Source organism: Odocoileus virginianus, chromosome 12 (genome assembly GCF_023699985.2).
Source record: "Odocoileus virginianus isolate 20LAN1187 ecotype Illinois chromosome 12, Ovbor_1.2, whole genome shotgun sequence".
Lineage (NCBI taxonomy): Eukaryota > Metazoa > Chordata > Mammalia > Artiodactyla > Cervidae > Odocoileus > Odocoileus virginianus.
In genome coordinates this window covers 32785970-32907865 of record NC_069685.1, presented here as the reverse complement: position 1 = coordinate 32907865, position 121896 = coordinate 32785970, and the positions used below count along the sequence as shown (strand labels likewise).

The 121896-nt window shown below is 37.0% G+C and overlaps 3 protein-coding genes and 1 non-coding gene across 5 annotated transcripts; 3 read left to right on the top strand and 1 right to left on the bottom strand.

Annotated features, from left to right (window-relative positions):
- Positions 1-891: 891 nt before the first annotated feature.
- Positions 892-82184, top strand: ADAD1 (adenosine deaminase domain containing 1). Of its 2 annotated transcripts, XM_020882162.2 has the most exons (12): positions 892-1189; positions 1578-1757; positions 2506-2694; positions 5239-5406; positions 13209-13277; positions 17272-17397; positions 27832-27955; positions 29142-29312; positions 30250-30479; positions 33892-34129; positions 38265-38397; positions 49346-49502. In XM_020882162.2, exons 2-12 carry the CDS (start codon positions 1586-1588, stop codon positions 49457-49459), a joined length of 1734 nt encoding a protein of 577 aa, XP_020737821.1. In that variant the 5' UTR covers positions 892-1189; positions 1578-1585; the 3' UTR covers positions 49460-49502. The 2 variants fall into 2 exon arrangements, with proteins under 2 accessions (XP_020737821.1, XP_020737822.1); XM_020882163.2 differs by lacking the exons at positions 892-1189; positions 49346-49502 and adding an exon at positions 82096-82184.
- LOC139037875 (U6 spliceosomal RNA) lies at positions 44535-44645 on the top strand. The gene has a single exon (XR_011490829.1). It is a non-coding gene; the product is annotated as a U6 spliceosomal RNA (small nuclear RNA).
- Positions 81491-86433, bottom strand: IL2 (interleukin 2). Its single transcript, XM_020882164.2, has 4 exons — positions 86236-86433; positions 86081-86143; positions 83037-83204; positions 81491-81835 (listed from the first exon to the last, which is right to left on the bottom strand). Exons 1-4 carry the CDS (start codon positions 86380-86382, stop codon positions 81725-81727), a joined length of 489 nt encoding a protein of 162 aa, XP_020737823.1. The 5' UTR covers positions 86383-86433; the 3' UTR covers positions 81491-81724.
- A 19610-nt stretch (positions 86434-106043) lies between these two features.
- On the top strand, positions 106044-109845 carry LOC139037750 (endogenous retrovirus group K member 10 Gag polyprotein-like). Its single transcript, XM_070474893.1, has one exon. It carries the CDS (start codon positions 106674-106676, stop codon positions 108342-108344), a length of 1671 nt encoding a protein of 556 aa, XP_070330994.1. The 5' UTR covers positions 106044-106673; the 3' UTR covers positions 108345-109845.
- The last annotated feature ends 12051 nt before the right edge of the window (positions 109846-121896 follow it).

The following is a 121896-nucleotide window of genomic DNA, read 5'->3' as shown; positions in this document are numbered from 1 at the left end:
TATAGCAATCTCCCTCAATCCCTTGAAGTCCTGGTGGGTTACATGCCAAGACCTGTTCAAATACTTGTAAAATACTATTTAAAATATTTTCAGTGATCTATCAGCAACAGCTCCATTAGCGCCTCCTTCATGTTTCCCAAGAGCAAAGAACTGAGGACACTCAATTTGTGTGTGTCATGCATGTATCAGTCATTAGCTTCTCAAGCCCCAACCAGTTTTGGAAACTGTGGCTTACTTGGCTCCATGTGAGGCTTCCGCAAGAGTCCAGGGAGGCTTTTTTCTGTAAATAACACACCGTGAGGCCAAACCTTGTCCACAGGTACCTTCTTAGAGTATAACTGTGGATAAAGCAAAAGGTTTCTTGAAACTACCCACACATAGGTATCCCAGGACTGCCTCCAGGGATCCTGTAATAGATAAGAGTGCACAGTCATGTCCGACTCTTTGCGGCCCCATGGACTGTAGCCCACCAGGCTCCTCTCTACCCGGGATTTTCCCTGCAAGAATACTGGTGTGGACTGCCATTTCCTTCTCCAGGGCATCTTCCCAACCCAGGGATCGAACCTGCGTCTCCAGCATTGCAGGCGGGTTCTTTACCGCTGAGCCACCAGGGACGACCCCTATAATAGTAAGGAAGCACTATTTCAGTGCTATGTCGGGATGGAGGGGGTACCAGGCAGGTGTGTGTGGAGGGCATCAGGCAGGAGAGTGAAGGGGCTGAACTGCGTGAACCTGCCTTTCCTGGCAGACAAAGAGGCCAATGGACCAGCTACGAACACTCAGAAAGCCTGTAGTACTTCAAGAGGCCTTGAACATGCGCAATGCACGACGCTCAACGTCATTGCGTCACTTGACGTCGCAAGCCTTGGAGCGCGGCAGGCACGCGCTGGCTCAGGCGCGGGGGCGGAGCACGGGCCGAAAGGACGGTTAGTGATTGGATGAGACCTGCGTGGGGCGTCCGGCCGGGTCCTGCGGTGACTCCACGCACGAGGCGGCTTTTCAAAGACGCCGTTCTGGCGGCGTGGCTCTTGGGCCAAGCGGTCTGAAGTGAGAGGTTGTGGCCTGGAGAAAGAAGCAACGGCGTCGTCGGCGGCTGGCCGGCGAGCCCCCGGCCTGTGACCTGGCCTGCGGCTCGGTCAGAGCTGCCCGCCAGCAGGGTCCAGCCAGCTGGGCAAGAAGGACAATACTGGTGGGTGGGAGTTAGGCTGGGGCTCAGGAGGCCGCCAACCAGGTGGCCACTGGAGTGGGTGGGGGGGTCCTCAAATTTTTGTTTTCTTTTCCTCTTTTTTTTTTTTTTTTTTGTTTTTTTCCCTGACCCTTGAGAAAGGGTTTCACCAAAAACCACGTCCTTTCCTCCTGTAGAAGTGCTTTGGGGAGGGGTTTGGGAGACAGTTCTGTCACCGTAAAACTGGTCACAAAGCAGTCATGACATCACGGGAGCGTTTGTCTTGGGACTGTGTGTGTAAAGGCCCTGTATGGGAGTGTATGGGAATGTGGTGGTTTTTATTTCGGAGTAAGTATTTTTAGTTTCCGTAGTACTTTTTAAATTTTCGGCTAATTTTCTTAACAATTTGTAGGTGAGAAAATGTCTGGCAACAATGACTGGTTTCAGAGTTCTCGGGTCCCTAGCTTTGCCCAAATGCTGAAAAAGAACTTGCCAGTTCAGCCATCAGCCCAGACGGTAACTACACCCACAGGATATTCCTCGGAAAGTTATAGCCTGTCGAACATGGCATCCAAGGTTACGCAAGTGACAGGTACAAACTCTTTTACATTTGTAATAATGCCTAAGTTCTATAAGATTCTGGGATGTCCAGTCAGTTTTGATGAGCTTCTGGTTTCACTGTTTCCAGATTATATATCCATTTACTTGTGGCCATGTCCCAACTGAAACTTGGATTTGACTCCCAGCCCAGTAGAAATGCTTCCCCTGGCTGTTCACTTAATTGTTCTTTACCACTTGAGCACAAGACCACTTCCAATGTGTCTTGCCTTTTTGAAGTGAGGCTGTGTTTATGCCTTTCAGGAAAGAACTGGATTTATAAGGGGTTGTATTCCACATATCTCTTATTGTAGTGTTAAGTGCAAAGCCAGGACACACACAGTAAAAATTCAGTTGAATTCAACTTAAAAGGTAAAAATAGTGACTCGAAAGCAGAATCTAGGTTCTGGTACCAAATCTAACTACATTCTAGGCCTCTGACTTCATGTGTAAAAATGACTTAGCCTCTGAAGACCTTGCCATCGCTGAAATCCTATGATTCTTTGATATCACTTTATGCTTTGACAATAACAGCACTTTGCACAATAGCCTTAGTACTCCAGAAGTACTAAGTGTAACATAATAGGTTACACTTCTTTAGTAGTAGGAACATTTTTGATGTAAAACATGCAACTGTGTGTGTGGAATTGTCTTTCATTTTAGGGAAGGGTTTAGTGGCTTTTGCTTGTCTTATTACTCTTTTAAATCTAACCAAATTGACAAGCATAAACATTTATTTTTAGGTAATTTTCCAGAACCATTGCTTTCCAAAGGTCTTTCATCTATTTCAAATCCTGTCCTTCCTCCGAAAAAAATACCTAAAGAATTTATAATGAAATACAAACGTGGAGAGATAAATCCTGTATCAGCCTTGCACCAGTTTGCACAAATGCAGCGGGTTCAGCTTGACCTGAAGGAAACAGTGACAACAGGCAAGTACAAAGTTGTATCTGGTTGTTACAATACTAGAAAATATTTTCCTATTAAAAGCAGAGTATATATGTGGCACTAAATTAGATTATTTTCTTCACCTAATGGTGGGGTTGGATAACTACTAGTATGTTTTGACAAGGATGCTTCATAAATGTTTATATTCATAGTTTAGCATTTTGAAACTCTAAATTTACTCATACAAAAATTTTACAATCACTGAATTTTAATTTTTTGTGTATGGCTAGTTAAATGGAAATCTCGTCAGCCTTGTAGATTATTTTCAGGTGTAACTAAGTACTCCTTATAGCATAAATGTGCTTTTGTAGGGATGTTAAATATTTAGACTGATTATTTTTATCAGTATTCTGTGATGATGATGCCTGACAAGAAATAGTCAAATTTGCCTTCTGAAATATAAAAGATAGAAGGGAAAATAGCACTTAGGTGATTGATTCTCTCTCTGAAGACTTGCCCGTGACTTAATTTCTCCATTCTCTCTTAAACTGTCCCCCACCAGAAAATGTTACCACCTTGGGCCTGTGGAAAGCTACAAGAGTAAAAGATGGAAAGAAGTTTCTGATTTCTTCACCTTATGACTAGTGGTTAGGAAAAACTTTAGGAAAGTGAAGGCATAAGAGAATAAAGTGTTCTTAAGAGGCATTGACAGGCTAAAAGCATGTGAAGCAAAGGAGCACAGTCTTTAAAAATCATATGTGTGCATGTGTAGTTTATTATCAAGTAGTTTCCTCCCTTTAATTTCCTATTCCTGATAATGTTACCAATAGGGGTCTCAGAGCTACTGTATGTGGTAGGTTGTCATAGTGAAGCCAAATTTCTAGTCATTGATTTGGGTGAAACAGCAGTACATTAACAGGTGACAAAAAAAAGGGTTTTAATATTAAAGGTGGAGTTTTCCTAGTCCTGTCACTGTAGGTTGGATAACTGGGATGTTTTCAATACTATAGACTGAATTTTTGTGTAATTAGTTAACTTTCTGCCATTCTGTTGGTCAGCTCTTAATTGAACTAAGCAAAACTCAAAAACACAACCCAGTGATTGTTCATGGTGTTCATTTTATGTGCATAGTACTGTTGAATTACCTAATTCTGTAGATTTGATAGAAAAACCACAGTGTCAGTATTTTTAAACCAGCTAGGTAGTGTGGATTTAGATGATGGTAAAGTTTGAGAACCTGGGGCAGAAACAAGATGAAGCTTTAAAGTCTCATCTCTCTGACACAGGGTACTTATTAACAGATTTCATGCATAGTATCTCAAACATAAGAATCATCTGGGCCACTTGTTAAAAATGTGAGTCCCAGGTTTACTCATTCTGGATTGGAACTCAGGTGATCTTGAAGGAAGAAATTTGGGAAACCGAGATCATAGATGTTGGGAGGAAAGCAGTTTACCCTGATAACAGTCTGGAGTTGCTTAGAAAATCTTGTTGTACATTTTAAAAACCTAGCAGTTAATGGAATATGTGAGAAAATAATAATAAAGAGGCTTATGTGGAGTGACAATGTACCTAGCCATTTGTAACCAAAGTAGAGACTTAAGTTTCTTAAAGGCCTCCTATACTTGGCTGGTGGCTCAGACTGTAAAGAGTATGCCTGCAAGGCCGGAGACCTGGTTTGATCCCTGGGTTCAGAAGATTGCCTGGAGAGGGGCATGGCCACCCACTCCGGTATCCTTGTCTAGAGAATTCCGTGGACAGAGGAGCCTTGGTTGGTGCAGACCACGGGGTCACAAAGAGTCAGATATGACTGAGCAGTTAACACTATTAGGAAGGCTATAGTCTGAATACCAAAAAGTAAAACTTTCGTATTACAGGCCAGAGAAATCTTTGGGCTGTAAAATTAGGAGGATTCCATTTCATTTTTTATCAGGAAAATATGAAAACTAGGTAAATGTAATTGTGTAAAGATACTTTTTGTGGGAACTTTGGATGATTGAACAGTTTCGTTCTTTAGAATATCTTTTTTATTATTGTTTATGTTTTGGTTTCCTGTGTAAATCCCCACTATGCACCCTAAGGCTGTGATGGATTTGGATTGTTTCTGTGACTCTGATAGAAACATAGGATTTCTTCAAAGGAATTCCTTCTGTTCTGGAGCTCATAAAAAGTATCAGGGCACTCAGAGGACAGGAAAAATTCGGCTTCATCAGTGTTGAGGTGTGAAAGGAGACATGTTGCCAGATGCTCCACATTTTCCCTTTCACTGATCATTAGATAAGACGTTTGAATGCCTACCACTGCCAGGTATTACACAAGACACTGTCACTCTATGTGTGACATGGACTGTAAAGTTGGCCCTATTGTTGATGCTGGATCAGAAGTCACACTAGCTGCTCGAAGTATTCCTCAGAACAAGTTTAGGGGTCCACTCAGCTATACTTACAACCTGTATTGACCCTACAGAAAAACTGGCAAGCTGAGATTGTTTTATGCAGTTGTACTGGAATGTTTTCCTATGTAACAGACATCTTTTGCAAGATCATTCTGTGAAGTATTACAACATTTATTCTGACTTATTTTTCAAGGTAATGTTATGGGACCATATTTTGCTTTTTGTGCTGTGGTGGATGGTATTCAATACAAGACTGGACTGGGACAAAACAAAAAGGAGTCTAGATCCAATGCAGCAAAATTAGCTCTTGATGAGCTTCTACAGCTGGATGAACCTGAACCAAGAATTTCAGAAACATCAGGTAAATATTTTTCATTATAAAGTAGTGTTGTAAAATGCTTCATTTTCCAGAAAGAATCATCTGAAAGATTTACAGTAACGAAGTTATTCCAACTGCATGATAGAAGTAGCAGGACTTGAATTATTTCCTTCCTTTGCTGATCTCTTGAGTTATTTGATAGTAGTTAAAATGCTCTTGTATATTTTAGCACCAAAGATATAAACATGTTGCTGAACTGTCTGGTAACTTGTCAGATTGTTGATGGATTTCAGTTCTGAAACTTAGTTTTTTCTTTAATTTATTGGATTCTTGTTATGCTCCTCAACTATACATTTAACATGGACAGGTTTTTATGCAATTTTTGTGATGTTTGCCTGTGTTAAATTTGATAATGGTAGGATTACTTGAGAAAATAAGGGCCTAAGGTAACATAGCAAGTAGGTTGAGAGTGTAAACTCCAGATACAGATTGCTCAGTGTTGAGTATTGTCCCTGAACAGATAAGTTGTTTGCCTTCTAAGCCTTAGTTTCATCACTTGAAAAATGGAGACAAGGATAGATACCTCCTATATCTGTCATTTTAGAATTCATTAAATACATACAAAGCCTTTAACCAGTGCTTGGTGAAGAGTTCAGTTCAGTCGCTCAGTCGTGTCCGACTCTTTGCGACCCCATGAACCGCAGCACACCAGGTCTCCCTGTCCATCACCAACTCCCGGAGTCCATCCAAACCCATGTCCGTCGAGTCGATGATTCCATCCAACCATCTCATCCTCTGTCATCCTCTTCTCCTCCTGCCCTCAATCTTTCCCAGCATCAGGGTCTTTGCTGATGAGTCAGCTCTTCACATCAGGTGGCCAAAGTACTGGAGCTTCAGCTTCAACATCAGTCCTTCCAGTGAACACCCAGGACTGATCTCCTTTAGGATGGACTAGTTGGATCTCCTTGCAGTCCAGGTGACTCTCAAGAGTCTTATCCAACACCACAGTTCAAAAGCATCAATTCTTCAGCACTCCACTTTCTTTATAGTCCAACTCTCACATCCATATGTGACCACTGGAAAAACCATAGCCTTGACTAGACGGACTTTTGTTGGCAAAGTAATGTCTCTGCTTTTTAATATGCTGTCTAGGTTGGTCATAACTTTCCTTCCAAGGAGTAAATAATCAACAGAGGTTCTTATTAATCAATTTGAGGAATATATGTGTTAGCATAGTAAATAGTTTTTTTCAGTATTCATTCATTTTGGTTTTTTGTTTTTTTTTTTTAATTTATTTTTATTAGTTGGAGGCTAATTGCTTTACAGTATTGTAGTGGTTTTTGTCATACATTGACATGAATCAGCCATGGAGTTACATGTATTCCCCATCCAGATCCCCCCTCCCACCTCCCTCTCTACCCGATCCCTCTGGGTCTTCCCAGTGCACCAGGCCTGAGCACTTGTCTCATGCATCCAACCTGGACTGGTGATCTGTTTCACCCTAGATAATATACATGTTTCGATGCTCTTCTCTCGAAACATCCCACCTATTCATTCATTTTGATTTTTTTTTAATTCATTTTGGTTTTGATTTCATTTAGATTACATTTTGTTTTCCCTATAAATGAGGCAACTTCAATAAAGAAAAACATTTAAATTTGATTTAAACTGTGACAGTTGACTAATTCTTTTTAAATTCAAATAATCACTTTATTTTATGACTGGGCTTTTTTGTTTATAACTTGTTAATTGTAATATTTCTTTCATAATACTTCCCTTAAGGTCATTTTGTTCTTTAAGTTCAATTTGTATTTCATATTTTAATTTTTCTGTTTAATTAAAATCATTATTTAATAATTAAAAGTGATCTAATTTGACACATCTCAAATTTGATGTGTCTGTTTCATTGTTTTAAAAATAGTTTGTCATAGTTTGGATTAAGTAACTGTTTAGAAAGTATTTTGTTAATTTTCATATTTCTGTTCACTATATTTCAGATTTATTAATTTTTTTAGAGCTAGATGTGATTTTGCTGTCTTACATATATTGGCAGTTTATTAATGGAAAATCTCTATATATGATGATTTTATAAGCTATCAACCCACTTAGGTATGTGCCCAGAAATATTTTCCCTGTTTCTTTCCAACCATCGCATGCATTCAAGTCACTAAATCTGTGATTTGAAGATCTGCTGTGTTTCAGACAGTTTTCCCAGGATCCACCTGGCAATATACAGGATGCAGGAAATGTGGATTCAATCCCTGGGTGAGGAGGATTCCCTGAAGGCGGAAATGGCAACCAACTCCAGTATTCTTGCCTGGAAAATTCCATGGGCAAAGGAGCCTGGTGGGATACAGCCCATGGGGGTGCAAAGAGAAGGGCACGACTGAGCACGCACACATGCATGCATGTTCCAGGGGCTGTGATAAATACTGGGAATCTAGACTCAAATGAGACCCATCCTCTACCCTCAAAGAATTAAAATACTTTGTTGAAATCCAGTTAAAACATATCTACAGAATTTCCCAATTTCTAATTTAATTAATAGAAAAGGATATTTATAACTATAAACCATATAATTGGTTTCTCATGAAAAATGCATTTCCCTAAGAGTTTTCAAAACATTTATCTAGGGCTAGCAAATCTTTTGCCCTTTGGCTACAATTTTTAGAGTCTAAACATTTATATTTTCCTTTTTTGTGAAAATTAAAGTCGCATTTTCCCATTTCCAGTGATACCATTTTAATATTCAACATTGTTTTCTCAAAAAATGACAGAAATGCATTAACTATGACTAATATTTCTTTCAGTTCAGCTCAGTCATGTCCCACTCTTTACGACCCCATGAATCACAACACACGAGGCCTCCCTGTTCATCACCAACTCCCAGAGTTTACCCAAACTCATGTCCATTGAGTTGGTGATGCCATCCAGCCTTCTCATCCTCTGTCATCCCCTTCTCCTCCTGCCCTCAGTCTTTCCCAGCATCAGGGTCTTTTCAAATGAGTCAGCTCTTCGCATCAGGTGGTCAAAGTATTGGAGTTTCAGCTTCAACATCAGTCCTTCCAATATACACTGAGGACTGATCTCCTTTAGGGTGGACTGGTTGGATCTCCATACAGTCCAAGGGACTCTCAAGAGTCTTCTCCAACACCACAGTTCAAAAGCATCAGTTCTTTGGCACTCAGCTTTCTTTATAGTCCAACTCTTACATCCATACATGACCACTGGATAAACCATAGCCTTGACTAGACGGACCTTTGTTGACAAAGTAATGTCTTTGCTTTTTAATATGCTGTTTAGGTTGGTCATAACTTTCCTTCTAAGGAGTAAGTGTCTTTTAATTTCATGGCTTCAATCACCACCTGCAGTGATTTGGGAGCCGAAAAAATTAAGTCAGCTACTGTTTCCACTGTTCCCCATCTACTTGCCATGAAGTGATGGAACTGGATGCTACGATCTTAGTTTTCTGAATGTTGTGCTTTAAGCCAACTTTTTCACTCTTTTTCACTTTCATCAGGAGGCTCTTTAGTTCTTCTTCACTTTCTGCCATAAGGGTGGTATCATATGCATATCTGAGGTTGTTGATATTTCTCCCGGCAATCTTGATTCCAGCTTGTGCTTTTTCCATGCTTTTTCTCATGATGTACTCTGCATAGAAGTTAAATAAGCAGGGTGACGATATACAGCCTTGACGTACTCCTTTTCCTATTTGGAACCAGTCTGTTGTTGCAATTCTGTTTTCTCTTGGTGTAGAGCCTGTAAATAATTTAATTAGGTCATCTTTCCCCTTGAACTACATTTTCTTCTTTGCAGTGTTTGTCCTAGACAACTGAGTTTTTTTTCTTGTGAAAAGATATGAAGTATAAGTATTGAGTATTTCTTCTCACATTTGTTTTTCTATTCTTCTCCCCATTTATAATGTAAAATGTTTTAAAATAATTTTAAATTTCTTCAAAATTCTGAACTCATCAAGATTATTTTTCGTATGTATCTTTTTGTTATGTACATGTTGTTTTTAAAAGTTGTTATTTTTTCATTAACCATATGAAAACTTTTTGGTTTTTTTCCAGGGGTAGTATGATTAATGATGTTACGTTAGGTTTTGAAAATCTAATACTTTGACATAGTGATTTAAGAATCTGACTCTAGTTTATTTCATATCTCTTGGAAACATTTAATAATGTGATAGAAGTAACAAACTTTTCATAATGCATATATTTAAAACATAAAATTTACCTAGTTATCCATTCTTAGTGTATCATTCATTAGTGTTAAGTACATTCATTTTTTTGTGAACCCAATATCCAGAACTATTCATCTTGCAAAATCAAAATTCTGTACTTGTTAAAAATTACTCCATTCTCCCCTCCATCAAGCCCATGGCAATTTTCATTCAACTTTCTGTCTGTATGAGTTTGACTACTCGAGGTACCTCACATAAGTAAAATCATAGCAGTATGTGTCTTTTGTGACTGGCTTATTTCACTTAGCCTAATGTCCTCATAATTTGTCCATGTTGAGGCATGTGTCAGAATTACCTTCCTTTTTATCACTGAATAATAATTCTATTATATGTATATCACATTTTGTTTTATCTGTTCATCTGTAGATGGACATTTGGGTTGCTTAACCTTTTGACTATTGTAAATAATGCTGCTATGAATATGGGTGTGAGTCTATGTCTTGAATACTCTGCTTTCAAATGTTTGAGTTTTATACCCAAAAGTGGAAATGCTGGATCATATGGTAATTTTATATTTAATTTTTTTTGAAGAGCTGCCATATTGTTTTTCATAATGGCTGCACCGTTTTACATCCATCCATAGTGCACAAAGGTTTCAATTTTTTTTTTTCATTTATTTTTATTAGCTGAAAGCTAATTACTCTACAGTATTGTAGTGGTTTTTGCCATGCATTGACATGAATCAGCCATGGATTTACATGTGTTCCCTATCCTGATCCCCCCTCCCACCTCCCTCCCCATCCCATCCCTCTGGGTCATCCCAGTGCACCAGCCCTGAGCACTTGTCTCATGCATCCAACCTGGGCTGGTGATGTGTTTCACCCTTGATAGTATACTTGTTTCAATGCTGTTCTCTCTGAACATCCCACCCTTGCCTTCTCCCACAGAGTCCCAAAGTCTGTTCTATACATCTGTGTCTCTTTTTCTGTTTTGCATATAGGGTTATCATTACCATCTTTTTAAATTCCATATATATGCATTAGTATACTGTATTGGTCTTTATCTTTCTGGCTTCACTCTGTATAATGGGCTCCAGTTTCATCCATCTCATTAGACCTGATTCAAATGAATTCTTTTTAATGACTGAGTAATATTCCATTGTGTATATGTGCCATAGTTTCTTCATCCATTCTTCTGCTGATGGGCATCTAGGTTGCTTCCATGTCCTGGCTATTATAAACAGTGCTCGATGAACATTGGGGTGCATGTGTCTCTTTCAGATCTGGTTTCCTTGGTGTGTATGCCCAGGAGTGGGATTGCTGGGTCATATGGCAGTTCTGTTTCCAGTTTTTTAAGGAATCTCCACACTGTTCTCCATAGTGGCTGTACTAGTTTGCATTCCCACCAGCAGTGTAAGAGGGTTCCCTTTTCTCCACACCCTCTCCAGCATTTATGGCTTGTAGACTTTTGGATAGCAGCCATCTTGACTGGCATGTAATGGTACCTCGTTGTGGTTTTGATTTGCAAAGGGTTTTAATTTTTCCATATCCTTGTCAATATTTGCTATTTTCATTTTTTTTTTATAGTAGCCATCCTAGTAAGTGTAATACCTCACTGTGATTTTGACTTGCTTTCGCTAATTATTGGTGATACTGAGCATTTTTCAATGTGCTTATTGATCACTTGTATATCTTCTTTAGAGAAAGAAGAAACTGAGTCCTTGGCCCAGTTGTGAATTGGGTTATTTGGTTTCCTTTTGAGTTTAGGGAGTCCTCTATATATTCCAGATAACAGCCTCTTATCAGATATGTGATTTGCAAATATTTTCTTCTCTTGTGATTTTCATTTTTACTCTGTTAATAGCATCCTTTGAGTTTTGAAAAAGTCCAGTTTGTCAGTTTTTTGTTTCCTGTGCCTTTGACATCATGTCCAAGAAATCATTGCCAGATCCAATGTCATGAAGCTTTTTCTCATGTTTTCTTCTAAGAATTTTATAGTTTTAGCTCTGATGTTTGAGTATTTGATCCACATTGTGTTAATTTTTGTATATAGTGTTATCTAAGGGATCTGACTTCATTTATTTGCATGTGAATATCTAGTTTTTCCAGCATCATTTTTAGAAAAGACTGTTCTTTCCCCTCATTAGACTTATTAGAAAAGACCCTGATGCTGGGAAAGATTGAAGGCAGGAGGAGGAGGAGGGGACGACAGAGGATGAGATGGTTGGGATGGCATCACCAACTTGATGGACTTGAGTTTGAGCAAGCTCTGGGAGTTGGTGATGAACAGTGAAGCCTGGCGTGCTGCAGTCCATGGGGTCACAAAGAGAAACAACTGAGCAACTGAACTGAGCTGTCATTTCCCCTATTGAATTGTGGTGGTGCTCTTGTTGAGAATCATTTGAAGGCCTTTAAAAAATTTTATTTCTGCACTCTGTACTCTATTTCATTGGTCTATATGACATTACCACAGTCTTGATTACTGTCACTTGAGTATTAAGTTTGAAATCAAGATGTGTGAGTCCTTCAACTTTGTTCTTCTTTGTCAAGATTATTTTCCCTGTTTGTTTATGGTGTTTCAAAATGTAGACCAACTTGTACAGTCACATTTTCTTATGTATCGAAAGCATTTGTACTTGATAAATAAGATTTAATATCTTTAGTTTTCATTTCACCCATTGAAAAGATGGGAAAAAAATCCGTCTTCCTCTGAGTGCTGAGAGTTCTGCCTGTCTAAAGTTCAGAGTGTATGTATCTAACTATAGTCAATATTTATTTAACTAATGTGAACCCCAAGATGACATTGTCAGTCTTTGTTAATTTCTGTGTTTTCAACCAGTTTCTCATTTTACTCAAAGTGAGGTCCAGAGTAACATTTCTGTTTACTGTCTGTCTCTATGAGTGATTCTTGAAATATGCTAACTACTTTAGTTGAACCTTTGCTCCTGGATTTTTTTCATTTAAACTTTCCTGATCTTTTTTGTCCCTTTGATTTAGTCATGCTTTTTTCTTGTTTTTCCTGGATTCCCTAATTTGGGACCAAATTAGAAAGCTATTGCAAAGAATTGAGTAAAAAACTTAGAAAACTTTTTTTTAATGTCAATTTTTTTATTTGCTATTGGCACAAAAGAATGAAATTGTTTCTGAATTATGTTTAGATCTTTAAATTACCCATTTAACAAGTTCATTTAAATAAATAACTTAGAAAACTTTGAATGAAGTATTCCCCTACAAAATACTCTGGTAAAATAACATTCAAATGATAATTTTTACTTAATTAAATTTTTAATAGAGTATTAAATGCAAATATTTTATAAATGTTTTACCTGGTTATTACTGTAAATAAAATTGTTCACAAGCATTTAAACTAGGGTTTAATTTTAACCGATTTTCAAGATGTTGAATCTGTTACAAAGCGAGCTATATAGTAGCATAAGAACAGGGAACCAGAAATGTATTTGGTGTTTGTATAGTTGATTTCAGTATAACAAAAACATTTAGAAAGGCTGAGCTAATGGATAATTGATGGCCTAGAGTTGACAGATGTATATAGAAAAAACAGTCATTCTTGGATTGTTGTTTTATTACAGAATAGTATTATACCTGTCCTTTTGAACGTTGAAGTTACATTTTTCCTTATGATTTTGTTTTATTTACAGGTCCTCCTCCTATCCCTGCAGAACCTATTGTTTCATCTGAACCAGTATATGTTTCAAAAGTACATTATGGTAGGAAAGTCCTTTATGATAATTTTTAAAAGAAGATTAACCCGATTAAAAATTATAACAGCATACAATTAAAATATGCATAGGTATGCAAATGTGCATTAGTATTTTATTATTCAAACCTGTCACACTTCTACAAAGATGAGTATTTCCTTCCATACTCTGCTAAAAATTAGACAAATAATAAAATTGGAGAGGAACAATCAAAGAAGTGGCTTTTTTCCTATAAAGAGATGACTTATCAATATCATATAACTGCTTTTTTGAAAATTCTGTGCTTTGGTGGGCTGGTCATTAATGAAATCCATTGGCTTTCTGGTGCTTGATGTTTGGGATATTCATTTCAAATAATCTGTTCACTTTCTTTTAATGTTAGTTGTTACTGAAGCTCAAAAAAACTATAACTGCAATTAAAGTTACTAGTTGTGTGACCTAGAACCACTTACTTCTCTCTGTACACCTTAATTTCTCTACCTGTAAAATGGCTACAACAATAACTGCCTCATAGGGTTATTGTGAGATTTAAATTAATTTATGCATGTACAAAAACTTGATCAGTGCCTGGCCCACAGTAGGTGCTCACTAAATAGTAACTACTATTATTTTATTGTAATATTTTATTCTATTCAACACTATATGGTGATTGTTGTATACTTTTCCCATTAGATTGTTAACCCCCTGAAAGGCAGGAAATTATCCTTAATTTCTACATTGCCTACATAGTAGTAACACTTCAGACTTTAAAATTTAGAGTATTTGCAGAACTAAAATGAAGAAGAGCATTTCTTTCTTTGTCCTTTCCAGGTCTGAGGATTAGGATTTGAATGTATTTTTCAGACTCTTTCTGAGACGGAAAAAGGCTGTGTACATTTGTGTGCTTGTTTCAAGTAAAAGGACTAGGCCAGGGGAAATAGGCACATTCAAAAGGCAAAATCAATCAATAGTTAAACATATTCAGTCAAATATTGTCACTTGATCTAATGATCATAGGAATTGATGAACAGAAGGACAGTGAATGATCATTTCAACAGCAGTGATCCTTTAATATTGAAAGGGGCTCTAGTCTTTTCAGCTTCATTGGACATTTTTAATGAATACTAGAAAGAATCCTAGGTTAATGATGGGCAGATAATACAGGTTACTGGTACCCTGAATATGTGGTTAACAATGTGTTTAAAATAATACATGAGTAGAGTCAGGTTTGGTAGGCTCAGGTAAGGATTTAAAAAGTTAAAAATTAACAGTTCTCTGTTAGGAAAGGGAGGGACAAGCATCATTCTTCAGGCTTATGTGTAAACACAGGAGTTGAATATTATCACTTTGAAGAAGAAAAAATTCGAAATACATAAAAATCTTCTGAACAGCTCCTTTTGGGCCAGTTATAGAAGGTATCACTTTTTCACAGCCTGTCTACTTTGCCATATTTTTACTGGACTGTATCTTCACTTAATATAATGATATTTTGGTTCTGAAGATAGATTCAGGTTCCTTATGATATTAAGGATCGCTTGAAATTAGCAACTGGAAATCAAGGAAATGGTGTTAACATCATATATGTCATGTTTTACCTCATCCTTCATTTCCAATAATTTGTGAGAACATTTTATTTCCTCAGCGAGCAGCACACATGTATGAGAAAAATGGTATTGCTCCTTATTCATATGCATGCTAATAAGAGATTCATTTAGTAGCAAAGATTTGTTTATATTCACAGGATTCATTATTTTCTTCAACAGCCAGTTAAGATCAAGAGCTGTATCAGTATGTTAACTTCTATAAATGTTCTTTATAATATTCATATGCAACGTTTTATATGCAGCGAAACATTGTCCTGCCACACATATAATTCTTGTTCTGTCAGTATTAATTGCAGTGTGTATTTCTGTTTTGTATCATTGCACAAAATAATTGCTAACTATATAGTCAAACTGAAAGTCACTGAGTCTTGTCCAACTCTTTGCGACTCCATGGACTCTACAGTCTGTGGAATTCTCCAGGCCAGAATACTGGAGTGGGTAGCCTTTCCCTTCTCTAGGGGATCTTCCCCATACAGGGATCAAACCCAGGTCTCCTGCATTGCAGGCAGATTCTGTACCAGCTGAGCCACAAGGGAAGCCCAACCATATAGGATGTGATGTAACAAATTACATTCATTCTTTGGAACCATTAAGAAAGAGGGTAGCACTAATGTCTACCTTTGAATGATGCCCAAGACCAGTTGCAAAGTGGATTTTAGCATGCCCAGTTTTTATTTTTTAAAGCAGTATATGTTTTTGTTTATATTTTTATTCATCAAAATATCCATCCTGATAATAGTGGTTGCATTTGGAAAGGAAGACTTCTGAATGTACACCTTTTATATTGCTGTTGGAGTGAAAAGTTTCATTTTAAAATATCATTAAATGAGTATGCTTCTCCTGTATCATAAGATTTTGGTGATAAGCAGAGCCAAGTTGCTGAATACTTCTCATTCGTATTTTTACTATACACTATACATTTTTACTAACACCAAAAGCTAATTTTTATGCCACACAATGGTTTTGCGAATTTAAATGAAATATATGCTAGCATGCAATTGTAATAATTTGCACCTTCACACTTTGTGGTTAGATAAAAGAATATAACCAGCAGTTCATTCTTCTTTCCCTCAGAATTTCATTTTATGATTGTATTTATGAAGTTCTTTAACTCTTTTTGATGTGACTTTACCTGTTTTTTCTAAGAGAGCATTGACAGTATTAACAAAGAAAAATTCAAGTTTGACAAATATAAATAAAAACTTGTAAATGGCTTAACTGAGATTAGTTGTATTAACGAAGACTAATAATGTTGAAATTTTTATCATTTGTGTGCCTTTTTAATATATTTATTAAGCAGGTAAGAAGAATTTCTATGAAAGTTTGTTTATATGTTTCATATATATGCAATGCATGAGAGCAAAATTGTGTCATTACTTCTTTCCTCCGAAGATGTCATGGACTACAAACCACTTGATAGGACTACTTAGCAGCCATCATGCAACATCAGGAACTTTCAGTGGCTTAGTAAACAAGTAAACTTTGAGAAATACTCTGTTAAGTGAGTCTGCAACCTCTCATTCTCTAGAATAATGATTCTTCCCTGGGGATACACAAGCATTATATACACAAAGCAATAGGTGGCCAAGGTCCTATCTCAGAACCACAAAACTTTCATATTTTTTAAAAAGCTCATGGGTAAGTTTTGATGTATATTCTTAGTTATAACTATTCTGCGAAAGTGAAATTGCTCAGTCGTGTCCGACTCTTTGCGACCCCATGGACTGTAGCCTACCAGGCTCCTCTGTCCGTGGAATTTTCCAGGTAGGAGTACTGGAGTGGGTTGCCATTTCCTTCTCCAGGGGATCTTCCTGACCCAGGGGTTGAACCCTGGTCTCCAGAATTGCAGGAAGACACTTTACCATCTGAGCCACCAGGGAAGCCCATACTAACTATTCTGTAGTAGTCCTAATTACTTAAAACTACCTTTATCTCCTTTCAAAGTCTGGGTTTTTTTTTTAGTAGGAACATGGACCTATATCAAGAGTTTTAAGTGTTTAGTGCTTTGCAGTGGTTCTCAGTGGGGCAAATACAAAGGAGTATATTTTCATTATCACAGTGATTAGGGAAGACTGTTGGTTTTCATTGAGATCGTACTTATCAGGCAATGTGGGACAGTCCCTTACAACAGAGAATTGTCTTGTGTCCTGTATGACTTTTCAATATTTTATCAAATACAAATCAGTAATCTTCTATTATGTAGTACTTGTACTTCTTTTTTTAAACAAGAGGCTATCCAAAAAGCTCAATAACTTGTATACTTTTAGAATGGAATACTTTAATATCTCAGTCATGACATAAATTATAAATTTGCTTCCATACCTCTGAAAACTAACTCATTCAGTTGAAAGGTTATTCTGGCCTCTGGGATAAAGCACAGTGTTCTTCAAATTCATGTTGCATTTTATTTTGTTTTCTAGAAGGGAGACATATTCAGTTTGCAAAGATTTCACAGATTGTTAAAGAAACATTTAGTCAACTAATTTCTAATCAATCAGAGTATCTGAAATGTAGCAACTCATTAGCTGCTTTTATAATTGAAAGAGGTAAGTGTGAGTATTTGGTATGTGTTTATAGAAAAACTATTAAGTAACTTAATGATACTGTGGTAGTATTTAACTTTATTTGCCCCTATTGATAGTGGTGCTGCATTGATATGAAATAGCCTTTTCTAGTAGGTATGGGTTGTTAAACACACAGTCTCAAAAGATAGAGATAAAGTATACTAAACAGGAACCAGTAGAGAACTGCAGAATGGTAAAATACTTAACATTTTAATCAGTAACTATGTTGGAATCACTACCAACTTGAAATCTAACCTCATTATAACAAACATTGAGGACTCTATAAAAATGAACATTTTCTTCACTTTCAAGTAATAAAAGATTAAAAAATGAAAAATAATGAATCTCTGGTTTTTCCTGTAATTATTATAATGTGATTTCAATTACATCTTTTATCCTTTAATGTTCTAAATTGATATTAAAAGCATTTGAATTTTGTATTCATCTCTGAATGAGAGACTGTAGATGATACAAAAACAATTTCATGTTTGGTTCCTATTCTTAAGGATTTTTTTTAACCTAGGTTGGAAGAGAAGATATATATGATTATTCAAGGGTCAGCTTTAGTTTGAAATCATGGAACATGATACCTCCATGCTTTTTTTTTCTCTCTCTAGAGATTGCTTTGGTTATTTGGGTGTTTCTGTGTTTCCATACAGATTGTACAGTTTGTTCCAGTTCTGTGAAAAAACGCTGTTGGTGTTTTAATAGGGATTGCACTGAACCTACAGATTGCCTTGGATAGTAGTATGATCATTTTTAAAAATTGATTTATTTATTTTAATTGGAAGCTAAAGAATTGCTTTACAATATTGTGGTGGTTTTTGCCATGCACTGACATGAATCAGCTTTGGGTGTACATGTGTCACCACATCCTGAACCCCATCCCCATCCTATCCCTGTGGGTTGTCCCAAAGCACCAGCTTTGAGTGCCCGGCTTCATGCATCAAACTTGGACTGGTCATCTGTTTCACATATGGTAATATACATGTTACAGTGCTGTTCTCTCAAATCATCTCACCCTCACCTTCTTACACAGAGTTCCAAAGTTTGTTCTTTACATCTGTATCTCTTTTGCTCTCTTGCATATAGGGTCGCCATTACCATCTTAATTTCTTCCAGTCTTTGAGCATGGTGTATCTTTCCCTTTGTTTGTTGTCATCTTCAGTTCCTTGTCAGTATCTTACAGTTTTCTAAGTACAAGTCTTTTTCCAAAACTCCTTGTTTAGATTTATTCCTGTGTATTTTATTCATTCTGATATAATTTTAAGTGGTATTGCTTTCTTAATTTGTTTTTGAGAGCTCATTATTAGTATATAGAAATGCAGAAAATTTCTGTATATTAGTTTCATATCATGTAACTTTACTGAATTCATTTATTACTTGTAATAGTTTTTTGGTGGAGTCTTTAAGAATTTCTATATATAGTATATCATCTGCACAGGGTGGCAGTTTTATTTATTTCTATTCGAATTGTATTCCTTTTATTTCTTTTTTTTTTTTTAATCTGATTACCATGGCTTGGACTTCCAATACTATGTTGAATAAAAGCAGTGAAGGTGAGTATCTTTGTCTTAATCCTCTTAAGAGGACATTGTTTTCAGCTTTTCACCATTGAGTATGATGTTGGCTGTGATTTGTCATATGTTGGCTTTATTATGTTGAGGTACGTTCTGTCTCTACCCACTTTGTTGAGAATTTTTTGTTTTTAATCATAAAAACATGTTAAATTTTGCTGAAATCTTTTTCTGCATCTATTGAAATCATGTACTTTTTAGTTTTCAATTGTTTATGTAGTGTGTCACGTTGATTGATTTGTGGATATTATACCATCCTAGCATGCCTCGAATAAATCTTACTTGATTATGGTGTATAATCCGTCTGTTAATGTATTGTTGAATTTGGTTTGCTAATAATTTGCCCAAGATTTTTTTACATATGTGTTCTTCAAGCATATTGGTCTGTAATTTTTTTGTGTGTGGTATCTTTCTATGCTTTTGGTATCAGCGTAATGCTGGCCTTGTAAAGTGAGTTTGAAAGTGACCTTTCCTCTTTAATTTTTTGGAATAGTTTAAGAAGAATGGGTATTAACTCTTCTCTAAATGTTTGGTAGAAGTCACCTGTGAAGCCATCTGGTTCTGGACTTTGTTGGGAGTTTTTATATTACTGATTCAATTTCATTACTGGTGATTAATCCATTCATATTTTCTGTTTCTGCCTTGTGCAGTCTTCGGAGATTGTATGTTTCTAGGAATTTATTTCTTACTGGTTGTCCATTTTATTGGCATATTATGGCTCATAGTAATCTCTCATATTTCTTGGTATTTCTGTGGCATCAGTTGTAATTTAACCTTTTTCATTTCTGATTTTATTTATGTGGCTCATCTTTTTTGTTTTGTTTTTTTATGTATCTGGCTAAAGGTTATAAATTTTCTTTTCAAAGAACCAACTCTTTTTTTCTGTTGATCTTTTTTGTTTTTTTCAGTCTCTATTTCATTAATCTCCATTGTTATCTTTATGATTTCTACTAACCTTTGTTGTTCCATTGCTCAGTCGTGTCCAACTCTCTGCAGCCCCGTGGACTGCAGCATGCCAGGGTTCCCTGTTCTTCACTATCTCCTGGAGTTTGCTCAAACTTCTAACTTTAGTTTTTGTTTCCTCTTATTTTTCTAGTTCCTCTAGGTATAAGGTTGGATGACTTATTTGCAAATGTTCTTTTCTGAAGTAGACTTATTTATTTTATTTTGGTGGTGCTGCATCTTCATTGCTGCACTGACTTTCTCTCTAGCTGCTGTGGGAAGGGGCTACTCTCTAGTTTCAACCTGTGGTCTCAGTAGTTGCAATGCACCAGCTTAGTTGCTCCATGGCATGTGAGACCTTCCCAGACTAGGGGTCAAACCCTTGTTCTGTGCATTGGCAGGCAGATTGTTAAACACCGGACCACCTGGGAAGTCCCTGGACTTGTTTTAATTTCAGTCTTATATCTGCTTTTGCTACATCCCATAGATTTTGGGTCATTGTATTTGCATTATCATTTGTGTCTAGATATTTTTTAAATTTCCTCTTTGATTTCTTCAGTGACCCATTAATTGTTTAGTACCATGTTGTTTAAAATACATGTGTTTGTGTTTGTGCTTCTTTTCTTATAATTGATTTCCACATTGATAGCATTGTGGTCAGAAAAGATGCTGTATATTGATATGATTTCAGTCTTCTTAAATTTATTGAGACTTATTTTGTAGCATAACATGTGATGTGTCCTGGAGATTGTTTCACATACACTTGAAAAGAATGTGTATTCTGCTATTCTGATGAAATGTTCCATATATGTTCATTTCTGTCTGGTCTGGTGTGTCATCTAAGACCAGTGTTTTCAAATTGATTTTATGTCTGGATGGTCTGGCTATTGATGTAAATGGGGTGTAGCCCCGTACTATTGTATTATTGTCAATTTCTCCTATTATGTTTATTAATACTTTCTTTATATACCTGGATACTCCTATGTTGAATGCTTTACATTTACACTTACTACGTATTGTTTTCAGATTGATCCCTTTATCATTGTATACTGCCCTTTTTTATCTTTTTACTGTCTTTCTTTTTCTTCCATTTTCATGGAAAATCTTTGTCACTTTCACTTTCAACATGTGTCTGTAGATCTGAGGTGAGTCTCTTGCAGGCAGTAATGTGTATTTGTTTTCTATTCATTCAGCTACTTTGTGTCTTTTTATAGGAGCTTTTTGTCCATTTACATTTAATTATTGATAGGTAAACACTGACATTTTGTTACTTGCTTTCAGCTTATTTTTATAGTTCTCTTTTGCTCCTTTTTTCTTTTGCTCTCTTCTCTTGTGATTTGATGACCATCTCTAATAGTTGGGTTTGGATTCCTTTCTCTTTTTTGTGTGCATCTCTATTATAGATTTTTGGTTTATGCCTACCATGAAGTTCATATATTAATATAACTACATATATGAGTGATCTTAAGTTGATGATCTCAAACTGAGAAGGACTGGGTTATAGAAAGTCCACATAAATAGGAGGTGAAAAAAAAATTAACAGTATCTTCTGAGCATAGGGTTTCAAAGAAATCTCAAATGGAGTACAGCAAAAAGTTACTCTATTGCCTTTATTCATAAAAGGCAAAAATTGATGCATGATACAGGGTCTCGGGGCTGGTGTACTGGGATGACCCAGAGGAATGGAATGGGGAGGGAGGTGGGAGGGGGGTTCAGGATGGGGAACACATGTACACCTGTGGTGGATTCATGTCAGTGTATGACAAAACCAATACAATATTGTAAAGTAATTAGCCTCCAATTAAAATAAATAATTTATATTTTTAAAAAAGGCAAAAATTTAGACAAAGTATAATGTCAAACATCTGCCTTTTAAATTGAGATATTATTATTGAAGTATTTTTTAAAACTTTGCTTCTTAGAAGACTCTCACTTTTTTTTAACCTTTGATTTTGCACTGTAGTATAGCCAGTTGATAATGTTGTGATAGTTTCACGTGAACAGTGAAGCGACTCAGCCGTGCATATACATGTATCCATTCTCCCCCAAGCCCCCTCCCATCCAGGCTGCCACATAACATTGAGCAGAGTTCCATGTCCAAAACAACAGGTTCTTGTTGGTTATCCATTTTAAATATAACAGTGTGTACCTGACCATCCCCACCTCCCTCACTGTCCCTTCCCTTCAGCAACCATGATTCATTTTCTAAGTCTGTGAACCTCTCTCTGTTTTGTAAGTAAGTTCGTTTGTGGAAGACTCTCAAACTCTTATTTGAAGGTGTGGAATTATTGATATTTTTCCATATTTTTGGTCAATGATTTTGCTAGCTTTAAAATGGTAAAACAGAATTTTTCATTGAATTATAGGCCTAATTCCCTCATGTAACCTAATCTCTTTTTATATTGATACCTGGCATTTATTGGGTTGGCCAAAAAGTTCCTTTTGTTTTTAATGAAGAGATTTTTTATTTTCACCAAGAATTTTGATGACGTTGTTCAGTCACTAAGCAATGTCTGACTCTTTGTGACCCCATGGACTGTAGCACACCAGACTCCTCTGTTCTCCACTATCTCATAGAGTTTGCCCAGATTCATGTCAATTGAGTTGGTGATGCTATCTAACCATATCAAACTCTGCCACCCCCTTCTCCACTTGCTCTCAGTTTTTCCCAGTACCAGGGTCTTTTGCAATGAGTCAACTCTTAGCATCAGGTGACCAACATATTAGAGCTTCAGGAACAGTCCTTCCAATGAATATTCAGGATTGATTTCCTTTAGAATTGACTGGTTTGATCTCCTTGCAGTCTAAGGGACTCTGAAGAGTCTTCTCCAGCATCACAATTCAAAAGGATCAATTCTTTGGAGCTCAGCCTTGTTTATGGTCCAGCTCTCATATCCCTACATGACTACTGGGAAAACCATAGTTTTGACTAGACATACCTTTGTTGGCAATGTGATGTTTCTGCTTTGAAATACACTGTCTAGGTTTGTCATAGCTTTCCTTCCAAGGAGCAAGTGTCTTTTAATTATGTGACTGCAGTCACCACCCGCAGTAATTTTGGAGCCCGAGAAAATAAAATCTGTCACTGTTTCCACTTTTTCTCCATTTGCCATGAAGTGATGGAACCGGATGCTATGATCTTAGTTTTTTTAATGTTAAGTTTTAAGCCAGCTTTTTCACTCTCCTCTTTCACTTTCATCAAGAGGCTCTTTAGTTGCTCTTCACTTTCTGCCATTACACTGGTAACATCTGCATATCTTAGGTTACTGATACTTCTCCCAGCAGTTTTAATTCCAACTTGAAAATCATCTAGCCTGGAAATCCAGGTAATGTACTCTGAATATAAAGTTAAATAAACTGGGTGACAATATACAGCCTTGTCATACTCCTTTCCCAAATTTGAACCATTCCATTGGTTCCATGGAACAAACCAGTCCATTGTTCCATGTCCAGTTCTAACTGTTGCACCCACGTATAGGTTTTTTTTATGAGACAGGTGTAAGGTGATTTGGTATTCCATGGACATAGGACCCTGCCTGGGCTACAGTCCGTGAGATAGCAAAAAGTTAGACATAACTGAGAGACTAACACACAAGGTGGTCTGGTATTCACAGCTATTTAAAAGTTTTTCAGTTTGTTGGGATCAACAGTCAAAGGCTTTAGCATAGTCAATGAAGCAGAAGTAGATGATTTTCTGGAACTTGCTTACTTTCTCCATGATCCAATGAATTTTGACAGTTTGATCTCTGGCTCTACTGCCTCTTCGAAACCTAGCTCGTACATCTGGAAATTCTCAGGTTACACACTGCTAAAGCCTAGCTTGAAGGATTTTGAGCAATAACCTTGCTAGCATGTGAAATTACCACGATAGTATGGTAGTTTGAACATTCTCTGCCACTGCCCTTCTTTAGGATTGGAATGAAAACTGACCTTTTCCAGTCCTGTGGCCACTGCTGAGTTTTCCAAATTTGCTGACTTACTGAGTGCAGCACTTTCACAGCATCCTCTTTTAGGGTTTGAAATAGCTCAGTTGGAATTCTGTCAGCTCCGTTAGCTTTGTTTGTAATGCTTCCTGTGGCCCACTTGACTTCACAATCCAAGATATCTGGATCTAGGTAAGTGACCACATCATCATGGTTATCTGGATCATTAAGACCTTTTTTGTATAGTAGTTCTGTATATTCTTGCCACCTCTTCTTAATCTATTTTAAGTCCTTACCATTTCTGTCACTTATCATGCCCATTCTTACATGAAATGTTCCCTTGCTGTCTTCAATTTTCTTGAAGAGATCTCTATAGTCTTTCCCATTCTATTGTTTTCCTGTTTCTTTGTATTGTTGACATAAGAAGGCCTTATCTGTCCTTACTATTCTCTGAAACTCTGCATTCAGTTGAGTATGTCTTTCCCTTTCTCCCTTACCTTTCATTTGTCTTCTTTCCTCAGCTGTTTATAAAGTCTCCTCAGACAACCACTTTGGCTTCTTGCATTTCTTTTCCGAGGATAGTTTTGGTGACTATCTCCTGTACAACATTGTTGAACCTTTATTTTGTAGTTCTTCAGGCATTCTGTCTACCAGATCTGATCTCTTGAATCTTCATCACATCTGCTGTATAATCATAAGGGATTTGATTTAGGTTGTACCTAAATGGCCTAGAGGTTTTTCCTAGTTTCTTCAGTGTAGGCCTAAATTTTGCATTAAGATGCTTGTGATCTAAACCACAGTCAGCTCTTGTTTTTACTGACTGTGTAGAACTTCTCCATCTTTGGCTACAAGGAATATAATCAGTCTGATTTTGGTATTGACCACCTGGTGATGTCCATGTGCAGAGTCATCGCTTGTGGTGGTGGTAGAGGGTGTTTGCTATGACCAGTGCATTCTCTTGACGCAGTTCGTCAGCCTTTGCCCTGCTTCATTTTGTTCACCAAGGCCACACTTGCCTGTTACTCCAGATATTTCTTGACTTCCTAATTTGCACTCCAGTCCCCTATCATGACACCTTTTTTGGGTATTGGTTCTAGAAGGTGTTGTAGGTCTTTATAGAACTGGTCAGCTTCAGCTTCTTCAGCATCAGTGGTCAGGGTATAGACTTGGATTACTGTGATGTTGAATGGTTTGCCTTGGAAACAAACTGAGATCATCCTGTCATTTTTGAGCTTTCACCCAAGTACTGCATTTCAGACTCTTTTGTTGACTATGAGGACTGCTCTGTGTCTTCTAAGGGATTCTCTCCCACAGTAGTAGATACAATGGTCATATGAATTAAATTCTCCATTCCCGTCCATTTTAGTTCACTGATTCTTAAGATGTCAATGTTCAATCTTGTCATCTCCTTGACCACGTCCAATTTTCCTTGATTCATGGACATAACATTCCAGATTCCTATATAGTATTGTTCTTTACAGCTTCAGACTTTACTTTGACCACCAGACACATACACAGCTGATCTGCTTTGGCCCACCTGCTTCATTCTTACTAGCTGTTGTTCAGTCCCTCGGTCATTTTGCGACCCGATGGACTGCAGCACGACAGGCTTCCATGTCCTTCACCATCTCCCAGAGCCTGCTCAAACTTATGTCCATTGAGTCAGTGATGCCATCCAACCATCTCGTCTTCTGTCGTCCCCTTCTGCCTTCCATCTTTCCCAGTATCAGGGTATTATCCAGTGAGTCAGCTCTTCTCATCAGGTGGCCAAGGGATTGGAGCTTCAGCAGCATCAGTCCTTCCAGTGAATATTCAAGGCTGATTTCCTTGCAGTCCGAGGGACTCTCAAGAGTCTTCTCAAACATCACAGTTTGAAAGCATCAATTCTCTGACTCTCAGCCTTATTTATGGTCCACTCTCGTATCCATACATGACTAATGGAAAAACCATAGCTTTGACTATACATTCCTGTGTCAGCAAAGTAATGTCTCTGCTTTTTCATACGCTGTCCAGGTTTTAGATAGCTTTTCTTCCAAGGAGCGAGCATCTTTTAATTTCATGGCTGTAGTCACCGCAGTGATTTTGGAGGCCAAGAAAATAAAAGTCTGTCACTGTTTTCATTGTTTCCCCATCTGTTTGCCATGAACTGATGAAACTGGATGCCATGATCTTAATTTTTTGAACGTTGAGTTTTAACCCAGCTTTTTTTCTCTTTCACCTTCATCAAGGGGCTTTTTAGCTCCTCTTCACTTTCTGCCATAAAGACGGTGTCATCTGCACATCTGAGATTATTAATATTTCTCCCCTCAGTCTTGATTCCAGCTTATGCTTCATCCAGCCTGGCATTTCACATGATGTACTCTGCATATAAGTTAAGTAAACAGGGTGACAACATACAACCTAGACCTACTCCTTTCCCCATTTGGAACCAGCCTGTTGTTCCATGTGCTGTTCCACCTGTTGCTTCTTGACCTGCATACAGGTTTCTCAGGGTTGCCCTTCACTCTTCCCCAGTAGCATATTGGACACCTTCCAGTCTGTGGCAGGGGGCTCATTTTCCACTGTCATATCTTTTTACCTTTTCATACTGTCAGTGGGGCTCTCCTGATGAGAATACAGGAGTGAATTGCCATTTCCTTTTCCAATGGATCCTGTTTTTTCAGAACTCTTCACTATGACCCGTCCGTTTTTGGTGGCCCTGCATGGCATGGCTCATAGCTTCGCTGAGTTACACAATTTTATAATTCCATCTTCCGAAAGCTATTTTTTCTTTTTGAGCAAAGAACTGTTCCAGGTGCCTTTTATAGTCTTCAGGGAATTGACATTTTTTTCATTAAGATAATTGAAGTTGCAGTATCTGGTAAATAGAGTGAATGAATCAGAACTTCCCAGCCAAGCTGTAACAGTTTTTGCCTGGTCGTCAAATAGACATGTGATCTAGCATTATCCTGATGGAAGATAATGCATTTTTCTGTTTACTAATTCTGGATGCTTTTCATCAAGTGATGCTTTCAGTTGGTCTAGTTGGGAGCAGTACTGTTGGAATTGTTTGATTTTCTGGAAGGAACTCAGAATAGAGGAGTCTCACCATGTTCATAAAATCACCTTCTTTCAATGAAGACTGGCCTTTGGTGGGGCTGGTCATGGTTCACTTCACTTGCCCCATGATTTATTCTGTTGTACATTATTGTACGGTGTCCACTTTTCATTGCCCATCACAATTTGTTTTAAAAATTGAATGTTTTCATGATGTTTAAGTAGAGAATCACGTGGAAATACTGTCAGGAAGATTTTTCTTCTCAGTTTATTCAGACCCAAACATCAGAATGATAACCCATAACCAAGCTGGTGCAAATGATTTTCAACACTAGATCACAATATTTTGAATATGTTGGCTATTTCCCATGTGACATATGTTGATCTTTCTCAGTTAATGTCTGATTTGATCACTATCATCTTCGACTGGTCTGCTTGACCATGGAGAATTGTCCAGCAAAAAGTCTTGCAGCATGAAACTTTGCAAACCACTTTTGACTTCCTCAATCAGCCACAGCACCTTCTCCATACACTGGAGAAATCATTTTTTACATTTCAGTTGAATTTTTATCTTTGTAAACAATAAAACGTAATATGCCAAAAATGTTGCTGTTTTTCTTCCATCTTCAGTATTAAAGTGACTATACAAAGATTTACCAATTTGGATAAATTTTTTTAAATGCATGCTGATATGACAGGTGTCACAATACAATCTTAACAGTTGTTTCAAATGAAATTAAAGGCAACTAAGTACTGCTAGTGCCACCTTACAGAATAAAAAAAAACAACGAACAAACCTTTTGGCCAATCCAGTAATAGATGCTTAAATAACAGTTTGTTGCATATAAATGTAAAAAGATGATAAAGTAGAGGTGAAGGTTGAACATAGAGAAGAGGGAGGTCAAAATAATCTGCTACTCTTAACCTTTTCTTTTCAGCTGGACAGCACGAAGTTGTAGCTATAGGCACAGGTGAATACAATTACAGTCAGTGCATTAAACCAAATGGAAGAGTGTTGCATGATACCCACGCCGTTGTTACAGCAAGGCGATCTCTCCTTAGGTAAGGTAACAAATGCATTTAATGCCATCAAATATTAATGCTGTTATGTTAATATTAGCCTAAAGTCATCACATATATAAGTTGTAATTTACAAATGGAGTTTTACTGCTCACTGAGCCAAGGATACGGTATTGTCTTACTTACCTGAGCCATCTTATATTTTCATGTCAGTTTTAGAAACCTTATATTAACTGCACTGTTAAGTCTGTGAGTTTTAGTGTCTTCTATTATCATGACGTTATGAACTAAATTTTAAAAGCCATGCAACCTGTTTTCAAAGATAAAATAAGTCTTCATTACTGATTAATTTGAGAGTATAGCCTTAGAGCTGGACCAAGTAGTCTTAGTAATACTTCACCCCTGAATTAGCCATACTTATCCAAAGGCAGAAATCAATGAGTTTCCACTCATGAAGTCTGTACAAAGTCTACCATATGATAGAGTATCAATAGAGTATTTTTTAGACTGGCAGATCTCAGAGAGAAGGGGGGCTGAGGTACGCATGCCTAGTTTTGGAAAGAATCCTATAATCTTAAAAGGAAAGCTATTGAGAAGTCCACGAAAGTAATACAGCTCACTGAAAACTACCTCTTTTGTGTTTATTTCTTCCCATGCTTGGCACTGTCAGATGATTAATTTTTTATTACATATTTCTGATAGGATTAAAATTATTTTTTTTTGAGTAAGCAAAATAGTAATTGTCCCCTTGAGTTGTCTTTCAGGAAATCTGTTTCACTTGTAAATTCAGTTTATGGGCTTCATTATGTTATTCCTATGCTCTTAAGTTTTTGTCTTCAGAGCCACTGCGTAACAGGATCCATAATTGTTTGTGTGTTTGGGGAAGAGAAAATAGAAATAATGCAGAAAATTGATACTCCTCCTAGGAGGATGGGAGCAGAGATGTCTTGAGAAAAAGGAGGAATCAGTAGAGAAATGGCTCTTTTGTAAGAAATGATAGTTGAGTGCTTTCGAGTGGAGTGGTCGTCGAGGAATGATACTTTAAGGCAGGTCACAGGGCAAACTGGGCTGTAGCTGAAGACTTCTCAAGGGACTTACATCTTCTTTAAGTAAGACTAAGATGATTTTATAATAAAACGATTTATAGGAACATTGGTCATGACATGAATATAATGTTTAAGATATTTCCTTTTTAAATATTCTTACTCAATAAAGCTCTGTCTTTTAGGTACTTTTATAGACAACTTTTACTCTACTATAGCAAAAATCCTGCTATGATGGAAAAATCAATATTTTGTACAGAACCAGCTTCTGATCTACTCACTCTCAAGCAAAATATCAACATTTACCTCTATATGAACCAGTTGCCTAAAGGATCAGCCCAGATTAAGTCACAATTGTAAGTATATGGAAACTATTAAAAGCAACTAGGATAACCATTTATACATTCTGAATCCATATATCAAAAGAACAAGTAAATTCAAATCCATCCATATTTTCTTTCCAGCCTAGTAGGCTGCAAGAGACCACAAATTCATTCTCCCTCCCTGCATTCAGTCTTACCTATTACTATTACTTAAATAGTCCACATACTTCACCACTTTTTTTTATATGCTGTAGAAAACCTTCTATTCCTTTCTAGTTGTTAAGACTTTTTATAAACTTTAGGAAGTATGGATTATGCACTCTTCACATACTAACACAAGAGTTAAGGAATGCAGTCTCTTCTGTAGTCAGAACTTCATTGTCTTGATGAATGGGTAGCATCAATAGCGTGATATTTGAACAACACAGACACAAAAAGAAAGTAAAATTCACTTCAAGTCTGACCATCTAGAGATAATCATGGTTTATAGTTTGTTTAAAAGCCTTCCAGTAACACCTTTGAAAACAAGGTTGAGTGTTCCTGTAGAGAAACCTTAAGAAAAATAATTTTAGATTTTATTGTTTTTCATATTTTATTGGAAGTGAATCTTAAATAGTCAGTTTTCTGTTTTCATTCTCTAGTTTTGTCATTATTAAAAATTTTCATTTGGAGAAAGGAAATAGCTCAAAAATTATGATGGGGCAAAAATCAGATTTTTAGTTGATTTTAAGGGACATAGAAAATGGCAATAATATGAAATTTATCCTTGTGTAAGCTCTAAATAGGGTTAATTTCCACTTGGTTTTAATCTTGTGGAACAAAGTCATTCCATCCTGCCTTGCTTTGGGTTTGCCTCTATTTCTGTTACTGGAATTAAGTGTAACTGGCAAGTTACGATTCTTAGGTATATGCAGATTTTACTTCGTTAGCTTTGATTTTTAAAGGAAGAAACTTTCTTTTCTTCCTCTAGGCGTCTTAATCCACATTCTATATCTGCATTTGAAGCCAATGAAGAACTAAGTCTCCATGTGGCTGTTGAAGGCAAAATTTATCTGACTGTCTACTGTCCTGCAGATGTTTTTAATAGAATAAGCAGTATGTCCTCAAGTGACAAGTTGACAAGATGGGAAGTGCTTGGTGTACAGGGAGCGTTGCTCAGTCACTTTATACAGCCAGTTTATGTCAATAGTATTCTTGTTGGTGAGTGAGATTTCAGTACCTCTTGGCCTCTTTCACTAAGTAATTACACTTTATTTATTAGTGTAAAATCAAATTTTGCATGCATGAAGCTTTGCTTAAGGTAAAATTTAGATCCATTATTTTGTTGAGGTTTTCATTTCATGGTAACTTGTAATCACACTTAGTATAATATGACTTTAATCATCTTGTGAGAAGGCTAAGAATTAATATTATAAGTTAGGCAATTATATGTATTCTGGCTTGAACATATGCTTTTGTTTGCACAATATTCAATGTTTCCCTTTCTTTTGGAAGAAGGTACTTTTTGAACTTCTCAGGTAAGCTTATATTTAGTTATTCCTGAAATAAAAAATATTAAATGCCTATTTTGGTTCTTTGCTACTTTTATACTTTTTAAAAATGTATTTGGTCATGAGTTGGGTTCTTTTGGTTTATGAAGTAAATAGGAAGTAAATAGAATACAAAATAAATGACATGAACTGATAATTAAGTTCTTTCTTTGGTATTTATATTTGAATGGGTTTCCAGGTGTTATCTCATCAACAGATATTTTGGACACTCAGTTTTGTAGTTTTCACAAAGCCCTGAAAGTTTCAAAGCTTTAGTCACCCTTGGGAAACAATTTAAATTCTACCATTACTTGACTCTTCTTTGTTTACTGTTAATTTTTGGTAATGATTGCTCACATAATAACTTTAGCTCATCATATGAGTAATGTTTTGTTTTTAGAAGGTACTGTTTGTTTTCTTCTTGTGAGTTTTTTTATTGTTCTGTGTATTTTATATCCATTTCTTTAAGCAGTTCTCTTATGGACTATTTTTTTGTAGTTCTATATGTATACAAAATATTGTATTTTCTTGCCATTTTTGTTTGGCTTGACTTTATTAAATTATAAAAAAGAAATAATGACTTTATTTTTCTAGTATTAAGCTTATTTTAATTGTTTTGGAAACTTGTTTCACAATTCAAAAGATTCAAAATGGTTTTCAGTGAAAAGTCTTACCTTCTATCCTAGTGCCTCAGCTGCCATTTTACCTCTGTGGTGTCCATTGTTCCTAGTTTCTTGTTTCATTTCCAAAGATGGTTTATGCTTATACTTTTTTAAAATGTTTCACCAAGGGGATAATACAGTTCACACTTTTCTGCATCCTACTCTTTTCATTTAATAATGTATCTTGGAAATTTTTCCCTATGAAGATTTTTTTCATTATTATTCATAACTCTTATGATATTTCTTTGTATAAACATATTATAATTTATTTAACCAGTTGTGAGTTGATGGAACTTTAGATTGTTTCTAATCTTTTGCAGCTACCAAATGCTACAGTGAACCTTGACCTTTTTGTTTGTCATTGACACAAAAGTAAAATATATGTAAATGTAAAATGAATTCCTAGAAGTAGAATTGCAGGTCAAAAATATATGAATTTGAAATTTTGAAAATTATTGCCAAGTTACTCTCCAAATTATATTATCACTAGCAATATATGAGAGTGCCTCTTTGGAGTTACTTCTTTTTTTCCAAATATATATTCTTATAGATGATTTATTTCTTAAATTTAAATTGGATACCAGAATTATTCTATGTTTTAGTTAAGCTCTCTCAGGCACTTCAAATTTTTCTTAATCTTCTTTAAGAAAGGCTATTTTCTTGATAAATGTCTACAGAATGTCTAATAAATATCTATGCATTCTCTAGACTCACAACTTTGAAATGCAAGGCTTTCTTTGACTTTTGTGAAGAAAGATATTTTACAGTTTGTCATTTGTAAAACATAACTTCATAATATTTTAATCTCTTAAAAAGATGGACTCAAATAGATTCTTTTGAAATTATGTAGTATTTAGTGGTTTGGACTAGGGCTTAACAATTAGATTTCATAATTTGACTGCCATCTTGCACATGGGAATGGGAACACCAGGAAGCAATAAAAATACTAAAAGACCTTGTAAAATTACTCCTGATCTCTCTCTCTGCGTCTTTATGAGACATATCTAGAGTTAATTAATTGGTGTTCTGCCTGACAAAGCCGAAACAGATTTTAATGTTTGTTTAAAATGCAGATTTCTCAGCTTCTTAAGATCTCTACTCTATCTCTGGGGGATAGCCCCAGGCATATACATTTTAAAAGGGCACCAACCAGTGATTCTGATACAGATGATATGAATGGCTGGCTCATTGAGAAATACTCAAACTGTACATTTAAAAGTGTGATATGTACAGTTAAAAGAATCTTAAGAGTTTATTTGAAGCTTCTCATTTATTATACAAATTCTTTTTATGCCATTTCTGATCATCCAACTCTAGTTTAAAAGGATCCAGTAATGTGGGATATAGGATTTAATGACCATCTATTCCATTAATTGGGTGCTCCAATTAATTTTAAAAATTACTCTTTAGAATTGAAATTTGCTTCCCTTTCACTTTGAACTAAATGACAGGTACAGATTAAATCTTGATTATTTGATGATAATGACCTTGTCCCTATTTCTCTTGTCTTATGAAATCTTTTGCAGTTCCTTATTTTGATTCTTAAAAACGTAAGTTATTTTATCAATAATAGATCAGTTACAGGTGGAAAGAGAATTATATTTGAAGACTTTATTTTACTTTCAAAAAGTTTTCAGAGATTAATTTCATACTTTAGATGTTCTCAGATAATCATTTGTCTGTGCTAATAGTCTTTCCTTTTTTAAGAAAAAAATCTTAAACTTGTTTTTTTAAAGGCACTATTATTTTAATAGAAAATAAAAAGACAAGATGCTTTTTGTCTTTATGTATTTTCCTACCTAGCCATCACTTGTGTTACACATGATTTGTTTTCTCCAGATGATCTGTAATATGTAGGTGATAGTGTCAAAATGTAATGCCTCAGACTAAATACAGTGTTTCAGATATGATATGATCAGTGCATAATTCTGTAATAATGCTGTATTCTTTGATTTAGACACTTTTTATTAATGCAGCTTCAGTCTCTATGGGCATACCTCAAAGATAGTGTGGGTTCAGTTCCAGATCACCACAGTAAAATGAGAATCACAAGTGTGGGTTCAGTTCCAGACCACCACGATAAAGTAAATATCACAATACAGTGAGTCACACGAATATTTTGGTTTCCTAGTGCATATAAAAGTTGTGTTTAGACTATACTATAGTCTATTACGTGTGCATTAGTATCATGTCTTAAAAAAAAAGCAATGTATATACCTTAATTAAAAACTGCTTTATTGCTAAAAAAAAGGCTAAATGTCATCTGACAACATGGGTTGCCAGACTTTCAATTTGTATCTCTGAAGTGCAGTAAAGCAAAGTGCAATAAAGTGAGGTATGCCTGCATTACATACTTCAGCAACTGTTTCTGTTGACTTATATTTGTTTTGTTTGAGTATTTATTTAGTTTTTGCTTTCTAGGTGATGGGAATTGTAGTGACACCAGAGGCTTAGAAATTGCTGTAAAGCAACGTGTTGATGATGCGCTCACTTCCAAACTTCCAATGTTTTACTTGGTCAACAGACCTCATATTAGTTTAGTACCTTCTGCATATCCATTTCAAACAAACTTGGAATATAAATTCCTGAGTCTAAATTGGGCACAAGGGGATATTTCTTTGGAGATTGTGGATGGCCTAAGTGGAAAGATCACGGAAAGGTTAGCATTACTGATTTCTTCAAATATCACATATTACTTAAGCAAAAGAATGTATTTTAGTACAATTTATAAAACTTTTAACATTTTTCGAATACAGTTTTTTGAATTCTGAATAATAATGATTATAATAGTTATTGGGTGTAACTATGTTGCAGACATTATACTAATTTAAAAACTTTTTTTTTTCCTGATAAGAAGACAGGCCTAGAGAGGTTATATAACTTATTGAAGTTACTTAGTAAGTGGTAGAACCAGCATTTGAAGTCAGTTTCCAGAACCTTTATTTCTTTAGTGATCATTATCATTAGAATTATATAATGTATTTGTTTTAAAAATTTGGTTTTCCCACTGAATCTGATTATCTGAATTTACAGCTCAGAAATCTGTATTTTTGACAACTTTCCCAAATATTATTTATGAACACTTGAGTGTGAGAACTATTGCACAGTTCTATACTGATCTCTTGGAAAAACCCTGATATTCTTGGGGTTTTTTTGTTGTTGTTCTTTTTATAGATAAAGAGACTGAGACTCAAGCTAGGTTAAATATCTTTCTTAAAGTCACCCAACTATTAAGTTAAACAGCTAGGATTCTGATCTGGTTATTTTATTTACAAAGCCTTTGTTCTTCTCCATAATACATTATGCCTTTTAGATATACCTTTGTAATATCCCTAACATTGATTATCAAGTAAAACTAAAATCCTTCTTTTATGTGAACATACATTTATAATGGACTAATGAATAATGTTAAAAGTTTAAGTGCCTAAATTTGCTTTCTTTGTGAGAGACAGATTTAAATTAAGATCCCATACAAATGTTTCTTGGTATGAACTCAATCAAGTATGAACTATTGACTATTTCAACTAGTATAAATTACACTGTTTATGCTTTGAATCAGCATAAAGAAGTGTATCTCTGTTAATAACATACAAACAAAGCAGGTCTTCTATGAAAGACACTGAAAACAGTTTACTGAAAACATGCTATTAAAACAAAATTGAAATTGATGTAAAATGAGTTTAACTCATTCTTTATAGCCAAATGCTTACTAGGTGATTGCAAACACAGAGAAAACAGGTATGATCTAATTATTCAACCCCAAAGTATTACATAAGGCAGAAAACACTTTAGCAATATAATCCACAAGGAAGAACTGTTCTGAGTGTATGTGCAACAAATAACATAATATATCAACATTCATAAGGTAGAAATTACAACAAGAGGATAAATAGAAATACACAGTTAGTGGAGGCAATAATTCACCTCTTTCAGTTAGTGGTAGATTGAATAGACAGAATAATAAGAATATATCAGTCTTAATAGTGTAGATTTGATTAATTTCTTTAAAATTCTACTCCATAAAAATATAAAATATACCTGCTTTTCAGGAACCTGCAGAACATTAACAAAAATTGACCATACATTAGACCACAAAGAAAGTCTCAGATTCTGAAAAGTGTAAGTGATGTAGACAGTATTCTCTAATTGTGATGCAATAAAAGTGTAAATCACATAAAGTCAGAATACTTAGAAACTCACTTTCATTGGTCAAAAGAAGTTCTCTACCTTTTGACGCAGAGGGAATATAAAATGAAAGCATAGAATATTTAGAAAACAGGATGTTTAATACATTGCATTTCAGAACTTTTAGCTTATATAGCTAAAGCAAAGCTGAATGGAAAAGCCAGTTCTTTAGATGTTTATATCAACAAATAAGGAAAATAAACAGTGAAAAAAAATAATACTGGATATGTAAAATAAAGAGATCAGATGAAGTTAGCAATGGTCATAAAAACTGATTCTGTGGGGAAAAAAATAGCACTGTCTAATCACATATAAAATAATGATAAAGGAGAAAATTTAAAGAAATCATAGGAAACTTCTTTGATCACCATGCAAATATATTTGAAAATATGGGTGAAATGCGTACATTTCAAGGAAAAGTTATTGCTAAAATTGGTACACAGGAGGAGAAAATCTTACATTATTTTCTTGAGAAACCTACCAAGAAGATGCCCTACCTCTTTTTCGAAGAAAGCAACATTCTGAGGTGGTTCAGAGGAATGTTATAAACCTTTAAATAGCAGAAACTTCCAATGCTATCTGAAAAGATGGAAAAGATTCAAATGCTTTTCTGAAGCATCATTGATCCTGTGTGCATGCTCAGTCATATTTAACTCTTTGTGACCCCATGAACTGTAACCCACCAGGCTCCTCTATCCGTGGGGCTTTTCAGGCAAGAATACTGAACTGGGTTGGCATTTCCTTCTCTAGGGGATGTTATTGACCCAGGGATTGAAACCACGTCTCCTGCATCTCTTGCATTGTAAGGCAGATTCTTTACCACTGAGCCACCTGGGAAGCCCTATATCATTGGTGCTTAAGTTTGATAGACAATTTCACACCCACCCCCAAAAGTTACAGACCAAGCTCACTTTTATATCCAAGCAAAACTGCTAAATAAAATATTAGGAAGCAGAACTTTAAAATAATATATTTTATGCAGTACTAAGTGGCAATTTTTCTAAAACTGTGAGGAAAATAACATAATAAAAATACCAAATTAGAAACTCTTATTAATAAATTTGTTATATTAATTGATGTAGGGAAAAACACCATATTTCACCTCTATATTCCAAGAAGACATACAGTACAGCTCTACAACTATTCTAGACAAAAGATACCCGATAAGAAAGGAAAAGATTTGTTAAGAATAAAGTGTATCTTTTATTAGTCCAAAAGTATCATCATGATTCATGATGAAATCTCAGAGTCATTTCTGCTAGCATCCCAAACAGGACATTATTATTTACTGCTATTGTTGTTATTTAAGATGTTGTTTAATGCATTTAACAAAAGAAAGGAGAGACACAAAATATTGGAAAGGAGGAGGTAAAATAACTGTTTGCATATGGTATCATTTTATAACTAAAAAGTCCAAGAGAATCATCTGAAAAACCACCACAAAAAAAGGTATCATGGTGGAAAATTAGTATATAGAGATTAGTACATTTTGTTAACAAGAGTGTCTGTTAACTATTGCTACATATACTATTGTTTTAGAGGCTTAAAACAACAACCAGTTTTTACTGCTCCCAAGTCCTTAGGTCATGTGAGTTGGATTTGGTCAAGCTCTCCCATGTGTGTGGGGTCAGCTGTAGGTCAACTGTAAAGCAGCTTGGCTGATCTTAGAGGGACAACTGGGCTCTCATCTTCTAGTGGACCAATCTCTGCAGGTTAATATGGTAGAGGAAGGAGTTCCAAGACATAGAAACACAAAACTGCTTGCAGCCCAGGCTTGCAACTGGCACAGAGTATTTTATTGACCAAAACAAGTTACAAGGCCAGTCCAAATTCAAGAGAAGGAAGAATAAGTCGTAGTTGTTGGTAGAAGAATCTGAAAAATTTATTGTAAAGAGCATGCAGACAAGAATAAAGGATTTTGACAGTTTTTGCAATCTATCACAAAAACAACTAATGAGAAGGTATAATAAAGGGAAAGAGTTACAGAAGCAAGAAAGCTGTGATATGTGAACCTAATTTTATTAGAAACATAGAAAAATATATATTTACATGTGTACACAAATGCACATATATATATGAAGGGTGATGAAGTGCATATATTTTACTTTTTTAGGGAGTCAAAATTTACATTAAAATGTATAATTTCATGAGTTGATATATACACACACATATATATATGTGTGTATATATATGTGTGTGTGTGTATATATATATACACACCTGTGTAATCATTACCCCAGTCAAAATTCAGGACGCTTTCTGCATCTCAGAAAAGATTTCTATTCCCTCATCTAGTCAATCCCTGGCAGAACCACTATCTTAATTTGGATCACTATAGATTAACTTTGCCTCAAATAGTAGAAATGTTCCAAATATCCATCTTTTGCTTTAATTTTTAATGTAATACTCTGATAACATAAACTAATTTTATCAAAGAAATTAGCTTCAGAAAGCAGTTAAGTATTCAGAATAATTTTATATAGAAAATTTCACTATCTTCTCTGCATAATTGAGATAAGTATACATTTTGTGTTGATTTTAATCCCTGTAAGTGCTAACATAAATCATTAAGTAATGATTAGTGATTGTTTCATTCTTTTCTACTTTAGTTCCCCATTTAAAAGTGGTATGTCAATGGCAAGTCGGCTTTGTAAGGCTGCAATGTTAAGTCGATTTAAACTGCTTGCCAAAGAAGCTAAAAAAGAAGATATACTTGAAGCTAGTACATATCATGCAGCTAAGGTAAGTCTTTAAAAGAATGCAATTGATCATTGAAATAAAAATTTTAAGATAATACTGTGGTAATTTGATGATGATACATAGCAAAATAATGGTTAAATAATTCCTGATATTGCCATGTAGTGGTAAAATTAGTTTTTAAATGGGTGTGTTGGAAATTGGATTTGTGAATAAGTTTTACCACTTTTAGTAGCTCCCTCAGTATGGTATGTACCAACCTTGGCAATATTGCTAAAAACCTGCTGGTCATACCCAGAGAAACAAAAAGGTAATAAAATATCTTTTGTGTATGATATTAACTATGTTAACTATAGTATTTCAGTATTCTAAATTAATGTATTACTATATTCATATAAATTACTTTGCTTATCTTCCTAAGTTGTAAAACACCTTTGAGTTTGTGATTTGGGCTTAAGTGATATCTAGAGAGCCCTTTATATCTTTAAAAATACACTTTTTTTTAGTATTACAAACATAATGCATATTTGAGTAGAGAACTTGGAAATCTTTCTTAAATGCAGATGGGAAATATAGCTTTTAATCCTACCTACTATTCCAGTATAATACTCCTAATTTTATAAGCATGTTATTTCATTTTCTTGTCATGTATTTATATTTTTTGTGTATGTGTGCAGTAAGTCACTTCGGTCATGTCCAACTCTTTCTGACGTCATGGACTATAACCCAACAGACTCTGCTGTTCATGGGATTTCCCAGGCAAGAATACTGGAATGGGTTGCCGTTTCCTTCTCCAGGCAATCTTCCCAACCCAGGGATTAAAGTCACATTTTCTGCTTGGCAGGCAGATTCTTTACCACTGAGCCCCCTGGAAAGCCCCATGCTCATACTTGATGTGCTTTTTAGTTAACTCTCTTTATTCAGCATACTATGAACCGAGCCATGTCATAATATGAAATATCCATGTTTTCAAGTTATGAAATACATGTTGTTTTTGATAACCTAATTTCCTTTTCAGTAACAATGTAGTATTGTATGAAAGTCTTAATTTCACCAATATCTTAATGCTCAAACTGTATAATGCTCAAACCTGTAAAGCAGTGAATATTAATGGTAGTTAGTTTGTATATACACACATTTTTAAGTATAAAAGCTTACCGTAGATAATTTCTGATTTTGGCTGCATAAAGAGGTTTAAAGTCATCTCTATAAAAAATCAGAGATTATCTCTGTGATAAAATTAGACAAATTAGTCAAAAGATAAAAACCATTTTCACAACTCTGGAAATTGACTAAAGGCAGAAAACACATTGGAAATTGTATATTCTTGTAAAACTTAGAACTCTCGTAAAGAACAGCAGGAATTTGTGAAACCTTTGCCCACAGGTGTTCCTGTTCTCTCTCCTTCCTCTCTGCTGGTTTGAATGGCAAGAACTATAGTTTTATGAGATTGAAAATGCCACCAAAAGTAGTAGATTTTCTGGACTTGACTTTGGGCAAGAGATGCGTGTTTGTCACTTTTTCAACTAAATGTGCCAAACCTGGTAGGGGGGGAAATGGCAAAAATCAACAACTGATGCAAGGTTGTAGTCCTGGTTGGAGCAAGTGATATGCAAAAGAATAACTTGACAGGTAGATATTGGAAATGAAAATGCCATGGAAGAGTTGAAAGAAATTCTCTATATATCCTTGGTTGACCAAGAAATTACACTCACGTGCAAGTGAGACTCAAGAGAACCCAGTAAAGAGTGAAAAGTGTGAAATAGAACTGCCTGCAACATTAAATACACTGTACCACCCATCCCTCCCCAAATTAATTGATCATAAGAAGGTAGAAGCCTTATAACTTTAAAGTGTTGAGTGTAATGCCTGCTGAAATCATTTGCTTATCACTAAGCTTTGCAGATACAGGATAACTACTAGGAAACCAGGCTAAAACAGAAACTGGAAAGAGACAGTACACACCATAAGTGAAAATAGATCTTACAATTTCAACATGCAGAAAACAAAAACAAAACCTTGTAGAAAAATAGAATCCAGAGTTACTATATTATCCAGAAAGTCTCTTTCACCCCAAAATTATGGGACATGTAAAAACAGGAAAGTAAAATAAAATCTATACTTAGGAAGGATAACATTCACAAGAAACTGGTTCTGAGAGGATTCCAATTTTGAATACAGCAAAGTCTTCAACTGTTAGAAATATGTTCAAGTTATTAAAGGAAGGTGTAACAATGTTTCAGTAAACAGGTAATCTCAGCAGAGAAATAGAAACTCAAAAAAACATAAAATGCAAAAGTCAAAAAACCTAAAACTCAGAAAAAAAAAAAACCCAGATGAATATTCTAGGACTGAAACAATAATAAATGAGATGAATAATTCTCTAGATGGACTCAATAGTACATGTGAGATTGCAGAAAAATATCAATGGGCTTTGAAGATAAATCAAAATAATTTTAAAGGACAGAATGAAGCAAATAAAAGAAAAATTGACAGAACTTCAGAGATTTGTGGAACAATATTAAGTGTACCAGCTTATGTTTACTAGAAATTCTAGAGAAAAAGAGAAAAGGATCAACAAAATATTTGAAGAAATTACTGAAAACAATTCCCATATTTGATGAAAAACATTAACAGACCCAAGATGCTCAAAAATTCCCAAGAAAAAAGAAAAAAATAAGATTCACATCTAGATACATCATAGACAAGCTGATTAAGACCAAGACAAAGAGAAAATCTTGAGTTTCTTTGTATTACCAGGATTATGTCAGTATCAATCTGAAGTAAACTATGGTAAGAAAAAGAAGCATATTGTAATTCCTGAAGTAGTCATGAAGACAATAACTTGAAAGCTATTGCTAAAATATCAGCAGAGGAATTAAAATGCTGTCCTAAAAAATGCACTTTTAAAAAGACTAGAAGGCAGTAAAGCAGCAAAGAAATAAACGACCCAGGACTTGGAAAATAAATAGTGAAATGGCAGACATAAAGCCACTTTATGAATATTTGAATATTTAGAATATTTGAATATTCTAAAATCTCAAAAATGACAGAATGATCTCGGTTTGTTTCTGAGGCAAAGCACTCAACATCACAGTAATCCAAGTCTATGCCCCAACCTCTAATGCCAAAGAAGCTGAAGTTCAATGGTTCTATGAAGACCTACAAGACCTTCTAGAACTTGGTTCTATGAAGACCTACAAGACCTTCTAGAACTAACACCAGATGAAGATGTCCTTTTCATCATAGGGGATGAGAATGCAAAAGTAGGAACTCAGGAGATACCTGGAGTAACAGACATGTTTGGCCTTAGAGTACAAAATGAAGCAGGGTAAATGCTAACAGTTTTGCCAAGAGAACGCACTGGTCATAGAAAACACCCTCTTCCAATAACATAAGAGATGACTCTACACATGTGGTCAATATTGAAATCAGATTGATTATATTCTTTGGAGCCAAAGATGGAGAAGCTCCGTACAGTCAGCAAAAACAGGACCTAGAACTGACTGTGGCTCAGATCATGAGCTCCTGATTGCAAAATTCAGACTCAAATTGAAAAAAGTAGGGAGAACCACTTGGTCATTAGGTATGACCTAAATCAAATACCTTGTGATTATACAGTGGAAGCGACAGATTCAAGGGATTAAATCTGATAAGAGTGCCTAAAGAACTATGGATGGATGTTCGTAACATTGTACAGGAGGCAGTGACCAAATTATCCCAAAGGAAAAGAACGGCAAGAAAGCACAGTTATCTGAGGAAGCTTAACAAACAGCTGAGGAAAGAAGACAAGCCGAAAGGCAAGGGAGAAAGGGAATGATATACCCAGCTGAGTGCAGAGTTCCAGAGAATAGCAAGGAGAGATAAGAAAGACTTTTTCAGTGAACAGTGCCAAAAAAAAAAAAAAAAAAAGAGGAAAACAATAGAATTTGAAAGACTGGAGACCTCATCAAGAAAATTTTAGAGATACTAAGGGAACATTTCATGCAAGAATGGACACAATATAGGACAGAAACGGGAAAGACCTAACAGAAGCAGAAGAAATTAAAAAGAGGTGGGAAAAATACACAGAAGAACTATACGAAAAAGGTCTTAATGACCCAGGTAACCATGATGGTGTGGTCACTCTCTGAGGGACAGACATTCTAGAGTGTGAATTCAGGGGGGTCTTAGGAAGCATTATGATGAACAAAGCTAGTGGAGGTGATGGAATTCCAGCTGAACTATTTCAAATCCTAAAATATGATGTTAAAAAAAAAAAGTAAAAGAATTCCAGAAAAGCATACATTTCTGTTTCGTTGATTACACTAAAGCCTTTGACCGTGTGGATCACAACAAACTGGAAAATTCTTAAAGAGATGGCAATACTAGACCATCTTACCTGCCTTCTGAGAAACCTGTATGCAGGTCTAGAAACAACAGTTAGAACTGGACATGGAACAATGGGTTGGTTCAAAATTGGGAAAGGAGTAGGTCAAGGCTGTATATTGTCATCCTGCTTATTTAACTGATATGCAGAGTACATCATGAGAAATGCTGGGCTGGATGACTCACAAGCTGGAATTTAAGATTGCTGAGAGATAACTGCATATCAGCAACCTCAGATATGCAGATGATACCAATCTAATGGCAGAAAGTGAAAAGGAACTAAAGAGACCCCTGATGTGGATGAAAGAGGAGAGTAAAAAAGCTGGCTTAAAACTCAGCATTCAAAAAGCTAAGGTCACGGCATCTGGTCCCATCACGTTATGGCAAGTAGATGGGGAAACAATGGAAACAGTGACAGGCTTTATTTTCTTGGGCTGCAAAATCACTGCCGATGGCGACTGCAGCCATGAAGTTAAAAGACACTTGCTCCTTGGAAGAAAGGACAAACCTATACAGCATATTACAAAGCAGAGACATCACTTTGCTGACAAAGTTCTGTATAGTCAAAGCTGTGGATTTTCCCGTAGTCATGTATAGATATGAGAGTTGGACCATAAATAAGGCTGAGCACTGAAGAATTAATGCTTTTGAACTGTGGTGTTAGAGAAGACTCTTGAGAGTCTCTTGGATTGCAGGGAAAGCAAACCAATCAGTCCTGAAGGAAATCATGCCTGAATATTCATTAGAAAGACTGATGCTGAGGCTGAAGCTCCAATCCCTTGGCCACCTGATGTGAAGAGCTGACTCGTTGGAAAAGACCCTGATGTTGGGAAAGATGGAGGGCAGGAGGAGAAGGGGGTGCCAGAGGATGAGATTGTTGGATGGCATCACAGACTGGATGGACATGAATTTGAGCAAGCTCCATGAGATATTGAAGGACAGGGAAGTCTGGCAATGCTGCAGTTCATGGGGTCGCAAAGAGCTGGACACGATTAAGACACTGAACAACAACAAAATGCTCTAGAAAAGACAGAGATTGTCATATTGGGCAAAATGCAAAATCCGGCTATATGGTCTCTGCAAGAGACATGTAACATTCAAAAACACAAATAGATTGAAAATAAAGGATAAAAAAAGACATACCATGCAAACAATAGCAATAAATTAGCTGGAGTGTTTATATTAATGTCAAACATACACCAAGATGAGAAATAATAGAAGAAACAGAGTAACATTTTAGTGGTAAAAATACACTATTGTTGTTCCAAATGTTGTTAATATACAACAGTTAGGTAAGTATTGCTATGTGGGTATAACAATGGAACCTCAAAATGTATAAGCAAAACCTGTTAGCATTTCAAGGTTAAATGGACAGTTCTACAGCTACAGTTGGAGGTTTTAATTAAAATTCTTTTCTTAGTAATTGATAGTACAACTAGAGAGAAAGTCAATAAGAATATAGAAGGCTTGAATAATACTGCAGTCCAAACCAAACACTATTCTCTGCACAACAGCAGAATATACCTTCTTTTCAGATACACATGGAGCATTCTCCACTACAGACCATGTAGGCTGTAAAGCAAGTCTCAATAAGTTTAAGTGTTGAAATCATAAAAAGTATGCTGTAACTACTGTACAATTAAACTAGAAATCAACAAGGATAAAAATTAAAATTTAGAGAATATAATTAAGAAGTGTTTAGAAATACATAGCTTTAAGTGCTTATATTAGAAAGGAGAACCATAAAAATCAGTTATTTAAGCTTCCATCTAAACAAGTTAGAAGAAGAGTGTATTTTTTAAAAAATAAGAAGAGTGCTTGCTTTGGCAGCACATATACTAAAATTGAAACGATACAGAGAAGACTAATATGCATGGCCCCTGTGCAAGGATGACATGCAAATTCATCAAGTGTTAAATATTTTTAAAAGAGATGAAATAATATAGGATAGGTTTGAAATTAGGTAAAAACAAAACAGGAAAACAAATAGAAAAATCAGTGAACTCAAAAGTTGGTTCATTGAGAAAAATCAGCACAGTTGATAATCCTTTAGACTAAGAAAGAAGAGAGAGCACAAATGATCAAAATCTTGAAGGAAAGAAGGGTCATCACTGAAGAGCCCAAAAGAGCTAAAAAAAATTATAAAGAAATATTACAAACAACTTTTGTCAACAAATTAGACAAGTTAGATGAAATGGGCACATTCCTAGAAAGACAAATTATAAAACTTGACTAAGAGAACATCTGAATTGAACTAATATAAAGAAATTCAATGATTAATTAAAATTCTTTAAAGAAAAGTGCAAGTGCAGTTATGGATTGACTTGTGAATTTTTATCAACTGTATAAAGCAAAGATTAACATAAATCATACAAAAAATAACTAACAAAGTACAGGAGGAGCACGTGCCCCCCAACTCAGGCAGTGTTAAAACCTGATACCAGAAGTGGGCAGAAAAGTCATGAGAAGTGAAAACCATTCATCAGAATCTCTTAGGAACATAAATATAAAAATTCATAAGATATTGACAAACCAAATCCAGCAACATACGGAAAGGATTATACACAAAGGAGGTCTCTTCCCAGGAGTGCAAGGGTGATTTAACACCAGAAAATCATTTGATATACTATGTGAATATTTTTAAGTTCAAAATCTGTTTATCTCAATAGATGTACATAAATGCATTTGACAAAATTTAACACCTATTCACAGTAGAAACACTGAACAAATAAGAAATAGAACTTCCTCCACCAGATAAAGGGCATCAGTGAAATTCTACAATTTACATGACAGTGCTGAAGGCTGAATACTCTTTCCCTTTGCCCCAAGATTACTCTCACCACTTCTAGTCAACATTGATCTCTAGGTTCTAGCCAATGCAGCAAGGCAAGAGAAGGAAAGAAAAGGCATCCAAACTGGAAAGGAAGTAGAAAAACTGTCCTTATTCCTAAATAGTCTTGTATGTAAAATATCCTATGGAATCTACCAAAAACAAACAACTATATCATGTGTGAATTTAGCACACAGTATAAGAACAGCATAGACGAATAAATTGTATACGTATATGTTAAGAATGAACACTCTAAAATTAAACTGGAAAAAATAGCTTTATCCACAAGAGTGTATAAAAAATTAGGAATAAATTTAACAAAAGAACTGTAAGACCTGTACATGAAAAATAATGAAACATTGCTGAGAGAAACTTGTGAAGACCTAAATAAATGGAGAAATGTACCATTTCATAGATTGACAAACTCTATTTTTAGAATGTCAGTTCTCTCATAATTATCTATTGATTCAAGGCAAACTCTTATCAAAATCTCAGTAAGCATTTGTATAGAAGTTGACAGGCTAATTATAGAATTGGGATATAAATCCAAGGGACATAGAAGAACCAAAACAGTTATTAAAAAGGAAGCAAAATGGTAGAGTTACCCTACCTAGTTTCCACAATTTAACATAAAGCCACAGTAATCAAGAAAATGTATTGATGTAGCAATAAACATAAAGATCAATTAACAGAGTAAGAGACCAGAGATAAACCCACACACTTACAATCAATTGATTTTGTGCAAAGGTGTCAAGGGAATTTAGTGGGTGAGTGGACAATCTTTTCAACAAATGGTAACAGAACAGTTGGGTATTTGAGAACAAATTAACCTAGACTTATATCAGTTATACAAAAACCTCAAAATGGATCATAGAACTAAGAGAGCTAAAAACTATACAACTTGCAAAGAAAATGTGGGAAAATATTTTATTTTCTTGGACTCCAAAATTACTCCAAAATGACTGCAGCCGTGAACTTAAAAGTCACTTGCTCCATGGAAAGCAAGCTATGACATGTGTGTTAATGACAAACCTAGACAGTGTGGTAAAAAGCAGAGATGTCACTTTGCCAACAGAGGTCCATATAGTCAAAGCTATGGTTTGTACATATACAAACCATGTACAAACTACATGTACATGGAGTAGTCATGTACAGCTGGGAGAGCTGGACCATAAAGAAGGCTAGGCACAAAAGAATTGATGCTTTTGAACTGTGGTGCTGGAGAAGACTTTTGAGAGTCCCTTGGAGAGCAAGATCAAAGCAGTCAATCCTAAAGGAAATCAACCCTGAATATTCATTAGATGGGCTGATGCTGAAGCTCCAGTATGTTGGCCACCTGATGCGAAGAGCCAACTCATTGGAAAAGACTGATGCTAGGAAAGATTCAAAGCAAAAGGAGAAGGGAGCAGCAGGGGATGAAATAGTTAAGATGGCATCACTGACTCAATGGACATAAGTTTGGGTAAACTTTGGAAGATAATGAAGGACAGAGGAGCCTGGCATGCTGCTGTCCATGGGGCCACAAAGAGTCGGACACAACTTAGCAAATGAACAACAGCAACAAAATTTGTCTTCCTGCATTAGGCAACTTTTTCTTAGATATGGCATCAAATATGTAATCCATAAAAGAAAAACTTGATGGAGTCCAGAATTTCAAAAGTCTTCATTAAGAAAATGAAAATACAAGCCACAGAATGGAAGGAAATACTTAAAATCATACATTTGACAAAGGTCTTGGATCTAGAATAAAGAACTCTTACAAATCATTAAGTGGACAAACCACTCAGCTTTTCCAAGTGGTAAAGAATATATGGTGTGCTGCGATTCAGGGGGTTGCAAAGAGTCGGACACGACTGAGCGACTGAACTGAACTGAAAGAATATATGTGAATGGCTAATATACATATAAAGGTGCTCATCCTGATTAGTCATTAGAGAAATGCAAAACCAAACCACAAGTGAGATACCACTTCACACCTACTAAAATCCAAAAGTCTGGCTGTACTGCATGTTGTTGTGGAGAAACTAGAAACCTCTTTCACTGCTGATGGGAATGTAAGATGTTTTAAAATACTTTGGAAAACAGTTTTGCAGTTTGTTTTGTATACTTACCATGTGATCCAGCACTCCCACTGATATTTATAGAAGCAAAAGCTTATATCCACCAAAGACTAGTACATAAATGTTTACAGCATCATTATTTATAGTAGCCAAGACCTGGAAACAACACAAATGTTCATCAGCTGGTGACTGCATAAGCAATGTGATACATCTATTTGGTGGAGTACCAATCAGCAACAAAAAACAAACTGATACATCAGACAACAGGAATGAATCTGAAAACGGCATGCTAATTTAGAGAAACCTGACACACAAGAGTACATGCTGTGTTAATCACTTTCTGTGAAATTTCTACGAAAAGCAAAATTCTGGAGACAGAAAGTAGATTCATGATTGCCTGAGACTGGGGCTTAGAAATACAGATTGACTGTATATGAGCACAGTGGAACTTTTTGCATGTAATGAAATTATTTTAAAACTGGACTGTGATGGTAGCACATCTATATCAATTTCATTAAAATACCCACATCAAACTGAATACTTAACCTCAGTGGGTGAATTTACCAGTGGGTAAATTTATGATATACAAATTATACCTAAATAAAGCTGGTTTTTCTTTTTTTTAAAGTTTATCAGTATGTTTATTTATTAAAAAAGTGAAAGGAAATTTGCCAAAATATTGATTCTGTTATCTGTAGTTTGGGAATTATGAGTGAGTTTTTTTTACTTGTTTGTATAGTCTTTTTCAAGTTTTCTGTAATGAGTATCATTACTCTTTTAATTACAAATATTAAAAAAGGAAAATTATCTCTTACGAGTGTTGAGAAGGAGAATTTTTAGTTTCAGAAACAATGCTGAAGGAAATGGAAATTCAGAAAGATTTTTCGTAATGTTTATAATGTCAAACTAAAGAAAGATGACTAAGGCTAATTAATTACTTTTCATAAGCCAAATTCTGTCTATATTCTTTTTTTTTTTCCATTTATTTTTATTAGTTGGAGGCTAATTACTTTACAACATTGCAGTGGTTTTTGTCATTCATTGAAATGAATTAGCCATGGAGTTACATGTATTCCCCATCCCGGTCCCCCCTCCCACCTCCCTCTCCACCCAATCCCTCTGGGTCTTCCCAGTGCACCAGGCCCAAGCACTTGTCTCATGCATCCGACCTGGGCTGGTGATCTGTTTCACCCTAGATAATATACATGTTTCGATGCTGTTCTCTCGAAACATCCCACCCTCGCCTTCTCCCACAGAGTCCACAAGTCTGTTCTATACATCTGAGTCTCTTTTTCTGTTTTGCATATAGGGTTATCGTTACCATCTTTCTAAATTCCATATATATGTGTTAGTATACTGTAATGGTCTTTATCTTTCTGGCTTACTTTGCTCTGTATAATGGGCTCCAGTTTCATCCATCTCATTAGAACTGATTCAAATGAATTCTTTTTAATGGCTGAGTAATATTCCATGGTGTATAAGTACCACAGCTTCCTTATCCATTCGTCTGCTGATGGACATCTAGGTTGCTTCCATGTCCTGGCTATTATAAACAGTGCTGCGATGAACATTGGGGTGCACGTGTGTCTTTCAGATCTGGTTTCCTCGGTGTGTATGCCCAGAAGTGGTATTGCTGGGTCATATGGCAGTTCTATTTCCAGCTTTTTAAGAAATCTCCACACTGTTTTCCATAGTGGCTGTACTAATTTGCATTCCTATTTTTTTCTTTCTGTAGTGTATGTCTGGATCCTATCAAGAAGCTAAAACTTTGTTGAAATCCTACTTACAGCAACATGGCTATGGCTCCTGGATTGTGAAATCTCCCTGTATAGAGCAATTTAGTATATGAATTAAGCAATCCATTGTCATATTAAAAATCTTTTTTTCGTGTGCTTTGACTACTAAAAAATTTTTTTAATATTGGTGGTTTTCAGCTTTCAGTCTTGCTATAGCAGTGTTCAGAGAATGCTGAAAATTCGTAAATATTTATGTCAATTTACGTTGAAACATGAGGGTTTTGAACTTTTTTTTAAAATAATTACCTGCTTCATTATGTAGCTATTTTGCATTTTTTATAGACATTACAAAGCCATTACCATTTTGTAATTTAAAAGAAGATTTCTTTTAATTTTTGTACTTTAAAGTTACTTGTTCAGCAAAGATATTCACTGTGTCCTGGTGTCTCACTCAAAAAATTTTTTAATTAAAAATTGGTATCCAAGACTACAAATAATAATTCTTACTCATTTGTTGATTAAATCAGCAGACATTTGAATGTCTAATATATGCCAATAATCATAGTAAAAAATAGTAATTAAAACATTTCTCGTGTCAGAGAAGTTTATGAATTCAAATTGAACATAAAAATTCAGAGAAATATTAACCATGTTAGGGAATACTTTGATAAATTATTCTGATTAGTAAAGGATTATTATAAATGTTTTAAGATTACCTATTTTCAGGTCTTCTGTAAGATCCATTCAAATGTTATCCTTTATAATTTAGATTAGTAAGAATTTGTAATAATAGGTCAATAAACTATTGTTTAGCTTTATATTTGTATTTGTTTATACAGCTCGATGAAAAGAGAAAGTTTAGTTACTCTTGGTTAGTTAGGATATATATCTTTAGTGAAATTGAGTTTGTTGTCTTAAAATCTCTTCCTAAGATTAAATCACAGATGGTTTAAACATTGACTTTCAAGACATTGTTCCTCTTAGCTTGGATCTTTATTAAACTACTAGGTCTCCCCCCAACTCTAGCCCAGATAAACTATTATAATTTCTGATAAGATTAATGTAGGGTCTTTGTTTTTTTTTTAGTTTGGGGGTTTGTTTTTTGTCTATTCTAAAAGTATAGTAGAGCTTAGTTGATGAACGTTGAAGTCATTCTGGATGAAAAGACATACATGTCTTTCAGTAGACTAGATTCTTTATTTATTAATAGATTGAATCATGTTAAATTGCCATTTCGGGGGAGAGGGTAGGTAAAAAATGATTAATTATGAGCAATTTCATGTCAGCATACATATACTGTTATTAATAATAAGTTTAATTTCCATCAAGTATGTGATATTTAGTGTTTATTTTTCTGAATTGGTATTTCCCTGTTAAGTCTTTGCCGTTTCTTGTCTGGGTCGAGTCCTTCCACAGCTGATCTACAGCCTTTATTTCTGTTACTTTAACCTCTCTTTGATGGTAAATTTCCTCTGAATATACAGCATGTTTCATCTTTTCTTGGCTCTTCACACTTGTGGATAGTTTGCTTTTGTCTAAACTAGGAAAAGCACAAAATGGTTAACATTTGCCTAAATAGTGGAAGACCATGTTAGACAATTTATTTCCTCAAGAAAAATTTCTAATTTTAAGGGTTAGATAAAACATATACCCAGCTGTTTTACAGACAGTATCCAGTAAGGACCACTGATTTCTTCAACAAGTGGTCACTGAGTGTCTCTGAACATTATGTCTACTTAATTTATATATGGTATTTTGAAGTGGAGAAAGATTGTATCTCAAGAGGGGTAAGCTAGATAAAGAATAAAGGAGATGACATTTAGTAGAAGGCAGTCATTTAGCAGAAAGGGCAGGATACAGATGTGAAACCCAACATTGGCTATTATGATTCTGACAGTTGTATATTATTTACTCTTTTGTAGCTCAGGTTTTTATCTTTGCAAGGATGAAATTGGTTCTAGTGGTTGTTATTCTTTGTTCAGGGAAGGAAGCTTGATAGAAAGGCTTCAGGGTTCATCAAAAGTGGAAATACTGATTTTTTCTCTGTAATATGTATTGGGTTGTACAAAATGTTTTGCTTGAAGAAAAGCAAGCATCTTTTCTAACATAAATCATAAGTAACATTTAGTTTATAAGCATTCTGAGCACAGTATTTAATTTGTAAGCACAGTAAAGTATTTGTGGCAGATATTTGTCAAAGATTTTTATTAAAAAGTTGATAATTATGAAATACATTTATGCAGCAGGATCAGGGTTAAGCTATTTTTCAATACAGAAAGAAAATTTTCTGCAAAATTCATTTGTTTTAAATGTTCTGTTGGGAAAAGCAAAGCTAGACTTCTAAACCTCTCCTTCTAAAGTTGCTCAAAGCCCATTAAACTAATTGCATCTAAGTTAAAGTCTCTTTTTAGCGCTAAGGTTGTGTTATCTGAGGCAAACATTGAAGGATGGGTAGAAGGCCGAAATTAAAGAGAGAGAATGCATTCCACTTGGAAATGATAAAGATCAGAAGGGAAATGTTAACAGTGTTTGAGTCTAGAATTTAGAACACAGGATGGAAGCTGTTGAGAGATAAATCTAGATGTTCTCAGTTTGGTAGGCAGAGGGAGTTCGTAAAAGATTTCTTACAGGGAAGTGATCTACACTGAAACACAAAATTTCACAACGTTTTCTTGGTTTGCTTATTATGGAAATTTTCAGAAATACAAAAATAGAAAGAAGTACCCATCACACCAGCTTATTAAAGCATGGCAATCTCATTCCATATATACCTCCCAAAGATAGATTATGTTAGAGTAGATATCAGACATTGATCTGTAAATACTTTGATATGTATCGGTAAAATATGAAAACTTTTTAATACACAATTCAATTAGTCTACCTTAAAAATTAATAGTAATTCTCCATCTCATAAATGTTGTATATATTGTTGGAATCAGAATCAAAATTACATCAATGTATTGGAATTTGAATTTTTGTTAAATATCTATTAATCTATAGATTTCTTCTCATTATTTTTTTCTTTTAACTTAGTTCTTGAAAAAAACTGGGTTCTTTGCCGAGTTTCTCACAATCTTATTTTTGCTATTTTATCTCCATGATATCATTTAACATTTGTCTGTCCTCTGCATTTCCAGAAACAGTAAATTCAGGTTTAATTTTTTAGCAGAAATACTTAACAGGCAGTATTGTAGGCTTTCTGTTAGAAAGCCTTCTGGGTTGTCTATCTTTTGTGATGTAGCCATCATTGATGAGTCTTGTCTAAATCCATTATTTAATTAGGAATTGCAGATTATACTCAAATTCTCTCATAACCTGGAATCCTTTGACTTTAAAAATGCCCATTTCTTTAAAAAAAAAAAAGGTCCATTTCTCAATTATTTGATTACTGAGGTATAGTTGGTACAAAAAAGAATGGATTATTTCTCTTTCTTTATGTTTTTTGAATAGTTAATTCTCTGTCATCCTTTAAAGTTGACCAAAAAGTGCTTTTTAGTATCATTATAAATTTAAACATGTCTCCTAGTCTATCCACATTGTTGTAAATGGAATTTTCTTTCTTTTTTTATTGCTGAGTAGCATTAGATTTTTTATTGCTGAGTAGTACTCAAATTGCCAATATCTGTTGGATCTTAGAAAAAAGCAAGAGAATTCCAGAAAAACATCCACTCCTGCTTTATTGACTATGCTAAAGCCTTTGTGTGGATCACAGCAAACTGGAAAATTCTTAAACAGATAGGAATACCAGACTACCTTACCTGCCTTCAGAGAAACCTGTGTGCAGGTCAATAAGCAACAGTTAGAACTGGACGTGGAACAATGGACTGTTTCCTAATTGGGAAAGGAGTACAATAAGGCTGTATATTGTCGCCCTGCTTAATTAACTTATATGCAGAGTACATCATGAGAAATGCTGGGCTGGATGAAACAAGTTGGAATCAACATTGCCGGGAGAATCAAGACTGCTGGGAGAAACATCAATAACCTCAGATATGCAGATGACACTACCTTTATGGCAGAAAGCAAAGAGGAACTGAAGAGCTTCTTGATGAAAGTAAAAGAGGAGAATGAAAAAACTGGCTTAAAACTCAACATTCAAAGGCGAGAGTGGGATGTTTAGAGAGAACAGCATCAAAACATGTATATTATCAAGGGTGAAACAGATCACCAGCCCAGGTTGGGTGCATGAGACAAGTGCTCAGGGCTCGTGCACTGGGAAGACCCAGAGGGATCAGGTGGAGAGGTAGGTGGGAGGGGGGATCGGAATGGGGAACACATGTAAATCCATGGCTGATTCATGTCAATGTATGGCAAAAACCACTACAATATTGTAATTAGCCTCCAACTAATAAAAATAAATGGTAAAAAATTTTTTTTAAAATGAAGATCATGGCATCCAGCCCATCACTTCATGGCAAATAGATCAGGAAACAATGGAAACAGTGACAGACTTGATGTTCTTGGGCTCCAAAATCACTGCAGATGGTGACTACAGCCATGGTATTAAAGGACACTTGCTCCTTGGGAGAAGAGCTATGACAAACAGCATATTAAAAAGCAGAGACATTATTGCTGACAAAGGTCTGTCTAGTCAAAGCTATGGTTTTTCCGGTAGTCATGCATGGATGTGAGTTGGACCATAAAGAAAACAGCACCAACAAATTGATCCTTTTGAACTGTGGTGCTGAAGAAAACTCTGGAATTCCAGAGTCCTTTAGACTGCAAGAAGATCAAACCAGTTAATCCTAAAGGAAATCAGTCCTGAATATTCATTGGAAGGACTGGTGCTGAAGCTGAAACCAATACTTTGGCCACCTGATGCGAAGAACTGACTCCTTAGAAAAGACCCTTATGCTGTGAGACAAGTGCTCGGGCCTGGTGCACTGGGAAGACCCAGATGGATGGGGTGGAGTGGGGGGGGGGACAGGGATGGGGAATACATGTAAATCCATGGCTAATTCATTTCAATGTATGACAAAAAACATTGCAATGTTGTAAAGTAATTAGCCTCAAACTAACAAAAATAAATGGAAAAAAAAAAAGACCCTTATGCTGGGAAAGACTGAAGGAAGGAGGAGAAGGGAACACCAGAGGATGAGATGGTTGGAGGGAATCACTAATTCAATGAACATGAGTTTGAGCAAGCTCCTGAAGTTGTTGATGGACAGGGAAGCCTGGCATGCTGCATTCCATGGGATCACAAAAAGACATGATTGTGTGACTAAACTGAACTGATTCTACTGGGACTTCGCTGGTGGCTCAGATGGTAAAGAATCTGCCTGCAGTGCAGGAGACCTGGGTTCGATTCCTGGGTCAGGAAGATCTCTTGGAAATAGGAATGGCTACTCACTCCAGTATTTTTGCCTGGAAATTTCATGAATGGAGAAGCCTGGTGATGGGGGTCACAAAGAATATTCTATTTGTGTGTGTCTATACACATCACTACTACTGTGGGCAGGAATCCCTTAGAAGAAATGGAGTACCCATCATGGTCAACAAAAGAGTCCAAAATGTAGTACTTGGATGCAATCTCAAAAACAGCAGAATGATCTCTCTTCGTTTCCAAGGCAAACCATTCAGTATCACGGTAATCCAAGCCTATGCCCCAACCAGTAATGCTGAAGAAGCCGAAGTTAAACGGTTCTATGAAGACCTACAAGACCTTTTAGAACTAACACCCAAAAAAGATGTCCTTTTCATTATAGGGGACTGGAATGCAAAAGTAGGAAGTCGAAAAACACCTGAAGTAACAGGGAAGTATGGCCTTGGAGTACGGAATGAAACAGGGCAAAGGCTAATAAAGTTTTGCCAAGAGAACGCACTGATCATAGCAAACACCCTCTTCCAACAACACAAGAGAAGACTCTACACATGGACATCACCAGATGGCCAACACCAAAATCAGATTGATTATATTCTTTGCAGCCAAAAATGGAGAAGCTCTATACATTCAGCAAAAACGAGACCGGAAGCTGACTGTGGCTCAGATCATGAACTCCTTATTGCCAAATTCAGACTTAAATTGAACAAAGTAGGGAAAACGACAAGACCATTCAGGTATGACCTAAATCAAATCCCTTATGACTATACAGTGGAAGTGAGAAATAGATTTAAGGGACTAGATCTGATAGAGTGCCTGATGAACTATGGATGGAGGTTCGTGACATTGCCCAGGAGACAGGGATCAAGACCATCCCCATGGAAAAGAAATGCAAAAAGGCAAAATGGTTGTCTGAGGAGGCCTTACAAATAGCTGTGAAAAGAAGAGAAGTGAAAAGCAAAGGAGAAAAGGAAAGATATTCCCATTTGAATGCAGAGTTCCAAAGAATAGCAAGGAGGGATAAGAAGGCTTTCCTCAGAGATCAGTGCAAAGAAATAGAGGAAAACAACAGAATGGGAAAGACTAGAGATCTCTTCAAGAAAATTAGAAATACCAAGGGAAAATTTCATGCAAAATGGGCTCAATAAAGGAAAGAAATGGTATGGACCTAACAGAAGCAGAAGATATTAAGAAGAGGTGGCAAGAATACACAAAAGAACTGTACAAAAATCTTCATGACCCAGATAATCACAATGGTGTGATCACTCACCTAGAGCCAGACATCCTGGAATGTGAAGTCAAGTGGGCCTTAAGAAAGCATCACTACAAACAAAGCTAGTGGATGTGATGGAATTCCAGTTGAGCTGTTTCAAATCCTGAAAGATGATGCTGTGAAAGTGGTGCACTCAATAGGCCAGCAAATTTGGAAAACTCAGCAGTGGCCACAGGACTGGAAAAGGTCTGTTTTCATTCCAATCCCTAAGAAAGGCAATGCCAAAGAATGCTCAAACTACCTCACAATTGCACTCATCTCACACACTAGTAAAGTAATGTTCAAAATTCTCCAAGCCAGGCTTCAGCAATACATGAACCGTGAACTTCCAGATGTTCAAGCTGATTTTAGAAAAGGCAGAGGAACCAGAGATCAAATTGCCAATATCCGCTGGATCATCACAAAAGCGAGAGAGTTCCAGAAAAACATCTATTTCTGCTTTATTGACTATGCCAAAGCCTTTGACTGTGTGGATCACAATAAACTGTGGAAAATTCTGAAAGAGATGGGCATACCAGACCACCTGACCTGCCTCTTAAACCTATATGCAGGTCAGGAAGCAACAGTTAGAACTGGACATGGAACAACAGACTGCTTCCAAATAGGAAAAGGAGTACGTCAAGGCTGTATATTGTCACCCTGCTTATTTAACTTATATGCAGAGTACATGAGAAACACTGGGCTGTAAGAAGCACAAGCTGGAATCAAGATTGCCGGGAGAAATATCAAAAACCTCAAATATGCAGATGATACCACCCTTATGGCAGAAAGTGAAGAGGAACTAAAAAGCCTCTTGATGAAAGTGAAAGAGGAGAGTGAAAAAGTTGGCTTAAAGCTCAACATTCAGAAAACTAAGATGGCATCTGGTCCCATCACTTCATGGGAAATAGATGGGGAGACAGTGGAAACAGTGTCAGACTTTATTTTGGGGGGCTCCAAAATCACTGCAGATGGTGATTGCAGCCATGAAATTAAAAGACGCTTACTCCTTGGAAAGAAAGTTATGACCAACCTAGATAGCATATTAAAAAGCAGAGACATTACTTTGCCAACAAGGGTCTGTCTGATCAAGACTATGGTTTTTCCAGTGATCATGTATGGATGTGAGAGCTGGACTGTGAAGAAAGCTGAGGGCCAAAAAATTGATGCTTTTGAACTGTGATGTTGGAGAAGACTCTTGAGAGTCCCCTGGACTGCAAGGAGATCCAGCCAGTCCATCCTGAAGGAGATCAGTCCTGGGTGTTCATTGGAAGGACTGATGCTGAAGCTGAAACCCCAATACTTTGGCCACCTCATGGGAAGAGTTGACTCATTGGAAAAGACCCTGGTGCTTGAAGGGATTGGAGGCAGGAGGAGAAGGGGACGACAGAGGATGAGATGGCTGAATGGCATCACCGACTCGATGGGCATGAGTTTGAGTAAACTCCAGGAGTTGGTGATGGACAGGAAGGCCTGGTGTGCTGCAATTCATGGGGTTGCAGAGTCGGACACAACTGAGCAACTGAACTGAACTGATATACATCACATCTTTTTTATCCATTCATCTGTTGATTGACATTTAGGTTGGTTCCATATCTTGGCAATTATATATAATGCTGCTGTGAATACTGGGGTACATTCCTCCATACTCTTTTCCTCAGTGGCTGCACCAGTTTGTATTCCTACCAGTGGTGTATGGCAGTTCCCTTTTCTCCACATCCTAACTGCTGTTTATTATTTGTGTGCTTTTAAAAATATATTTATTTAATTCTTTATTTATTTTACTGTATTGGGTCTCCATTGCTTTGTGAGGGCTTTCTCCAGTTGTGACAAGCAAAGCCTACTCTTTGCTGCAGTGCACAGACTTCTCCCTCTGATGGTTTCTCTTGTTGTGGAACATGAGCCCTGGGGTGCATGGGCTTCAGTAGTTGTGAAGCATGGACTTGGCTGCCCCACAGCATGTGGGATAGTCCCAGATGGAACCTGTGTCCCCTGCCCTGGCATGTGAATCCTTCACCACTGGACCACCAGCAAAAGTCCCTATTTGTGTGCTTTTTGGTGATAGCCATTTTGACAGGTGTGACATGATAGCACATTGTGGTTTTGATTTGCATTTCTCAGATAGCTAGCAATGTTGAGCAACTTTTCATATGCCTGTTGGCCATCTGTGTATCTTCTTTGGAGAAATACCTATTCAGGTCTTCTGCCCATTTTTGATCAAGGTGGTTGTTTTGTTGAGTTGTAAAGAGTTTATTTATTTTGGATATTAACCTCTATGGGTCATACTATTTGCAAATATTTTCCCCCATTCATCAGCATCTTATAGCTTACCACATACAGGTCTTTTTCCTCCTTAGGTAGGTTTATTCCTTGGTATTTTACTCTTTTTATTATGGTAAGTGGTATTATTTCCTTAGTTTCTCTGTTTCTTGTTTGTGTGTAGAAATATAACCAATTTCTGTATATTAATTTTGTATCCTGCAACTTGATCGAATTTATTGATGAGCTCTGCTAAGTCACTTCAGTCGTGTCCGACTCTCTGCTACCCCACAGATGGCAGCCCACCAGGCTCTCCCGTCCCTGGGATTCTGAAGGCAAGAACACTGGAGTGGGTTGCCATTTCCATCTCCAATGTATGAAAGTGAAAAGTGAGAGTGAAGTCGCTCAGTCATGTCCGACTCGTAGCGACCCCATGGACTGCAGCCCACCAGGCTCCTCCGTCCATGGGATTCTCCAGGCAAGAGAACTGGAGTGGGCTGCCATTGCCTTCTCCGGTTGATGAGCTCTAGTTGTCTAATGGCATCTTTAGGATTTTTGATGTACTATGTACTACCATGTCATCTGCAGACAGTGACAGTTTTACTTCTGCCTTTCTAATTTGGTAATTTTTATTTCTTTTCTGATTATTGTGGCTAAGATTTCTGATACTATATTGAATAACTGTGGCAAGAATGGGCATGCGTGTCTTGTTCCTAATCTTAGAGGAAACACTTTTTCAGCTTTTCACCCTTGATAGTGATTTTGGCTATTAGTTTGTTTTATATGGGGTTTATTATGTTGAAGGATGTTCCTTCTATAACCATTTTGTTGAGAAAACTTGTAAGTGTATGCTGAGCTTTGTCATAAGAGATTTTTTCAGTATTGTGATAGATGATCATATGATTTTTATTCTTCATTTTACTAATATAGTGCATCACATTGTTTGATTTGTCATTATTGAACCATCTTTGCATCCCTGGTAAAATTCTGTTTGATCAAGGTGGTATGATCTTTCTAAAGTGCTTATGGATTCAGTTTGCTAATATTTTGCTGAGAATCTATGTTTATCAATGATATTGGCCTGTAATTTTCTTTTATTGTAGTATCTTTGATTTTGGTATCCGGTGATGCTGATCTCATAGAAAGAGTTAACAAGTGTTCCTTCCTCTCCTGTTTTTTGAAATAGTTTGAGAAGGATAAGTGTTAACTCCTCTCTGAATGTTTGGTAGAAGTTAACTGAAGCCATCTGGGCCTGGACTTTTACTTATTGGGAGTTTTTAAATTACTGATTCAGTTTCAATATGGTAATTATTCTGTTCATTTTTTCTATTTCTCCCTGGTTTGGTTCTGGAAGATTGTAACTTTCTAAGAAATTTCCCATTTCTTACAGATTGTCCATTTTATTAGCATTTGGTTATTCCTGGTAGTCTCTTATGATCTTTTGTATTTCTGAGATATTGGTTGTAACTTTCCCTTTTTCATTTATGATTTTATCGATTTGCGTTCTCTCCCCCTTTTTTCTTTGTAAGTCTGGCTATGGGTTTATCGATTTTAGTTATCTTTTCAAAGTACCAGCTTTTAGTTTCATTGATCTTTTATTTTCTAGTCTCTGTTTTTATTTCTGCTCTGAACTCTGTGACTTCTTTCCTTCTACTGATTTGGGGTTTTATTTGTTTTTTCTTCTTTTCCTTCAAGTTTAAGGTTATGTTGTTTATTTGAGATTTTTGTTGTTCCTTGAGGTAAGCTTGTATCATTAAACTTCCCTCTTAGAACTGTTTAAACTGTGAACCATCAGTTTTGGATCGTCATGTTTTTGTTTTCATTTGTTTATAGGTATTTTTTTAATTTCCTCTTTGATTTCTTCAATGATTCATTGGTCATTTAGTAGCATATTGTTTAGCCTCCATGTCTTTGTGTTTTTTTTCAGTTTTTTTTTTCACTTGTAGTTGATTTCTAGTTTCATAGCATTATAGTCAGAAAAGCTGCTTGATATGATGTCAATTTTCTTAAATTTACCTATGCTTCTTTTGCAGCTTAGTATATGATCTCTCCTGGAGAATGTTCCATATGCACTTTAAATTTGTATTCTGGTGCTTTTGGATGGAATGTTCTATTTCTGTCTAATGTTCATTTGGTCTGATGTGTCATTTAAGGACAGAGTTTACTTATTGATTTTCTATCTGGATGATCTGTCCATTGATGTAAGTGGGGTGTTGAAGTCTCCTACTATTATTATGTTCCTGTCAATTTTTTTCCCTTGTACTGTTCATATTTGCTTTATGTATTTAGGTGCTTCAATGTTGAGTGTGTATATATTTACAAGTATTATATCATCTTCTTGGATTGATCCTTTGATCATTATGTAATGTCCTTCTTTGTCTCCTATAATAGTCTTTATTGTAAAGTCTGATATAAGTATTGCCACCCTATATTATCCCCTAAGTATTTATTTTAATTATCATTTGCATAGAATAATACCTTTTTCCATTGCCTCACTCTCAGTCCATCTATGTGTTTAGATCAGAAGTGAGTCTTTTATAAGCAGCATATAAATGGGTCTTTTTTTTTAATACATTCAACCACTCTTTTGGAGGGGGGATACTGAGCAGCATGTGGGATCTTAATTCCCTGATCAATGATTGAACCACCCGCATTGTAAGTACAGAATCTCAACCACAGGTCAACAAGGGAAGTCCCAGCCACTCTGTCTCTTGATTGAGCATTTAGTTTATTTACATCTAAGGTAATTATTTCCCTGGTGGCTCAGGTGGTAAAGAATCTGCCTGCAATGCAGGAGACCTGGGTTCAATCCTGGGTCAGGAAGATCCCCTGGAGAAGGGAATGACTACCTACTCCAGTATTCTTACCTGGAGAATTCCATGGACGGAGGAGCCTGGCTGGCTACAGTCCAGAGAGTCACAGAGTCAGACAAGACTGAGAAACTAGCAGTTCACTTCATGCCACTGTTTTAGTTTTTTTGTGGTCTTTTCTTTTTCCTTTTTTTTTTTTTTTCATTCTCTTGTGATTTGATGACTATCTTTAGTGTTATGTTTGAATTCCTTTTCCTTTCTGTGTGTGTATCTATTACAGATTTTTGGTTTATGATTACCATGAAGTTTTTATATAGCAGTTTATGTACATGTATATGATGGTTTTAACTTGCTGGTCTCTTAATTTTAAATGCACTTTAATAACCCTGCATTTGTACTCACCTCCTGTTATGATGACTGTTTTTATATCATATTTTACTTCTAATTGTTCTGTGTATCCTTTAGCAGCTTATTGTGGATGTATATGATTTTACTACTTTTGTCTTTTAACCTGTCTACTAGCTTTGTGTGATTTCCTACCTTTACTGTATGTTTGCCTTTACTGATTAGTTTTATTTTTTCTTACTGTTCATGTTTCTAGCTCTCCTTTTCCTTTTCACTTAAAGAAATTCCTTTAACAATTCTTGTAAAGCTGGTTTGGTGGTAGTAAATTCTTTTACCTCTTTCTTATCTGTTAAACTTTTGTAATCTCCATTACATGTGGGTAAGAGCTTTGCCAGGTAAAGTTTTCTTGGTTGTAGGTTCTGTCCTTTTATCACTAAGTGTGTTGTGCCAATCCCTTCCAACCTGCAGGGTTTCTGCTAAAAAGTCAGCTGATAGCCTTATAGAAGTTCCCTTATATGTTATTTGCTGCTTTTCCCTTGATGCTTTTAATCTTTATTTTTTTGTCATTTTAATGATAGAATATGTCTTTGTGTGTTCATCTTTGGGTTATTCCTGTGTGGGGTGGGACATCATGCTTTCTGGACTTGGATGTCTGTTTCCTTTCCCAGATTAGGGAGTTTTCAACTATTATGTCTTTATATATATGTTCTTGGCTTTGTTCTCTCTTTTTTCTTCTTTTGGGACCCCTGTAATGTGAATATTAGTGTGCTTGATGTTGTCCCAGAGGTCTCTTAAGATGTCCTTATTTTTTCCTACTATTTTCTTTTTTCTGTTCAATATCAAATTGATCAGTGATTTCTTACTGCTCTCTTCTAGCTTGCTGATCTGTTCCTCTGTATTATTAATCTACTATTAATTCTTTCTAATGTATTTTTCATTTCAGTTGTTATGTTATTCTCTTTTTGATGGTTCTTTATATTTTCTAACTTTAAAAACTTCTAACTTCTTGCTCTACATATCCATTCTTCTCCCAAGTTCTTTGATTATCTTTATGATCACTACTCTGAACTATTTCTCAGGTAGGTTGCCTAACTCCACTTCACTTAGTTCTTCTAGGGCTTTATCTTGTTCCTTCATCTGGAACATCTTCCTCTGTCACCTCATTTTGCCTAAGTTTCTATTTGTATTTTTGTGTATCTGTTAGGTTAGTTATGTTTCCTGACTTTGGAGAAGTTGCCTCGTGTGCATCCCAGCAGCACACCACCTCGTCATCTGAACTATGTCTTCCCTCTGAGGGCTGCAGGCCCTTCTGTTGTGGACTGACTATGTGGGTAGTCTTGCAGACTTAATTGGTCACTAGCCCAGTTGATTGCCAGGTCAGGCCTTGTACACAGGCTGCTGGCTTCTGGTTGGTGGGGCTGGGTCACATGGTGGCTGACTCCAGAACCCCAGGGGGCCTTGGGGCTAGTGCTGGCTCCCTGGTGGGCAGAGACAGGGTCCAGAAAACTCCAAAGCTGCTGCCTGCCCACTAGTGGGTAAAACCACATTCCGAAGTTAATGAAGGACTACTGGCATGCAGAGCTAGGTCCCGGAGTCTGGTTGCAGGACCTAGGGGTCCCAGTACAGGTATTAAATTGTTGTTGGGATGACTGGTTCCTGACTCAGTTTGGTAAGGGGTCTGGGGTGTTCCAAAACTTGTGCTGGCCTATTAGTGGGCAGGGCTGTTGCCTAGACGGTGTTTGGACAGAGTTTGGCCTGCTGAGTCCAGAAGATTTGAGTCCACAGGCTGTGGGATTATGGTTTTATTGTGTCTAGTGTCTACCCCTAAGTAGGTGAGACTGGCCTAGAAGCTAGAGCATGCTTCCTGGGAGCAGAACTGGGACCCAGGAGATTTTGGGGCTGGTGCCAACCCACTGGTAGGAGGAGCTGTGTTTGGGGCTGGTGTGCTGGGCCATGACCAGAGGCTGCTGTGGGCTCCTTGGGTCTTAAGGCAGCCTGTCTGGTGATAGGTGGAGCTGTGTCCCTGCCTACTTAGTGGCTTGCCCTGAAGTGTGCCAGCACTAGTACCTACAAGATATTGGGCCAGGGCAGGGCTGGGTTCTGGGACTAATATGCTAGAGAGATGATTCCACAATGGCACCTGTCAGCACCAGTATCCCACTTGGTGGAAGGCACTCCTACGCTTGCCTGCTACCAGCATCTGTGTCCCCAGTGTGAGCCATACTTGTCTCCTGCATCCCTGGCAGACTCTCCGAGAGCAGCAGGTAGGTCTGACCCAGGCTTCTATCAAATTGCTGCTTTTGTCCTGGGCCCCAGAGTGTGAAATTTTGTGTGTGCTCTAAGAGTGAAATCTGTTTTCCCCAATCCTCTTGTACCCTTAAACCTAAAGCCAAATCCTTTGGGGGCTCATCTTCCTGGTGCAGGATTCCTGGGTCAGGGAGTTTGATGTGAGTCTTGGACCTCCCACTCCTGCGGGAGAACCTGTGCAACAGTCTGTGGGTTCCCCTCCTGGGGCACTGGACTTGACTCTATTGAAAATCCGCCCCTCCTACTCTATCTTGTTGTTCCTTCTGTATGTCTTAAGTTGTAGAAGATCTTTTCTGGTAGGTTCCAGTCTTTTTCATCAATGATTATTGTGTAAATAGTTATGATTTTGGTGTGCTCATGAGAGGAGTTGAGCTCAGGTCCAGAGACAGCTGAAGCCTGGCCTATCAACTCTTGTCCTTAGTCAGCCCATAATTACCTTCATGTTCAGTAACACCAGTTTTTCATCTGTGCCATGGTATGAAAAAGTTAGAAAGCAGTATTCTAAACATTTTAATTTAAAAAGTGTATTGATCATATCTTAAGTCATTGCCTATTAAGGGAGAACAGACATTTAATTATATGTTACAGAAACTTACAATTTTTTAGTTAGGAAGTGTTTTTAGATAATTATATTTCATTTTGCACATGAGGTAAAGTGGGCATTATTTTAGGAAAACCAAATTTGTGAAAAATAATTTTAGGATAATATGTACATGTAACAGGTAATAAGTACTTTAAAAATATTTATGGGGACTGGATATGAATGTTGTCCAGCTTCACTTCATAGTAACAGTTAATGAAGGATCACTGTGACTTTCAAATGCAAGTTTATTTTCTTTGAGAATGAGCTGAAATTGATGGTTACTAGATAAGATGACTATTCTTTGATGTGAGAAAGGAGAAAGAGTATTGTTAAGTAAACAGGAAGCATGAGAATTTCCGCTTTAGAAATCTTTTGACCCTGATACCATACTATAAATTAAGTTGATTTAAAGTACACTTTTCTACTCTGTCACTTCTTGTGTTATAATGGATGTCAAAAATATTTTTTTTAGTTTTAGTAGTACCAAAAGAGCATCCTGACTACCAGAACAGTATTTGTTTCTGCAAATAACATGCGTGTTTCTGTTGACAAAAATTCTGCTGAGCCTGAAATCCCTTTCTTTGTGGTATTTTAAATCTGGATTATTTTCTAAGCTATGATTTATATTGTTATATGATGGTAGAGCTTGAAAAGGTGTACTACTTCTAGAAAGTTGATATTGCATTTCAGATCTTTGAATTACCTTGAGTTGTAGTTCAGATTGCACTACATATATTAATATGTAATGTTTGTTAGATTTGATCATCCAAGAATCCTTTTTTAATACATTCCAGTAAATGGGGGTGTACCAAGAATGGGTGTCCCAAAGCGGGAGCTCTCAGGGCATAGAATCTAGGCTGATTGGAACCCAAACCCGCAAGCAGCAGCAGTTAAAGTATACAAATATATATAGCTCTGTAAGACCCTAAGCCCCACTGACCCCCCCAGGGCCAGACGATCTGTCCCCTAGGCAGCATTCATAAAAATCAGGGCTCCAGACGAGTATATAAGCTCCTTTCTGGGTAGATACTGTTGAACTGTAGCAGGGCCGTGGGAGAGTACAAAGGTGAATTTCTCTGACCTTCGTCTCCTGAGAGCACCTTCATATCCTGTTGATCAGATCAGTGGTCCCCATCCTTTTTGGCACCAGGAACTGGTTTCATGGAAGACACTTCCGTGGATGGTGGTGGCGGGGTGAGGGATGGTTCAGGCAGTAAGCAGATAGTTCAGGCAGTAATGTGAGTTCAGTTCAGTTCAATTCAGTCGTTCAGTCGTATCCAACTCTGCGACCCTATGGACTGCAGCACGCCAGGCCTCCTTGTCCATCACCAATTCCCGGAGCTTACCCAAACTCATGTCCACTGAGTTGGTGATGTCATCCAACCATCTCATCCTCTGTCATCCCCTTCTCCTCCTGCCCTCAATCTTTCCCAGCGTCAGGGTCTTTTCCAGTGAGTCAACTCTTCGCATCAGGTGGCCAAAGTATTGGAGTTTCAGCTTCAACATCAGTCCTCCCAGTAATGTGAGTGATGGGGAGCAAAAGATAAAGCTTCGATCTCCCACCACTCACCTCCTGCTATGCAACCCAGTTCCCAACAGGCTGCAGCAGGTGTGGCAGAAGCGGGTGTTGGGGACCCCTGCTATATGTGTGCGAAACCCAAAGCCTGCCCCTAAGGCCAAAAGTCCAGGACTAGCAAGTAGGCATCTTTCACAGGAAGTCTGGGGGGTATATTTCAGTCTTCTGTCTGTGTAGTGCCTTGGGAGTGGGCTGCCATGAATTGTCTCTCCAATGTTACAGTCCTGTGGTACCCGAGAATGCAAGCCTCCCTCCAGTCTCACCCCACTCCCACGTTCAGACAGTCAAAGTTGGCAGCTGCAGAAACCAGAGCATTAGAGAAGGGTATGAGCTCCCTTCTGTAAGATGTGAGTGAGTTGAATTGAGGCAGAGGGAGAGCACGAAGATTGCATCCATTGGTGTCCCTGAGAGCACCTCTGTAGATCCCTGTAAGTGTGTCAAACCAGAAGCCTTCTCCTGAGACCAGAGCTCATGGATAAGGAATTGGGCCTCTGTCAGAAAGACTGGGGATTGATTTCAGTCTGAAACATGTCCAGTGCTCTGTGAGTGATAGACTTCGAAGAACTTCTTTTATTGGTATAGTCCCATAAGACCCAGGAAAGCAGACCCGTAGTCTCTAGAGATGGGTGGTCAAAGGGTATATCCCCTGTGTGGGAGCCATGAAAATTGGGTCACCAGGTATAAAAATCCAAGAGCAGCAGGTGTGTGTGGAGTCTCCTCTCCAGGAGATACTGGCATTCTGAAGCGGAGCAGAGAGAGAATGAGTGGTGTCCTGTGGCTTTAGCAAATCGGAATGGAATCAGGAAAATGGAGCACACCCACCCTCTGTTCCTGGAAAGTATCTTAACAGGCCCCTCCCCCTCAGACCAGTGCTTTAAAATTAGGACTTGAATCTCCTTTATGTAGAGTCTAGGCACTTTGGAAAGGACTGCTTTCTGCACTGGGCCCTGGAGCAGGTGAATCTGTACAGAAGCCCACGTTTTGCCACAGCTCTAGTCTCTTGGGTACAAACACCATTGTTTTCAAATGTTTGAAGCACTGTTTCAGATATTTGAAGGACTCAAAACCCTGGTGCTTTTCTTAAAAGTTGCAGCATCCAGTGTGGGATATAAACCCTCTTCTGCTCAGTGAGAAGCTCCAGGGTTTTGAGTTCCCTCCTGGTTGTTGATCACCTCACAATGGATGGGAGCTGTGGTAAAATTATGTCTTAGTTTTTCCTACCCACTTTGATGTGACATCCCTCTCATTTACCTAATGTGAAGGGGAAAATTGTTTTGCTGATTTTTAGTTTTGTTTCCAGAGGAAATTTTTCCGTATATAGCTGTAGATTAGGACTGTCTATGGAATAAGGTAAATTCAGGAAGTTCCTGCATCACCATCTTGAAGATGCGTTTCTCCATCTTTTTTCAAATTCTTCCTGTCAGTGCACAAATTGTGGGTATCAGTTTCTCCACATTCTGTCAATACTTATTATTTTCCCTTTTTTTGGACATAATACTTAAGGATTTGAAAAATATGTATCTATCCAGTTAGTCTAGCAGCATTTATTGAAGACTATTCTTTCCCCACTGAATTAAGTTATACATTTGATATAACCTTATCAATATGTTGGTATTATTCTTTTCTGCTGCTCTGTCTTTATGTCAACTATGCTTTAATTATTATGAGATTTTTACTGTCTTGTTATTTGGTAATACGAGCCCTCCAGCTTTGGTTCTTCAAGAATGTCTTGGCTATTTTACACTCTTTGTATTTCCATATAAATTTAAGCTTTACTGTTTTGGTTTCATACCATCCCCTCCACCACAAACATGTTGCACTAACTCTGTAGATCAAATTAGGAAGAACTAATAGTCTTAAATTCATGAACGTGGTAGATCCTTTTATTTATCTAAGTCTTAATTTCTCATATTTTCAAGACATATATATATTTTATGACATTTATTCTCAGATATTATTTGGTGCTATTGCAAATGGTACTATTTTAAGATATTCTCTGATTCTGGCATATAAAACTACAGTTGGCATTTTTGTATATTAAGCTTGTTACCAGTATCTTACTATGTTCAGCAATTAATTCTAATATTTGTAGTTTCAGATCCTTTTGGACATTCTATTTGTACAGTCACATCTATGAAAAAATGATAATTTTACTTCTTCCTCTCTTTTATTTCTCTTCCTTGTCTTACTACATTTGTTAGAACCTCCACTATACCATTGAGTAGATGTAGTAATGGGCACCCTTGTCTTAGTCCTAAACTTAGGAGGAAAGTGGTCCATTTTTCATCATTAACATATTGTCTGTAGTTTTGTGACAAAGATATCCCGTTAAGGAAATTATCTTCTTAGTTTTCTGAGAACTATTATTTTTACTTTGATTTCCTTAACTGATTTTTATGCATCAATTGCATTGACTCATGTAATCTATATGGATTTCTCTTTTTTTTCCATATGTGATGAATTACGTTTTTTTTTTTAAGAACTATCAAATCGATTTTATATTCCTGGAATAAGTCCAATGTAGTTACATATATTACCTTTTATATATAACATTGATTTTCATGTTTTGTTAAAGGTTTTTGCATTTGTGTTTAGCAGAGTTATTGGCTTCTGTTTGCTGTTTCTTAAAATGTTCCAGTAATCATGTATGGATGTGAGAGTTGGACTATAAAGAAAGCTGAACACCAAAGACTTGATGCTTCTGAGCTGTGGTGTTGGAGAAGACTCTTGAGAGTCCCTTGGACAGCAAGGAGATCCAACCAGTCCATCCTAAAGGAAATCAGTCCTGAATATTCTTTGGAAGGACTGATGCTGAAGCTGAAACTCTAATACTTTGGCCTCTTGATGCAAAGAACTGACTCGTTTGAAAAGACCTCGATGCTGGGAAAGGTTGAAGGCAGGAGGAGAAAGGGATGACAGAGGATGAGATGGTTGGATGGCATCACCGACTCAATGGACAGGAATCTGAGCAAACTTTAGGAGTTGGGGATGGACAAGGAAGCCTGGTGTGCTGCAGTCCATGGGGTCACAAAGACTTGGGATGAGACTGAAACTGAACTGAACTGAAAATGTTAGCTTGGTGTCAAGATTTGCTGGCCTAATAGAGTGATTTTTGAAGTAATTTTAGAAAAGACCTCAGTGCTAGGAAAGATTGAAGGCAGGAAGAAAATGGGACAACAGAGGATGAGATGGTTGGATGGCATCACCAGCTCCATGGACAGGAGTTTGAGCAGACTCTGGGAGATGGTAAAGGACAAGGAGGCCTGACGTGCTGCAGTCCATGGGGTTGCAAAGAGTCAGGACTGACCAACTGAACAATAGCAACAACAAAAATAGAGTGATTTTTGAAGTGTCCCTTCTTTTTCTGTACTTTCACATTGCTTATATAATATTGCTAGTATTTTTTTTAATATATGAAAGTGTAACAGAAAGGCTGTTTAGGCCTGGAGTTTCTTTATGAGAATGTTTTAAATTACAGACTCAATTTTCATTATTTTGTACCATCTTTACAGGAATGTTTAAATTATAGATTCAATTTCCATTGCTTTGGACCATTATTTCTTCAAAAAATATTTCTGTCCTCTTTTTCCGGTACTTCTATTTACATATATGTTAAATCACTTGATATTATCCAACAAATCATTGAGTTTACTTTTTTTTCTTTGTTCTGATAGTTTCTCTAGGATAGTGTGTTTAAGTTCATTGAACTTCTTCAGTGTCTAATTTCTTGTTAAGCCTATCTGGTGAATTTTTAAATTTCATATTTTTTTTCAGTTCTAACATTTCTGTTTTAGGACTTTGGTTCATTTTTACAGCTTTTTAAAAAATAGTTTTCATTTTTATAGTTTCTGTTTCTGTCGGATTCCCTATTTGTCCCCTCACTGTGTTCAACTTGACTTTTACATCTTGAACATATTTATAATAGCTAATTACATCACCTCTGTCATTTTTTTTATGCTTCTATTGAGCTATTTTTCTCAGTTATAGATCACGTTTTCCTTCAATATTGGTTTATGCTGGATATTATTGAAGCTACATTGTTGACTTTCTGTGTTTTTTGGCTTATTTTAGACAATGTTTAATTTTGTTTTGGAATAGAATTAATTTATTTGTGAATAACCTTTCAAGACTTGCTTTTAAGCCTTCTAGACTAGCCTTTACGCTAGGGCTGGATTAGTCCAAGTTCTAAGGTACTTTCTAGGACTTCTATGAAATTCCCAAGTTGTTCAACAAGTTTCTCTAGTCTGGCTTGTTGGAAATGGAGCTTCTTCTAATTCTGTGGAAGTTTCAGTACTTGTTTAGGTCACGGTTTTTCAGTATACACTCTTTGCCTGTTAGCTGCTCTTTGTCTAGTCTTGTGGACTCTCACTACTAAAATAAACACAGCTTAGTATTCAACAAAATAATGAACAAATGAGTGAATGAATTTTCTATACGTACTTCTGTAGTGCCTTCTCTGTACCACTATCTTATATTTCCAGTATGTTGTGCCACAAATTTCATTTGCTTCAGTAACCTTGAAACTCTCTGATTCTTTAGCTCCATTAGGCTGCTATAATTGTGTAAGGCTCAACTTTATGTCTGGTTTCTTAGGCATCACATTTTCTGCTGCTTGTTCTTTGATGCTCTACTTTAATAGTTATTTATAAAAGAAGGCTTAGTCTGGTACTAATTGATCTGTCAAGACTGGAAGCAGAAGTCTTCTATATGTTTTGAAACTTTGGAATTACCTGATGAATCAGATTTAGAATTACTGTACCTTCTTGTGGAATGAAGTCTTGTATCATTATGAAATTCTTCTCTTTATCTCTGATTATAAATTTTGTTTAATGTCCCCTTCTTAAAATTAATAAAGCTAGCTCTGTATTTCAGGGGATTTTTAAATTTGTTTTTGAGTAGTGTTTGCATTATATATCCTTATCATCCTTATATAGTTAGCCTTTTTTTTTGTCTTTTTATTTGAAGTATTTTTTTAATAAACTGTATATTTGGGATTGGTTTGTTTTAAACAAGGAGTCAACAGATGTTTGTTAAAATGATTACTTTTATATCTTTTAAAAAAAACTTAATAGGATCAACTTTTTTTACATTCTTTTTTGATACTCTTTTCCATTATGGTTTATCACAGGATATTGAATCTAGTTCCCTGTGCTACACAGTAGGACTTTGTTATTCATTCTATATATATAATAGCTTGCATCTCTAACTCCAAACTCCCAATACATTTGTTAGGATTGGTTTTTATTTTAAATTGCAATCTTTTTCTTTAATCAAAGATTTTAGTTTCTTTATATTTAATGAGATTATTGATAGAATTTTATTGAAATCTTTTTTTCTTGCTATTTGTTTTCTATTTGTCTCATTTACTCTTTGTTCCTATAGTTTCCCTTAATTCCTTTTTTCTTATCTTTTTAAGGTATGTGTTTAATATTATACTTTCTCCTTTATTACTTTTTAGTATACTATTCTTCTAGAGGTTACCATATATTTTAATATAGAAATTTGGCTTACTGCAGTCTTATCTAAACTTCATTCTTTTAGCACCTCCCAAATAATACAAGTTTTTAATATAACATTTTATTTTATCTTTTGCCCTTAGTTCTTTTGTTGTCAGATATTTTACTTGTGCGTGTGTTAAAATGCCACAAAATATAGTCTTCTTAATTAGCAACTGTTTACCCAATGTGGTACTCTTACTTCTTTTTTTGTAGTCTATGCTTCCATCTGGAACTTTTCTCTTGAATCTGAAGTTATTCTTTAGAGGCACTTGTATTTTAGGTCTGCTTTTGACTAGTTTTCTCAGCATTTTGTCTGAAATGTCCATTTCACCTAAATTTCTTAGCAAATTCTGAAAAGGATTCCAGATTTATTGTGTTTTGTTTGTTTCATCATATATATGCCATTCCATTGTCTTCCAACTTCCATAAATGTTGAAAAATTAGCCAATGATTTTATTGTTCTGCTGAAGACATTGCCTTTTTACCCACTGCTTTTTGTCATTGCTTTCAAATGCTTTGCTCTGATTTCCTTTGGTGGCAATTTGAGGGGTTTCTGTAGGTTTTTGTTGTTCTGTATGTATCCTGCTTGGGCTTTCCTTAGTTTCATTAATCTGTAGGTAGGTGTCTTTTAATTGTTTATGAAAATTATTAGCCATTATATCTTCATATATAGCTTCTTCCTCTTTCTCTTTCCTTCTATGATTTCAGTCATCTGTATGTTAGATCTTTTTAATATATTCCACTCGTTTCTTATGTTCTTTTTGTTTCTACTTTCTTTTTTCATCTGGTCTTCAGTTTGGATAGTTTTTATTAGCCTGTCTTTGGAGCACTATTCTAGTCTTCTGCTATGTCTAGTATGCCATTAAACACATCTAGTGATTTCTTAATTTCAGATACTGTATTTCTCAATTCTGGAATGTTCATTAGATTTTTAAAAAATAGATTCCAATTTTCTACAGAAACTCACATTTTCATCTGTATTTTAGAATCAGAGCTCTATTTTCTTGAACATATTTTAATGTTAGTTATTTTAAAGTCTGTGACTTATAACTATATCTGAGATCTTTGTTTAAGATGTTTATTTGCCTCATAATTTTGAACATGTGTGTGTATGTGTGTTAGCATGCCTCATAATTTTTTGGTGCAACATGTGGATGGAAATATAGAGGGGCTGATATGAATTTGATGATGTTATCTTTAAAGTAGTTTGTGTTTTCTTGAAAGGCAAGTAGGATGGCAGTTACCCTTCATTCTGTTGAATCCTGGCTTTAGGCTTTTTTTAGAGCTGGTATATTTCATATGTTCTTATTCTAAGGCTCATTTGCCTACAGGCTTGCCCCTTTTCTCTCACCTTAAATCCTGATGTATTTACTAGACCCCTCCCCCATGGCAGAACTTAAACTCCACTCTGTGTCTCTTCAGTACCACAAACCTCTTTTTGCCTCATACCTGCTTTTTTTCTGGCATTTCTTCTCTTGGTTGGAAGGTGTCTTAACTTTGGCATGTGCAGGTGGTAGATCAGCCCTTGCAGGAATTTGTATATAAATGTATGAAAAGGGTCCTTCACAGTTCCCCCTGTTTACTTCTCAAATCCCAGAGCTCCTACCTTTATTTCCTTATAGGTGTGCCACTTGAGTTCTAATTCCTTGTACCATAATTTGGAAAATACCATAGGCAGAAAAGCTAGGGTGTGTGTTATCTACATTCTTTCTTGTGAGGAATATAACTTGTAAGACCCTGCCTACATTTGTTGCTCTCTTCACGCGGTGAAACTGGTGCCACGCTTAGGCTTGAAGGGAGGAGGAGAGTCCTAGAAACTTGATTGACACAGTCAAAAAGAACAGGCTATTTTGAAAGGAGTATGACCTTTGGTCAGCCATCTTGAGGCCATCCTGATGTGATCCTTCTTCCATCTCTTACCAGAGGCTTGAACAAATTAAACTAGAAAAAAACAATATAGGAGAGTACATTGACATGGTTTGCATAAGTCAACTTAGCAGAATAGAGAAGGATGTTGAGTTGTCATGGGGAAAATGGAAGTATCTGACACAGGACACCCTTTGTTCCTTAACATTTACTTTCTGTTTTCATTTTGGAGAAAAATCTGTATCCCAGACAAAAGAGACATTTGAAATTCCATCAGTTTTGGTATCATTGTGGGCAAATGTCCATTCAACGTTATTTTCCTGAAACTTAAAATACTAGGCATGCAACCAGTGTTTTACACATAAATAGAGACTATGTGAAGTCGCATTTCACATGGTGGGAGACAAAAGGGATAACAGGTAAAATAAATATAACTACCTGGTTCTCTGCTGAATAGCCAACAAAGTTGGTAGTCATGAAAGTTGAAAGTTCATGGTCATGGGATTTGTTAATCATGGCTGCATTCTTCCAATATTCTTTGCATGTTGCCTATTATTTTCTACCATTCTTTTGGCTAGGTAGAATTCTTTCAGTTCAGTTCAGTCACTCATTCATGCCAACTCTTTGCAACCTCATGGAGTGCAGCGTGACAGGATTCCCTGTCCATCACCAGCTGCCAGAGCTTGCTCAGATTCATATCCATCAAGTCGGTGATGCCATCCAACCTTCTCATCCTCTGTTGTCCCCTTTTCCTCCTGCCATCAATCTTTGCCAGCATCAGAATCTTTTCTAAGGAGTCAGTTCTTCACATCTGGTATCTAAGGTACTGGAGCTTCAGCTTCAGCATCAGTCCTTCCAATGAGTATTCAGGACTGATTTCCTTTAGGATTGACTGGTTTGGTCTCCTTGATGTCCAAGGAACTCTCAAGAGTCTTCTCCAACACCACAGTTCAAAAGGATCAATTATTCGGCACTCAGCTTTCTTTATAGTCCAACTTTCACATCCATACATGACTACTGGAGAAAGCACAGCTTTGACTAGATGGACCTTTGTGGGCAAAGCTTTTTAATATGCTGTCTAGGTTGGTCATGACTTTTCTTCCAAGGAGCAGGTGTCTTTTAAATTCATGGCTGCAGTCACCATCTGCAGTGATTTTGGATCCCAAGAATATAAAGTCTATGACTCTTTACATCGTTTCCCCGTATATTTGCCATGAAGTGATGGGACCAGATGCCATGATCTTCATTTTTTGAGTGTTGAGTATTAGGCCAACTTTTTCACTCTCCTCTTTCACTTTCATAAAAAGGCTCTTTAGTTTCTCTCTGCTTTTTTCCATAAGGGTGGTATCATCTGCATATCGGGTTATTGATATTTTTCCCAGCAATCTTGATTGCCGCTTGTGCTTCATCCATTTCAGCATTTCGCATGATGTACTCTGCATATAAGTTAAATAAGCAGGTGACAATATACAGCCTTGATGTACTCCTTTCCCAATTAGAAACCAGTCCATTGTTTCATGTCTAGTTCTAACAGTTGCTTCTTGACCTGCATACAGATTTCTCAGGAGGCAGGTAAGGTGGTCTGGTATTCCCATCTCTTTAAGAATTTTCCACAGTTTGTTGTGATCCACACAAGTCAGGACTTTGGCATAGTCAGTAAAGCAAAAGTAGATATTTTTCTGAAATTCTGTTGCTTTTTACATGATACAGCAAATGTTGGCAATTTGATGTCTGGTTCCTCTGCCTTTTCTAAATCCAGCTTGAACATATGGAAGTTTTCAGTTCCCAAACTGTTGAAGCCTACCCTGGATAATTTTGAGCATTAGTTTCCTAGCCTGTGAGATGAGTGCAGTTGTGCAGTAGTTTGAACATTCTTTAGCATTGCCTTTCTTTGGGATTGAAATGAAAACTAACCTTTTCCAGTCCTGTGGCCACTGCTGAGTTTTCCAAATTTGCTTGCATATTGAATGCAGGACTTTCAGAGCACCATCTTTTAGGATTTGAAATAGCTCATCTGGATTTCCATCACCTCCACTAGCTTGTTCATAGTGATGCTTCCCAAGATCCACTTGACCACACTCCAGAATGTCTGGCTTCAGATGAGTGATCTCACCGTCATGATTATCTGGGTCATTAAGATCATTTTTGTATAATTCTTCTGTGTATTCTTGCCACCTCTTCTTAGTATCTTCTGCTTCTGCAGGTCCATACTGTTTCTGTCCTTTATTGTGCCCATCTTTGCATGAAATACTCCCTTGGTATCTCTGATTTTCTTGAAGAGATCTCTAGTCTTTCTCATTCTGTCATTTTCCTCTGTTTCTTTCCTTTGATCACTGAGGAAGGCTTTCTTATCTCTCCTTGGTATTCTTTGGAACTCTGTATTCTAATGGGTATATCTTTCCTTTCTCCTTTGCCTTTTGCATCTTTTCTTTTCTCAGCTATTTGTAAGACCTCCTTAGCCAATCATTTTTCCTTTTTCCTTTTATTTTTCTTCAGGATCATTTTGATCACCACCTCTTGTTACAGTGTCATGAACCTCCATCCATAGTTCCTCAGGCACTCTGTCTATCAGATCTAATCCCTTGAATCTGTTTGTCATTTCCACTATAAGGGATGATTTAGATCCTACCTGAATGTTTTAGTGGTTTTCCCTACTTCCTTCGGTGTAAGTCTGAATTTGCAATAAGGAGTCAAGATCTGAGCCACAGTTAGCTCCCAGTCTTGTTTTTGCTGACTGTGTAGAGCTTTTAAATTTTTGGCTGCAAAGAATATAATCAGTTTGATTTCAGTATTGACCATCTGGTGATATCCATGTGTAGAGTCATTTCTTGTGTTGTTGGAAGAGTGTTTGCTATGACCAGTGTGTTCTCTTGGTAAAACTCTTGTTAGCCTTTGCCCTGCTTCATTTTGTACTCCAAGGCCAAACTTGCCTGATACTTCAGTTATCCCTTGACTTCCTACTTTTGTATTCCAGTCACTTTTGATGAAAAGGACATCTTTTTTGGTATTAGTTCTTTAAGGTCTTGTTCACTTTAGTTGCTCAGTCATGTCCCACTCTTTGTGACCCCATGGACTGCAGCACACCAGGCTTCCCTGTCCATCACCAACTCCCAGAGCCTACTCAAACTCATGTCCATCAAGTCCGGGGTGCCGTCCAACTAGCTCATCCTCTGTTGTCTCCTCCTCCTCCTGCTGTCAATCATTCCCAGCATCAGGGTCTTTTCTAGTGAGTCATTTCTTCACATCCAGTGGCCAAAGTATTGGAGTTTTAGCTTCAACATCAGTCCTTCCAATGAATCTTCAGGACTGATTTCTTTTAGGATGAACTGGTTTGATCTCCTTGCAGTCCAAGTGACTCTCAGGAGTCTTTCCAACACCATAGTTCAAAAGGATCAATCATTCGGCACTCAGCTTTCTTTATAGTCCAACTCTCAAGCTGTACATGACTACTGGAAAAGCCACAGCTTGGACTAGACGGATCTTTGTCGGCAAAGTAATGTCTCTGCTTTTTAATATGTCTAGGTTGGTCATAGCTGTTCTTTCAGGAAGGTCTTGTAGGTCATCATAAAATCATTCAACTTCAGCTTGTTTGGCATCAGTGGTTGGGGCATAGATTTGGATTACTGCAATACTGAATGGTTTGCCTTTCAAACAAACAGAAATCATTCTGTCATTTTTGAGATTGCACCCAAATACTGCATTTCAGACTCTTGCATTGACTATGAGAGCTACTGCATTCCTTCTAAGGGATTCTTGCCCACAGTGTATATATAATGGTCATCTGAATTAAATTTGCCCATTCTGGTCCATTTTAGTTCATTGAGTCCTAAAATGTTGATGTTCACTCTTGCCATCTCCTGTTTGACCACTTCCAATTTATCGTGATTTATGGACCTAATAGTGCAGATTCCGATGAAGTATTGTTCTTTACAGCATCAGACTTTACCTCCATCACCAGTCACTTCCACAGCTGCGTGTTGTTTTTGCTTTGGCTCTGTATCTTCATTCTTTCTGGAGCTATTTCTTCAGTCTTCTCCAGTAACATATTGAGTACCTACTGACCTGGGGAGTTCATCTTTCAGTGTCATATCTTTTTGCCTTTCCATACTGTTCATGGGGTTCTCAAGGCAACCACTGAAGTGGTTTGCCATTCCCTTCTCCAGTGGACCACGTTTTTGTCAGAACTCTCCACCATGACCTGTCCATTTTGGGTGGCCCTACACAGCATGGCTCATAGTTTCTTTAAGTCAGACAAGGCTGTGATCCATGTGATCAGTTTGGTTAGTTTTCTCTGATTGTGGTTTTCATTCTTTCTGCCCTCTGATAGATAAGGCTAAGAGGTTTGTGGACCTCCCTGATGGGAGGAATCTGGGTCTTGTGCTAATGGGCAGGACCATGCTCAGTAAATCTTTAATCCCATTTTTTGTTGATGGGATGGGGCCCATCTCTTGATGGGGTGAGGCCAAACTGTGGGATCACCTTCAAAAAGATTTATGCCAGCACTGTTGTATTCAGTGCCTCTGACCCCATGGCAGGCCACTACTGATCCATGCCTCTGCTGCAGATTCTTGAACACTCACAGGCAAGTCTGGCTCAGCCTCTTTTGAGATCACTGCTCCTTTCTCCTGGGCCTTGGTGTGCACAAGGTTTTGTTTTTGCCCTCCAAGAGTCTGTTTCCCCAGTTGTGTGGAAGTTCTATAATCAAATCCCACTGGCCTCTACAGTCAAATTGCCTGGGGTTTTTCAGTCCCTTTGCTGGATCCCCAGGTTGGGAAATCTGTTGTGGCTCCTAAGACTTTCTTAACAGTGTGAGAACTTCTTTGGTATAATTGTTCTCCAGCCTGTAGGTCATCTGCTCAATGGCTCTATGGTGGGGTTAATGGCAACCTCCTCCCAGACGACTTAGGCCACATGGCGTTCTTTCCAGGTCTGCTGCAGCCAGAGAGCCCCTGTCCCCACAGCAGGCCACTGGGTGGCTGACCCATGCCACCACAGGAGACACTCAAACACTCAAAGGCAGGTCTGGCTCAGTCTTTGTGGGATCTCTGAATCCTGGTGTGCACAAGGTTTTGTTTGAACCCTCCGAGCATCTCTGGCGGGTATGGGGTTTTGATTCTAAACACAATTTTGCCTCTCCTACCATCTTGTTGGGGCTTCTCCTTTGCCTTTGGACATGGGGTATCTTTTTTTGGTGGGGTCCAACATTCTCCTGTTGATGGTTGTTCAGCAGCAAGTCACAATTTTGGAGTTCTCACAGGAGAAGATGAGCACACGTCCTTTTCCGCTGTCAGTGTCCTAGAATTCTTTACCTGGTGGTAAACTCCAAATTCTCTATTCTGTGAAATCCAAGTCTTTTGTATTCTTGCATTTTGGGGATTGATACAATTTTCCACTGATCAATACAATTGGGAAGAGAAAGTTAAGTGCTGCCCCACTGAGCTTCCAGGGTTCCAGATAGTGTTACCTGTTACGTAGCAGCTGCCTTTGTTGTATAGCAAGAAATTGATTTCCTCTTGTCATCAAAATCAGTTACTCTGCTAGTACAATATGTACCTGTTGGTTCAACTGCATGAAAAGCCCCTAAATGCCCAAAAGGTAGTCTCAGCTCCCATTTAATCAGTTTTCTGATAAAAGTTAATACTCCTGCCCCTTTAAGCAGTAGGACCATAAAATCGACTAAGCTTTCATTAATGGGAGGTAAAGAAAATTTTTTTCACGTGAGTTATTTAGTATAATAATGAGATGGACTGCTTTTACTTGTACTTTTTTATTCCTAGACCTGTGTTCTCTGGCTCTGGGGGAGACTGTACAATATATTGGCTACTGATTTAACACTAATAGAGCATTCTTCATTTGACCCTCACAATATTATTTCCAAGTAGATGCCCTAACTGAATCTTTAACAGGGCATTTCTCTGTCTAACTAAGCCAGCTGCTTCTGAATAATAGAGCCTGTAGAGAGAGCAGTGAAATCCATGGCCTTGATCCTATTGCCACACTTCTTTTGCCATACTATATACTTTGGTTGGAGGCAGTGTTGTGATGGATAAGACATTTTGTAAATCTACTAACAGTGTGGTGCTGCAGAACACTTGAGGCCAAGAAAGAAAGAAAATATGTGTTTGAAACATCAATCTACCCTTTTGAGGACAAAATACTGTTGATGCCACAGTAGGAAAGGTCCAGTATAATCAATCCCAACTGGTTCTTTTAGGGAATGGTGCTATACTGAAAACTCAGCATTGACTTGTGCTTTGGAGAACTTGAGTACTCACAGTGGCAGTAGCCAGGTTAGCATTTGTATAAGTGAACGACCATGTTGTTGAACTCTTTTTTATTTCCATACTTGTTACCATAGAATTTTGTTTGTGGACCTATTGAATAAGCACTGGATTGGCCAAGGAAAGAGACTAGCTGGCATCCTCAGAAAGGGTCATCTTGTCCACCTGAATAATGAAAGCCTTCATTAATATCTTCAGATCCTCTGCCCATTCAAAGAGAGCCATTACAATACCTCTTCTCCAGAACTTCTTGTCACTAATTTTACATTTTTTCTTCATATCCCCAGTCATCTGGCAATCTCATTCATCACTTTCCACAAGTCAGTCTAGTCTAGATCCAAACCTCTGTCCATTTCTCCTTAAACATTGAATAGGCAACCAAGTTTGAATAGGGTTATTCTTCTGGGATCATCCATTCTGGCTGACACCAGCATCCATTACAGATGTGTTTGTGAACCATGCTCTTTTCTCTCTTGTAATAAGGAACTCCCCCAAGAAGCCACAGGAGTGGGCTAAGGGAGAGGGGTTAAACCAGGTACTGTGAGGATCTAAACTGCCTGTTTATGAAGTTGACTTGTCCCTCTTGGATCTCTTTAGGCCTGTTCACTTGCATTTTATAGTGAAATGCTGCCGTGTTGCCCAGTGTTATGTTTTAGTCCATCAGTTAATAGCTAGTTCATGATGGGCAGTTCAGGTTGCAGAATCATTTAGTGTCCTATGGTCAGACATTCGTCTCTACCAGGATTTTGCTTTTAAATGGGGAATTATCTGCGGAGTAGGGTGTGGTCTTTCTAAAAACTATAGAACTGTGTGGTCATTATCTTTCAGGGACTTTCTAGAGGCTTTTAACAACGCCTCTATCATAAACTCTTTGAATACCACTGGGTCTTGTGGGTCATATATCTCATGTGGTTGAGGAACTTGAATTGAGGCCTGGACCTGCAATATAGCCCTTTCTTACAAGGGGCTTTACTGAAAACTGACAGCCTTATAGAGTTACCCTTCAAAAATGGGTCAGTATAGTGTATGGAGCACACTTTCAAATTCCAGAGGCCCACCAAGCTTTGTACTTCTTTGCAGTTGGCCTTTCAAGACACAGAATCTTGTCCTCCCCTTTAAAGGAAACTCTTAATGGTCAAAACACTACTGGACCCTTAGAAACCTCATTTTTGTGACACATCCCTGAACTTGTTGCCCTTCTTCTACCCCACTTTGCCTTATTCGTGCACTACTCCTACCTGTTACTTGTCAGCAAATCCAGTTAACATAACAGCCCCAATGTCATTGACCAGCATGGTATTCTTTGAAATAGTAAGATGATCAAGTGCTCTCCAGACTAATGAGGACAGAGAGCAGTAAAATTGATAGATCCCTGGGATGAGACAGTTAAGATATTCTGTTGCCCATGTAATTTATTTATTTCTTTTTTCTTTTTCCATTTATTTTTATTAGTTGGAGGCTAATTACTTTACAACATTGCAGTGGTCTTTGTCATACATTGAAATGAATTAGCCATGGATTTACATGTATTCCCCATCCCGGTCCCCCCTCCCACCTCCCTCTCCACCCCATCCCTCTGGGTCTTCCCAGTGCACCAGGCCCGATGCATGAGACAAGTGCCCAAATTTAAATGCAAATGGAAGTAGCTAGAGACTGTCAAGTCAACTGTGTTCCCTGCAGTAGTGCTATGGAGATGTGCTAGGAGGCTTTGTGATCCCTTTGAGCCCTCCGGAGAAGGACTCAAGCTAATATTTCATCAGGCTAAGTCCCCATTCTGACTGATGACTCACATTGGAGTTTCAGAATTACAGGATCCTTCAGGGTCATTATCTAATAACTCCCCAGAATATCTCAATAATTCCCATTCTTTAGTGAATGGGCTCCCACATGAATATCTCTTCCAAAATTGCTTGGGGAAATTTTTATAGTATATACCTGTGGCCATATTAAAGGACCTTCCTTATTCTGTGCTGTTCCCAGAATGACAAATATCTGAGTTTGTTTTTATTCATCAACTTTATTAAATAATTTTAGTCAATGACCTGCATAGACATTATATTTAAAAATTCAATATAAAAATAAATACTTTAGGATAAATAATTTAACTGAATTTTTTAGAGCCCGTAGGGCTTACATAAAGAATCTTAAAAGATCCATATTTATCATCTTAAGACTAATAGTTACAAAAGGTAGAAAAACATATATCAAAAAATAAATATAAATTTTAAATATTTAAATAAATAGAAAGCCTGGTACGTTTAAAATGAGAGGCACTTAGTTATCAAGTCATTGTTGAGTAGATCCTTTGACAAAAGATAATCCATTTGTTCAGAAATTCTACAGCCTTTACTGTTGTCGCATCATATTCACATTTGAAACTTGTTTCAGATCCCTATAAAAGAAAACAATTTTGTTTTAGTTCAAAGTAGTTTACCTTATATATAATTATTTTCAGTTCAAGTCTTATAGAGTTATGGCCTTTATTTTCAAGTATATTAAACATATTAACATTCACATTTTCTTCAAATGACCAAAATTATGTGCCTAAATTAGTGTATGTTATGATATCCAGATAGTGACATACAAGCTGTAATTTAACTTGTGCTTTTTATTTAGGATGTCTATTAATTAATGAATTTTGTACTTTGACAGATGGATGAGGAAAGAGAGCCATGAATCTCTCACATCACCCAAGTTCCTTGTGTATTTCATGCTTCTATGCGTTTAAAATTCTTAAGGTCCTGAAAGTGAGTATTACCTCTAAATAAAAAGTTAATTATCTAGTCCATTGGCCATTTTACTGGTTGCCATTTTTTTAGACAAATCTCTTAGTTCTTCTACCAAATGATAGGAAAACCCCATTTAAAAAGTAATTTGGGTAATCAGAATTAGCTATTCTGGAAGATGATCTGAAAACATTAAAAAATACAGTAGGTCCCCTACATTCAAATGAGTTCTGTTCCAAGAGCGGGTTTGTAAGTTGAATTTTGTTTGTAAGTCCTACAGAGTTAGCCTAGGTACCCAACTTAACACAGTCAGCTATATCCTGCTGCTTTTACACTTGCTTCTAGACATCTTGGGCTTGAAACAAGATACCCACTACTACTGTACTCTATCCAGCACTGTACAATAAAGTACACAAAGCACAGTCACTTGTATGGTTGATGCAGGATGCAGGCAAGTGACAATGTATGCCAGACACGTGTACTAACTTTTGTGATTGGACATGTGAATGCAAATTCACATCTTTGAAAGTCCACAACTTAAAGGTTCATATGTAGAGGGCTTACTGTATATAATGACACCTGTCTCCTTTCTTTGAAATTCAATTCAGTGTCTTCTGCCAATCCCAGTTTTGTGTTAATGTGAGGGGTGACAGAGTGCATTGGTAGGGGCTTGTCCCTGAGTGGATGGTGGATGGAAGCCCTCTAGCTTACACTTCCCAGATCCACAATGTGTCATCTAATATAAAAATGACTTATATTCATAATGGACTTTAAATGCATGAGTACTTCACAAATACCAAATGTTATACAATGTTAAAATGCCCTTCCATTTATTTTATTTCCAGAACAAGTACAGTAATATTTTACCTGTAGTTCCAAAACTATTCTCTTGATATTGTCCATTAAATCCTTGATCTCATCCATTGAATCCTTGATCTCTTTGGGGTTCAGGTTTTTGCTTGGAGATAAATTTAGCACTTCCTCTAGAAGTTTGAGTTCTTCTAGTAGACAGTTAAGATGTTTCAATTCTGTAGCCTGGGGTAGTAGTAAAAGTAATTATCAGATCAATTTGCCCTGACTAAAGGTCAGAATCAGAAATTAATATCAAAATTTATTTTGCTAATAGAGACAGTATATAGTTTGTACCAATTCTCTCTGTTTCTCAGCATTACTATAAAGATGGATCAATATAATTTACATTATAAGACTGAAAAATTGGAGTTTAGCTGCACATAGTTAGCATTAACTGTTAGTTAACAAATAATGAGGCGTTAATTTCAGCTTAATTTGGCTTTGCAAAAAAGGCAACATTTCTGCACCCAAATGCAAATTACCAATATAGGTTGAATTCTTTTCCAGTCTGCATAGAAATTATTAGATCCAAGAGTAGTCATAATGTGGAAGTGTAGGTTCACATTCTATGATTCTAATATTTAATAACATAAGAGTTATGAATCATAGAATGTTAGGGACAGAGGGAGCTCTTGAATGCAATCTGTCACAATCACAACATTTTATAGATTAGTTAATTGTAACTACTTAGTAATAGCTTGATATAGCAAGGCCCATAAAACTTCATCTTAATTTTTTACTTTTCTGTAATAAGTATAGTAAGATGCATTGTTAAACATAACATCTCAATCAAATAAAAGCTTACAGTATTTGAAGGATTTTTAGATAGGCTCCCTGATTTAGACATGTACACACACAAGCACACACATGTACATACTCATATCTAATGATAATATTTCTTATTTCTATGGTATATTATAATTTCAAAGTGTTTTGTCCTGAATAAGTCCATTTATGTCTCACAGCCACCTTTTGATATATGTAATACACAGTGTTATCACCATGTTACAAATAAGGAAACTAAATCTCAGAATTTTAAGTGTCTTCCCCAAGGCCACATGACCTGGTGGTGTGTATGTGGGTGTATGCTCAGTTACGTCTGACTCTTTGCGACCCTATGGACCATAGCCCACCAGGCTCCTCTGCCGTGGGATTATCCAGGCAAGAATACTGACTAGGTGGAGTCAGAATTAGATGTCAGTTCTTTTTCTTTATAGCATTATCATAACAGCCTTTGAATTAAATGTTTTTGTACCTCTCTAAATTCTTTTGCAAACATTGAATAGCTGTAAAATGGACAAATGAATGGAGTTTATCACATTACTTTTAGTTTCAAGTAGATTTTGTGTTGTCATTTAAAAACTGTTAAATTATGTATGACAAAAACTACTGTAATGATGTAAAGTAATTAGCCTCCAACTAATAAAAATAAATGGAAAAAATAAATAAATAAAAATAAAAACTGTTAAATTTCAAAGAGTTCTACCACCCTGCACATAATCTTTTGTTATCTCACTTTTAGAGAGAGAGGTAGGAATACACCACATACATCTTATGACATTTTCATCTAATGCCCTTTCAACTTGGCTACTATAAATTAACAAGTTTAAGGCTTAAGTTTTTGACATGAACTTGGAGCTCTTTCCCTCAAAAAAGTCTAGTGTCTTTATGTTACTGGAAATAAGAGTTATGTGACTCTGATTAAGTTGGAGGAGCATCTCTAAGTTATTTCCTTTTCATCTTTTAAAAGGGTAGTTTGAAAAAAGTGTGAAGAAAGTGAAAGTGTTAGTCATGTTAGAGACACTCAGTCATGTCTCTCTGAGACCCCATGGACCTTAGCCCGTCAGGCCCCAGTGTCCATGGGATTCTCCAGGCAAGAATAACTGGAGTGGGTTGCCATGCCTAGCCCTAACCCTAACTCTAATTGAGACCCTAGGGATCTTCCTGACCCAGGGATTAAACCTAGATCTCCTGCATTGCAGGCAGATTCTTTACCTTCTGAGCCATCAGGGAAGTCTCAAAGGGTAGTTTGATATCTAATTTCCTCAAAGTTGTAAGAGGGTGATCAATGGAAATGCATCCATGACCGTTAAAACACCATTCTCTTATGGGCTATTCACCTGAGGACAAGCTCTTTCTAGGATTAGAGTTTTGCCCATTACCTTTTGACTGGCATAACAACTAGGAAACTTGACACACCTAATATATCTCTAGGAGCGTGGATGATGCTTATCTAACAGTCTGAATCCCCAGACAACCAAATGGAAACTTTAGTCTTGGAATATAAGTCAGATAGCATCAGGAGTCTCTAGGTTTATTGACATAAAAGATGTGTAAGTTGCAATTTTTACTCTATACTCTCCAGGAAGAATTTTGTCCTTATTATTACTTCTAATAGTTCTTATATGGCATTTCCCCTATGCCAGGCACTATTCTGAGTACTTTACATTTATTCATTAATTCTCACAAAACTGTATGAAGTATATACAATTATCATTCACATAAGAGACTGTGTCACAAAGAGAATAGGTAACTTGCTCAAGGTTACAAAAGCTTGGACATGGCAGAGCTGAGATTTCAGGTTAAATAATCTGCCCTAGGATCTGTGCTATGGATTAGTGCTATACTGCCTCTTGAAGGAAGATCCTTAAGAATCCTTCCTAAAACAATAAAGGATTTTTTCAGATGGGCCCTCTGAAATCAGTTTAGCTAATTTGAATGGTAAAGTGATATGCTCAAGTATCTCCAGAGTTTTATATTTTTAAATAAAACAGTAAGTCAGCACAATCTTTTTAAAAATTATCCCAGCAATAAAGTGAGAATGTTATTCCCTTTTTCCCATTTCCTTTACCCCAAAATATACATAAGTATATATTTTTTAAAAACTGCAAAGCCATTTTTCAGAAGCACATTATCAAACTTGAGATTCATTTTAAAAAGATACTGAAGTTACTATTTCTTCTCCTCAGATGAGGTGCTATTAATCCAGTTAGTGTGTAAATTTTCACATTACTTTCAGTTTTATTAAAATTAAATTGAACATAGAAAGTTGTACTTACGTTAACCTTGGGCATGAAAAAGTTAAATGTATGCATCTTGGAGAGCTTGAGGTTCTCGGGATTCTGAGAAAGCATAACAGATTGTTATTTCAAAAACAGACTCCAGGTAGAAAAATTAAATGTAATAATTTGAGTAAGAAAGAGAATAAACTTACTTCAACTTTCTCCAAAAGCAACTGTAAATCCAGCAGCAATGACTTCACTTCTTTCATTGTGTTCCCCGTAGAGCTTGAAGTCGGTGCACCGTTTGCAACGAGTGCAAGTGTTAGTGCAATGCAAGACAAGAGTTGTAGCTTGTACATTGTGGCAGGAGTTGAGGTTACTGTGAGTAGTGATTAGAGAGGCAGATAGGAAGCTCTAGAACAAGAGAAGCAATTTATACTTTTAATTCTGGAAAAATATGATGGGGGTGTCAAAATGTTTTACATATTACACATACTTTCAAAGATTCTACCTGTGTGGCAAAAAGCATTACCTTTATTTTTCCTCTTCTGATGACTCTTTGGAATTTCTTTAAACCCCCATAAACTGACTGAATGGATGTAGGTGAAATCCCTCTTGGTTACATTAGCCCACACTTAGGTGGCAGTTCTAATTCATACAACTAACGCCTTCTGTATGAAACAGTTTTTCCTCCCTCTTTCTTTAAGGGGGTGGGGATACAAAAATGGCTCATGAAAAATTTCTCTTTGTCATAAAACTGTGTGGAACATGTGGAGCACCATGTTGTGGTGGACAGGAACAAGAGTAAATAGTTGAAAAGAATAAATTTTTAGATTTGTTGATTAAACAGGAAGAATATTGGTTTCCTGTTCCAGAATGGCTTTACCTTTTTATCTCCACGATGACTGAGCTAATGCATACAACGTGATAGATTACTTCTTACACAATCAGCTAGAGAGGTATTAAAATTAGAATACATAAAATACTCACTGAGTTTGGGGCACTGTTTTATGCTATTTTAATTTTAATGTGTTTCTTGTATCTGTTTACATCTCTTAATGTCTGTTGTACTTTTTTTTTAATAGTGTGGTGTTTAACAAACAAATACTCAGAAAAGGATTTGCATACAAGAGTATTACTGCTGCTAGGTGTGTGTGTGGGAGGAGGGGATTAGTCATTTTTCTTTACAAATTTGTTTTTGCTCCTTTATTATTTTTTATGGGCATTAAGGGAATATAATGAGAGTTGGAATGTTGCCAGAATCAAGGATGCTTTTTCTTCCTCTCAGTCTCTCAGGGGCCATCTGAGCTGTATTAGTCTTTCTCCCTCTTCATACCCATTTCATTTCTTTCTATCTGTTGAACAGATTACTTGTATTTCTTTAAATATAAGAAAGAAAATGAGCATAACAATAGGAATCCCCAGGCTTGTTTATAGGAAGCTTACTAACTGGAATTTATGGATACCATTTATTTATTCTTTAGGAGAAAGATAATATGGCTAGCTTGAGGTGTACCAGTACTGGCCTAATTATTGTGGCTGGGAGTGAGAAAGGCAGGGTAATAAGCAGTCCAGAAGGCCATGATGAGCCATGGAATGTGTATGCGTGTATGTGTGTGTGTCTTGTGGATTGAGAGCAATTCTCAGAGTAGGGGTATTTGGGCTCAGTTACTCCAACGTAACTTACAATACAGACGCCAGAACTCTAGCAATAAAAGTTACTAAGAGGGGGTATTCATTACAATTCTTGGAGCACCTTTATGAAAAAATAAAGTACTACAAAAAAACTTGTGATTAGCAAACACTCACTGAGTTTACATTCAAGGGTATTGATGCTAGTTTTATAGCAGACTTTATATGTGCCGTGTATAACGGCTTCTCTGATGGTTCAGCGGTGAAGAATCCATCTTCAGTGCAGAAGATGCAGGTTCAATACATGGGTCAGGAAGACCCCCAGGAGCAGGAAATGTCAACCCACTCCAGCATTCTTGCCTGAAAAATTCCATGGACTGAGGAGCCTGGCGGGGTACACTCCATGGGTCACAAAGAGTCAGACATGACTAAACATGAAAGCGTTCAAAGAGTGCCATGTATAAACCAATCCATAAGTTTCCAGTTTTTATGTTTTCACTCTTTAATAAATTTAGATTTAGCCTCTAAAGCACCTGTGACACTGAGTGTAACAATAATAGTTATAAAATAATACCAGATCAATATTTTTTAGTCATTAGATCAGGTAGGATACTTGGGATTATGTTCATTTGCGCTCAGTACAATGCACTAACTGCCTGAATGATGGTATAGATATATACTTCTAATTTAAACTGGGAAAAATTGAGGAAATAGTTTTTAAGCCATTTCTTAGAACTTCCCCATTTTTACTACATTATTTATTTTTGTCTCTTCTGTAAACATATTTCTCTAACTCCTATGATACTGTCAGGTATATAGAAAGAAAAAAGTATGCACAGATACATGATTTAGTTTAAGCCTTACCTGTGAAGTGATGGTACCATTCTGTAGATTAGAAAGTTGAACGTCAAAGAAGTTAAATAATTTGTTCTAAGCTATTTAGCCCTTCCAGTTTAAGACAGAACAAGGATTTGAAATCAGAATATTCTTACTCCAGAGTCCACACTCTTATCATTTATATTCTTTCTCAAAGAAACATGTGTAGTAGAAAAGTCATAGGTAGACAAGTGTAATCCCAGATAAGAGATGATTACTGCCTTGAGAAAGGTGGATATAAACAATTTTGAAGAAGCAACATGACTTTAAAATGAATTTTGACAACACAGTTAAAATGTAAATGTGTAAATTTAAGGTTAAGTTGAGGGTGGGTAGGCAGGGTGAGCATAATTTTTACTTTTTTTTTTCTTTGGTCACACCACAGGGCATGTGGCATCTTAGTTCCCTGATTATGGAATAAACCAGTGCCTCCCTTAGTGGAAGTGCAGAGTCTTAACCACTGGACCACCAGGGAAGTCCAGGTTACATGTTCTAAGGAATGCAATTGTACTAAAAAAGAACAGAGAAAAATGGTTCAGTACTTTTTAGCTACACATTAGACAATATTCTGAAGAATATGAAACATCTTCCTAAAATTTAAAAACAAGCATTACAGTTCCTAAAGAGGAAAAAGAAGTAAAGAAAAAGTCAGATTAGAGGCAAATAACTTTTTCTTTTAGAAAAGATTAGAGACAAATGATCATGCTCTTTTCCTTATTTTTTTTTTTCCACTAAAAACTGCATAATCTCTCTCTGTACCTTTCAAATCAAAACCACAAATTTAGCATTAGTTCTAAGGGAAAGGCTATTTGGTAATCTGTGTGTCAACTATTATACTTGTTTCATTTCTTTAAAGACTGAGTGTCTCCTCCAGCATCATCAGCTCAGGCTTTTACCCTTCCAGAGTGGAAGGATTGACACCCACACGTTTTTCTGTGTGGGGGCTTTTCCAGCAAGGCCTTTGATGTTCTCAGAGTCTTGATATTTGTATTTCTCCAGCTATTTCCATTAGAGAATAGGTCAGTGTATGGCTGAATTGATAGGACCCTGTAGAAAAGCCCCTGCCTTGTCCTTATTATTGTGTAACAAGCATCATTATAGAAGCTTGGGGAGAAAGCTACAGCAAACGTACACTGTGGCAAACTTTTACTTTTTAACATGTCTGACACATCAGCTGGTTTCTCTGGCTATAGCAGTAATAGTAATCAGTAGTAGACTGCTAACTACCACGTGTCACACTCCCCTATTTCCCCTGTGAAAATAAATTTTACTATCAATAAGCAGCTATTTTAGTTGCTTGGTGTTGTTTGTGAGTCTGTCTCAGAGTCAGGAATAGCCCAAGTCCCTAAAGCTGTCTCCCAAAGAAGTTGGTCAGTCAGTTGCATAATTGTCCAGCCATGACTTTCAAGAACTCTGTCTCATGCAAGAATTTCTTCTTTCTGAGCCTTTTTCACAGCTTTGTAAAACTTTAATTTGGTCTGGAACTTGATGCCTGTATTAATGTATGTCTTGTTGGCTTCTCTAAAGGTCTCTTGACTTTTCAAGATGTAGTTCTCTCCCTTTAAAGTTAGAATATACTGTTGGATAAGCTCCATACCACCTAGAGAGATTTTTGCTAGGAACTCTGTTTCCTATGAAAACCCAGATTTCCTCAGGCATAGGATGGTGACCATTCTTTGTCTTTACTCGACCTGTGATCCTCCAAAATGTGATACCGCTTCTGTAAATATGTCTGTGAATCACAATTAAGTCTTATTTGCATGGGGTGTTCCGAGTGGTAAATTTTAATGATGTTCACAACCTTTTGGAAGAGTTATTTCTTTGATACTTTTATTTTTGCAAAGTATATTCAAATTGATTATTTTATTGAGTCACATTCTGCTGATAAGAAATTTGAGATTTGTAGAGGTTGACTTGCCCAAGACCACATTCTTAAATTAGTGGTGAAGTTAGAGCAAAAGTCAAGGCTTCCTTGTCTCTAATTTCATGTATTTCCCATGTTAAACAGTGATGCCAAATTCTAGGTCCATGATGCTGCATAGAAAAAGCTGGATTAAATTGTGCCCATTTTTCATCTTTCTCTCAGTGATAGCTGATAAGTCAAGTGAGGCATCATCCACCATCCAGCTTCACTTAAGCAACACCTTGTCTAAGCAGCTTTGGGATTTCTAAGAATTTAGAGCAGCTGAATTCATATAGCAGCTATATGAATTCATGAATTTGCGCATGTCTTTTAATTTCTGGGGTCTTTTAAAAATACTAGCGTATTTGATGTTTCCTAACACTTCTCCCATGTTTAAAGTGAGAAAATGATTGTGTCCAATGTGGATTTAAACTGCATTATCCTTTTAGGAGTGCAGTGTCCAAGGTTGATATGAAGGTATAACACAAAAGGCAATTGCATTTGTCAGCTAAGAGACAGCTCACACTTAAATGTAATGAGAATGGGAGTATCTTCAAAACCTTTTTTGGAAATTTACTTTTTGTGTAAATATCCGACTGCTATGGCAAATCACACAACGATTACTAGGGGTAGAACATGATAGTCTTCTGATGGTAATAGATCTATAAAGCACTTCAAATTCATAAAAGTACTTTCATATCCATTTATCTCATTTCACAGCAAAAAAAAAAAATGTGAAGGAAAGAAATTTTCTGGTTGTATGTATTTCACGAAGACCTTTATTTTCTTCATACATTAAGAATTAAGCCTTGCAACTTACAAATAAATACTAACTTTCTCCTCTGTGGAAGTAAATGCCTTCATTAAAATCATTGTAAAAATAAAGTTATTATTTAAGTTCTCTACTAACCATTGGTTCTTTCCTCTTCTACAGAAGCTTTGGATGCATCATTAACAGTCCATTGTTCCATGATTCCTAATGTTGAAAGATAAACTGAGGCATGCCAAAACTTTTTAGAGTTTATTTGAGCAAAAGTCAATTTGAATCAGGCATCATCCAGTCTAGCGGACAGAAGGGAACTCTGGGGAGCTGTGCAAAATGAAAGACTTTTACAGCTAAGAAGGGAATGGAAACAAGGAAGTTATACTAGACAAAAAAGTGGATTGGTTTTTGCAAGGTTACTTTCCTTTAGGAAATTGCAGGAGTGTATCAAGCAGATTACCTAACTAATGCTGATTAGGCAGTTCCCAGCTGGAGTTTCTGAGAGAACCAAAACTGTAATTAAGTTTTGGTTTACTGATTTGGGGCTTAGCATAAGTGATTCCATTTGGGGCCTGTTGTATTGTTTTTAACACTAGTATATTTTTTAATGATTGTAGCCTGATTTTTTGTTTAAAAATTATAACATTATCTAGTTATAAAATAATTCATATTATAGAAAATTTGGAAGATACAAAGAAAGTGAAAATAAAAATCAACTATAATCTTACTGGGTAGACATAACTGTTTTTATCACATGCGATATTTATGTCCATCCAATCTGTTTTCTTGGTATGGTTTTACATGCCTTTCTCTTAGTCTTGTGTTATAAACATCTCACATATTAAGTATTCTTCTAAAATATTATTTTTAATAGTTGCATAGAATTCTGTTGTGTGACTGTGTTCTCTTATTGGAATTTAATTATGTTCACAATTATGAATAGTTCTCTAATTCACTAAACTATTTTGCACATAAATATTTGTGCAAATTTCTGGTTTTCCTTTTAGGATAAAACCCTAGAATTGGAATTACTGGATCAAAGAGTTTTAAGGCTTTTGATACTTATTCAAAAAGTTCTTAACAACTTAGCACTCCTTATCAGTGGCATAAGCCTATATTTCTGTACCATTACATAGTTTTCATATTATCACATGGGGGTGGAGCAAGAGGGAGAAAGCAGAGATGGCAAAATGTACACTGATATCTGGTTATATTAATATTCAGTTCCATATTTGGAATTGGGAATCAAGGAGACCTGAGTGCCAGGTCCTCTTTATCACTCACTGGGTGTGTGACCTTGAACAAATTTCTTATCCTCCCTAAGCCTGTTGTTTGATTTCTAAAATGACATTATGGACCTAAGTGGAGTTTTGTGTGACTGACCAATAAAATAGCATATGAAAGCACACAACACTAATCTGATAACTTTGGATGGCTGAGTAATCCCATGACCTGTTTCTGATACGCTGCTCCCTCTCTGTTTTCTAGGATATTTTTGTTTAATGATGGAATTTGCTTTGCAAGCTGTTTTGATATCATCCTGGTTTACCTATTTGCCTAATATGAAGGTTGAAAAAGGAATAGGTGATTTTTACCATGCCAGCATTGCTCAGGTTAAACTCAAGTAAAAGTCTAACTAAACCAAATAATTCTTAATCATTCGATAAGGTTACTAGAGGTAAAATATAATGGAGATACTATCCCATAATATATGTCAGTCCCATCTAAGGAGATCTCCATTGTAGAGGAGGAACTGTCGTTTTCCCTTTATAGTTCTGTGTGCTCTGATGAGACTCTTCCCCCCACATACACACACTGTACCCCCCACCTCCATAATAAAAGACAGATTGCTAGGAGAAAAAATAAACAATTTTAAGTACATACATATGTACCTACAGGAGCTGTTTGAAGATTTGAGCCTCAAAAGGCAGCCAGATGGTTGAGGCTTAGAGACCATCCTAAGCTAAGGAACGGGATAGGGGTCTGGGGCTTTGGGATCTGGGGCTTCAAAGAGGGGAAAGGTGTTTCTTGGGAAAGTGAGAAGAGGAAATGTTTCGTAAGCAAAAGTTGCTCTGCCATGCAGATAAATCTCTTGAGTTAAAAAGTTATCTTTGGTAATTGCTTTCTTCCTGGTACAGACCCCTCTGAAAAGTAAATTTCCTCTAAGTGCAGATTTCTCTTATAAAAGGGTAACTTTTACTCTGTTTTCAGAAATGTTCCTGTGTCTGCAGTTTCTCAAAATAATCAACTAGAAATAATTCTTAGAGCCAAAGAAGCATATTTAGGGGTGGCATATTCTGCTGCCCTTCGCCATCAAAATTTACCTATCCTGATCTGAGTCAAAGAACAATCTCATTCCTCTGAAACAACCAAAACTCTGAACATTAGCTTTAAAAAGTCCTCCGATGTGCTAAATTATTAACAGTGTCTGCTTAGAGTGCTATTTTGAGAATAATTCTGTCCTCAATGAAGTGCACATGGGTATATGAAGTGCACTGAAGTATATTCATATCTGCAGTGGACTCTGGGATATGGAATAACAGCCTGCATGCCAAGTTTTTAACATTTCCGCTCTATGCTCATGCTTTTTTTAGACCGAGTTCCAGCCAACTTTGTTATGTTTTCAAGAGCAGGATAGATTAGAAGCAATTGTAGGAATTGAGCTGCCTGCAGAATAAATGATTGCCAGTGGTTAAAAGTATTTAAAAAGTGAAAGAGATATGGGGACCAAAGTAAAGCACATTCTTCTGAAACTTATTCGTATGTGCTCCAGTAACCCCATGCACCCTAGTAATCATTTATAATAGCAGAATATAATGACTAATATTCACAGTGATGACCTACCTCTTCAAAAAACATTGAAATTATGCTTTGCCTTATTAAAATCTGGTTTGTTTAGGAAGTCAAAATATATGTAATATTTTTAGGGGAGATTCTATTACAAATGTTCAGGGTAAAACAAATCTGATATTTTTGCTAAAGCAAATGAGAGTATGTTTTCACATGTCTGCAGACCAAGTCAAAAATAATTATTACAGAAGACAGCAATGCTAGAGAAGAGGAGGGAGTCAAACAAATCAACACTCTTCCGGGCCTCTCTCTAGCAAATCATAGAGAATGGAAAGAGGAGCCAGGCTCTTTAAATAAGATGTAACCTTCTGTTACAGGGAGCAGCAGGAAAGCTTCCATACCACCTCACGGTTACTCAGCTTTTTATGCTGGTAGAGCTTCTAGAAGTAGATAGATGGCTGACTTTAGTCAAACTTGCCTCATATAAGTTTTTAAAATTTATGATTATATGCTTTATTCTTTTTTTTTTCCATTTATTTTTATTAGTTGGAGGCTAATTACTTTACATCATTACAGTAGTTTTTGTCATACATTGAAATGAATTAGCCATGGATTTACATGTATTCCCCATCCCGGTCCCCCCTCCCACCTTCCCTCTCCACCCAATCCCTCTGGGTCTTCCCAGTGCACCAGGCCCGAGCACTTGTCTCATGCATCCAACCTGGGCTGGTGATCTGTTTCACACTAGATAATATACATGTTTCAATGCTGTTCTCTTGAAACATCCCACCCTCGCCTTCTCCCACAGAGTCCACAAGTCTGTTCTATACATCTGAGTCTCTTTTTCTGTTTTGCGTATAGGGTTATCGTTACCATCTTTCTAAATTCCATATATATGTGTTAGTATACTGTAATGGTCTTTATCTTTCTGGCTTACTTCACTCTGTATAATGGGCTCCAGTTTCATCCATCTCATTAGAACTGATTCAAATGAATTCTTTTTAATGGCTGAGTAATATTCCATGGTGTATATGTACCATAGCTTCCTCATCCATTCATCTGCTGATGGGCATCTAGGTTGCTTCCATGTCCTGGCTATTATAAACAGTGCTGCGATGAACATTGGGGTGCACGTGTCTCTTTCAGATCTGGTTTCCTTGTTGTGTATGCCCAGAAGTGGGATTGCTGGGTCATATGGCAGTTCTATTTCCAGCTTTTTAAGAAATCTCCACACTGTTTTCCATAGTGGCTGTACTAATTTGCATTCCCACCAACAGTGTAAGAGGGTTCCCTTTTCTCCACACCCTCTCCAGCATTTCTTGCTTGTAGACTTTTGGATAGCAGCCATCCTGACTGGCGTATAGTGGTACCTCATTGTGGTTTTGATTTGCATTTCTCTGATAATGAGTGATGTTGAGCATCTTTTCATGTGTTTGTTAGCCATCTGTATGTCTAACATATGACATACAGATGGCTAACAAACACATGCTTTATTCTTAATTCTCTACCTCTGACAATATTAGGCAAATAATTCTGAACTACTCACCGGGTGATATTGGGATTCTTGTAGAATTCATTTCACCTCTTAGGCCAAACTTATCTATAGATTAACACACACATATTTCTGTGTGTGTACCTGTATGTGTGTATACTTATATCTGTAATTAATTCCTGTTTTTTTGAGAATTTGGGAAAATATTATCCATAGAATAAAAATGTATTAAGGAACTTACACTGCCAAATCTCTTTTTCATTTGATTTCATTTTAATTTGACTTCATAAACTGTGAGCCAGAATTATCACCAATTTGTTGTTCAGTTGCTAAGTTGTGTCCAGCTCTTTGCAACCCCATGGACTGCAGCATGCCAGGCTTCCCTGTCCTTTTCTGTCTCCCAAAGTTTCCTCAAATTCATGTCCGTTGAGTTGGTGATGCTGTCTAACCACCTCCTCTGCCGCCCTCTTCTCCTTTCGCCTTCAGTCTTTCCCAGCATCAGGGTCTTTTCCAGTGAGTCGGCTCTTATCATCAATAGATGAGGTTATTTTAACCTAGGAGGAAAATCTTCGATGTTTGTTGACAGTCATTAAGCTTCTAACTGTACTGAAGGTACACAGTCATTGAAAATATTTATATTAATAACACTTTTCTTATACAGAATTAATATGGAAAATTGAGATTCCTCCCTAGTCTTACCTTTTACATGTTTCTCACATTGTAAGTGGCAATATAGGACAGTTCTTATAAAACCATTGGGCTAATATTAAAATGTGGAGTGTACCAAAAACCTAGTTATTTCTAGCATCCCTTTCATTCCTAAGCAGAGGGAGTAAACCCTTGGTGCAACCCATGGACCATCTGAAAGGCACCCTGGATGTGGGCATAATGGGCATCCTTAAAGTTGTTTTATTCGGAGTTTGGGTATGTTTAAGGGAAAGCAACACCAAGAAGAATACTCAGAGATGAATCCTCGCTCAGGTAAGGTGCAGGTACAGTTTCTAAAAGAATAGCTGAAGGTTGGCTGCTTCATGGACCAGATTGATGGTGAAATGTTTTCAATATAGCCACTGGTAACATAATAATGCTTAAGAATTTGATTTTTGTACGTGAGGAATCATTTGATGTAGAACTACCTATAAAATGATAAGAGGCAGCATAAAAGTACAAAAAAAGTATTCTTGAGGTGAGGCAAAAGTTAACATATTTTCTGTGTTGAATAAGCAAAAGACAGTAATTTTATTATACCTCACATTGTAGGTAGACTATGTAATCCAAGATAATTGCACTTTTTGCTCCAGCATTTCTCTGTGGTTGACTATGTTGGCTGTGGTGGTTAAAATTTCAGCTATTAGGAATACTTTTATGTGGTTATAATATCACTGAAAGTTCTATTGACATGCTCATATACCACTTAGAAGAATAAATAAAATGAAATCCTAGTATCCCTTAGATTTCAAGATATTAATTCATTGTTCTCTAACGTAGGTTTGGGGGGAATGGAACAATAAGAATTTGATGAAGCATTAGGGATTATTTAAGTTTAAATTCTATGGTCCTGTTTCCTAGGGAATATAAAATCAAGTGCCACATGACAGTAGTGAGGGTAGGCCTACATGAGGGTCTCAGATGGCCTGGGTAACAGAGCCTGAGAGGAGAAAGAACAATCTATTGCAGGCTCATCTCGATCCAGTCCTACAGGAGCAGCTGTGAGACTCTGGATTACCTTGGAACTTCCTGAATACCTTATTTTCTTCAGATACAAAGGCATTTTTAAAAGTTACCCCGTTGTTTCTGTTGTAGAGAATGCTAATTTCCTCCTAATGTCTGTTCTTCCCTCCTGCTTAGAGTGAGGTTCTGAGTTTTCACTGGATGCAATACTGCTCCCTGGTAAAAATCACATTCCCTGGTTTTTCTTTGCAACGAGGTGTGGCCATGCAGATATGATAACCAAGTTCTAGTGACTCTTGGACATAAAGACAGGGTACCACACTGTAGAAATGTAAGAGCTGAGAGCTAAGATACCAATACTTTCATGAAACTACCAAATCAACTCTGCCAAGTTCCTGAATTGCTTTATGTGAGAGCAAAGTAAACATATCTGCTTAAGATACTTTTATTTTGGGTTTCTGATTATATGTCCCTAACAGTACTATATGAGTTCATTAGGCTTTGTTCTTTCTTAAACAATCCTATTTGGTTATTTTGACTGCAGAATATTCAAGGTACATGATTAAACATCATTACGGACTATGAAGTAGAAAAATAAGTTGCCATCCCTAGGCTACAGAACTTTATATTTTAGTAGGTAAATGCATGAAGACAGTAACTGCATGGAGATGGGTAGGTAGTTAATTGCTAACTGTCAAATTTGCTGGCTTCTACTGGTATAAGAATAGACATGAGATCAATGGACTAGAATTGAGAATTCAGAAATGTACTTTTAATTTTAGTCAATTGATTTTTTACAGGGATGCCAAGATAATTTAATGGAGGAAAAATAATCTTTTCAACAGCTGTTGCTGGGTGGGACAACTGAATATCTGTATTTGAAAAAAATGAAGTTGCACTTTTACTTCATACCATATACAAACATTAACTCACAATAGATATGAAACTAAATTTTAGAGCTAAAATTATGAAACTAATTGAATAAAATATTCTTTGAATTAGATAATGATTTTTTAGATATGTCTCTAGAAGCAAAATCAACAAAAATAATAATAAATTATACCTCACCAAAGGTGCTTCAAAGGACACCATAAAGAAAGTGAAAAGATGATCCACAGAATGGGAGAAAATATTTGCAAAATATATATCTATATAAATTGTTCTGTTTATATCTAGAATGTATAAAGAACTCTTGGAACTCTTGGAAAGGACAAATAGCCCAGACTTAAAGTGGCCAAATGATTTGATATTTCTCCAAAACAAGATGTATACATGCCACATAAAAAGATGCTCAATATCATTAATCCTTGGGGAAAAGCAAACTAAAACCATAATGAGATGCCTCTGCATACCAGTTGGTATAACTGAAATAAAGACTCTATAATGTGTGTTTGCAAGGATATGAAGAAATTGGAACCATGATGCGAATTCATGATGTGAAAATGTGAAATAATGGTCCAGGTGCTTTGGAAAACAGTTTCACAGTTCCTCAAAATATTAAGCCTAGAGTACCTTCAGTTAAGTTCAGTCGCTCAGTTGTGTCTGACTCTTTGCGACACCATGGACTGCAGCATGCCTGCCCATCACCAACTTCCAGAGCTTGCTCAGACTCATATCCATTGAGTCCATGATGCCATCCAACCATCTCATCCTCTGTCACCCCCTTCTCCTGCTTTCAATCTTTGCCAGCATCAAGGTTTTTTCCAGTGAGTCAGTTCTTCACATCTGGTGGTCAAAGTATTGGAGCTTCAGCATCAGTCCCTCCAATGAATATTCAGGATTGATTTCCTTTAGGATGGACTGGTTGGATCTCCTTGCTGTCCAAGGGACTCTCAAGAGTCTTCTCCAACACCACAGTTCAGAAGCATCAGTTCTTTAGCACTATACTTTTTTATGGTCCAACTCTCACATTAATACATGATTACTGGAAAAACCATAGCTTTGACTAGACAGACCTTTGTCAGCAAAGTAATGACCCTGCTTTTTAATATGCTGTCTAGGTTGGTCATAACTTTTCTTCCAAGGGGGAAGCGTCTTTTGATTTTATGGCTGCAGTCACCATCTGCAGTGATTTTTGGAGCCCAGAAAAATAAATTCTGTCACGGTTTCCACTGTTTCCCCATATATTTGCAATGAAGTGATAGGACTGGATGCCATGATCTTAGTTTCTGAATGTTGAGTTTTAAGCCAACTTATTCACTCTCCTCTTTCACTTTCATCAAGAGGCTCTTTAGTTCTTCTTCACTTTCTGCCATTTGGGTGGTGTCATCTGCATATCTGAGGTTATTGATATTTCTTCTGGCAATCTTGATTCCAGCTTGTGCTTTATCCAGCCCAGGAATTTTGCCTGATGTATTCTGCATGTAATTTAAGTAAGCAGGGTGATGATATACAGCCTGACCTATTCCTTTTCCAATTTTGAACCAGTCTGTTGTTCCATGTCCTGTTGTTACTTCTTGACCTGCTTACAGGTTTCACAGAAGGCAGGTAAGGGGTCTGGTATTCCCATCTCTTGAAGAATTTTCCACAGTTTGTTGTGATCCACACAGTCAAAGGCTTTGGCGTGGTCAGTAAAGCAGATGGAGAAGGAAATGGCAACCCACTCCAGTATTCTTGCCTGGAGAATCTCATGGACAGAGGAGCCTGGCAGGCTACAGACCATGGGGTCGCAAGGGTCGGACATGACTTAACAACTAAACCTCCACAACCAACCAACCACATAAAGTAGAAGTAGATGTTTTTCTGGAGCTCTCTTGCTTTTTCAATGACCCAGTGGATGTTGGCAATTTGATCTCTAGTTCCTCTGCCTTTTCTGTATCCAGCTTGAACATGTGGAAGTTACAGTTCATGAACAGTTGAAGCCTAGCTTGGAGAATTTTGAGCATTACTTTGCTAGTGTGTGAGATGAATACAATTGTGCAGTAGTTTGAACATTCTTTGGCATTGCCATTCTTTGGGATTGCCTTTCTTTGGCATTGGAATGAAAACTGACCTTTTCCTGTCCTGTGGCCACTGCTGAGTTTTCCAAATTTGCTGGCATATTAAGTGCAGCACTTTCACAGCATCATCTTTTAGGGTGATATAGCTCAACTGGTATTCCATTACCTCCACTAGCTTTGTTCATAGTGATGCTTCCTAAGACCCACTTGACTTTGCATTCCAGGATGCCTGGTTCTAGGTGAATGATCATACCATCATGGTTATCTGGGTCATTAAGAGCATTTTTGTATAATTCTCCTGTGTATTCTTGCCACCTCTTCTTAATATCTTCTGCTTCTGTTAGGTCCATACCATTTCTGTCCTTTATTGTGCCTATCTTTGCATGAAAATTTCCCTTGGTGTCTCTTAATTTTCTTGAAGAGATTTCTAGTCTTTCCCATTCTATTGTTTTCCTCTATTTATTAGGAAGGCTTTCTTATCTCTCCTGGCTATTCTTTGGAACTCTGCATTCAGATGGGTATATCTTTCCTTCTCTTCTTTGCCTTTAGCTAGCTTTCCTTTTCTCCTTTCTCCTAGAGTACGTTATGACCCAACAATTCTACTAGGTATATACTCCAGAAAAATGTATCTACATAAAAACTTGTATACAAATGTTCATAGCAGCATTAATCAAAATAACTGAAAAGTGAAAACAACCTAAATGCCAATCAGCTGGTGAATGGATAAGTAAGATATGGTATGCCCATACAATGGAACATTATTTGGTGATAAATATTGAAGTATTGATACATTCTGCAACATCGATAAAACTTGAAAATGTTAATGCTAATTTCAAGCAACTGGTCACAAAAAGCCAAATGTTGTATGATTCCATTTAAATGAATGTCCGGAAAAAGCAAATCCATCATGTCAGAAAGTAGATTAGTTATTTCTAGAAACTGGAATAAGGTAGAATAGGGAGTGACTGCTAAGGGGTATGAAATTTCTTCTTTCAGGTGATAAAAGTTCTAAAATTAGATAGTGGTGATGTTTGTACCACTTTGTGAATATACTAAAAGCCACTGAAATGTATATTTATGGTATGTAAACTGTCTCAAAGCTGTTAAAATTTTTTTTGCTGGCTTTACAATTGTGGTTAAACATACACGGTATGCTTTTGGTTTGTGGCTAAACTGAAATAGTATCTTCAAATGAAGCTACATTTGTCTCTAAGAATTGCATATTTAACCAATGTATTTTTAAAACCTTTATTATTATAATTAAGAAAAATGAACTGGGTTACATTTTGAATTGTCTTTATTGTTACACAAAGATGCCATATAGCATTCAATTATAATCTAATTAAGTCCCAAACATTGTAGAAGTGGTAATGCTTTCTCTTTGAGTGGTATTTGAAAATGGCATCATCCAACACATTATTATATTTGAATGCTTGAAAAATGTATCTTAAGATTAATTACTATACCAACAAATACTATAGAAATGTTGCATTGGTTGCAGAAAAGATGATTCCATGGTTTTCCCTCTCACTTGCTAATGGTTCCACATAGTATGAACTGCTCAAAATAACAACAAAAAACTGTGCAGTCATCTTTGTTTTCTTTCTCTTGTACTCCGTATTCAATCTGTCAAAAATCTTGTTGGTTCTGTCCTCAGAATTCATCCTCGGTCCACCACTTATAACCACAGCTCTCTCAACCACTCACTATCATCTTTTGTTTAAGTATTTCAGTAATTCAAATTGATATCCCTTCTTTCAACTTTTGCCCCACCACAAGCCTCTTTTTACACAAGAGACAGAGTGGTCCTTCTAAAATCTGAATCAGATTACATCATGGTGAGCAGAACCTTCTAGGGAAAGTATAATAAACGCCAAACTTATTAATTGGCTTACAAGGCCCCCCTAATCTGACTTCAGTAATATCATCTTCCACCCTCCTCTTCTGCCTGCAGTTACATTGTTCTCCTCACTGTTCCCTGAACCAAACGGCCTGTGACAACTTCAGGGCCACTGCAGTTGCTCTTCCTTCTGCTTGAAATGTTCTCCACCCCGATATCCTCTTGACTTCCCTCACCTTCAATTCTTTTCTCATATGTCTTCCTCTCCGAGAGACCTTTGGTCATCTTATTAACGTTGATCTCCCAGAAACTAAATATCCCCCTTCTATAAATTATTATCACTTTCTAGTACATCACATTATTTTCTTACTTAATCGTTGTGTCTGTGTTTTTCCACTGTAATATACACTCTGTGAAGGCAGGGATTTTTGTTTGTTTATTTTGCCTGTTACTACCCCCTAAAGCCTAAAACAGTGTCTGACACATAGTTGTCACTCAATAAATATTTATAGTAAGCCATTCTGAGAAAGTAAGAATTTTCCTGCATATATTGGAAAGATAATGATAGATTTTATATTTGCATTTTATAAAGATTCCTCTAGTAGTAGTATGGAGGAAAATTTGGAGGAGCTAAACAAATAAAACAGAAAAGACTATTGCACATCAAACACTTTTTCAGAAACACTCTATAGGGAGCCTGAACATAGCTTAGGAAGACAAAATATCATTTCCTTAGGAAATGCCTTGATTATTTAAATAAAAGTCTGCATTTTTTGCCAATTTGTGAGCATGAGGCACACTTTCAGGTTTGTATGTAAATTTACCATAGGCTATTTGTTATTGAGAGGTTTAAAATGCTATGCTATAATATGGAATGAGCTTGAGTGTTGAAAGTTTGTTAGGAAAAGTTGGAGTAGATGGAAAATGTGGATTACTGAAGTGCTGACACACATATTTCATCATGAATAAGCAAGAAGTTACTGTTTTTCTCATGAAGGCAAAAAAAAAAAAACCACTTCTCAGTAGGTATTGTGTATTATGGAAAGAGTTACTACATCTCAAATGAGTGCCTGAATTCTAAGGGAGCAGAAGGTGTCCTCTGAAGAGAGTTTTGAGAGCATCAAATACAAAAGCGAAGATTCTCCTTTGTTGATTTACAATATGTGTAGTCAAGTGCATGTCCCATGTTTTTCTTTTGGTGTTTATGTGTTATCTGAAATGATGAAAAGTTGGACTTTCCATGGAACTCTGCCATCCTGATGCTACTCTTTCTGTAGCATGCTTTTAAATTTTTAAAATTTTTAAAATTGCATGCTTTTATGGTTTTCTCATTGCGATTATGCCACATGTTTTGAGAAAAATGCGATGTGTTTATACTCAGTAGATAAAGTTTTTATTTCACAATTACCATAACCAATTAGGATGACAGGAGTTTATTCCCTAACTTTGTACTTTATGTACTTTATGTTAATCTACATCTTGCTAAGTTTCTGGCCAAAAAGAACAAAGAACTGTGGTCTTAGATAAATGAGTGAGACTCTTGTTTCTGCCCTGTTGAGCAGATAACAGTCTAAGGAAGATTTCTCCAATAGTCATCTCATTTGTGAGCTTTCTTCTTGGGCTTATTTTTTCATGCTTTTTCTTTCTTTCTTTCTTTTTATTTATTTTTCCCATTACACCATGCCACTTATGAGATTTAGTTTCCCAACCAGAGATGGAACCCACACCACCTGCAGTGGAAGTGCAAAATCTTAACCACTAGACCACCAGGGAAGTCCCATACACATGTTCTTTTTTCAATTTATGAAGTTTACAATTTAAATAATATTGAAAATATTTTTAATTTCCTAAAATACTAATTCCAGAATGGATTGATAAGACTGAATTCATGGATAAAGGGAAAGAATCTTTATTAATTGAAGGTTGTATTAAGTAAGATTGCCAAGAGATACCTGTTTTCAAATTGCTCAAGTTACATGGACTAAAGTATTTAGTCACACGCAAGAGCAATAGCTTCAGATGGAAATCTTGTTTACTACTTTCCCATTTCTTTGTAATAGTGTGTTTCCATATTGAAATGTTGTCTCCATTTCATCAAAACAAAGGCAAACCAGTCTTTTATAATCTGCTTTCACTCATAAATGTCTGCAGTCTTTATAGCATTTTAGCAAGAAAATCTAAAATCTTTTACATTCCCTCAAATATCCATCCCCTAACCATTCTACTGGATTTCAGTAGTTTGGCCATGCATATTGGGCTTAAAATTTCTAGCCAAGCTGTAAACAAGTCAGTAACTACACAGAGTAGGTTAGACATTAAATGTATTGCATTAAGTCAGTGGAAACTGTTTAAACTCTTCCTTTATCAAAATGTACTATTCAATATAAATTATCTAAATGATATTTCTTTTATTTCTCCAGATAATAAGCAGGAAGGCCTGGGGAGGTGGGTGGGGGTTGGGGAGGACTTGGCATTGGTAGGCTTGGGAGTAAACACAATTCTCCTTACTGAAGTGTTCATCCTCAGAATGATTAATGTTCTAAGAAAAAGCAACTCTCCCTAAATTTTGTCAGATCTAAGATGGAAAAACAAAAATAAAACCACAAACCCATGTCATATAAAAGATATTTAGATATTTCATGAGTTAACAATCATAGAAATAGCTATCATTTTTTAATTCTGTCTGCAGAAACCTTCCATAACTAGGGGTATTATGGCCAGACACTTTATTAAACTGGAAAATTTGTTTTACAGTTTATAGTTGACTATTTTAAAGAAATAGTTCAACCATATCAGAACCTAATTTCAAAGAATAAGTAAGTGCTAGGCATTACTAACTTATTTTTTATAGCTTTATTGAGGCATAATTGATATACAAAAGAAAGTGGATGTATTTAGTGTATACAATTTGATCAGTTTAGATGTAGGCATACTTATGAAACAAGCATCACAATCAAGGTAACAAACACACCCTTCTTTTGGTGGTAATAACATTTAACTACCCTGTTAACAAATTTTTTTTTATTGTTTTTTTTCCATTTATTTTTATTAGTTGGAGGCTAATTACTTTACAATATTGTAGTGGTTTTTGTCATACATGACATGAATTACAAATCTTTAAGCACACAGTTTGTTATTGTGAACAATAGGCAGTGTGTTGCACAGCAAATCTCTAGAACTTCACCATCTTGCACAAATTAAACTTTATACCCATTGAACAGCTCCCCATTTCCCCCTTGCTCCAGCCCCTGACAACAACCATCCTACTGTTCCTGTGAGTTTAACTGTTTCAGATGCCTCATATAAGTGGAATAATACAGTATTTATCCCTCTGTAACTCGGTTATTTCACTTAGCACAATATCCTCCAGGTTCATCAATTCTATTGCATATGGCAGGTTTCCCTTCTTTCTAAGGCTATATAATACTCCCCTGTATGTATATACCACATTTTCTTTATCCACTCATTTGTTGATGGATATTTAGGTCTCTTTTTTGTATCTCGGTTATTCTAAATAATGCTGCATGTGAACATGAGAATGCAGATATTTTTCCAAGATCCTGATTTCAGTTCTTTTGCATGTACCCAGAAATGGAAGTACTGGATCATATGATAGTTTATTTTCAATTTTTTGAGGAACCACCATACTGTTTTCTATAGCAAATATACCATTTTTTTCACCAACAGTGCACAAGGGTTTCAATTTCTACACATTCTTACCAACATTTATTTTCTTTTGTTTCTTTTTAAATAACAATCCTAACAGGTGTGAGGTGATATCTAATTGTGATTTTAATTTGCAGTTCTCTAATAGTGATTCGAGATTCTTTTTACATATATGTTGGCCATCCGGATGGTCTTCTCTGAAGAAATGAATGCCTATTCAAGTTTGTTTGCTTGTGTTTTAATTGGGTTATTTATTTTATTTTACTATTGGATTATAGGAGATCCTTATATGTTTTAGATACTAACCTCTTATCAGAGATATGATATGGTTTAAAGGTATTTTCTCTAATGCTGTAGGTTCCCTTTCATTCTGCTGATTGTTCTTTTTTCTGAAAAAGCTTTTTAGTTTTGGTGTAGTCTCACTTGTCAATTTTTGCTTTTGTTACCTGCGGGGAGCCAGCCTGACTGCTCAGGCTCCTTCTTGGCTCTGAGAGAGATCAAGAGATCCCTCTCTGTCCCGCCACCCCTGATTTATTAAAGCACAGGTTGGCCTTTCTCACCTCCATCAAGGAAATTGCTGTAGCGATCTTTCACCTGTTCACCTGTTGCTGATAAACTCGTCATGATTGAAGCCTGTTTTCTATCCAGTTAATGTTCTATTGATTTCAGTTGGGTGCTAGGGTGATGCTTTACTGATCTTAAGTGGAGGAATTTAAAACACCTGTGCCTGTAGCTCTGCACATGTGCAAACCTTTGATCTATTAGCAACTCCTGTTAGCATATATATAGGTGTGGTATTCTTCAATAAAGTTGGCAGAGTCAGACGCAAGCAGACTCTGTCCCTCTCAACCCCATTCTTTTCTAGTCTTTTCTTTCCTAGTCCTTTCTTTTATTTCTCAGGTATTTCGGCGATTGCGCCCGTGACCGGTTCGTTTGCCGGCAGGCTCCGGCAAGTGGCGCCCGAACAGGGACACGAGCGGATCCCGGACTACAGCCACCCAAAAACAAATAATCCCGCGGGCAGCGTTTAAAGTTGCAGATATTGTGGGTGGAGAGGGTATAGTTGAGAGTAAAAATCATGGGTCAAAGTAGTAGTAAACAGTTCTTTGTTTCTACGTTAAAAATGATGTTAACTGCTCTAAAGTTTATAACTCCTAAAAATCTGCAACCTACCTCCGGGACAGTTGAACATATTTGCAATTTCCCGGAAGACCCAAAATCTAGTAAAAAGGAGGCTGTTGCTTTAACATCTGACTCAGAGTCTGAACTCTCTCATGAGGATCAAGGAGAACTAGATGAGTACAATAGAGAGAATTGGGATGCTTTTACTGTTACAAAAGGGAAGGACAAAGCATCCCCCTTTTTGGAACTTAAAGAAATGTTAACATCCATATCACGGAGAGTGGAGCAATTAGAGTTACTGTCTCCTTCGGGTCCCAAGCCGCAGCACTTCAATACACCGTCTGTTGTGGCAGGATTGGATCCCATTCCAATTCCTCCTATGCCTCCTCCTTTGGTTGAGGCTCCCTTAATACCTACAGCTCCTGTATATTCTCCTTTGAAATTTGAAAAACCTGTCCTTTCCCCACTTCAAATGGCTGTTAAACATGCTAGAGACCAAGGAGAAAGCCTTGAGGGATATTCCATGATTTTTCCAGTTTTTGAAGACGCTAACCGCTGCAGGCATTATGAGCCTGTTCCATTTAAACAGTTAAAGGAGCTTAAGCAGGCTTGTGCCCAGTATGGACCCACGGCACCTTTTACATTAGCTATAATTGAGAGCCTCGGAGCCCAATATCTGCCACCCAACGATTGGAAAGCTATTACACGCGCCTGCCTTTCTGGAGGCGATTATTTGCTCTGGCGCTCCGAGTATGGAGAAGTTTGTGGTCTTATTGAAGATCGTAATCGCCGTAATGGGTTACAAATTAATTTTGACATGCTAATGGGAGAAGGAGTCTTTAGGGCTCTTGATGCACAACTAAATTATCCAGAACAAGCTTACCTTCAGATTAGTGAAGCTGCATTAAAAGCCTGGAAGAAACTTCCCGTTTCTAATAGAAAGACTGAAGATCTTTCGAAAATTCGGCAAGGGCCTGACGAGCCTTATCAGGATTTTGTTGCTCGTCTATTAGATGCAATATCTAAGATTATAGGAGATGAAGAGGCAGGTCTTATTTTAACAAAACAGATGGCCTATGAGAATGCAAATGCTGCGTGCCAAGCCGCTCTGCGACCTTACAGGAAAAAGGGAAATTTAACAGATTATGTTAGAATTTGTGCTGATATTGGCCCTTCTTACCTTCAAGGGCTTTCTATGGCCGCAGCTATTCAAGGAAAGTCTATTAAAGAGGTTTTGTACCAACAAGCAAGGAATAAGGGAAATATAAAAAGAAGCGGGCCACCAGGTAGCTGTTTTTCATGTGGACAAATGGGACATCGTATGGCTCAATGCCCAAAAAGGAACAATAACCCTGATTCGGCAAAAAATCCTAATGTCTGCCCTAGATGTAAAAAGGGAAAACATTGGGCCAGAGACTGTCGTTCTAAGACTGACATAGAAGGTAAACCTCTGCCTCCTGTCTTGGGAAACTGGGTGAGGGGCCAGCCCCAGGCCCCGAAACAGTGTTATGGGGCACTCAAAGCCGAGTCACAACCAAACCTGATCGACTTGGTATCGAAAACCTCTACCGAGCCACCCCAGGCAGCACAGGATTGGACTTGTGTGCCACCACCTGCACAATATTAACGCCTGAAAAAGAAGTTTGGCAGGTGGAGGTTGTTACAAGACCTTTGCAAAGTTAATGAAACTATGGTGGTTATGGGACCACTCCAGGCCAACCTGCCCTCACCTGCTGGGATACCACGTGCAACCTATAAAATAATTAAGATTGTTTTTCTGCTTTTGTGGTTAATAATACTTCTTTTTCCTGGCAGACTGGATATACCTTCGCTCAAGAAGTCGAACTTTCAGTGGTTCACAAAGTCTGTTTTCAATATCTCTTACAGCCTTTTAATTTGTTAAACCTTGTTCTGTTTGTCCTGAATTTCTTCCAGTCCCTCATCTAGGTGTCAACCCTCATGGACTCTTACCTAATCACCTTTGGCAGATGGATGTATGGAAAGACCCATTAGACAATTCATGGCATGGTCCGGATCCAGTATTAATTTGGGGGAGGGGTTATGTATGTGTTTTTCCACAGGATGCCGAAGTACCGCGCTGGCTTCCAGAAAGGCTGGTACGCCAGACGGAGGAGATCCCTAAACCAGCAGATGAGTCGTCTGACTCTTCAACAGAGGAATCTTCTCCCGATAAATCAGCAGATGCATGAGTTTATTCTTCAAGCAAGGAGGATAACTGCAGAGACGGCTCGACCTCGACAAGCCCTAGCTTACACTGTGCTCACTTTGGCCTATGCGATAATCAAGCCTTCCCTCAGCCTGAAGCCAATGCTTTTGTTTCCCGGGCCCATTCTTAATACTGACATTTGCTGGGAGCAAAAGACTCATATACCAACATTTGAAGGCTGAACACTCCCAGGAAACCTGATGAAACATATGGGACTGTTACTTTCCTACAAATGTAAAATTGTGATAGATGTGACGTTTGATACTAATAAGTCCTTTGTGTGGCCTGGGTCAGACTGGAACAATAGTCCTAGTATAAGATGCGTAGCCCCAAATAACACTTGATGGATTTGTGAATACAACCTTTGGTTCTTGCATTTGTCAATGCCTGTCTGAAATGATATATAAAAGATTGTTGATGTTTTCCCATTTGCAAACGCAGCCATTTCCTTTGAGGGAGATATAAAGGCCATTAGTCAAAAGAAAAGGGGGAGATGCGGGGAGCCAGCCTGACTGCTCAGGCTCCTTCTTGGCTCTGAGAGAGATCAAGAGATCCCTCTCTGTCCCGCCACCCCTGATTTATTAAAGCACAGGTTGGCCTTTCTCACCTCCATCAAGGAAATTGCTGTAGCGATCTTTCACCTGTTCACCTGTTGCTGATAAACTCGTCATGATTGAAGCCTGTTTTCTATCCAGTTAATGTTCTATTGATTTCAGTTGGGTGCTAGGGTGATGCTTTACTGATCTTAAGTGGAGGAATTTAAAACACCTGTGCCTGTAGCTCTGCACATGTGCAAACCTTTGATCTATTAGCAACTCCTGTTAGCATATATATAGGTGTGGTATTCTTCAATAAAGTTGGCAGAGTCAGACGCAAGCAGACTCTGTCCCTCTCAACCCCATTCTTTTCTAGTCTTTTCTTTCCTAGTCCTTTCTTTTATTTCTCAGGTATTTCGGCGATTGCGCCCGTGACCGGTTCGTTTGCCGGCAGGCTCCGGCAGTTACCTGTGCTTATTGGTGTCATGTCAAGAAGCTGTCTCTCCAAGTTTTCTTCTAGGAGTTTTACAGTTTCAGGTCTTACATTTAAATCTTTAATCCATATTGAGTCAATTTTTGCATATGGTTTAAGATAAAGGTCCAGTTTCATTCTTTTGTATGTGAATGTTCAGTTTTCTGTACATAATTTGTTGATGAGATTATTCGTCCCCATTGTATATTATCGGCACCTTTTAACTTTGCTGAAAAATAATTGACTGTGTTTGCATGGGTTTATTTCTGAGCTTTCTGTTCTGTTCCATTGGTTTATACATCTATCTGTATACCAATATCATACTGTTTTAATTACTGTAGCTATGTAATATATTTTGAAGTCAGGAAGTGTGATGGCTCCAGCTTTGTTCTTCTATCTCAAGATTGCTTTGACTATTCAGGGACTTTTATGGTTCCAAATGAATTTTAAGTTTTTTTTCTATTTATATAAAAATGCCAGTGGGATTTTGATGGGGATAACATTGAATCTATAGATCATTTTAAGTAGTATGAGCATTAAATAATATTAAGTCTTCTAGTCCATAAAAATAGTATGCCTTTTCATTTATTTGTCTTTATTTTACCAGTGTCTATTTATTTTGCCAGTTTTTAGTTTGCAAGTCTTTCACCTCTGTAGTTTATTTCTAAGTATTTTGTTCTTTTCAATGCTGATGTAAATGGGATTGTTTTCTTAATTTGTCTTTCAAGCAGCTCACTAATTGTGTATAGAAATGGAGCTGACTTTTGTATGCTGATTTTGTATCCTGCAAATTTCATGAATTTATTATTTCTAACAGTTATTTTGTAGCGTGTTTAGGTGACTCTAAATAGTGACATTATTTCATCTACAGAAAGATAATTTTACTTCTTCATTTCCCATTTAGATGATTTTTTTTCCTTGACTAATTGCTCTGGCTAGAGCTTTCAGTACTATGTTGAGTAGAAGTAGCAAAAGTGGGCATCCTTGTTAGTGATTTTAGAGGAGATTTTGGTTTTCTACCATTGAATATGATATTAACTATGGGCTTATCTTATATGCTGTTAGTTGCTCAGTTGTGTCTGACTCTTTGTGACCCCATGGATTGTAGCCTGTCAGGTTCCTCTTTCCATGGGATTTTCCAGGCAAGAATACTGGAATGGGTAGCCATTTCCTTCTCCAGGGGATCTTCCCAACCCAGGAATGGAACCTGGGTCTCACACATCATAGGCAGATTCTTTACCTTCTGAACCACTAGGGAAGCTCTTTCTTATATGGCCTTTATTATGTTTAGGTAAGTTTCTTCACTGTTTCTTTAAATAAGCCTTTAAAAAAAAAACAAACAAATTTTTGACCACACTAAAAAGCATGTGGGGTCTTAGTTTCCTGACCAGGCATTGAACCTGAACCATCTACATTGGAAGTATGTAGTCTTAACCACTGGGCTGCCAGGGAAGTCCCTAAATAAGATTTTTGTGCCTTTTTGTTTCTCTTCTCCTTCTTATAGTCTATAATGTGCATATTCGTTTATTTGATAATGTCCTATAAATCCTTTAGGCTTTCTTCACTCTTTTCCATTATCTTTTCTTTGTTTTTTTGGTTTTTTGTGTGTGAATAATTTCAAATGACTTGTCTTCAAGTCCACTGATTCTTCTGCCTGATCAAGTCTGATATCAAAGCTCTCTATTGAGTTTTTTCAGTGTAATTATAAAATTCTTGAGCTCCAGAATTTCTGTTTGGTTCTTTTTTATGTTTTTTTTTCTTTTTTTACCATTGTTGATATTCTCATTTTTTCATTCATTGTTTCTAGGTATCATTTATTTGTATGTTTGTATTCTTTTGTAAATCACTGAACTTTTTAAAGATGATTTTGAATTATTTATCAAGAAATACATAGATCTCCATTTTGTTAAGGTTGGTTACTAGAGATACATTTGTTCCTTTGATTTTGTCATATTTCCTGAATCTTTGTGTTTCTTGTTGCTTTGCATTGGTGTCTGCACATTTGAAGAAAACAGCTACCTTTCCCCGTCTTTCCTGGCTAGCTTCAATGAAACATCTTCATCAATCGTTCTGCCTAGAGTTTCTGGGAGATCCTCAAACTTATTCTATGAATGTGCATACTCCACTCCTTTCCCTTCTTCCTGGGGGAAAAATCTTTGGTGGTGTTCTGGTTTGCCTGTCTTTAACCTGTGAAGCTCGAAATTATTGGACTCTGAAGAAACCTAGATTGTAGACCATTGGCATAAAAGGTCTCTCTTACGTTCTTCTTTCTCTGCCATTAGATGGGCCACCTTTAGTCCCTACTTCTTTCTTTCTTCTAGAGTTTTACTAAAGCAGCAAGAAAACACTAATCCATTCTAACATTCCTAAGTTTTCCTGCCATTTTCCTAGCTACTCTAACTTTAGTAGGCATATGTCTGCCCTCAAGGTGAAAGAGTTTTACCAACTTTTTTCCAAGCAGGTTTGTCAAACCTCCCAGTGAGGAACAATAGCAGACTGCCCATTGCCATTTGTCCCACGTTCTCTACTTAACAACTTCCACATCACATTTTAGAGTCTGAGACTTGTAGCACTTTAGTGCCATGTACCAAATTCTGTATTAATAGGATACCTCCAGCTTTAAGTAACAAAAGCCCTACTTTGAATTCTCCTGAATACCAAGGACATTTATTTCATTTATTAGGAAGTCTAAAAATATGGTAGACTCCAGAGCCAACTGATTCAGCACCTTAGGTCATCAAGGATCCATATTCTCTGCCACCACAGTGTTGGCTTCTTGCCGAGACTAGTTACTCTCACGAACATAATATAGCTGCCAATAGCAACTAGAGTAATGTACTTCCTTATTTATATGCAGCAGGAGAGTGAAACTAGTTCCTTTTTCCAGAAACTCAAGTCAGTCCTTGTTCTAACTTGTCTTAGGCCTGCCAACCCCCCAGTTAATCCATTCCAAGGACAGTAGTATTATTGTGATTGGCTTTCACTGACCTGAGATAGAATGGATGGTGGAGCATTAGCTTCGATACCCTCTATAGCTAAGCATTTTCCAATGTGTATTCATAAGCAAATAAAGGTCCTGACTCCCAAATACCTCTTCTCTCAATGCTAGCCAAGTTTCTCCCTGTGCTCTTCTGCACCTGAGATCTTTGAAGACTCTATTGCGTGTTTGAGTAATCATTGGCAGAAAAGTTAACAAAGCTAGCTTTGTATTTGTTATCTCTCTTTTGGCTTAAGTTATTGTCATCACTTTAATAATTCAGTAAAGCTAGCTAGACTCCCTGAATGCTTTAGGAAAGCTCCAAGGTTAAAAGTAGCATAACCCCAATATAGTGGCTTAAACAAACAGGGTATTATTTGTGTCATATAAGAAGTCTGGCCATATGTCCTTGAGTGTGTTTCCACAGTAGCCTGACAATGTCAAGGTCAATGTCTGATTATCAGCCTTTTTTATATATGTCTGTTACCTCATGATGACAAAACGGTTGCATTCCAGATATCGAGTTTATATTTTGAGCAGGAAGAGGCAAGTGTGATCTTACTTACATTTTATCAGCCAAAACTAATGACCCATGACCACTCCTAATTGGTAGGTGAATGTGGAAAAGGGGTCTGGGTAAGTCAACCACAATGTCTGCTGCACCCTGACCACTGAATAAAGTATGTCAGCATATACAGTTTAGTACAGATTTACTTTCTTCCAAAAGCTAGAAATGAGTTAAAAACTGGTGATAGTTGTAAGGGTCTAAAAATGCCCAGTCCAGCTGCCCTATCCTGTGAGAACACTTCAGGCGGTCTACCTGTGGTGGCTCTCCTGGACTTGGGAGAATGTGCGCTATCCATGGCCCCCTGCTACCTTACAGTTTTTAGCTCAACTTCTGAGTTCCCACTGTAAGAGTCCAGTTGACTGGGAAACTGAATCACAGTTAATGCTGCAGGAAACCAGTGGACCTTGTTTCTTGTTACCCAACAAGTACCCTGCGTGTTTTGTTCTCATAACTCCTCCCAGTATACATGTGAGGAATAAGGGATTCCTTGAGCCTCCCTTTCCACCTCTGCCCCTCAAAGTGGTCTTTATTCTTAGCATTGGCAGATTGACAGACAGCAGAGAGGACTTTGCCTCCTTGCCTGAAACTCAGGAGCTATCCTCTTCTTTGCTTCAACTCTTCTCTCTTGTTATCTCTATATCTCACTGGATAGTGCATGTGAAGAAGCTATAGTAGAGGGGAAGGTACTATAGCAAAGGGGACTTTATTTTGGCCTTTATTAAGTCCGGCTTTGTTCCTACAGCATCTTGGAGCTGGATGCAGAATAGGGCAAGACTGGAAGGCCTCCTTCCCATGCCTCACCATTTCCAAGCTAGCCCTACTCTGAATAGAGGAAAGATTGAAGCCCTTCTGATGACTCGTAAATAGCCAAGCCTCCTGGGATCCCAGAGCTACTTGGAACCAAGGCAGCAAATAAGAGGTAATTGTCTTTAGTTGCCTTCAGTTCTTATTCTCTTCTTTGTCAGAATGGAGCATCACTGTCTTCCCCTAGGACTTTCCTTCTGATCATGCATTGTAATCTTGTCATGGAATTCTATCTCTGCTTGCTACCACCACATGTACACACTGTGGTTCTGTTCTAAGGCAGAGAAGTAGAAATTTATTCTAGATTTCTGAGTTTAGGGAACTGGCTAAAGGTTTTTCACCATTGGAGCTTGAGAGAAAATGGTATGTATTTTCATTTTTTGTGGAAACTGGACATTCATAGAGAGAAGTGATATGCAAGTAGAACGTCAACATCAGAGATCCTCACACAACTCTTTTGAACAGAGACAGCTTCCAAGACAATGAGGATTATGTGGTAGGAAGTGTCCAGAGCCAAAGAAGCTGATGTAAGTTTAAAATAGGCATGGATTGTTTGAAAGGGCAGAATTCTTATAAGGTTGTTTTTCTCAGTCCAGTGCTGGGCATATATCTGTTTGCTTCTCAGAAGCAGCCCTGTTTTCTGGATCCTCCAGCAGCTATCAATGTCCTGACAGTCTCCCAGTACTGTCTCGTAAAAGAGAGAAAATCAGGTGTCCTTGATTTTAAAACAGATTCCTGATTCCCTGGATAGGTTGTCTCAGGAATGAGTCTTAAAGATGCTGCAAAGGGGAAAGGAAATCTTGAAAATCATTTAGTTTATTTTGCTATCTCTGGAAAGAGCCTAACCCAGATCTTCTCACACAAATGCACCTCTGAATCCCATATATCTAGCAGCAGAGTCCAGAACTTTTGTTTTTAAAGTGATGTGTTTTTTCTCCTGATTAGAAACTACTGCATGTTCATTGTAGAGATTTTGAGAAACATAAAAAGTACAAAGAAAACAAAAACTATATGCAGTCCCACATGTCCAGCGATTGTCACCCATAACAATGTGATGCTTTCTTTCCAATCTCCCACTACTTTCTCAATTTATGTGTTCATGCCCCTTACAAAATTGGGATGATAACCATGTACATGATTTTGTATTCTGCTTTTTTCATCCAACTTTATTTTATTACTATTTTCTCAGGCAAGTAAACATTTTTTAAAATATCTTTTAAAATGATGTTATAATATCTAATCAAATGACTAAAAAAATATTTGATTATTCTCTTGATAATAACCCATACCTTTTCTGAACAAATTTTAGTGATATTTAAAGCATTTAAATAGCAAGTACATTAAAATAAAATCAACTGAAACTTAAGCATATGAAATGGTCAGTGTAATCTGCTAAATGCTATAAAGCAGATAAAGAATTATAAGGCCAGTTCTCTGATCTCAGTGAGATTTTAGGTTTTATTATGGTATGATTTGTTTTTTAATTAGTTGGAGGCTAATTACTTTACAATATTGTAGTGGGTTTTGTCATACATTGACATGAATCAGCCATGGATTTACATGTGTTCCCCATCCCGATCCCCCCTCCCACCTCCCTCTCTACCCGATCCCTCTGGGTCTTCCCAGTGCACCAGGCCCGAGCACTTGTCTCATGCATCCAGCCTGGGCTGGTGATCTGTTTCACCCTAGATAATATACATGTTTTGATTCTGTTCTCTTGAAAGTACAATGTAGCTTAATACTTAAAAACATACAGCTTATAATTTAAAATAATTAGTACATACAGTTAATTATTTTAAAATGCTATTTATTTTACATTCACTCTACTTTTCAAAACTCTATGAGGCAACTTACTGTAAAAGAACAGCTAAAATAAAAGTGAAGATCATCATAAGCAGGGGAAGAAGACAGGAACCAAGACATAAAGGAAGGTAAACAAAAAAAGGAGAAAGAGACCAGTGAAATCAAAAAACCTAATCTAAGAAAAATTACTGCATGGACTGGGAGGCACCTAGCTTTTATTATCTAAAAAGTTCATTTCTTCAGTTATTCATTTGTTTTTTCCGTCCACAAATACTTATTGAACACTTCCCATGTGTCAAGCATTGAGTTAGGGGCTGGGAACAACGATGAACAAAATAGACTTGTCCTCATAGAACCTGTGTTTCACAAAAAGAAACAGACTTTCTCCTAGCTCCTCATGATTGTATCCTCAGTGGAAAATTCAAAGATCTTCCATGTTTCTTCATCTCATATAGGTCCTCAGAAGAAGCAATGAACACTAAGGTAGTTCAAAAGATTTAACATAAAGATTTAATAGTCTATCAATAGAGGATTTGAAATAGAAATAATAAAACTTGGAGAATCTAGAATATGAATGTTTATCACATTCTTCAATGCAATTTACTATGTATATTAGTTATCCTAGATAGCCTTTTGATAATATAGTTGACTTTTTAAATAGTTCTTTTTTTAATTATCTAAGAAATCTGAACACATTACTAACATTTTGAAAAAGAAGAAAAATAAAACTCTCCTTAAGGCTTTGACCTGACTTAATCATTAGCAATATTATATCTCTTTCTTATCTTGTAGATTACCATCTTTTACATACTTGTAATCATATACTACATAAAATTGTCCTTGAATCTTTTTTCACTAATCATTATATGTAAGCATTATATTAATCCGGGCTCTCAAGATAAACAGAATATATATATTCTGTATATGTATACATATATATTCTGTATATATATGTATACATATATATATATATATAGTAAATAAAAGAGAGGGATATTGAGAATTGAGAGTGAGAATGGGCTCATCCAGTTACTGAGGATGAGAAGTTCCAGGAGTTCGCAGCCAGCAAGCTGAAAACCACAAAGTATCAATGTTTCAGTCCAGGTCCAAAGGCTGGAAAAGACCAGTGTTCTACTCAAGAAGTTAAGCAGAAGGCAAGAAGTAGGCAGAGACTTGAGCAGCCCTAGCTAGGCCTCTGAGTCATCCTGTGGAATGTATGTGTTAGTCGCTCAGCCATGTCCGACTCTTTGTGACACCATAGATGGTAGCCCACCAGGCTCCTCTGTCCATCAAATTCTCCAGGCAAGAATCCTGGATTGGGTTGCCATTCCCTTCTCCGAGGGATTTTCCTGACCCAGGGATCGAACCCTGGTCTCCTGCACTGCAGGCAGATTCTTTACCTTCTGAGCTACCATTTTGTAGTCATTTTGGATTATAGTATTTTTATCTTTTCCTAGTTTTTTTACACTTCTGATTAACACCATGATGAACATATTCATGATAGGAATATTTCCATATTTTAAACTGTTTCTTTGGAACAGCTCCCCCATATGCATTTTTGTTTAGGGGTTGGGCTGTGTGTTAAATGTACATCTTTGACGTACTCCTTTCACAATTTGGAACCAGTCTGTTGTTCCATGTCAGTTCTAACTGTTGCTTCTTGACCTGCATACAGATTTCTCAGGAGGCAGGTCAGGTGTTCTGGTATTCCCATTTCTTGAAGAATTGTCCACTTTCTTATGATCCACACAGTCAAAGGCTTCGGCATAGTCAATAAAGCAGAAGTAGATGTTCTTCTGGAACTCTCTTTTTCGATGACCTAGGGGATGTTGGCAATTTGATCTCTGGTTCCTCTGCCTTTTCTAAATCCAGCTTGAACATCTGGAAGTTCATGGTTCACATACTGTTGAAGCCTGTCTTGGAGAATTTTGAGCATTACTTTGCTGGCATGGGAGATGAGTGCAATTGTGAGATAGTTTGAGCATTCTTTGGCATTGCCTTTCTTTGGGATTGGAAAGGAATGAAAACTGACCTTTTCTAGTCCTGTGGCCTCTATTGAGTTTTCCAAATTTACTGGCATATTAAGTGCAGCACTTTCAGAGCATCATCTTTTAGGATGGATGATGGAATACCAGCTGGAATACCATCACCTCCACTAGTTTTGTTCGTAGTGAAGCTTCCCAAGGCCCACTTGACTTCACATTCCAAGATGTCTGGCTCTAGGTGAGTGATCACACCATTGTGGTTATCTGGATCATTAAGATCTTTTTTGTATAGTTCTTCTGTGTATTCTTGCCACCTCTTCTTAATATCTTCTGCTTCTGTTAGGTCCATACCATTTCTGTCTCATTTATTGTGCCTAAGATAGGCAGATGACACCAGCCTTATGGCAGAAAGTGAAGAAGAACTAAAGATCCTCTTGATGAAAGTGAAAGAGGAGAGTGAAAAAGTTGGCTTAAAACTCAACATTCAGAAAACTAAGATCATGGCATCTGGTCCCATCACTTCATGGCAAATAGATGGAGAAACAGTGGAAATAGTGACAGACTTTTTTGCTGGGGTGGGGGGGTGCTCCAAAATCACTGCAGATGATGACTGCAGCCATGAAATTAAAAGGCACTTGCTTCTTGGAAGAAAAGTTATGACCAACCTAGACAGCATATTAAAAAGCAGAGACATTACTTCACCAACAAAGGTCCATCTAGTCAAAGCTATGGTTTTTCCAGTAGTCGTGTATGAGTCTGAGAGTTGAACTATAAAGAAAGCTGAGCGCCAAAGAATTGATGCTTTTGAGCTGTGGTGTTGGAGAAGACTCTTGAGAGTCCCTTGGACTGCAAGGAGATCCAACCGGTTCATCCTAAAGAAAATCAGTCCTGAATATTCACCAGAAGAACTGATGCTGAAGCTGAAACTCCAGTACTTTGGCCACCTGATGCGAAGAGCTGACTCATTTGAAAAGACCCTGATTCTGGGAAAGATTGAAGGCAAGAGGAAAAGGAGACGACAGAGGATAAGATAGTTGGATGGCATCACCGAGTCAATGGACATGAGTTTGGGTAAACCCCGGTAGTTGGTTACTGACAGGGAAGCCTGACATGCTTCAATCCATGAGGTCACAAAGAGTCGGACATGACTGCGCGACTGAACTGAACTGGGATATGTGTTAAGTTTCCTAGAACTGCTGTAGCAAAATATCACCCACTGGTTGACTTAAAATAACAAAACTTTATTATTTTAGAGTTTAGATGTCTGAAATCAAGATTTTGGCAGAGTTATAGCTGAGAAAGAATCCGTTCCTTGTTTCTAACCTAGTTCCTGCCGGTTGCTCGCAGTCCTTGGCATTCCTCAGTGTGAGGATATATCACTGCACTTTTGTCTGTGTGTCCACATGGTACTCTCTTCTCTGTTTTCACATGGGCTTCCTGTAGGACTCCAGTCATTGACTTCATGGCCCATCCTGATCCAGTGTGACCTCATCTTAGCTAATTACATCTGCAAAGACTCTGTTTCCAAATAAGGTCACGTTCACGGTGCCAGCATTAGGACTTCAACATATCTTTTTAGGGAGACACAATTCAACCCATAGTAAGGTTTCTGGCTATTCCTGATAGATATTGTCAGATTGTGCTCTAAAAGCCTGTATTTATTTAAAATATGCCAATAGGGTATGAGAGTAGTTTTATTTTATATGTTTTATATTCTTATAGTAGTTACTGTATCTCTTATGATGATTTGACTCATCATTTTGTAAATGACACATTTTTTTCTCAAGTAAGTTTTTTGCCTGGGACAAAACTGGGAACTGCTGACAGTATTCTTGCAGTGGGAAAATGTATAGGCTCTCATAGGCTATTTGGAATGCCCAGACAGCCAGCAAAAGGGTACTAGGTGACTCCAGCCCTTCCAAGTTGCAAGGAATGTGTGTAGTAGGTTATTTTAGGAGGTAAGGGCATACAGCAGATCAGGAGCACTTGGGCATTGCCATCTCCTGAACTCTTGAATATCATCCTGGAAACAACTGCAGCTACTCAGTCAAACCTCTGGAACAGGTTAAAAAGCTCATTCAGGGTACAGGGCTTAGTCCAGTGACCAGCACTTTTATTTTCCTCACGGTAGCAGGTGTTGGCTGCTACACAGTAGACTAAGCTCCATCTAGTAGGCTACTGCTTATCTGTGTTTTTATGTCTAACACTGCTGACAATAACTGACCTTAATTTCCTCACAACTTCTGTTTAGTCATGGCTTCTGCTCTGCTGTGGCTTCTGTTTCTTGTCCCCTCTTGATGTCTCTTGGCTTCCATCCATACTATTTTCTGCTGATTCTGATGCTAAGTGTTCTGAATTCAAACTCCCCAAGATAGTCTAGTCTCCCCTATTCAATCTAGCTAGGCCCTTCCTCATTCCTGCTGAACAAAGTCTTAGGTTAAGTAGGGCTCATATGAGAAGCCTCGTGGGTAGGGGCCAGTCTATTGACGACTGTCTTTGAAGCTGCTGACTCTCTCTGGTGCAATCAACCAAATGCATGGTAGTGTTATTAATAATAAGCATGGTGACTCTGGCCTCTCTCTGAAGGGGTATCAGACACTCTGAGCCTTTGTCAATGGGGCCAGTGCAAATAGCAGGCCAATGGCCTGGTCTGTCCACTTGACCCTTAGCTCAAATCTCCAGTTCTACATATGTAAGGTTTGGGATAACAGTAACTCTCAGGTGATAGAGAAGCCTTCTAGAGAAGACGTCCAGGAAGAGATGGCAATGGGGCAAAATCTAGAAGGATAGTTAGAGTTGATTAGAGAATACCAGGCTGAGGTTATAGACTGAAGAAAGACATGGACAGGAAATCTTAAGCTGTGTGCAGAAAATTAAGTAGTTCAGTGTTACTAGAATACAGATGTTAAGACAGTGTAAGCTTGTATCGGAACTGATTTATGAAGACCCTATTTGCCAAGTTATAGAGCTTGGACTTTTGGTAAAAGGGAGTCACTGAAATGTTTTAAGCAGAGACATATAATAGCTTTTTCTAGTTCAAGTGTAAAATATAGGTTTAAAGGGAGCAGAACTAGCAGTGGTTAGGAAACTATCAAAAATAGCCATGCAAGAGCCAATGAGGGCAGTGATAGTACAGATGGGGAACAGATCTGAGGAATGTTTGGAAGAGAAAACTGGCAAAACTTGATCACTGAAGTGATATAGAGACTGTATATCAGGAATGAGTTCAGAATGACTCCCAGGTTTCTGACCTGGGCAACCTCAGTATCCCTTTAACTGAAGTTTAAGGACTTAGGACAAAAAGCAAATTTGAGAGAGGAGATGAAAAGTAAATACTGAGTTCAGTTTTGGACATTTTGAATTTTGAGTACATATGGATGTGTATGTATCCAAGTTAAAGTGTTATTTCTTTGGAGAAAGCTTCTCTGACTAGTGGTCAGGTATGTGCATGTATGCTCACTTGTGTCTCACTCTTTGCAACCCCATGGACTATAGCCTGCCAGGCTTCATGGGGTTTTCCAGGCAGTAATACTGGAGTGGGTTGTCATGTCCTCCTCCAGGGGATATTCCAGATGCAGAGATTGAACCCACATATCCTGCATTGGCAGACAGATTCTTTACAACTGAGCCACCTGGGAAGCCCAGTTATAGGGTACAGATCTCATGGCATATTCTGCTTTTCTGTTGTGCTAATCACAATTTAAGATAAGGAACCAATTGTGTGGTTAACCATTAATATAATCTTCAGGAAGAGAAACTCTTTTTTGCTGGCCTAGGCCAGAGCCCTCTCCACCGTAAGCAGTCAGT

Excerpts from the sequence above, each read along its gene's own strand:
- IL2 (XM_020882164.2), bottom strand. The coding sequence starts at position 86,382 with ATGTACAAGCTACAACTCTTGTCTTGCATTGCACTAACACTTGCACTC. Across the intron at positions 83,205-86,080 it reads TTTTCATGCCCAAGGTTAAC|GCTACAGAATTGAAACATCT; the intron begins GTAAGTACAACT and ends CTACTACCCCAG. Across the intron at positions 81,836-83,036 it reads GAATAGTTTTGGAACTACAG|GGATCTGAAACAAGTTTCAA; the intron begins GTAAAATATTAC and ends TTTCTTTTATAG.
- LOC139037750 (XM_070474893.1), top strand. The coding sequence starts at position 106,674 with ATGGGTCAAAGTAGTAGTAAACAGTTCTTTGTTTCTACGTTAAAAATG.
- ADAD1 (XM_020882162.2), top strand. The coding sequence starts at position 1,586 with ATGTCTGGCAACAATGACTGGTTTCAGAGTTCTCGGGTCCCTAGCTTT. Across the intron at positions 27,956-29,141 it reads GCAAGGCGATCTCTCCTTAG|GTACTTTTATAGACAACTTT; the intron begins GTAAGGTAACAA and ends TCTGTCTTTTAG. Across the intron at positions 38,398-49,345 it reads GTACATATCATGCAGCTAAG|TGTATGTCTGGATCCTATCA; the intron begins GTAAGTCTTTAA and ends TTCTTTCTGTAG.